This window comes from Thalassophryne amazonica, chromosome 9 (genome assembly GCF_902500255.1).
Source record: "Thalassophryne amazonica chromosome 9, fThaAma1.1, whole genome shotgun sequence".
NCBI lineage: Eukaryota > Metazoa > Chordata > Actinopteri > Batrachoidiformes > Batrachoididae > Thalassophryne > Thalassophryne amazonica.
Window position 1 is genome coordinate 89,357,387 of NC_047111.1, and position 144,179 is coordinate 89,501,565.

The following is a 144,179-nucleotide window of genomic DNA, read 5'->3' on the forward strand; positions in this document are numbered from 1 at the left end:
TGTTGACTCAAAACCTCCTCCCTTCTCCTTCCACTTACTGGAAATTTCTGCAGCTGTTACCAGTAACTTATTTCTCAAGTTCCTCTTTTCTGTTAACACTTCAGCTTTTCTGAGAATTCATTCTCTTAAATCATTTCTTTAGAATCACATCAGTCATATTCAATCATTTCATTACAACTCTCTTTCACATAAAAACAATTCATATGATCATATACATTTTCATTCCTTATTATTCATTTCATATTTTACCAACATCTTAATCATTTGATCAGTTGTTTAACATCAGCTCAGCTTTTCTTGCCCTGCTTGCGACATCATCTTCACTTCCTCTTTTTTCTCTGACTCTGCACTCTTTATGAAAAACAACTCATATAATCATTCATTTCACTTATTTGTAACATACTTTTTCTAATCAACTCTTAATTTTAACACATTAATACTTCATTTGATCATACTTGTCATGTTAGAATCATTCTTAGACATATTCCATCGTCTTCACCACTGAGTTCATTCCGTGGGCCTCCCCATTTATAATGGAAAAGTCCGGTATGACCTCACTTACTCCTGTAAGGTACCAAACACTGTGCAGTTTAATCCAACAGCATGTATATTAATCCCATGGCACGTATTATATTCCAAGATGAAAACAAGCTGAAAGCAAGCTTAAAGTCATCTTTCCTGACAATATATATATATATATACATACATACATACACAACTTCACTTTTCTCCTCAAAATATTATCTTTGAAAAAACAATCTTGCAAAACACATTTTAACCATTTTGATGTATTCACCGTCAAAGTTCACGAAAACACTGATTTCACACTGTAAAAAATTACATTTTTAGGAGTGCGACCTGAAATGATGTCACCAAAATTCATATTCCTCACAGGTTGAGGTTTCTGAGCAATTATCAGAGGCAAGTGAAATAATTTCCCCATGTTTATGACTTAATTTCTCTGGGCACATAGCAACAAAATATATAATGAAATACATCAATATTTTCACTGTTCTTTATTTAATAACAATAGTACTTTTATTTACTAGTGATGCGCACTTTAAATACTGTACATTTTGAAATGTTTCTGCTCATTAAGCTTTGTTACTGAGGTCACTGAGTGTGTGGAATGACACAGGAACATAAATTTTGATCCTGTAAACAGAAACTTATATTTGGGCTCCAAACCATAATCGTAAGATTACGCAAATCTTAAAAGAGCTGCATTTTTATGTTGGATGTTTGCATAGAATCTCGCATTTTACATCAGCTCAAGCTTTCACTGACCAGTCTTCCTGACATCAATCAACTAATCTCTTTATTTTACAGGTAAGCATGGCGGAGCATCAGACGGAAAAGAGGTTCCACAACTTGACCCTCAGTCAAGTCCAGGCTCTGGACAAGGTCTTGACTGACGTGATCCCTATCTATGGACGAGGAAACTTTCCTACGTTGCAGGTGAGAGCAAAAGACATCATTCGTTTGGTGAAGGATCGTCTGGTTGAAAGAGACATCCAAGTTAAAGACATCCGCCTTAATGGCGCCACTGCTAGTCATGTACTGGTGCAGGATAATGGCCTTGGCTACAGAGATCTGGACATCATTTTTGGAGTTGAGCTACCTAGGCAGGAGCACTTCCAAGTCATTAAGGAGGTGGTGCTGGGCAGCTTGCGAGACCTTCTACCGTGTGGCGTTAACAGACGGAGAATTACCTTCTTGACAATGAAGGAGGCATATGTGCAGAAGATGGTCAAGGTTTTCACCGAACATGATAGATGGAGCTTTATTGCGTTGTCTAACAATAGAGCTAAAACTCTTGGGCTTAGATTTGTTAGTTCCCTTCGAAGGCAGTTTGAGTTTAGTGTGGATTCCTTCCAGATCATATTAGACCGAATGCTGGAATCCTACTGGGAGGCGGAAAGGAAACAAGGAGGAATGTTGGCAATGAGTACAGACCCAAATCAAGACAACAGAGAGGAGAACAAATGCCAAAATCAGTCTATTACCATTCCTCAGGATGTTGACAAAGAGCTTGAAAAGGATTCAGTGGTGGCAACCAGCAGGGAAATTTTGTGCAAGAACGAAGCAGTTACTGTGGAGGAGAAAGAGATGCCACATCCAGAGACTGTGAATAGAAAGGAAATGCATGAACAGGCACTCGAAACTGACAGCTCTAACGTACAATGTCAGGATGAAAAGGTACTGGATGACATACCGCATGTTCACTCAGAGGAGGACATTGTGTTCGAGGTATGTGAACAAACTAGGAAAGCGAAAGAAGAGTTTCACATGGACTTTTCTTTAGCTTCATCCTCCCAACCTTTATTTGCAGAAAACAGGGATCCTCATGGATATTTAGCACTTCAAAAAAATGAAGAAGAACAGTTACCCGAGTCACAGACTTCCAGGCCACCGTCCATACTCCATATTGAGAAGTCAGTGCCTAAAGAAACAGTCCAGTGTGATGAAGTCACAAAGGTCATAGTAAATCCGGCAATTTGCACGGCTGAAAATATTTCAAGTCCACAAGCTTCAGATCTCGAATTGTCATTTCCTCCCCCGGCGAAGAAAACGTGTAGCACATCACAAGACGCTGTACCAGACTATTGCCCTTCACCTAAATTACAAAGAAAAATGTCACGGAAGTTGATCAGTAAGCCACCCCTCTCTGAAAAATGGTCTTCATTAACTGATGTGTCAGATCTTACAACACAGCTGTTTCCGCCCATAGAAATACCAAAACCACTTCAGCCAAAGCCTCCCGTCTCAGACAGTTCTCAAGTTCTTCACTCGAACCAACCGGATTCCATGCTGGAAAACTTTCAGGATTTCGATTCTGTCGTATGTGCCTGTGACAGTCCAGCCGTTGCACCCCAGAATGCTAACACCTCAAACGAAGCTGTTCAAGAAACCGTTAAGCCAGAACACTCAAAGACGCCTCCCATTTCTGAGATGCAAACACTCTTCTCTGGAGGAAGTATATCCGTAGAGCTGACGTTTGATAGGAAAGTCCCTCAGCCAGCAGATCCTGTCCCAAGCGATGCAGGGTCAAGCACATGGGCTGGGGCAGCAGGAAAGCCCGGCATCACTGTGGAAGCAGAGTGCATGTATGGAGACTTTGAGCAGGCAATGGATCACCTCCGCCACCGCCTCATCGCCACCCACAACCCTGAGGAGATCCGAGGTGGGGGCTTGCTGAAATACAGTGACCTACTGGTGAGGAATTTCAGGGCAGCGAGTGAGATGGAGATCAAATCCTTGGAGCGGTACATGTGCTCGCGCTTCTTCATCGACTTTCCTGACGTGAGCGAGCAACAGCGTAAGATTGAGGCCTACCTGCAGTGCCATTTTATTGGCAGCGAGGAGACGAGCAAATACGACTATCTGATGACCCTGCGGCGTGTGATAGATGAAAGCACGGTGTGTTTGATGGGGCATGAAAGGAGACAGACGCTCTACATGATAACGGTCCTGGCTCTGAGGGTGTTGGGTGAGCAGAACGCCATTCCCAACACGGCTAACGTCACCTGTTTCTATCAGCCAGCGCCGTACGTGACCGAGCCCATCTACAGCAGCTATTTCATCACCCAGGCCCAGCCCCCGCTCGTCTACCACCCCTACCCTCTACATGTCCACATGCAGACTGGCCTAGTGTAGCTGGCGGGACGCGGCCACAGGAAGGCGTGTTGGCTGCATGCAGCATGTCGCTCTGCAAGCGCAGGCAGAAAGGCCAGTTTGAACGACAAGCAAACCTGGACGCTGTGCTGTTTAATGGGACACTGAAACAGGTGTTGCAGCATCATTTATCTTCAACGATGCGACGTGTTTCCATGTGAAATAAGCTTTTGCATAAGATATGGGACTGATATGACTGGACGGTGTGATATAGTGGACGGGACTCAGTGATAAATGACAAGCACAGTGAATCTGGTGAAATCAATGCTAGTTGTGGATTTGTTTTAGGTCCTGTGTCCACACTTCCCACCTACTTCCACGTGGACACAATTTTCATAACGACGGCAACATAATTCTACATGATGGGCGGGGTCAGTGGATTGCCAAATCTCATCTGACTGGATTAAATAACATATATAGCTGTGGTTGCACCTAATATAACATACACGCAGGTAAGTAGCCAGAAATTTGTGTCATGCGGTCCCACTGTCCACTAAATGTGACCGCAGTGTTTCATACATTTCACAACAAAGTGATTGCAGTGTTTCATACATTTCACAACAAAGTATTTTCTGTAGACATTGTTCCATATAATGTTTTTTGTGTGTTTTGAAGGAGTGATTGCTTCATTTGGTGTTTTCAGTACTTCTAAACTGCAAACATTTCTGAAAAAAAAGGGTTTCATGTAGTGTTTCTTGCATTTTGAAGCAAAAGTAAATAATTTTCCAAAATTATTGCATCATTTGGCAGGGTATACTTGCGAGCTCTTGCTTGCCTCTACTGGTGGTTGGCTCTCACTGCGGTATTGTATCACTTCCTGTTCCGGAGCACAGCGGTGTTTTGCTGTATTTGTTTAATCTGCGCAGTTAGATTGATCTAGTTAACTAGATAACGATTTGTTTCACAGTGTAATCTTCACGTGCCTTAACTAAAGCACTCCCTCTGCTGAATCACCTCTAAATTATTTACACATTATTCACTTTGTGTGTTTTTAGGAATCCGCTAGCTTAGCGCAGCTACTAGCTCTTAGCCAGTTTAGCATGGCGGCTTCTTCTGTCTCTCCTGCACTTTTCTGCTCTGGGTGTGAAATGTTTAGTTATTCCTCGGCCTCCTTTAGCAGTAATGGTACTTGTAATAAGTGTAGCTTATTCGTAGCTTTGGAGGCCAGACTGGGCGAATTGGAGACTCGGCTCCGCACCTTGGAAAATTCTACAGCTAGCCAGGCCCCTGTAGTCGGTGCGGACCAAGGTAGCTTAGCCGCCGTTAGTTTCCCTCTGGCAGATCCCGAGCAGCCGGGAAAGCAGGCCGACTGGGTGACTGTGAGGAGGAAGCGTAGTTCTAAACAGAAGCCCCGTGTACACCGCCAACCCGTTCACATTTCTAACCGTTTTTCCCCACTCGACGACACACCCGCCGAGGATCAAACTGGTTATTGGCGACTCTGTTTTAAGAAATGTGAAGTTAGCGACACCAGCAACCATAGTCAATTGTCTTCCGGGGGCCAGAGCAGGCGACATTGAAGGAAATTTGAAACTGCTGGCTAAGACTAAGCGTAAAATCGGAGGTCACTAAAATTAACATTGAATCGGTGTGTAACTTTGCAAAAACAATGTCGGACTCTGTAGTTTTCTCTGGGCCCCTCCCCAATCGGACCGGGAGTGACATGTTTAGCCGCATGTTCTCCTTGAATTGCTGGCTGTCTGAGTGGTGTCCAAAAAATGAGGTTACCTTATCCAAACCATCAACATGTCTATTAGACCCCATTCCTACCAGGCTGCTCAAGGAAGCCCTACCATTAATTAATGCTTCGATCTTAAATATGATCAATCTATCTTTATTAGTTGGCTATGTACCACAGGCTTTTAAGGTGGCAGTAATTAAACCATTACTTAAAAAGCCATCACTTGACCCAGCTATCTTAGCTAATTATAGGCCAATCTCCAACCTTCCTTTTCTCTCAAAAATTCTTGAAAGGGTAGTTGTAAAACAGCTAACTGATCATCTGCAGAGGAATGGTCTATTTGAAGAGTTTCAGTCAGGTTTTAGAATTCATCATAGTACAGAAACAGCATTAGTGAAGGTTACAAATGATCTTCTTATGGCCTCAGACAGTGGACTCATCTCTGTGCTTGTTCTGTTAGACCTCAGTGCTGCTTTTGATACTGTTGACCATAAAATTTTATTACAGAGATTAGAGCATGCCATAGGTATTAAAGGCACTGCGCTGCGGTGGTTTGAATCATATTTATCTAATAGATTACAATTTGTTCATGTAAATGGGGAATCTTCTTCACAGACTAAGGTTAATTATGGAGTTCCACAAGGTTCTGTGCTAGGACCAATTTTATTCACTTTATACATGCTTCCCTTAGGCAGTATTATTAGACGGCATTGCTTAAATTTTCATTGTTACGCAGATGATACCCAGCTTTATCTATCCATGAAGCCAGAGGGGACACACCAATTAGCTAAACTGCAGGATTGTCTTACAGACATAAAGACATGGATGACCTCTAATTTCCTGCTTTTAAACTCAGATAAAACTGAAGTTATTGTACTTGGCCCCACAAATCTTAGAAACATGGTGTCTAACCAGATCCTTACTCTCAATACGCATATTAAACAAATATGTAGGACTGCTTTTTTGCATTTACGCAATATCTCTAAAATTAGAAAGGTCTTGTCTCAGAGTGATGCTGAAAAACTAATTCATGCATTTATTTCCTCTAGGCTGGACTATTGTAATTCATTATTATCAGGTTGTCCTAAAAGTTCCCTGAAAAGCCTTCAGTTAATTCAAAATGCTGCAGCTAGAGTACTGACGGGGACTAGAAGGAGAGAGCATATCTCACCCATATTGGCCTCTCTTCATTGGCTTCCTGTTAATTCTAGAATAGAATTTAAAATTCTTCTTCTTACTTATAAGGTTTTGAATAATCAGGTCCCATCTTATCTTAGGGACCTCATAGTACCATATCACCCCAATAGAGCGCTTCGCTCTCAGACTGCAGGCTTACTTGTAGTTCCTAGTGTAAGAGTAGAATGGGAGGCAGAGCCTTCAGCTTTCAGGCTCCTCTCCTGTGGAACCAGCTCCCAATTCAGATCAGGGAGACAGACACCCTCTCTACTTTTAAGATTAGGCTTAAAACTTTCCTTTTTGCTAAAGCTTATAGTTAGGGCTGGATCAGGTGACCCTGAACCATCCCTTAGTTATGCTGCTATAGACTTAGACTGCTGGGGGGTTCCCATGATGCACTGAGTGTTTCTTTCTCTTTTTACTCTGTATGCACCACTCTGCATTTAATCATTAGTGATTGATCTCTGCTCCCCTCCACAGCATGTCTTTTTCCTGGTTCTCTCCCTCAGCCCCAACCAGTCCCAGCAGAAGACTGCCCCTCCCTGAGCCTGGTTCTGCTGGAGGTTTCTTTCTGTTAAAAGGGAGTTTTTCCTTCCCACTGTCACCAAGTGCTTGCTCACGGGGGTCGTTTTGACCGTTGGGGTTTTTACGTAATTATTGTATGGCCTTGCCTTACAATATAAAGCGCCTTGGGGCAACTGTTTGTTGTGATTTGGCGCTATATAAATAAAATTGATTGATTGATTGATTTGTAGCCATTTGAAACAATCATTTCAAAGCAGTTATTTCATTCAGTGTTTCCAGAATTGTGAAACGCTGAATTATCTGAATTAATTGTTTCGTGTGTTTCAAAATAGTAATTCTTTCCTGAATTGTTTCTTTTGGTGCGTTGTAATTTTCGTAACACTAACAAAAAAAAAATTGAAGCAGATGTTTGATTTTGTGTTTCAAGTGCTTTGAAATGTAATTAGTTTCCAAAGCAAATGTTTAATTGAGTGTTTTGAGCATTTCAAAACAGTGAATGATGCTTAATTGCTTCAGTAATGGTTTTAAGCATTTTGAAACACTGATTCGTTTTTCGTAGCAATTAGTTTTTCTGGTGATCCAAGCATTTAAAAGCAGTGAATCATTTTCAGAAGCAGTTGGTTCATGTGGAATTTTAAGTACTTTGAATCAGTGAATAATTTGATGAGATATTGGAAACACTGATGTTCTGAAACAATTGTTTCAGTTAGCATTTCATTCATGGTGAAAACATGAGTAATTGCGTAGAGTAACTGATTCACTTAAAATTTTATTGCATTCTGAAACACCGGCTCATTTTTTTAAACAATTAGCTCATGTAGGATTTTGAGCATTCTGAAACAGTGAATCAATTTCTGATGCAATTAGTTTTATGTTTCTGCCGTCTCTGTAAGTAGGGTATTATCAGTGTTGTCAATTTAGTGACTTTGTTGCTAGATTTAGCGGCTTTATGACCATAGCAACCAAAATCCTGTCTAGCAACTAGCGACACATCTGGCAACTTTTTTCCCCCACACAAACCAGTCTGTTTATTAATAGTTGACTATAGCAAAATTACAGAAACAGCAATAAATAAATAAGAACAAAATCACTGCTATATAGTCCTCACATGCCCCCCCCCCCAAAAAAGCTAACTTTGGCAGTTGTTTAGCTTCATGCCATATGCAAATTAGACATGATTATGATTACTTTTAGGGGCATTTCAGAAAGTCTTTAGGTACTTCTGGTGAGTTCCCACCCAACACTGGGCATTTTTGGCGGGATTTAAGTCAGACATCCACCACAATGGGTGCACCGTTGAACCCTCATAAGTTGTTAAACCACTTTTTAGCAGCTAAGATTCTGATGTGGCTGAAGCTGGAATAGACTGTGTCAGGGTCCCATGATCCTTTGCGTCTCTGGATTGGTTCTGGTTGAGTACTAACATGGCGTTGCATGGCGATTCAGTTTGTTTGCAGTTGTTTTGAAATTAAGGACGTTCTGCAATGGAAATATCAATGGTACGTTATCTGGGTGTGATTCGTCCTGGGATTTGAACCAAAAAAAAAAAAAAAATCTATATACACATTAACTTACATTTGAATGCCTTTGGTGACCATATTTTGTATTGGTTTGCATTTCTTCTCCTTGTACATGATGATCGGTGACGCCACCGCTCCCAGCTCACAGGGGACGATGGGACCTGGAAAGACTCTACTAATCTGGCTGTAACGTCACTTCCACATTTAGTGAATTGCCTTTCTCTGTCGACTGTATTTCAGTACTGACTGACACCATATGTTGTTCACTTTCTATAATTGTGAATGGATGCATTTAACTTCTAAATTGCAAAAATATTCCAACTGACTTGACATATTTAATTTCTTTTAATAAAGAAGAATGATGTGAATGTAATTGATGAAGATAAAAGAACAATGTTGGAGATGTGTGGACACAAAAAATGTCAAGCCTGCTCATAATGTTTGGACATTTCTGGAATTTGATTGAGTTCATGAAGGATTTTTAGTGATGACATCATCACAGACTGTAAGACTCTGTGAGCAGTTTTAATAAAGATTTAGCTCTGAGATATCGTTAGAATTACTTTAACAATTAATCATATTTTTTCTGTCCTCTTTTAAAATCTATATAGCACATTCAAATTTAACTATTTTGGTATCACCCCCCCAATTTTAACAGCATCATTATAAAATAGCAAAGGACATTGAAAACATAGGTTTAATGGGATGCTATTTGGCTTTTCCATCATAATTTTCTTTGCAAAATACTGCACCTTAGGAAAAATAAAAGCATCCAGAATTTGTGTTTATTGTCATTTTTAACAGAAAATTTCTTGTGTGTTATATAGTGACGGTTTGTCATAGTGTATGCACTTATGCTTGTGTTACTGTGGTGTATGCAAAATATGTTACTATTTAAATGTCATTGTGTTTGTTGACTGTGTACATACATGTATTCGATAAAGTAAGCTGATGTGTCTTTCACAGAAAAGACTGAAGCACAGTGTAAATGCACATTATATACTTGTTGAGTAATGGTGTTTTCGGATATATTTGTGATTAAGATGTCTGCTGTGTGTAGTCGTATCTTCTGTCAGACAAATGTAAAATGTTGGGGATGTTGTGTGTGTGTGTGTCATTTATGAACTGTTTCATCAGTAAACTTGTGATTGCCATGTAAACATGTTGGCTCTTTGTGTGATCAAAGTTTGCTTCTAATCAAAAGCATCTCTGAGTTTCACTTTTAAGAATTCTTTAAATTCCCCAAACTGAAAATGACCCACGGGTCATTTTCTTTAAGAAATAAGGTGCAAATCGGGAAACCTCTCAATGTGTTTATTTTTAATCTGGGACATCAGTGTAGTGGCGGCTCAGCTGATTCACGTTTTGGGGGTTAACAGCTCTAAGAGGTTTTCTTGGTGGACCTAGGTTGGGGAGAATGTGGGAATTACTTAGAGTTTGCAGTAAACGTGCCAATACCTATTTTAAAGTAAACCTTGTGTGCCAAGGACATAATATACAAATAATGAATGTTTACGAGTTCAATGGTAAGAATATTTCATGAGGTGAAAGATGGAATGTTCCATTCAACAAGGAGAAGCAGCTGATTATTTGCAGCTGGAGCAGATTTGATCCGTGTAAACTTTCAACACTAATATTTCAGAATGTGTGGGTGTCAGGGTAAGTTTAATACTTTCCTTTACATAATTTAATGTAAATTAATTTTACTGGTTTGATATCCAGGTCAAAGCAGTATTTTAACCTGTATTTTGCAAGCTTTTTCCGTGTGTGTTCACTCACATATCCACACTGAAAATGCACACAAAACATTTCACATCTGGGCACTTCAACATTTTGCCGGGTGTGAAAATGGCAAATTGCTCTCCATTGTAGCGGGATGAAAGTCCCGGGTCCCAATTGAAAAGACGTTCCCGCTAGCTTGGCTAACGGGGAGTTCCCCTTTGGCTGACCTGGTAGAGGAACGGTCTTTTGTGCGAGCCGCGTGGGTTCGATCCCCACCGTCGTCCCGGCCACAAAGGTCCTGCTGCTTCAATCTGGCGTCACGAACAGGATGTGGATCACAGAGTATGCTAACATGCACCTGTGACTTCGGGACGAAGTCAAAAATGGTGAGGAGATGTGTAGCGGGATGAAAGTCCCGGGTCCAAATTGAAAAGACGTTCCCGCTAGCTTGGCTAACAGGGAGTTCCCCTTTGGCTGACCTCGTAGAGGAACAGTCTTTTGTGCGAGCCGCATGGGTTCGATCCCCACCGTCGTCCCGGCCACAAAGGTCCTGCTGCTTCACCATGAAGGCACATTCGCATTAAGTAGGCAGCATTACGACTATGCTCTCTAGTACTCATATATCTCTATGTTCAAAAACAATTCTGATAATGTAGTGTATAGCTGATGCGTGCACTGACTTCTTTGTGTACACTGCTATCTGCTTTTCTCAGTCGAGTGAAAATTTGCAACAGAAATTTGCTGAGCTCCTCATCTGACAGCGGTTCAAACTTAACTAGAGATGTCCCAGTGAGCAAATGCCTCCAACGGCTTATGGTGCAGTGGATTTATTTATTTGTTTATTTTTTGTTAAAATAATGAGCAACATCAATAAGCAGCTAAGTGCTGTAGCCACTAGTATGTGCGCGGTGGTCACATCATGCAATAGAAACAAATCGTATAGTACCAAAATTTCACGCTAAATAGCCTAAAATTACATGGTAAATGGAACACACTGGCAAATGGTATGAATAATCCACGTCACATGACATACAAACCACCAATCAATTTACAAGGATCTATTCAGCCATTATAAATAATGTTAATTCACACACACACAGTAAAATACAAAACAGACAGAATTAAAAAACATAGAGGGTGAACAGCAGAAAAACAACACAGCTAACAACAAACAATGCAGTGAAGCAGACACAGAAGTTGACATAAACTAATAACTAATTTTAGAACTCCTACAGTCAGGTTCACCCATCAGTCATCTCCTGAAGATTCATGGTATCATGAGCAACATTTCCTTCCTCAGTCATATAATGTCTGTATGGCTTCAAGATTATTCTATTTTTGTACAATAGATTGCATCCAGGCACTTGTGTACTTCTAGATTGGAAGACACCATGAATCTTTGCACCCGAGGAGAAACCAAACTTGTGAATATCCACAATTGTACTCTGAAAGCCTGGACTTAATTAAAATAAAAAAATTTTAAAGCTTGAACATGAGAGCAAATAGCTCAGTGGCATAAGGATTTGAGCTACTTATCTGTAGAACTAGGGTTTGATTCCTGGTCACACTACCTGTGTCCAAGGGTAAGACATGTTATCAGTACTGTTTCAGTCCTCTCAGCTTTAAATCGATACCAGCCATGGCTGTGACAGACTGGCATCCCATCCAGCTGGAGTCGCAGATTGTCCTACGTCCAGGCTACAGAATCCACAAATAGGCACTGACACCAATGAGCCTCAGAACCTATACCAATACAGAGCTTACAAAATAAACACGAGTCATTAGCAACATACAAGACAAAAATTAAATCTTTCCAGCTTCATTCTTCAACCAGTAACTACATCATGAGTGGAGTTGATACAGGTGTCCTCTTGTTACTGAAAAATAATCAAAAGCCAGTTCAACTGGCTTCCAACAAGAGTCAAGAACAACAGTCTTCTGTTCATTTCTTAAAAACTCACTGAAGGATTCTATCTTCATTCATCGCAAAGCCAACATTGTTTTTGTTTCATTTCACAGTCAGATTGTGCACGTGCCCTCCTGTAATCCACCTTAATACTAAAGAATAAACACAAAGGACATTTGTAATGCTGATTGAGAGGAAAACGTGTTCTGAGGAACCTGTCACTCCAGCCTCAACTACACTATCCTTTTTTTTAAATTAACCATTTTCTTCTTCTAGAGATCACAAATGTCTTTTTAAGTATATTAGTATCAGACCTTTGTGAAGTTTGTTCCTTAAGCATCAAGCCATTTTAATGCCTATTGAAGCGCTGCTGCTGCGGTTTCTAGGCGAGGCCGTGCGTCACAGCTTGTCTGACTCACTTCAGTCAGTACATTCAATGGTTCAGTCACGTCAACATTCAAAATCTGTGCATGTTTGATACAACCCCTGGCAAAAATTATGGAATCACCGGCCTCGGAGGATGTTCATTCAGTTGTTTAATTTTGTAGAAAAAAAGCAGATCACAGACATGACACAAAACTAAGGTCATTTCAAATGGCAACTTTCTGGCTTTAAGAAACACTATAAGAAATCAAGAAAAAAAGATTGTGGCAGTCAGTAACGGTTACTTTTTTAGACCAAGCAGAGGAAAAAAATATGGAATCACTCAATTCTGAGGAAAAAATGATGGAATCACCCTGTAAATTTTCATCCCCAAAACTAACACCTGCATCATATCAGATCTGCTCGTTAGTCTGCATCTAAAAAGGAGTGAACACACCTTGGAGAGCTGTTACACCAAGTGGACTGACATGAATCATGGCTCCAACACGAGAGATGTCAATTGAAACAAAGGAGAGGATTATCAAACTCTTAAAAGAGAGTAAATCATCACGCAATGTTGCAAAAGATGTTGGTTGTTCACAGTCAGCTGTGTCTAAACTCTGGACCAAATACAAACAACATGGGAAGGTTGTTAAAGGCAAACATACTGGTAGACCAAGGAAGACATCAAAGCGTCAAGACAGAAAACTTAAAGCAATATGTCTCACAAAACGAAAAATGTACAACAAAACAAATGAGGAACGAATGGGAGGAAACTGGAGTTAACGTCTGTGACCGAACTGTAAGAAACCGCCTAAAGGAAATGGGATTTACATACAGAAAAGCTAAACGAAAGGCATCATTAACACCTAAACAGAAAAAAACAAGGTTACAATGGGCTAAGGAAAAGCAATTGTGGACTGTGGATGACTGGATGAAAGTCATATTCAGTGATGAATCTCGAATCTGCATTGGGCAAGGTGATGATGCTGGAACTTTTGTTTGGTGCCTTTCCAATGAGATTTATAAAGATGACTGCCTGAAGAGAACATGTAAATTTCCAGTCATTGATGATATGGGGCTGCATGTCAGGTAAAGGCACTGGGGAGATGGCTGTCATTACATCATCAATAAATGCACAAGTTTATGTTGATATTTTGGACAATTGAAAGGATGTTTGGGGATAATGAAATCATTTTTCAAGATGATAATGCATCTTGCCATAGAGCAAAAACTGCAAAAACATTCCTTGCAAAAAGACACATAGGGTCAATGTCAATGAGCAGATCTGATTTGATGCAGGTGTTAATTTGGGGGATGAAAATTTACAGGGTGATTCCATAATTTTTTCCTCAGAATTGAGTGATTCCATATTTTTTTCCTCTGCTTGGTCTAAAAAAGTAACCGTTACTGACTGCCACAATCTTTTTTCTTGATTTCTTATAGTGTTTCTTAAAGCCAGAAAGTTGCCATTTGAAATGACTTTAGTTTTGTCATGTATGTGATCTGCTTTTTTTCTACAAAATTAAACAACTGAATGAACATCCTCTGAGGCCAGTGATTCCATAATTTTTGCCAGGGATTGTAGAAAAGCAGAACACTATGTCTGTTGTTTACGATGACAAAAGCCTTTTCATTTGATTACAGATGACTCTTAAAGAACTATCATCTTAAAATAGAGACCTAAGAGCAAACAAACAGAAACCCTCACTTTTAAACCACTTAATCCAATTAAGGGTCACAAGGGGGATGGAGCCTATCCCAGCAGCCATGGGGCGTAAGGTGGAGTACACCTTGGACAGGACATCAGCCTGTCGCAGGACCACAGGACACATTCACACCCATACGCACAATTTAAAGTTTCCAATCCACCTAACCTGCATGTCTTTGGTTGTGAAAGCCGGAGCATCCAGAGGGAACCCACACAAACGCGGGGAGAACACGCAAATCCACACAGAAAGGGCACAGGTGGGAATCGATCCCATGACCTTGTTGCTGTGAGGCAACAGTGCTAACCACTAATCCACCATGCTGCTCCAAAATACAGACTATCAAAGTAAAATTATCTCCTCTTGAAGACACTTGACCAGAATCATTTTCCTTTCATGCACATCTTCTACCATTGCGTGACATTTCTTTGAAACACATAAACCAGTTTATGAAGAGTTGTGCTCATGTCAGTGTCATATAATGCATCAATTAAACAAAAAAGTCCAATTATTACCTCTTTTTAATCAGAATTATTTTCTTTCATGCACATCACCACATGGTGTGCCACTGCTGCTGTGGAAAGTTTCATGGCACTCCACTAAATGGTTTACACACACACACACACACACACACACACACACACACACACACACACACACACACACACACACACACACAGTGCCTATAACACACCGACATACTTAAGCTTTCAAACATATTAATCTACACCATTTTTTGGGGTGTGGGGGTTGGAAGTCAGGCTTTTCCTGTATCAAAATTTCTAAAATTATCCTCTTTAAACTCAAATTGAGAAACAACTGTCAACAACATGATATAAAATATATTTACCTTTCAATATAACACAAGTAAATCATGACTTTTACAGACACTTTTCTTCAGACAAGTCAGGGGATAGAGGCATGAACATTTCCAAGTCACTAACTTCTCAAAAACTGGGTGACCATACAAGAAGGGTGTCTTGGTGAGTTAAGCCACCAAAACACACAACTACTGATGGAACTGAAGTCTTCCATGGATGTGACTGGAGAGCCTGTGTACAGAATCTGTTACATCACTGGACACAGCTTCATGGAGGAGTGGCAAAGAGCAGTCACATGAGGAAACCAATCAGCTCTCAGTCAACCATGCAAAATGTACCTGAATACTGAAGTCTTGTTTTTCAGAAAATCCTTCTCCACTCCACCATGTTTACGGTGCATCTGGAAAGTATTCACAGCGCTGTTTTTCCATATTTTATGGTACAGCCTTATTCCAAGATGTATGAAATTCATTTGTCCCGCTCAGAATTGTACACACAACACCCACAATAACATAAGTTTTATTTTTAGATTCTTGTAAATTGTTTAAAAATAAAAAATAACTAAGAAATCGCATATACGTACATACGTATTCACAGCCTTTGCCATGAACCTCAAAATTGAGCTCAGCTTCATCCAGTTTCCACTGATCCTTGAGATGATTCTGCAGCTTAATTGGAGTCCACCTGGGGTAAATTCAGTTGACTGGACATGTTTTGGAAAGTAAATTCAGAGTGGTGACACAATCATGCATGTTTGGCCAAAGTGCCTTTGTGACCATCACGAAACAGTGTTATATGACTGCAACTTTATTTTTTTTGCATGATTTTTGTTTCTTTCTTGAGCGGCCTGTTGTTGGCGCTCCCAAATTGCTGCCAATCTTATCTCTGTCTGACTAGGGCTTAACTTGAGGCGCAAAAAAACAAAACAAAACAAAAAAAACAAAAAACAAAACTTGCACTATTCCCAGGTTCTCCAACTAAAGCCAGAGAATTCAACTCTGTCAGAGTTATCATGACTTGGTGGCTTCCCTCACTCATCTCCTTTTCACATGGTCACCGTTTTTGAGAACTGCCTACTCAAGACAGATTTACCACAAGAGTACCATACTGTTTGCATTTCTTAATGACTGTTGTTCATGTATCCATCCAACTTCACTGAATTACTTTCTTTAAATGCTGTGAAGAAATTAAAATATGTTAAAGCACAAAGGTGTGAATACTGTTTCTAGGCACTGCTAAATCTGCAGTATTATTCATGCATTTTGCAGTTGCTTTCAGTGAAAATACAGGTTTTTTTTTTACTAGAAAACTCAAGTCACAACTAGAATTATGCACTTAGAGAAATCCACTTTTAATAAAAAACAAAACAAAACAAACAAAAACAAACATACAATCAAAACATTGCGTATAAAATCAATCACATTTATTCCACCGATAGAGTAGAATGCTACAGTTTGTCATCGATTAATATGGTGGTTATCTACTATATGAAAATAAGATTCCAACATATGAAATCATGTTTTTTTTTTTTGGACTCAACCACAATCATCGTGAGACACCAGTTAATGTTGCGGCCGTTCACAGCACCAAAGACAGTGATTTGTGTCCATATGCGAGAACCTGACCCAAAGCTAGTAATTCTTCAGCCCAGGAAGAAGGAAAAAAAAACCCCAAAAAAACACATTTGTTTGTGAGCACCCAGCGCTGACGTGAGTATGCGCGAATGAGTTTCCTGACGTCTCCCGAATGTGTGTCTGCTGCAGATTCAAATCAAAGTAACAGTGCATTAGTGTTAAACATCTGCAAGACAAAATCCTCACAGCTGGTGTGCACGCAGGAATGCTCCAGGACATCTGACAAACACAAACAGACCAATCAGAAATCACAGCAGCTCCCAAAGCTTTCATAAAAATGACCCTTCTGTGACAGACTGTAGGATAGCGTGATGGAGACACTATTCTTCTAACCTGTGGTGAACCTGAATGTCACCATCACTGAACAAACTAACAGGCAGAATGGTTTTAGATCAACAAAATACAATAATCCCGTTCAAATGAGACCCTCATCTTACACTATACTACTACAAAGGCCGACAGCACAGTTCAAGCATTCTTATAGAGCGAGAGGGAAAAAAAAAAATCATTTAAATTCTGCTTCTCTAATCACTATTACTCAGCTGCCATGTGGAATACATAATGTGCAAATATTTGTCTTTTCCTCACTCATACCACATAGGGCTATACATCTTGAGAATAACTTCAAGCTCAATTAGGAGCCAAAGTGAATCACCACAATTTCCCAGAGCCCAAAGACGACATTTTCAACCCCCCCCCCAATTGGTCCAAAAGCAAATCCTGCCATCGGTGAAGCCAGAACTAGAGACAGTGCCATGATGAATGACTTCAGTTACATGAAAATTCTTCTCAACACTTAATATAAATAGTGTCATTAACTGTACCATAATATGGTGCAAAAAATATGCATTTCTCTATAAGTGTGGAGTTACAAAACTCAAATGTTTGGAGATCTGATCCATCTGGAACACAACCATACAAAAAACAAAAACAAACAAACAAAAAACAAAACCACACACAGTGACTTTAATAATAATAATTTTAGCAGCCAGTTGTGTCTGAGGATTACAGGAGGGAAAAGAGATTGGGAGGCAGAACCATTTAACATTCACAGGCAGGAGGAGGTGGTGCATTTATCGGACAAAAATCATACACCAGTTTCTGCAGGTATCCAGGTACTCTACTATATTACCATGTTTTGACCTTTGCTACGGGTGCAGCAGATGGTACGAATAATGCGAACATATGACTTACCTCAGAAAAAAAGTGAGAAATGCAGAAAAATACACACACTTCTATATAACAAATAATTTAAAAAAATTGATCAACTTGAGCTGTGCATTTCTTAGCGCTCAGCATGTTTTCAACCGCACAAAAAAACAAAAACAAAAAACAACACACATACACCGCTTTTGGCATCTCCAGACATTCTTTGGTGAGTGGGATAAGAACGCTGTGTAAAACATGAGGTGAGCAGAAAGAAGGGTACAGGGTTAGATATTAGGAAAAGCACAGCAGGAGGAGGAGGAGCACCGTGCATGAAGGCTCCTCCCACTGAACATTAAGGCCGAGGTGACTTCTCTGGATGAAGAAGATCCTTGTTGAGCACCAGCGATCAGTTTGGAAGTCATTAGCAGTTCCAGGAAAAAAGAAAATAATTTTTATATATTCACATGTGTACAAAAAAAAAAAAAAATCCCTGCAGTATTTTTCATCTTTAAACAAGTTTGTCTTATGGAGGTTTGAACCGGGAGAAGGGGAACCACGTGTCAGTGACCCCAGCCCATGAGGTGGCTAACTCGGGCTTTCTCAGTCATGCGGCGTACACGGCCTGAGCGGGACATGCCCAGGTTGAGGGGGTCGTCCTTCGTCCCGTCATCCTCCGAGTCGTCCCTGTATAGAACTGTCCTGCGGCCTTGGTTCCGAGTGTTGACCCTCTGAGACTTGCACTGGTTCCTCAAACTTTTAGCTGTTGCAGGTTCTGTGTGAACCTGTGCAGGATCATCATCCTCCTCCTCCTCCGGCTCCTCCTCTTCCTCCTCCTCCTCCTCTTCCTCTTCCTCCTCCTCATCATCATCATCTTCTCCCTTCACATTCTCAGGTTGTTGCTCTTCTTTCTCTTCTTCATCCTCCTCTTCCTCCTCCTCATCTTCCTCCTCCTCTTCTGGCAGCTGCAGTCGTGCTCTTTTTACTCCTTGTGCGATGTCTTCTCCTCCAGTGTGGCTCCTTTTTCCTGAGGTGGTCACCCGACCCTGAGACAGACAGGGTGCTTTACTGTAGTCGTGGTCGCCCCCTTCTACGCACTTCTCCATCTCAGAATCAGAGCTGTTCTCGCTGTCAGACGATGACGATGAAGACGACGATGACGAAGATGACGATGACTCTGAGGAGGAGCTGCTGGATCCTGATCCCACACTATGGCGCCGCCTCGAACCATTGGTGAGGTACAAGTTCCGTTGGTCCCCTGATGCAACACAAGAGGTTGTCATTTAATTATACCTTAAACAACTAAACTGAAAGCACTTGATCATATATATATATATATATATATATATATATATATATACACATATATACATATATACACACACACACACACAGTAGTGTTGAGAATAATAGTAGTGCTATGTGACTAAAAACATTAATCCAGGTTTTTGAGTATACAACCCCTGGCAAAAATGATGGAATCACCAGCCTCGGAGGATGTTCATTCAGTTGTTTAATTTTGTAGAAAAAAAGCAGATCACAGACATGACACAAGAAACACTATAAAAAAAAAAGGAAAAAAAAAAATTGTGGCAGTCAGTAACAGTTACTTTTTTAGACCAAGCAGAGGGAAAAAATATGGAATCACTCAATTCTGAGGAAAAAATTATGGAATCATGAAAAACAAAAGAACGCTCCAACACATAACTAGTATTTTGTTGCACCATCTCTGGCTTTTATAACAGCTTGCAGTCTCTGAGGCATGAACTTAATGAGTGACAAACAGTACTCTTCATCAATCTGGCTCCACCTTTCTCTGACTGCTGTTGCCAGATCAGCTTTGCAGGTTGGAGCCTTGTCATGGACCATTTACTTTAACTTCCACCAAAGATTTTCAATTGGATTAAGATCCGGACTATTTGCAGGCCATGACATTGACCCTATGTGTCTTTTTGCAAGGAATGTTTTCACAGTTTTTGCTCTATGGCAAGATGCATTATCATCTTGAAAAATGATTTCATCATCCCCAAACATCCTTTCAATTGATGGGATAAGAAAAGTGTCCAAAATATCAACATAAACTTGTGCATTTATTGATGATGTAATGACAGCCATCTCCCCAGTGCCTTTACCTGACATGCAGCCCCATATCATCAATGACTGTGGACATTTACATGTTCTCTTCAGGCAGTCATCTTTATAAATCTCATTGGAACGGCACCAAACAAAAGTTCCAGCATCATCACCCTGCCCAATGCAGATTCGAGATTCATCACTGAATATGACTTTCATCCAGTCATCCACAGTCCACGATTTCTTTTCCTTAGTCCATTGTAACCTTGTTTTTTTCTGTTTAGGTGTTAATGATGGCTTTCGTTTAGCTTTTCTATATGTAAATCCCATTTCCTTTAGGCGGTTTCTTACAGTTCGGTCACAGACATTGACTCCAGTTTCCTCCCATTTGTTCCTCATTTGTTTTGTTGTGCATTTTCGATTTTTGAGACATATTGCTTTAAGTTTTCTGTCTTGTCGCTTTGATGTCTTCCTTGGTCTACCAGTATGTTTGCCTTTAACAACCTTCCCATGTTTGTATTTGGTCCAGAGTTTAGACACAGCTGACTGTGAACAACCAACATCTTTTGCAACACTGCGTGATGATTTACCCTCTTTTAAGAGTTTGATAATCCTCTCCTTTGTTTCAATTGACATCTCTCGTGTTGGAGCCATGATTCATGTCAGTCCACTTGGTGCAACAGCTCTCCAAGGTGTGATCACTCCTTTTTAGATGCAGACTAACGAGCAGATCTGATTTGATGCAGGTGTTAGTTTTGGAGATGAAAATTTACAGGGTGATTCCATAATTTATTCCTCAGAATTGAGTGAGTCCATATTTTTTTCCCTCTGCTTGGTCTAAAAAAGTAACAGTTACTGACTGCCACAATTCTTTTTCCTGATTTCTTATAGTGTTTCTTAAAGCCAGAAAGTTGCCATTTGAAATGAGTTTAGTTTTGTGTCATGTCTGTGATCTGCTTTTTTTCTACAAAATTAAACAACTGAATGAACATCCTCCGAGGCCGGTGATTCCATAATTATTGCCAGGGGTTGTATTTCTTATTGTTACATGGGAAACAAGGTACCAGTAGATTCAGGTGTGAATCAGGTGTCCCCTATTTAAGGATGAAGCCAGCACCTGTTGAACGTGCTTTTCTCTTTGAAAGCCTGAGGAAAATGGGACGTTCAAGACATTGTTCAGAAGAACAGCGTAGTTTGATTAAAAAGTTGATTGGAGAGGGGAAAACCTATACAGAGGTGCAAAAAAATATAGGCTGTTCATCTACAATGATCTCCAATGCTTTAAAATGGACAAAAAAAAAAACAAAAAAAAAAAAAAACAGACGCGTGGAAGAAAACGGAAAACCACCATCAAAATGGATAGAAGAATAACCAGAATGGCAAAGGCTCACCCATTGATCAGCTCCAGGATGATCAAAGACAGTCTGGAGTTATGCTGCGTTTACACATAACGACAACAAGTCACGAATGCCACAAAGTATACATTCTTGGCCACTGATCACGAATGTGATGATTCGGGGCAGAGGCGTCAGGTGTCCTCAGGAACTGCTGCAACCTGTTACCACACGTTACGATTAATGGCACGTGTTGCTGGAGAATTATCAGGAACCATTACGCACGGTCAAGAATAGTGTTCCGCGTTGTTGCGCACTATTGCGTGTAACAGCGCATCGTTAAGTTCTGTCACGTTGTGAACGAGGTGAATTGTCTCCACACACACACACCCATATTCATCCAACTGAATTCAGATCGCTCCAGTTTTTCAGAAGAACTTTGTGACTGCATGCGTAGTTGGGCTCTGTGCCATGGAGTGGCGCAGAGAGGAGGAGACGGACAGAGCCAGATGTGTGGCTTCATGCGGCTCTCGTCTCGCACATTTCCCCAAACATCAGGCACATGCAGCAGGTGGAACACCTGCAGGAGCGCGCTGAAGAGCACTGAAATTAGACTTTTAGCCGACTTGGTGTCAGCAATCAAACTGAATGCAGTGCAACAGGGTTTAATTGTGCGCACGCTTCTTCCTCCGCCGGACTAGAGGAGGTGCAGAGATGTCTGGCTGCATGTGAGTCTCCTCTCGCTCCTCTGGTTGCTCAGACTCGTTCTCCCGCTCATTTGTTACAACAGAGCGTCCTGAGGAGCTTCAGCAGGAACTCTGGAACGACACTTGGAGCCGAGTTTAATTGTGCGCACGTGACAGAAAACTGATTTGTCGTGGCGCACAGTGAAATGTGACACCGCGTTACAAGTCGTGTCAAAACTTGACAGTTTGTGTCACTTCGTAATAACGCGTGACAGTTTGGGCTCCAAGAACCATCACAGTAACCACTACGAACGTTGTCACGTTCTGTTAAGGATCAATACTCATCAAGATGGATCAATACGCTCAGTTGCGACCTCCACGACGTGAGACGAAATGAGGGTGGTGTGTGACATTCGTGGAACATTTTTTGACAGGCAAAAACGAATATCCACGAATATCAAGAATATCATGCACCAACACGCACTATTAAGAAACCTATTCAGATGCGTTAAGTCACATTAAGAATGTCAAGAATGTGTCACGAATGACAGAAAAATGACATTCGTAACGCGTCTTGGTTATGTGTAAACGCACCTTTACCTGTAAGTGCTGTGACAGAAGACGCCTGTGTGAAGCTAACACTATGTAACACAATTTTTGTTCCTGGCTTCTACGTGTTATATTTCAATTGCGTAAGTCTAAAGTCTATGGAAAAATGACTACATTCAGCACAAACTTTGATTTTATTTTTTTTTACGTTCTAGAAAGTTCTAAAAGTTTCTTGAAATTTCTAGATAATTCTGGAAACTTCTAGAAAATTCTGGACAGTTCTAGCAGTTAAAGAATATTCTAGAAGACTACTCAGTAGTAGTGAAGGCGAATCGAGAATATTCTTGAAAACAAATTTCAAAATATCATTGTCCTGATCACAGAAGCAAAGTTTCTGTGGAATAACAGCTATTTTCTATTTTGTTTAAGGCATAACAGGTTAGGAAAACACACTGTGTACCCAGGAACAAAACAAAAGTAAAAATTTGTTACATAGTGTAATTTATTTGCAAGAATCCCCCGCAAAGTCCCTCTGTTAAATAAAAGACGTGCAGAAGAGGTTACAATTTGACAAAGAACACATCAACTGGCCTAAAGAGAAATGGAGGAATATTTTGTAGACTGATGAGAGTAAAACTGTTCTTTTTGGGTCCAAGGGCCACAGACAGTTTGTGAGACAACCCCCAAACTCTGAATTCAAGCCACAGTTCACAGTGAAGACAGTGAAGCATGGTGGTGCAAGCATCATGATATGGGCATGTTTCTCCTACTATGGTGTTGGGCCTATATATTGCATACCAGGTATCATGGATCAGTTTGGATATGTCAAAATACTTGAAGAGGTCATGTTGCCTTATGCTGAAGAGGACATGCCCTTGAAATGGTGTTTCAACAAGACAATGACCCCAAGCACACTAGTAAACGAGCAAATCTGGGTTCCAAACCAGCAAAATTAATGCCTCGCAGATGTGAAGAAATCATGAAAACTGTGGTTATACAACTAAATACTAGTTTAGCGATATCACAGGATTGCTAAAAAAGCAGTTTGAACATAACAGTTTTGAGTTTGTAGCCTCAACAGCAGATGCTACTATTTTTGTGAACACCCCCTTTTCTAACTTTTTTTTTTACTAATAGCCCAATTTCATAGCCTTAAGAGTGTGCTATCATGAATGCTTGGTCTGTTGGATATTTGTGATAATCTACTGAATCTACTGGTACCTTGTTCCCATGTAACAATAAAAATATACTCAAAACCTGGATTAATCTTTTTAGTCGCATAGCACTACTATTATTCTGAACACTACTGTATGACAATTCTCATTCTAGCAATAGTGACTTCATCCTTTCTTTCCCACCCATTTCTTCTACAATTATTTGCTGAATCTGTCAGTCTACTCGCTATTGAAAATAACTGCTTACCCTTGGTCTCCTGCTCTCAACATTTTTGTCATTTCTGCCTCCATACAATACTTGCCCTCTGCTGCTCTGGAAAGATTGATACTGATGTCTATGTTTTCAGTTTTCACAGCTTTTTGGCCAATCTATCCTCATTCTCATTTGTTGGGATACCTATATGCGCAGGGCTCCACATCAATGTCATCTCAAGCCCTTTCCTTGCCACATCTCTAACAGCCAAAAGAATGTCCTAAATGAGGTATTGCCAAATCCAGGATGAACCAGTCCCAATACTATTGCTAGCTGACACAGAGGCAATTCAATGTGCACTGTATTTCATAATATGCATTTAAGGGGGTGTTTTGCCATGTCATGGCAGGCGTGTCATATACTGCTGCTTTTTGGTCCTTTGTCAATCACACCTATGCTTTTAATGTTATTCTGCACAAGTGTTCTTCACATGCTCAACAATGAATAAGTAAGTTCAAACAAACATGTTCAAACAAAAACTAAAATGCAAAAAAAAAAGTTATGGCAATTTTGTGCAGTCTTCGTGTTCATTAATTTCAGCCTTAGAATGCACCAGAATGCATGAAATTGCATGAAAATTAAAAATTTTGGCAGGTGTAGTTCACTTTTCACATGTACGCCAGGGCCAGGATAATTTTGGTGGGGCCAATAACTTCTCAGATCTACTGGCCCTGTGGCCAACACGAAGTCTAAAAACTACAAGACACTCAAATGACCTGCAGTTCATTCATTCACATCACCTTCAACAATCACAGGGGTGTGGAAGCGGGGTACACTCTGGACAGGACGACAGTCTGTCGCAGGGCCACATACAGTCAAAAAACAAACAACAAAAAAAAAAACATTCACACCCGCACGCACACCTACGGACAATTTAAAGTTTCCAATTCACCTAACCTCCATGTATTTGGATGTTGGAGGAAACCGGAGGACCCAAAGGGAACCCATGCAAACACTAGGGAACATGGAAACACCACACAGAAAGGCCACAGGTGGGAATCAATCTCATGACCTTATTGCTGTGAGGAACAGTGCTAACCACTAAGCCACTGTGTTGACTGACCTGCAATTTATGGAAGGAATTGCACATACCGTAACATTAGTTTGGAGCTGGGAAGAAGTCAACTCATTGAGGGACAAACTGATCCAGAAAAAAGCACAGTTTCCTGCGGTAAATTGCAATAGAACCCCACCAACAGTACGGAGAACTTTAAAAGGGTCACGCACTACACTGACATCATTGCATGGCCCATGGAGTTACAGAGTTGTAGAAGCACAAATCAAGCTTTAGTACGAGGTCTGTTAGAAAAGTATCGGACCTTTTTATTTTTTCAAAAACCATATGATCTGAATCACGTGTGATTGCATCAGCCAAGCTTGAACCTTCGTGCGCATGCGTGAGTTTTTTCACGCCTGTCGGTTGTGTGAGCAGTAGTCCACCCCTCTCATAGGATTTTTATTGTGAATAAATGTCTGAACGATTTGGAGCTTTGCTGCATCAATTTTTTCCAGAAACTGTGAGAGACCTCCAGGTGGACACCATTCGGAATATTCAAATGGCTTTGAGGGACAATTTTATGGGGATTACACAGATTAAGGCGTGCTCCAGCCGGTTTAAAGACCGCCCACAGCTGCTGAGAGCGCACCGCGCTCCGAACGCCGATCGACAGGCTCAAACCCCGCTGAAACAACCAGATCATTTCCAACGTGAAGGCTTTGTTGATCTGGGATGTCATCTGACTTACACAAAAATGGTAGGAGATGTGGACATCAGTACTTTTTCGGCACATTCCACTGTTACAGGAGTTTTTTTCATGGAAAGAAAAGCGGACGGATGTGCCACCGTGCCATTCATGGCACGGCACAAAACCACCTCCGTGTTGGTCTCACAGGATGGCTTTGAGATGGCTTTCAGACGGCTGTCGGTGGGTTTTCAGTCGTGTGACTAACCGAGAAATTGTGGATGAACCTGGACATGCCAGAACATGTCCTGTGAGGCTTCATCACGGCGTTGCTTTGCGCCATGCGGCTCCACCGCGATGCGCGGAATTCCTCCGCACGTCTGTCTCAATGTGCCGAAAAAGTGCTGATGTCCACGTCTTCTGCAATTCCTGTGCTAGTCAGAGGACGTCCCAGATAAAACACAGTGTCCAGTTTGGAAATGAACGGCACATTCCACTGTTACAGGAGTTTTTGTCATGGAAAGAGGAGCGGAGGAATTCCGCACGTCGCGGCGGTGCCGCATGGCGCAAAGCAACACCGTGATGAAGCCTCACAGGACATGTTCTGGCATGTCCAGGCTCATCCACAATTTCTCAGTTAGTCACACGACTGAAAACCCACCGACAGCCGTCTGAAAGCCGTCTCAAAGCTGTCCTGTGAGACCAACACGGAGGTGGTTTTGTGCTGTGCCATGAGCGGCACGGTGGCGCATCCGTCCGCTTTTCTTTCCATGAAAAAAAACTCCTGTAACAGTGCAATGTGCCGAAAAAGTACTGATGTCCACATCTCCTGCCATTTTTGTGTAAGTCAGACGATGTCCCGGATCAACAAAGCCTTCACGTTGGAAATTATCTGGTTGTTTCAGCCTGTCAATCGGCGCTCGGAGCGCGGCGCGCTCTCAGCAGCTGTGGGCGGTCTTTAAACTGGCTAGAGCACTCCTTAATCTGTGTAATCCCCATAAAATCTTCCCTGAAAGCCATTTGAATTTTCCGAATGGTTACCACCTGGAGGTCTCTCACAGTTTCTGGAAAAAAATGATGCAGCAAAGCTCCAAATCGTTCAGACATTTATTCGCAATAAAAATCCGACGAGAGGGGTGGACCACTGCTCACACAAAGCCTGCTCACAGGCAAATGACGCAACCGACAGGCGTGAAAAAACTCACGCATGCGCACGAAGGTTCAAGCTTGGCTGATGCAATCACACGTGATTCAAATTCATATGGTTTTTGAAAAAAATAAAAAGGTCGGATACTTTTCTAACAGACCTCGTATTTTAAGGTACCACTCCATAGTGGACTTTGAAAAAAGAGTGACTCGATCAAATGTAAAAATTTTTTTATGCACATAATGCCCGGCGGTTATTTAAGGGAGATATTTATATTTTTCAGAGTTTTGACCCGGTCCTTACATGAGACAGGTCCCAATTCAAGGTCAGGCGTTTAATGAAGGAAATACATAACCCTAATTGGTGCTGGGGATTCCCCGTAGATCGTTCAGTGCGTCCTGACTGTAACTAACCCATTAGATACATAGAAATGATTTTGTCCATTTTATGCATATAGCGGATTTCGATTTTAACGGACAAAATTTGTTGGTCCATCTGAACCCATTATATGTGAGTTTTACTGTATATGTATATCTTTATCAGTATGTTTAGACCAGTGGTGAGCTGTTCATTTTACACCAAATCCTTCAGAGCCACCCTCCACCAATTAATTGCAGGATCACATAATGCAGTATCACAAACAGACACAGGGATATATACCCAAAATCACTGCCATCACAAGCAAAAACAACAACAAAACAAACAAACAAACAAACAAACTTGAAACATTGAGCCAAATTTACTCATATGACCACCAACCAATGAAAACAAATATCAATCATGAGGACCTCCCCCCCTCCCCCCCCACACACACACATACATCATTTACACCAGCAGCAGTCTAAATCAAGCACTAACCAACAGCCAGTAATGATGCATGAATATTAATTTCAACTTAGCAAAGCTGCTCATCACTTGAAATAGCATAGATCATCTTCCTTTCTATTATTTAATCCGATTGGCTAAAGAATACGGCAACCCAATTTCTTTTAACAGTGGAGGCCTCAGAGAAGATTATTCAGCACCTGGAGACAGCAGGGGGAATCTGGCTAAATGAGGCTCTCATCTATATGAGCTGATCTAGAAACAGCACAGCTCAGGGACAACAGCAATGAAATTTCACTGCTGTAAATAAGTGCCAATAATTAATGAAATAAGGAATGATTTTTGTAATATACCATGGAACAAATTAATGAAATATTAGATTAGAAAACAAATGTTCTCATTCTGACAATATCTAGATCAGCACAACAGCCCTTTCTGGCCGTGACGACCCACCTGTGGTTTAGGTTTAAACTGTGTAGCTTGTGATACCTGACTTCTTCGTTGGTGTGGCGAGGGTACAGGTCGCCCGATGTGGTCTGTGGTTTGTGTTCTCACTGCTCGTCTCTGAACTTGGTGAGGAAGGCTCCGTGTCGTCTTCCACTGCTGCACTGCTGCTACTTTCCTGAGCTAAAACAATAAGATCAAAACATGGAGCTAAACATCAATAAAACATCACTATTTGATATTATCACTTTTCTACTGGCTGAAATTTGGCTTGCTGCATTATTGACAAATGCAATTTCAAAACCACTTTGATACAGCACAGAGTTCAAATGATTTCTTCAATACCTATAAAAGAAAACAACTCTATCCAGTAAATTCTCCTACTGCTGTGACACTGTAGTAAAACATGCACCTCGCACCCACAACACTCCAGGTAAACAAAATAATGTCTGAGAGGGGAAGATGTAACTAAAGAATGTCAAGAAGCTGCTCAATGACGTTAAGACATTTCAGAAATAAATCTAATCTTGCTGTTTAAACTTATGTTTGATAAAGTTAGCTGTCGAGAGCAGTAAATCCAGCGAGCCACCTGTCACAATACTTCACCAGAAAACGTGCTCACATTAAAGCGCTGACAGAACAACCTTGTTACGCTAACAGAGATAAAGACTCAGTTCCTGCTAATCAGATTCTGATCAGTTTCCATCAGTAATACTGGAGGAAATTACAACTTGTGTCAGGTCGTGTTCAGAGAAAATGATGCAGACATCTCCAGCAGAGTAGACAGTTCAACAAGACAAGAAAAGGTGATTTTATAAAGAAATGCAAAGGAAAAGTAAAGAGTAATTCTGAGTAAACACTACTTTCCATGTGCCTCTACAACAGCGTTTTCCAACTTCTGAAGAACATCCAGATCCTAATTCACACCATTATACAAGCAACTCACAATTCCAGGTTTCATTGAGGTAAAAAATGATTATTTTCAGAGCAGTGAATACGTATGTTGTACCCCCCCCCCCCCCCAATACACACATTATTTCTCTTTTTGTGTATGTCACAAAATAAACTCTTTCAAATGTTCCAATAAAATCTGATGTAACACAACACAAGTAAAGTTTAACTCATATGCTAATATTCAATAAAATTTTTCCGCGAATCTGATTGGTTAATCATGTGACATATCAGGCATACTCGTATAATATCTGTGGAACGGTGGCCAAAGATGTATTAGTCCGCGCCCTGACCGAGGTTCTGATGAGATATCATTACTGTTGAATGTCATTTCTGCCCTCTTCGTGCAACAGCGCATGCACAGTATTGTCGGGACGTGGCACTGTCGAGATGAACAATTCATTAGAACCCCAGCTGTGCACGCTGCTAGCTGTTAGTGCTGTTAGCTCAGAGTGAGAGAAAGCTGCGAGCCGCTGCTGCCACCGCCAAAATGGGTGAATTTGAGATACTGCACAAAAGTATTGATGTGGATTCTGATACAGAATTACTGTTTCACATTTGATGGATTTTCACATTTGATGGATTACTCCACACTCTGACTGCTGTTGGAGAGACGCTCGCTGCTTCACGGTAAGCCAAGCCGACCAAATTACCTACAGAAAAATAAACCGTGCAAAGGATGGAACTGGATTACAATGGGAATAACCCCCTTGTGTCTGATGATGTGTGGACGTGGGGCATGCTGTTACACCGTCGAACATATCCCGTTTTCCATAAAGCTATTTTTTACTGTCTACGCTACGCGTCGCCAGAAAGCTGTATGTTCGAACCGTATACCCCCAGCATGAATGTCCGCCATCATCAGACACAACAGGGTTATTCCCTAAATATCATTACACAAGTATCAAGCCCTTTCCTTAGGTTTTAGATCATAAGGAGAAATCATACTAAGAAAGCCTCACATGTGCCAGCTGAGCTGTGATAACACGAATGTGGTGAATTAACGAGGGGCGGTTCAGAACCAGCTGGAAAAGTTTTAAAGTTAAATTCAAAATAATAATAATCCTAATAATATTCGTAATTATTATCCATCAGAAGTAGTCTTGGTGAGTATTTGAAGCATGTGCAGCTGGACCCAGAAGGCGAGACTTAATTTAAACATCTCCCCTCACCTGTGGTTTGAAGTTTGGGTAATGATCGAAAGAACAAGGTCATGGGTACAAGCAGTGGAATGTGATTCTTCAACTGGGTATTTGGACTTAAACATCCGGAGGGACTTGGAGTAGACCTGCTACTTCTTCACAAAACTGAAATGAGCCAGATGACGCATTTGGCATCTGCTGAGGATGCGGGCATCCCCCAAACCGGTCATGTAACAGGGAGACTTCCAGGCACGTCCAACTGAAAGGAGGCTCTTAGATAGACCCTGAACACGCTGGAGTGATTATACTTCCAGGATGTCATGGAAACACCTAAGGATCTCCCAGGAAGAGTTGGAGGATTTAGCCAAGGATAGGGAAGTGTGGGGTGAGCTGCCTGGTCTACTGCCACCTCAACCCGGACAAGTGGAAGAAAGAATGAACAAACAGACAAACATGCCACAAAGCTGCTGCACATTGAATGGAGCGGTAGCTACAGCGTCATCAACACAGACTGATTAGTGTGAACCTGTTCATCATACGCCTGATACTGATCAATCAGTACTGATCTTTGCAATCAAGTTTCCATATTAAAACCATAAAAAAGAAAACAAAAGAAAGAAAAAAAGGCATATTTCCTCCATCATCGTGAAATGAACTCAGCTACTGGCACAAAAGGTACAATGTTTCCATAATTAATGTATGTGCACAAGAACCACTTCTTGTAACCCTGCAGAGAAACTCAGCTCTAAAACACACAATAGTGTAGTCATACCCTGAAAAGGTCTCTGGGAGCAAATCTTGGTTGAGGTCTGGGATTGTTTTGGCTTTGACACCTTCCTGGGCTTGTGCTTCTCTTTAGAGCTGGATGCAATAACATAAGAAACAAGATTTCAGACTCATTTCAGCACACCTGCAAACTTCAGCGAAATATGTAAGCAAATTACAATGAATGCAGAAAATGTTAAATAATTTCAGAAGCTTTGTAATTTTATGATTTGTAATAAAGAGGGTAATTTGATAATTTGTGACAGAGACTTGGTACCTTGGGTTTGGACTAACAGGTGGAGAGCTGCCTCCGTTGTGCAGCCTCTTACTGTAACTGAGTCTCTGACGAGTTCGCCGTTCATTCTGAAGGGCAGACTTGTAGTCAGAAATGATGGAGATGATCCGACTTTCAAAAAATGCAGACAAGCTGAGGGTCATGGTGTAGATCTAAACAAGAAAGACGAAAGGTGAAATAAAATGAAAAGGCCTCTGATGCTGAAATAGACTGTAACCACCATAAGAAGAGAAATGTGTCAAAGTCTACATGGAAACAGAGTGTACTGGGTTTGGGGCCGCAGACTTCACCTGTGACTTCTTGTTAGGTGTGTATGCTTTAGAGTTGCTGAAAATGAGTCGGATGTCTTTGGCAAACTCCATCGGGTTCTCGTAATTCCCTGCAACAAGCGTCTCTGACACTGTACCTAGATCCATTGGCGTGTCGATGATATCTCTGTAGTCCTGAACATTAACCAGACAAAACAAAGAAATGTTTATAGTTTTGAATCATACTTTTTGGTTCCAGTGCTGTGAAATTTCTGCCTATTTCATATGATCATTTTACCGGGTATTCAAAGAGATCCACAGGCTGCCTGAATGGTTCTGAATCTGAAGAGACGATCATTTTACGCAAAAGCTGTCGACACTGACCTCGCCACACGGTCACATCCAACACCACACCACGTTTACTAGAACTGGATCCGCCACCCTGACAGAGAAAAGGTATGCAAATACAGACAGATCAAATTTTTACTTTGAATTTTAAAAAATAAATGCTTTTTAACTATAAATCAGTTTTACACACACACACACACAAACACACGGCCCTGTGATGGAATGACAAACTGTCTGTAGTGTATCTGCCTCTTACCAAATGTATGTCTTAGTGCACGTGTAACCCACAAGAAGCTTAAATTTTCTTTTGCATCATTCACCACCTTCACAGAGATGAAAACCTTTCAGTTTTCAAACTCTATTATGGTTCAAGATGCATTATTATTATATGGCTAAAACGGTACGTGCGCTCCAATTGGCTGATTTCAGGTCTGATATTTTTCCATATCAGACCGTTACCATGACAATCGGTCCAGATTGCATATCAGATTTGCAACTTTGTTTACAATTTTCACAGCACAAAATGAAACAAAACAAAAAGCGAACAAAGAAACTGAAGGAATTAACAGCAAACGAGCTCAAAGTGGACGTGCAAAATAAAATGAAGACCAACAAGATGAAAACACAACTCCCAACAGTCAAGAACAGATTGAAAACTTCATTACAAACCAGAAAGCTAAAAACACAATTAGAAAACCCAAAGTCGGACATGAAAATACTCCATAAATGTCTAAACAGCATCGGAATAAATACACAGATTGAAAGCTTACCAGGTAATGACCGGATCATCTGTTAGCAAGTTCTTCATTGAAGTGAAGAAAGCGAGCGGGTCTGATTACGAGTCTAAAACCGTCAGCAGCTTTCATATTCAGGCGATACTGTATATATATATATATATATATATATATATATGCGTATGTAATAACCATATAATAAATTATGAACGATGCTTGCTCTGTCTGGGATATCAGACCTCAAGTGTTTTTTGCAGTCAACACCTCAGTCTGATAGTTTCCCATACAGTTATCCCATACAGTCCCATACGGTTAATAATCCTTTATTATCACACATAGTGCCTTACTCGATGTCCTGTAGATGTCCCTGGAGCATCAGAGTCCACATCCACTTTCACATCATCTGCCTGGAGAGAAACGCAGAAAGCCATAACTAACTTTTACAGGTGAAAATAAATTTATAAAACAGATACCCAGTGCAGGGTTCTGCCAGAAAGAGATGGGTGGTGGCTGGAGAAATGGCTGGTTTCGCAAACATTTACGGATGTCTGGGGGCTTACCACTTCATAAATGTTTGGAGTTTTAGATGTAAAATGGTGCACTCCAAGGACATTTTCCCAACAAAAAGACATTAAATAAATGAATGAATGAATGAATGAATGAAAACTGTTTATTTCGAACATTTGATACAACAACAATTACAAGATAGATCAGTAAAGACAACAACAAAAAAGTTCCTACTGTGTACCCAACATGTCCGAAAAGGGGTAGGGTGAAGCATCAGCTTATTTATCCCTACCCCTTCTTCCCCACAACCAGTAATACCCTTTGCCACATATACACATAGATTCCTACACACCTAAACCGATATCAATATATATATATATACATATATATACACATACACATACATATATACATACACACATCAACATACATACACATATATACACACAAACATAAATATACACCTACACATACCTACTTACATACAAAATACTATATATTTACAAGCCGAAGCAAAAAACAAAAACACCCTAACCCTCACTACCCTTCCTCCTCCCTATACCCAGAAAAAAACATATTTTTGTACCGCTGTTTGAACTGGTTCATGCTTGGACATTGCTTGAGCCCCACTCCCAATCTGTTCCACATCCTCACCCCACAGACAGAAATACAGAAACCTTTTAATGTTGTTCGTGCCCACTGATGCTTTAAATTAAATTTCCCCCTCAGATTGTAATCCCCTGATCTGTTAAAAAACATATTTTTAATATTTGCTGGAAGTAAATTGTTTATTGCTTTATACACAATTTGTACTGTTTGAAAATGAACCAAGTCTGTGAATTTTAAGAATTTGGATTGTAAAAATAGTGGATTTGTATGATCTCTATAGCCAGTATTATGAATAATTCTTATAGCTCTTTTCTGCATTACTGATAGTGATTGTGTTGTACCTTTATAAGTATTACCCCATACCTCTGCACAGTACTGTAAATATGGTAAAACCAGTGAGCAGTAAAGAATGCGGAGTGAGTTGTGGTCCAGAATGTGTTTTGCTTTGTTTAGAACTGAAATGCTTCTTGACAGTTTACTTTGTATATGTTTTATATGAGTCTTCCAGTTTATCTTATCATCTATTATCACCCCCAGAAACTTATTTTCATGTACCCTTTCAATATCTACCCCCTCGACTTGTAACTGAACCTGTATGTCTGTATTACAATAGCCAAATAATATGTATTTTGTTTTACTTAAGTTTAATGATAATTTGTTTGTCAAACCATATTTTCAATTTTCCCATTTCTATACTGATCCTCCTCAGTAACTCCTGCAAATCCCCCCCTGAACAAAAAATGCTTGTGTCATCTGCAAATAATACTAATTTTAATATTTTGGAAACATTGACAATATCATTTATATAAATTAGAAACAGTTTTGGACCCAATACTGACCCCTGTGGGACAGCACAAGCATTGTCCAAGCATGATGATGTATATTCCCCCAACTTCACAAACTGTTTTCTGTTACTTAAGTAGCTTCTCACCCAGTGCAACACCAACCCCCTACTCCCATACTGTTCAAGTTTATTGATTAATATGTCATGATTAATTGTATCAAAAGCCTTTTTAAGGTCTATAAATATTCCAACTGAATGTAATTTGTGGTCTATGGCGTTTGTAATCTCCTCAACTGATTCTATTAATGCAAGTGATGTTGAACTATGTGCTCTGAATCCATATTGACTATCAGTAAGTAATTTATGTTTATTTATGAATTTGTCTAATCTATTATTGAATAACTTTTCTAATAATTTGGAAAATTGTGGAAGCAAAGAAACAGGTCTATAATTTGTGAAGTGGTGTCTATCCCCAGTCTTATACAGCGGCACAACCTTAGCTATTTTCATTTGATTGGGAAATTTACCGGTTTGAAATGATAAGTTACAGATGTATGTTAATGGTTCTACAATCCATTCAATGACCTGTTTTACCACCACCATATCAATTTCATTTAAATCGGTAGATGTTTTATATTTACAATTATTCACAATGTCTATAATTTCATTTCCATCCACTGCTGTGAGGAACATTGAACAGGGATTTCTTTCTATGAGATTATTATCCCAATCCTCAGGTTGGGAATCGGGAATTTTTTCTGCCAAGCTTGGTCCAATATTTACAAAAAAATTATTAAAACCGTTGACTACCTCATCCTTATTTTATTAACTGATAGACCGTTGAGGTATTTATTTCACCCAACAATTTTCAAAGCAGATCCAGGTTAATGGGGGGGGGGGGCACGAGAGAGACAGCGAGAGAAGCATAATGAGGAAAATTATAACAACAAGCCACAGATCTTGGGGGGGGGGGGGGGGGGGGGGGTTAATCAAGAGTCTCACCTCAGCTTCTTCTCCACTGCTGATCTCAGACTTCAGTCTGTGATACAAATCCAAGATGTCTGTGCAGCTCTGGTCCCTAAAAAACAAAGTCCAATAAATTGGATGTGTATAGGAGGTACAGTTCATTTTGCTATGTTACAGCCTTATTCCAAAATAGAGTAAATATTTACTCTATTTTGTACCAAACCGTGACCTCAAAACCGAAGTACGTATCGAACCATGATTTTTGTGTATCCTTACAACCATATTATATATGAATAAATAACACCTAAGAAATCACATGTACACCCTTTGTTGTGTTTTGCCCTGCCAGGTCAGGTGTAATGACTTATTTTCTCCTCCAGATGGCGCCCTTCTGTTTTGTTCTTGTAGTATTTTCTGTCTCCACTTAATGGCGGCCTTTAGTTGATTTGCACATCAGTTATCAGTTATGTTTGATTAGGTAGAGACTATTTAAGGGCCGAGATTTAGTTTATTCTTTGGCAGATACTACTGAAGACTCCCAGTCTGTTTTTCTGTGCCGTGATAACCTTTTGCCTCACCAGCCACAGAGTCTCGCCAAACGCTCCAGAGGGAGATCAAAGAATTTATCCGACTGCTGCACTGTTGAATGCGTCTCCAGCTGTGCACTCAGATGCCGAAGTACCCTCCCACCCTGCCCTTGTCAGGAGAACATCCACTGAGCGCGACTCTGTTATACTCAGGTAACGCTGGCCTGGCCCCTGCATTAGCACAAACTGTTCTTCTTGTGTTCAAGAACTATACGGTACTGCCCCTGTGTGGACCTGGATCCCCGGTACTGGCTACTGGTTTCACAAGTCTCTGTGGAAACTCGTTGGCTCCTGGACCGGTAGGTAAGTAGGTAGGTAGGTAAGTCAGTCAGTCTCTCTCTCTCTCCCAATGCTGGCCTGGCCCCTTGACTCTGCATTAGCACAAACGGTTCTTCTCGTGTTCCAGAACTATCCGGTACTGCCCCCGTGTGGACCTGGAACCCTGGTACTGGCTACCGGTTCCACAAGTCTGTGGAAACTCGTTGGCTCCTGGACCTATTCGCCAGTTAAGAGTCAGTCAGTCTCTCTCTCTCTCAGTCTCTCTCATTCCTTAAGACAGTGACTGTGCTTTCATAAAGAACTATTCAAGAACTCTGCTAAAGACCTGCATAAACTTTGACACCAAACAATTAATGAATGCTGCCCAGCTGTATTCTGTTCAGCTTAACTGGAGCTTCTACCACAGCGCTTGACCCTTCACCTTGGAAAACTCTGAACTATGAACAACTGCTGAACAGTTACAGACATTATTTTATTTATTCTGAGACATTCTGTGTTTGCTCCTATTCTGAACTGAGACTGTTTGTGGCAAGCGTTACTAAGTGCACTCCACTTACTCATTGTGTCTTCCTCCATAGTTCTTGGTTACTGAAGCCGTGTCCCACCTGGTCTTTTTCCTTGCATGTGCCTTCATTTCTCAAGACTGGCTCGGGATCCTGCAGCTCCCTATTTTCACTGCTAGGTGGCGGGCCACTCTCCATACTGCAGGAAACCCCCAGCGCAGCATCCTTATTTATATTGATAAATATTATTTCCTTTTGTACTCCTGTGTCCAGCTGCCTGTGTTTGGGTCCATAGTCCGAACGGTTCGGTTCCACCCGAGCCGCTAACATAACACCCTTTGCTCAAAACTGTTGATGCACCTTTGGCGCAATTTCAGCCTCAAGTCTTCTTGAATATGATGCCACAAGCTTGATGCACCTATCTTTGGGCAGTTTTGCACATTCCTCTATGCAATACCTCTCAAGCTTCATCAGGTTGGATGGGGAGCATCAGTGCACAGCCATTTTCTTTCCTCTCCAGAGATGTTCAATCAGATTCAGGTTTGGGCCACTCAAGGACATTCACAGAGTTGTCCTGAAGCCACTCTGTTGATATCTTGGCTGTCTGCTTAGAGTCATTGTCCTGCTGACAGATGAACTGTCGCCCCAGTCTGTGGTCCACAGCGCTCTGGAGCAGGTTTTCATTCAGGATCTCTCTTGACATTACTGCATTCATCTTTCCTTCAATCCTGACGAGTCTCCCAAGTTCCTGCTGAAAAACATCCCCACAGCATGATGCTGTCACCACCATGATTCACTGTAGGGATGGTGCCTGATTTCCTCCAAACATGACACCTGGCATTCACACCAAAGAGTTCAATCTTTGTCTCATCAGACCAAAGAATTTTGTTTCTCATGGTCTGAGAGTCCTTCAGGTGCCTTTTGGCAAACTCCAGGTGGGCTGCCATGTGCCTTTACAAAGACGTGGCTTCTGTCTGGCCACTCTACCATACAGGCCTGATTGGTGGATTGCTGCAGAGATGGTTACCCTTCTGGAAGGTTCTCCTCTCTCCACAGAAAATTGCTGGAGTTCTGACACAGTGACTAACAGGTTTTTGGTCACCTCCCTGACTAAGGCCCTTCTTCCCCTGATCACTCAGTTTCGACAGGCGGCCAGCTCTAGGAAGAGTCCTGGTGGATCCGAACTCCTTCCATTTATGGATGATGGATGCCACTGTGCTCACTGGGTCCTTCAAAGCAGCAGAAATGTTTCTGTACCCTTCCCCAGATTTGTGCTTCAAGACAATCCTGTCTCAGAGGTCAACAGACAATTCTTTTGACTTCATGCTTGGTTTGTGTTCTGACATGCTGTCAACTGTGGGACTTTATATGTAGACAGGTATGTGTCTTTCCAAATCATGTCCAACTGAATTTACCACAGGCGGACTCCAGTTAAGCTGCAGAAACATCTCAAGGATGATCGGTGGAAACAGGATGCACCTGAGCTCGAGTTTGAGCTAACAATTTGCAAAAATCACCCCCCCCCCCCTTTACATAGTTATTATGGGGTATTGTGTGTAGAACCTTGAGTAAAAAAAAATAATTTAATCCATTTTGGAATAAGGCTTTAACATAATGAAATGTGGAAAAAGTAAAGCACTATGAATACTTTCTGGATGCACCGTAAACTACTGAGACTTAAAATGTAGACATTTTTAAAGCAATTGTGTGTAGGATTTAGTGTTATCTAGCGGTGAGGGTGCAGACTGTGTTTTGCTGTTACTGGTCACCATTTTGTCTCCCTGTTACCTTTTTGCTTCCTTTGTGACAGGAATTCATGCTCCATTGCTTTATCTTATGATAAGCAATATGTCTGATCCTCCATTTCACAAAAATGAGGACTCTCAAACTTGTTAGCCTGCATAAACAATCAGTATATAGCGTACAGGGGAGAAACCACAGAATCCTATTTTTTTTCCGTTCAGCTGTGCTGCAAAATGTGAATCAGGGTGTAAGTATGTCCCTGGGCTACTGTATGAGCATGATGCTGCAACATGACAGCCTTCATGATTTATTTTTATTTGCATTCATCGGACAAAAGCAAAAGTTCCAATGCTTTTGAATGGTTTTCCATGTAATAAACACCGTATACAATGGATTTTGTATCATGGATTTTTGCTCACATCGGACAAAACGCCCAGTCCAATTGTAATGCATTTCTATTAAAAATTCCTTGCATGACAGAGTCTGGTTGTGCCCAGTAACAGAGGTACGAAATAAAGTTCAGGATTGACATTCACCGATTCTAGGAAAACGGGTACCATATTTCCCTGATTAAAAGATGAGGCATTTATTTTTTTGAAACTGTGCTCAGACCGGGCACCTAAATGAGGTATACTTTTATTCAAATTTGGTGATTATTAACAAAATGCTGCTTGCTGCCTTCACTGCAATATGGTGTTAGGTTTCACACATATCCCTGGGTGTGACAAACCAGAGACAACCGCTTTAGACCAAAGCCCTCTGCTTGGCTGCACACACCTGGTAAATGACTGAGATCACAAAGGCTGTGATTTGTCACTTCTACATTTTGACTCCTCCTCCCGTCATATTTTAAAAGTTTTTGCAGTCCGCATGCTGATTACATTTCAATCATGGACCAAATATGTTTGGCAGAAAAGTCTGCAACCTTCACAACATGGAGTCAGAAAAAGACGTTCAAGTGACCTGCAATTCATGGAGGAAATTACATGTACCGTATCGTTGGTTTGGAGGCTGAAGATTGTATAAATAAGTGGAGCTCGTCGAGGGACAAAATAATCCAGAAAAACCCACTGTTCCTGCTGTAAATTGCATAAAGATGTGACGGAGAACTTTAAAATGACGTCAACGTCATTGCATGGCCAATGAGTTAGAGAAGCATAAATAAGGCTTTAGAATTTTAAGGTACCACTCCACAGATGACTTATAATAAAGAGCGACTAGACCAAATGTAACCTTTTTTAATGCACATAATGCCTGGCGCTTTTTTTTTTCAGACATAGTTTTGACCTGGTCATTAAATGAGGCAGGTCCCGATTAAAGGTCATGTGTTTAATCAAGGAAATACGTGAGCCTAACTGGTGCTGGGGATGCCTCATAGATCATTCAGTGCCTACTGGCTGTAAAGAATCAATTACATACATATAACAGATTCTGTCCATTTTATAAGTGCAGGGGTGGTGGCCAAGTGGTTAATGCACTTGGTTTCAGTGCAGAAGGTTCCGGGTTCAAATCCCACCCCTGCCACATTTCTCCATGTAATGTGGAGTTGTGTCAGGAAGGGCATCCGGCGTAAAACCTGTGCCAATTCAACATACAGATCCACCTTGGATTTGCTGTGGCGACCCCGAGTGCAAACAAGGGAGCAGCTGAAGGGACTTACTTTACTTTACTTTGTCCCTTTCATACGTATAATGGATTTTGTCTGTTTTATACAAATAATGGATTTTGCTTATAACGGATAAAATTCGCTGGTCCACCTGACTCCATTATATGTGAGTTTGACTGTATACACTAATGAACACGTAGTTATGAACACTATATTCCATTTCTGCTAATAAACACCCCTAGATCTTACATACTGCAGCATGAAACATTTTAGTTGCTCCTTACCCGATGTAGTGGAGGAGCACATCGGTCACCACCTTTGCGGCAGCTACGATGGGACTCTGGGGTTCGTTGAAAGTGCGGGCGTTATGTTCAACATAGCGAACCTCCCACATTAAAGCAGAGATCCTTCTGCAGCAGAGAAGGAGTTCAGCACTTCCAACACAAATACTGGCATGCTCATGTGAGATTTAGGTGACAACACAAAGGGACTTGTGATACTTATGTTGTGGATCTCTGGAAGCTGGTGTACTGTTGACAAATATGTACCTGTAGAAGCGGTTCTCCAGTCGTCTGCGAATCGTACTGAGGTCAGTCGGATAGGCGACGACTGTGCAGTAAGAAGGGTAGTCCTGCAAATTTACTGGAGATGCAAAAGCTTTTGCTACATCTGTGGACAAAAACACCAAGCACTGCAAAGATAAACAACATGTTTTTAAATGACCTTTGCTGTTCCATCAACCCTTCTGGTGACTCACCGAGTGTAAGAAGGTGATCGATACCGAGCATGACTCTCTCACAGTCCTCGTCTTGTGTGTGAGCCCCCCACTCCCCTTCTTGTGGGCTGTAGAGGAGTGCCTTCAACTCCTCCTCTGACACCTCCACCCCATCGCCAACGTGCTCCGGTAACGCAGCTGATCATGCCACAAAAAGAAAGTGGTTATATTATAACAAGAGTCATCAGAAGACAACATATCCCCGTAGTCCCCACAAATTCAGAATATAAGGTGTTGGGGGATCACCCAAGTACATCCTTATGTTAAATATGAATGGAACTGGTCAACAAGGGTGGCAATGAGAATATCTTGAATATCTTGCTGTAACCTTGAAATTGACCCCAATGTTAGCGTAATCGAGGAGTGTCATGGGATCACCCAAGTATGTGCTTATGCCAAATATGAATGAAATGAGTCAAGTGGTTCTTCAGCTATCATGCTAACTAGGGTGGCAATGACAATATCTTGAATATGTTACTGTGACCTTGAAATTGACCCCAAGGTTACCGTAGTCAACTGCTGTTGGGGATCACCCAAGTACACTCTTATGCTAAATATAAATGGAATTGGTGAAGTGGTTCTTGAGATATCGCACTAACAAGCAAAAACAGACCGACTGACAGACATTCTGATTGCTGTCTCACAAACTGTCTGCGGCCCTTGGACCCAAAAAGAACAATTTTACTCTCATCAGTCCACAAAATATTCCTCCACTCTTTAGGCCAGTTGATGTGTTCTTTGGCAAATTGTAACCTCTTCTGCACGTCTTTTATTTAACAGAGGGACTTTACGGGGGATTCTTGCAAATCAATTAGCTTCACACAGGCGTCTTCTAACTGTCACAGCACTTACAGGTAACTCCAGACTGTCTTTGATCATCCTGGAGCTGATCAATGGGTGAGCCTTTGCCATTGTGCTTATTCTTCTATCCATTTTGATGGCTGTTTTCTGTTTTCTTCCACGCGTCTCTGGGTTTTTTGTCCATTTTAAAGCACTGGAGATCATTATAGATGAACAGCCTATAATTTTTTGCACCTGCATATAAGTTTCCCCTCTCCAATCAACTTTTTAATCAAACTACGCTGTTCTTCTGAACAATGTCTTGAACGCCCCATTTTCCTCAGGCTTTCAAAGAAAAAAGCATGTTTAACAGGAGCTGGCTTCATCCTTAAATGGGGGACACCTGATTCACACCTGTTTGTTCCACAAAATTGACGAACTCACTGACTGAATGCCACACTACTATTGTGAACACCCCCTTTTCTTTTTTCTTTTTTTTTACTAATAGCCCAATTTCATAGCCTTAAGAGTGTGCATATCATGAATGCTTTGTCTTGTTGGATTTGTGAGAATCTACTGAATCTACTGGTACCTTGTTTCCCATGTAACAATAAGAAACATACTCAAAACCTGGATTAATCTTTTTAGTCACATAGCACTACTATTATTCTGAACACTACTGTATGTCGCTTAACCACTTTACACACATACGAGGTCTGTCAAAGTAACGGTCCTTTTTATTTTTTTCAAAAACTATATGGATTTCATGCTTGAACCCTCGTGCGCATGCGTGAGTTTTTCCACGCCTGTCGGTGACATCATTCGCCTGTGAGCACGCCTTGGGAAGGAGTGGTCCTGCCCCCTTGTCAGATTTTCATTGTCTGGAAATGGCGGAATGAAAAGGACTTTTTTTCCATCAGAATTTTTTCAGAAGCTGTTAGAGACTGGCACCTGGAAACCATTTGAAAAATTTATCTGGCTTTCGGTGAAAATTTTACGGGCTTCACAGAGAATAAGGCGCGGAATAAGAAATAACACGCGGAGGCTTCGCGCGTCACAACCGATTCGCTTTGGAAGCGAGACAAAGGAACACCTCCATTTCTGAGTGTCAGAGGACAAGTTTGGACATGTCCAGCTCTCCACAATTTCACTGATACTTACTGGACTGGTAAGCATTGAAAGCCGAGATAGACATGTCCAAACTTGTCCTCTGACACGCCGAAACGGAGGTGTTCCTTTGTCTCGCTTCCAAAGAGAATCGGTCGTGATGCATGAAGCCTCCGCGCGGCTTTCCATGACAAAATCTCTTGTTAAAAGTGAAATCTGCCAGAAAATGGCTGTTGTCCAGCTCTTGTGATAACCAGAGAAATTGCACACGACGGTCTCGTATCCACAGAGCCATCCGTTTAGAAATGGTCCGGTGGCTTGTGCTGCATCATCGCAGCTCGGAGCGCGGCGCGCCGAGCGTCCTTAAAGGGGTCCTTAAAGCTGTACTAACAGACCTTATTCTCTGTGAAGCCCGTAAAATTTTCACCGAAAGCCAGATACAATTTTCGAATGGTTTCCAGGTGCCAGTCTCTAACAGCTTCTGAAAAAATTCTGATGGAAAAAAGTCCTTTTCATTCCGCCATTTCCAAACAATGAAAATCCGACGAGGGGGCGGGACCACTCCTTCCCAAGGCGTGCTCACAGGCGAATGACGTCACCGACAGGCGTGGAAAAACTCACGCATGCACACGAGGGTTCAAGCATGTCTGACGTAAAAACGTATGAATGAAATCCATATAGTTTTTGAAAAAAAAAAGGACTGTTACTTTATTGACAGACCTCGTATATCATTATTGCTCTAGTCCAGCCTGTTTGTTTTTCAATCTAAATATGAGAAGACTTTCACATTGGTTATTTAATGTTACTGGGGGCCCTCCCGAGTACAAAGATTCAGAAGCTGTATTACCAGAAGTGTTTGGATACAGTGTGTAGCCTGCAGCTTGCCTCAGGGAGAGGGACAAGTATAGGCTCAGTTTTGTTGTTAATGAGGGTTTGGGTTAAGGGAAGGGACACTTCTAGATTTCTGCAAATCTCATATTCACCTGCACTGAGAAATAATGTCTATGAAAGTATATGTTTTGTCTTTATAACTTTTTGTGTTTATATTTTCTACTTTTATCTAAAACATGATAGATAGTACTAATTCAAGATGTGCTGCTGCACGGTTCATAAGTTGGAACGTAAAAGGATTAAATGGGCCTGTTAAAAGAGCCAGATATTTAATCACCTCAATACTTAAACTGTGATATTGCTTTTCTCCTGGAAACTCATCTGCTGGTAAAGATCAGAACAGACTAAAAAAAGGGTGGGTGGGCAAGTGTTCCATTCAAATTTAAACACACTAAAAAGCCATTTTGATTCATAAGAATATTCAGTTAATGCAACCGCTATCATTTCAGATCCACAAGGAAGATTTGTAATGGTACCTGGGCTCCTCTTTCACAGGACCTGTTATTTTGGTTAAGTTTTATGCCCCAAACTGGGACAATGAGGACTTTATAAAAAAATGATCTCATCAATACAAAATTTGTCCTCTGACAATTAATTTTTGGTGTGGTGATCTGAACTGTGTCATTAATCCTGCACTGGACCAATTCTGCCTCCAAGATTATGAACACTTCAAAGAGGGCTAAGTTGATCGCAACTTTTGTGGACCAAATAGGGAGTATTGATCCTTGCATTTTTATTTCCACAAAAAAGTCATTCTCTTTTTTTCTCCAGTGCATCATTCATATACTAGAATAGATTACTTTTTAAAATCGATCAAACCCTTCTTCCTATGTAGGAAGCCGAATATTCCACCATAATTGAATCAGATCATGCCCCTGTGTTATTGGATCTTGAATTTCCTCTTTATAAGTTGGAACATTCCTTTTGGAAATTTGATAAACATTTACTATCTGATAGTGACTTCTGTGAACTAATATCCGAGAAAATTGATGACTTTATAGAAACAAATCAAAAGGACAATACTTCCCCTAGTATTCTATGGGAAACCCTGAAAGCTGTAATCAGGGCGAGATTATATCATACTCAGCCAAAATGAATAAAATGAACAGATCTAAGCAGGAGGAACTTATTGAATTAATTAATGTGGTGGATGCTCAATACTCCATTTCACCCTCCCATGAACTCTATAAAAGAAAACTGGATCTGCAAACACAATATAATTTGAAAAGACCGAACAACTCTTGGGGATATGTTTATGAATATGGCGACAAGGCTAGCCGTCTTTTAGCTCATCAACTGAAGAGCTGTGTAGCTGCCTAGCAAGTCCTACAAATAAAGACAATGAATGGAGAATTAACAATCGACCCAGGAGAAATCAATGACATGTTTTACTCAAACCTGTATATGTCACAGATGACAAATGACGGTAATGTAATGGAAAACTTCTTTAACCTCCCCTTGCCGCGCCTCTCCTTCCGCCTGCTGCTTGGGGTTGGGCCTCACATGTCACACCCTTTTAATGCACTTCACCAGGTTAGCACCTGCATGCACACCATATTGGGTTGTAAGTAGCACCTTGTAGGGTTCACATAGATTTGTTGTAGAGTGTTGGGGATCGGTTTGTGGGGCAGTCTGTGGCGCAGTTGTGCGCTGCAGCCTTCCACTGTGATCTCCATCCACCACTCCTGCCTTGAATTTTATTGCACACACCTTACTTCTACATGTTTAGTAAACACCTTCACCAATTTAGACTCGGGGTCACTTGGTGGTGGTGGGTTTGCAGGGCAGGCTGTGGCACAGCGGTGTGCCGTGGCCACCCACGGTAGTCTGCCACAGCAAGGGAGATTAATTGTAACAACTACGGTGGGGTTGGTAGGTAGGATGAGTGTGGCATGTGGGGTTGGCCCCGGGTGGCTGTGGATGTCTGGGGCTCTGGGGTGGGGGGTCTGCCTCGCCGGGTGGTCGGCCCTTCCTGATAGAAGTAGTCCGTTGGCTTTGAGTAGGATGTTATAGGCTGATCGGGAAGGGCGGATGGGGGTCACACAGACACACATCACATTCACTCATGCACTACATACCTTCTGTCTTGCAAGAATAAATTGCATATATGGGTATTAATGTTCATAAATGGTTCTGCCAGTGTGGCATTTACCATTACTATATATGCAGACAGGGGGAGAAAAAAACAAAACAAAAAAAACAATCTCCAGGCCCCTTCTATAACCACAGTGCATAGGACTGAGACCGAACTCCCATTAAAACACTCAGAAATCGTCAATGCAATAATGTCAATGCAAAATGGTAAGACATCTGGCCCAGACGGGGTACCCAATAGAGTTTTATAAAAAAAATTCTCCAACAAATTATCTAAACTATTACTTGGCATGTTTAATGACTCCCTTTCCTGTGGATCGCTGCCACAAACACTGACTGAAGCATCAATTACTCTCTTGTTAAAACCAGGTAAAGTTAGCACTGAATGTGGTTCATATCATCCCATCTCTCTTCTAAACAGCAATTTGAAGATTTTGGCCAAGGCTCTAGCCTTGAGTTTGGAAACCACAATGCATGATGTGATATCATAGGTATTAAAGGCACTGCGCTGCGGTGGTTTGAATCATATTTGTCTAATAGATTACAGTTTGTTCATGTAAATAGGGAATCTTCTTCACAGACTAAAGTTAATTATGGAGTTCCACAGGGTTCTGTGCTAGGACCAATTTTATTCACTTTATACATGCTTCCCTTAGGCAGTATTATTAGACGGTATTGCTTAAGTTTCATTGTTACGCAGATGATACCCAGCTTTATCTATCCATGAAGCCAGAGGACACACACCAATTAGCTAAACTGCAGGATTGTCTTACAGACAAAGACATGGATGACCTCTAATTTCCTGCTTTTAAACTCAGATAAAACTGAAGTTATTGTACTTGGCCCCACAAATCTTAGAACATGGTGTCTAACCAGATCCTTACTCTGGATGGCATTACCCTGACCTCTAGTAATACTGTGAGAAATCTTGGAGTCATTTTTGATCAGGATATGTCATTCAAGGCGCATATTAAACAAATATGTAGGACTGCCTTTTTGCATTTACGCAATATCTCTAAAATCAGAAAGGTCTTGTCTCAGAGTGATGCTGAAAACTAATTCATGCATTTATTTCCTCTAGGCTGGACTATTGTAATTCATTATTATCAGGTTGTCCTAAAAGTTCCCTAAAAAGCCTTCAGTTAATTCAAAATGCTGCAGCTAGAGTACTGACGGGGACTAGCAGGGAGAGAGCAATATCACCCGTGTTGGCCTCTCTTCATTGGCTTCCTGTTAATTCTAGAATAGAATTTAAAATTCTTCTTCTTACTTATAAGGTTTTGAATAATCAGGTCCCATCTTATCTTAGGGACCCATTAGAGCGCTTCGCTCTCAGACTGCAGGCTTACTCGTAGTTCCTAGGGTTTGCAAGAGTAGAATGGGAGGCAGAGCCTTCAGCTTTCAGGCTCCTCTCCTGTGGAACCAGCTCCCAATTCAGATCAGGGAGACAGATACCCTCTCTACTTTTAAGATTAGGCTTAAAACTTTCCTTTTTGCTAAGGCTTATAGTTAGGGCTGGATCAGGTGACCCTGGACCATCCCTTGGTTATGCTGCTTTAGACGTAGACTGTGGGGGGGTTCCCATGATGCACTGTTTCTTTCTCTTTTTGCTTTGTATGCATCACTCTGCATTTAATCATTAGTGATCGATCTCTGCCCCCCTCCACAGCATGTCTTTTTCCTGGTTCTCTCCCTCAGCCCCAACCAGTCTCAGCAGAAGACTGCCCCTCCCTGAGCCTGGTTCTGCTGGAGGTTTCTTCCTGTTAAAGGGGAGTTTTTCCTTCCCACTGTAGCCAAGTGCTTGCTCACAGGGGGTCGTTTTGACCGTTGGGGTTTTTCATAATTATTGTATGGCCTTGCCTTACAGTGTAGAGCGCCTTGGGGCAACTGTCTGTTGTGATCTGGCGCTATATAAAAAAAAAGTTGATTGATTGATTGATATCTGAGGATCAGACTGGTTTTATTTCAGAACGTCATTCATTTACAAATATCCGCCAACTCTTAAACATTATCAATTCTCCTGCATCCTGTGTAGTACCTGAGGTGGCTATCGCACTGGATGCAGAGAAGCTTTTGACAGTTGAGTTGAGTGGGAATATTATTTGCATGCTTAAAAAATTGGGATATGGCCCTAACCTTATTTCATGGATAAACCTCCTATATTCCTCACCCAAGGCTTCTGTAATAACAAATGGTAAACAGTCACAGTATTTTCACTTATCCCGGGGGACTCATCAGGGATGCCCCATCAGTCCACTACTGTTTGCTTTGGTCATTGAGCCCTTGGTCCATCGCACTCAAATCATCCTCCATTAATAACGGGATTCATGGGGGGGGGGGGGGGGGGGGGGGGGGTATAAAGTATCTCTTTATGTGGATGATTTAATTAATATATGTTTCAGACCCTGTTTTGAGCATGCCCCATATTAGCCATATTTTGGAGAGATATGGGACTTTGTCGGGTTACAAGCTGAACTTTAGTAAGAGTGAATGCTACCCTGTTAAAGACCTGGCTCTTCAAATACAAGATGCCGTTTTGCCATTTTCATATGTCTAGAAACGGCTTTTAAATACTTGGGCATTAATGTTATGAGAGACATGCAAGCCCTTTATCAGGAAAACTACTGTCCTCTATTTGAGAAAGTTAAGTTAGATCTAAAAAAAATGGAAAGCACTTAATTTGTCCTTGATAGGACAAATTAACTGTATTAAACTGTATTAAAATGAATGTGCTTCCCAGATTTCTATATTTGTTTCAATGTATTCCACTTTATCTTCCAAAATCTTTCTTTAAATCTATTGATGGGGCTTTTATTTCATTTATATGGGGTGGCAAGAAGCCCAGAATATGGTTAGATCTATTATAGAGGCCCAAATTACAGCGTGGCCTAGCTCTTCCAAATCTCCTCCACTACCACAAACGTTCAAAAAAAATCCTTTTTTGGCTCTGTGCTCCTGACACAGACTGGTGCCGCTTGAAGCCTCATCCTGTATCTCAACATCCCTTAATGCCCTGGTTACATCCCAGTCTTCCCCCCGTCCATTTCTAATTTTATACTAATAATACAATTGTCAAAAATACAATCAAGATATGGGTCCAATTTGGACAGAACTTTGGGTTCAATAACTTTCTCCACATCAGTACTATATGTAACAATCATTTCTTTCCCCCAGCCAGATTAGACTAAATATGTTCTTTGGCAAAGATGAGGTATTTTTAGATTTAAAGATTTGTACATCAATTGTCTATTTGCTAAGTTTGATGAATTGCTAATTAAATTTGACCGTCTGCAATCCAGCCTATTTCGGTATTTCCAAGTCCGCCATTTCCTCCCACATAGTGACCCTAATTTTCCAGGTTTACCTTTGCATTCAGGGTTAGACGATATGTTAGACATTTCATTGGATGCAAAAGGTCTAATCTCAAGGATTACTGATTGCATATCTTCTCTTAAGAACAAAACCCTTTTAAAAATCAGAGGGGAATGGGAGGATGAACTGGGAGAGAGCATAGAAGAAAATATGTGGAATAGTGCCCTACAAAGAGTTAATGATAGCTGCTCCTGTGCTAAATTAAATATAATATAGTTCAAGGTGGTGCATCGCGCCCATATTTCCAAAGGAAGATTGTCTAAAATATATTCCAACATAACTGCTAGTTGTGACAGATGTCACAATACTTCACCCAACTTAGCGCATGTTTTGGTCATGCCCTATGTTAGCTCCCTGTTGGTCCTTTATTTTTAAAATGCTTTCAAAAGGTACTTAAACCCAGTGCGGCTGCTGCCATATTCGGTGTTTTGGATAGAAGACATTGTACAATACCACCTGGGACATGAAAATACAGTTGCTTTTACAACACTGCTTGCACTGAGAAGAATACTTCTGCACTGAAAATCCAAAAACCTGTCTAAAGTATCTTTGTGGTTGAGTGATCTCATGCAGTTTATACAGTTGGAAAAGATAAAAATACTCACTCAGAGGCTCTAGAAAAATTCTTCTCCATCTGGAACCGGGTGTTGACATATATGAAAGGACTCAAAGTTCTGCCTAATGTAACTTAGCGGACGTCTTCTTCCTGCAAGCTACAGTATGTCTGCACAATAACAGCACTGGACATACGATAGAAAAGTATCGGACCTTTTTATTTTTTTCAAAAACCATATGGATTTGAATCATGTGTTGTTGTGGATGAGCTGGACATGCCAGAACATGTCCTGTGAGGCTTCATCACGGCGTTGCTTTGCGCCATGCAGCACCGCCGCGACGCGCGGAATTCCTCCGCACGTCTGTCTCAATGTGCCGAAAAAGTGCTGATGTCCACGTCTTCTGCAATTCCTGTGCTAGTCAGAGAACGTCCCAAATAAAACACGGCGTCCAGTTTGGAAATGAACGGCACATTCCACTGTTCCAGGAGTTTTTGTCATGGAAAGAGGAGCAGAGGAATTCCGCGCATCGTGGCGGTGCCGCATGGCGCAAAGCAACGCCGTGATAACGCCTCACAGGACATGTTGGGGCATGTCCAGGGTCATCCACAATTTCTCAGTTAGTCACACGACTGAAAACCCGCCAACAGCCATCTGAAAGCCATCTCAAAGCGGTCCTGTGAGACCAACACGGAGGTGGTTTTGTGCTGCGCCATGAACGGCACGGTGGCGCATCCGTCCGCTTTTCTTTCCATGAAAAAAACTCGTGTAACAGTGGAATGTGCCGAAAAAGTACTGATGTCCACGTCTCCTGCCATTTTTGTGTAAGTCAGACGACGCCCCGGATCAACAAAGCCTTCACGTTGGAAATGATCTGGTCGATTCAGCCTGTCGATCGGCGCTCGGAGCGCGGCGCGCTCTTAGCAGCTGTGGGCGGTCTTTAAACTGGCTGGAGCACTCCTTAATCTGTGTAATCCCCATAAAATCGTCCCTGGAAGCCAACAGAATTTTCCGAATGGTGTCCACCTGGAGGTCTCTCACACTTTCTGGAAAAAATTGATGCTGCAAAGCTCCAAATCGTTCAGACATTTATTCGCAATAAAAATCCGACGAGAGGGGTGGACCACTACTCACACAAAGCCTGCTCACAGGCGAATGACGCAACCGACAGGCGTGAAAAAGCTCACGCATGCGCACGAAAGTTCAAGCTTGGCTGATGCAATCACACGTGATTCAAATCCACATGGTTTTTGAAAAAAATAAAAAGGTCAGATACTTTTCTAACAGACCTTGTATTATCTATTTATTTTTCTTCTATCAAAATGTCTTTATTTTCTACAGTTGTCAGGTGTCAAATATTTCTTGTCTATTAATCTGGATCAGTGTCCTTTTTTTTTAGGTAAGTGTGGGGGTGGGATACAGGGTTGGTTAAGTTCATCGAGTTCATTGTGTATGTGTGTAAAAAACAAAAAACAAAAAAAAAAAAGAGGAAATGTCAATGATTGTACATTCTTTTGCAATTTTGTTTGGCAACATTTCTGAATAAAAAGAATTATAAAAGAAAAAAAAAATTCAGTAAGCATGTTCAATACTTTTTCCCCTGTGTCATGTCACATCATTACACATAATTTATGGACATCTATGGTTTGATTCTTTGTATGTGTGGATTACTTGGGTTGTCACTGACATCTGGTGAAAGTTTCATCTCAATAGCACCTTTAGAAATATTTTATTGAGCAAAATGGTGATGTGTTCAATACTTATTTTACCGGCTGTACATAGAGCTTGGCATGGCATCTAGATTTTTTTATTGTATATCAAACAATGTCTGTGCAAAACATTGCAGCTTTTCCATAAACCACACAACCGTTTTACCTAACTGTCTGGCTATTCCGATGATGACATAATTACAAACTGATGTCAACATGCTGCCACGCAAGGCTGTCATCTGCACAATAGATGCAACATGGGGATCATGAGGACCTTGCTCACATAACTTTGTGAGTTTCCTTTTGTGAGTTTCCTGCCTGCTGCATGAACCTCCAGGCTGCCACCTCTTTCATTTATTAAATTATTTTTTGTGCATTTATGAGTGCATTTAATTTTTATCCACGCACCCAAGACCTTGTCATTCACCTGGCACAAAGTAATGCACAGTGCAGCACAAATGTCTGATATTTTCCACTGGATGCAGTAGTCGTGTTTATGGCTTTTGCACACATCACTAAATCACAATATGACTTGGGCTGGTCTAAAAATGCAAAGTGGACTGGCGCAGAGGTAGTGCATCGATATCATATGTTACTACAAAACTTTTATGCCTTAAACCATTAAAACAACCTCTAAAGTGCAGCACTGTATAAACAGCAAAATACTTTGCTTGTTGGTACACACTGACACCAGTCACTCACAATGGTGTTTTAGTATGACGGAGTATTATGGCCAAAAAACAAAGTCACATATTTATGTGGGTCCTGTCTCTCCCTCTCTGATACACACAGACAGACAAATTTACATGTTCAGGTAACGCACAGGATAAATGTCATAATATTAATATGCAGTCATTGTTAAAGCTTTTGATGCGTGCATTTCTCCATCTCATCTGAGGTCCAAATTGAAGTTTTGCATTCATGATTGAAAACACAAGCTCATCGTCACATGGTAACTCGACGTAGTGGCTTTAAAAACTGTAAATTACAGGATGAAAGTGAATTGAAATTAACCACTGAACTAAGCATGATTAAACACAGGGGAGCACCTCAGGGTGCTTTGGTGGCTGCCACGCACTGTGTGTGCTCTGATAGGTTGGCACTAATCTGTTAATGCACCAGTAATCATTCCACTTGGATTCATTTTCTCTTGACCAGTGGTGTCCAAAGACATTCCAGAAAGGGTCAAGAAGGTGCAGGTTTTCTTTGCAGCCACTGTCTCCAGCAGGTGATTTCACTGATGAACTCATCTTATCTGTTCAAAGTGAGGTTAAGTGATGTTTGGACACCACAGACCTAGATCATGGTGCTGTGTGCATGGTGCATTCCAGGTTAAAGGGGAAAACAGGTGTCAATCTAATTGGTTGATATTACATTTTGATGATGACGCACCCATGCTGAATGAGAATGGTAAAACCAACTCCTTTGCACCCAGCACCTGATTTTCCAGTGGTATTTCATGACACTCAAATAGCTACATGTGCTCTGACACACCAAAAACAGATTTGCATCCTCAGCGCAACTCGTTTTTGTGTCCACTGTTAATATAGGGGCCTTGGTGTGAGACATGTTCTTTGGGGGTTAAAAAAAACCCTCACAAAGTGACAAAACATCTTGGCTAATCACATTACAGAAGCAAACATTAAAATCCAAAGCAGTGTATGTAAATTTTACACACACACACACACAAAATCGGCTGCTTTATACATTTAGCAATGTTCAGACAAACTAAAAGTTCTACTTCTATAAAACTGTAATCATTCAATATTCAGACCTGAATGATTTGCTTTATCTCAGTGACATCAGTAAAGGTCCAAGATGTGGCTCGGATAGAAAGAAAAATATGGAACTTTTTGACGTACTCCATATTGATCTGCCTTTAGAACTGCAGTCACACAGTGTTCCAATTACAAATCAGGGACAGATTAAATGTACAATAAAAACCACCAGAGAGAAACCACAGTTAAAATCAAAATATTAGCAAGTTTTTGAAAGGCCATGATCTTACCTAAAGTCTTATTTAATCTCAAAATAAAGGGCAATGTCAGAAATGCAAAAACTATTACTGTCCAGTATTTCCTGTAAATGTGGTCTCTAATGTAGGGGTGTGTTTAAACCTTGTAAAACACTTTGTGATTTGCAAATTATACCCACAGGTGACTATTCTGTGTAACATTACAGTACATTATTTAGTGGATTTATTACCAGGTGGAGTTCTGATATTGTACTACTGACCTTCCTCAGGAATAGGCTCCATGTCCCAGGGACTCATTTTCTCACGCTCACCATTGTCCCATCTGATAAAACCAAAAGCCATTAAAATGTTATTCAGCTGTACTGTGTAATGGAGTCCAAACATTTATTTGGTTTAACTTTAATAAAGAGTGGGACAGGGTTAGCAAAGGAGAACATGATATTAACAGAAAGTGCACCAAGCGGCCCTGATGAGAACTTACTTTCCCTTGGCCAATACAGATATTTAAACTCTGGTCATTGGCTCATATCCCGACATGAGTTAGTGTTTCTTTTCCTACTGAATTTAAACTCTGCATATCTCACTCTGGGACTACATGGAACCATTGTTACTGATTCTAGCTAATTAGAGGATTAAACTGCAAGCCTTTATGCACAGATTTTAATTCTAGCCACATTATGCCAGTTCCAGGTAATGCGTGCACAAGCACATACATATTTGTGTACAACTGCTGGTGCTGAGTGCACATGTAAAAATTACATTTCCTGTGTTCTGATGACAGATAAACTAGGCAAGAACTTTCGGTAGTAAGTTGGTGTCAAAATGAGTTCACTGCCTGTAAGGTTATCGTTTGCCTAAAGGCCCTGTCACACCTTGATGATTTAGCCAGCGTATGTCAACCGTATTAAAAAACGCTGGCATAAGTCCAATAAGTTAAGGGTAAGTTTTTCTTAAGTTAAGAGCACATTGAAACGCGCTGAATTTCACTGATGTACGTCCTAATAAGCTGAGCTCCTCAAAACATTTTGGGCATGTTGAAAATTTCCAATGAGTGCCAGCGTGTGACTCACACGTCTGGCACATGCTGGACATAAGTTGTAGGTAAGTTATGTGATTGTTGGCAGATGTTTCTTGCAGTTTACTCATAAGTCTAAATCTGTCCATCAATGCTGGCCACTGATTGGCTGAAACCTGCAGTCCTTATGCAGAACAACTGTTATGATCTGTTCATTTCAGTCCAATTCACCATCACAGATGGACATGAATCCACATAAAGCTCCTGATTTTTGAAAATGACCTCTGAAAATACTTTAATTCGTGGCTGGAAATGCAGCGTTTTAAAGCAAGTTCCTCAGTGGTTTTTCTGTTCCAGGTGCGTTTCTCAGACGATGCCTGTGTCACGCTCTGAACACACTGAAGTGCTGTGATGATTTAAACTTTTAAAATCGTCGCTGTGGTGTGATCATCAGACGACCTGATCAATCAGGGTGATCACGCCTGATTAATGCGCTGTTTAAACATTTAAAGCGCCGCTGCTGTCAGTGATCATCACACCGACAGATCACACAGCACCCATCCCATCCTTCAGATTACACCTGATCGCGGTCAACTGGTGCTTTAAAAGTTTAAATCATCACAGCGTTTCATTATTCAGGTCTGTGATGACCTGATCGGATCCGGTGATCAGGAAGCAGCCGCTCTGCACAGCACTCCATTCATTCACGGCAGCGTTTTCAACAGCCAGTCCAGTCATCAGCATTCTGTTCACAATGAAAATGGTCTACCAAGATAAAAAATGAAAATAAAAAAATAAAATAATGTGAAATTACTCCGTTTCTGACCATGCAGTACCGACCCGAACCACTGCGTGGAAACGGGGCTGTCGGCATATGTGTTTAATCGTCAAGGTGTGACAGCTGCATAAATTTATCAGACGTGTGGCATCGTGCACCAGAGTTTTTAATAAGGCTGGCATACGCAGGCTAAATCAAGGCGTGACATGGCCTTAAAATGCAAAGTTCTATGTTCACTGAATCATGTTATTCCACTGCTCAAACAATTCCACTCCACCTGCTCCATTCAGCATGAATACACCAGTTTAGGGTGACGTCATTTCCTCAGGGACGCATGGAACAACACTGGCTTGCATTCCTATTAACATGCTTATTAAGGCAACAACTCTGCCTACAAGACATACTGGCTCAGTAGATTAACGACATACACCACTATCGACGGCTCGGCTTTACCAGAACATTGTAGTCTTTAATTTTCATACTGGCTTCAACTTTGGTGTTAATGGATGTGTATGAAAACACTACCAAGGGCCCTGTCACACCATGATGATTTAGCCAGCGTACGCCGACAGCCACGTTTCCACCGAGCGATCCAGGTCAGTACTGCACGGTATGGTGCAGGTCTGAATGCTTAAGCCTGGCTTGCCTCGACTGCCGGCAGAACCCTTTTGCCTGGCAGGCAGAGCATGTAGATGTTGACATTCATGTTACTGAGCATGTGTACGCTGTCGTGTGGCCTCACCCCTCCACACGAAGGCCAAAGAGAGTTTTAACATTTTTTAAATTTTATTTTATTTTTGTCTTTGTGGATTACGGCTTAATTTTCAATGTGTAGAATGCTGAAGAGTCGTCTGATGTCTGTGGTAAATGCTGACGGGAATGAATGAGGCACAGCCACTCTTTAATCTTTTAAAATAAGTTAATTTTCCTGTTGTGTCATAAAGCGCCAATGTTCTCTGGTTGAGGCTGAGAAACGCAACTGGAGCAGAAAAAACACAGAGGGACCTCTTTTATAAAGCTACGTTTCTTCAACCACAACAAGGAACTAAAGTACTTTCAGACGTTTTCCAAAATCAGGATGCTTTATCTGGATATGTTTTCATCAGGCTGTGATGATGAATCTGACTGAAACGAACAGGTAATATTAGGACTTTATATTTACTCCATGTGTGAATGGTTTTAATATTTGAAACAGTCACTGTTCCCATAATGGCAGCTTTCAGGTGTTGAGCCAATCAATGGACAGCATCAATAGACGTACTTCGACTTATGAGTAACTTATAAGAAACGAGTGTCAACAATCGCATAACATACGTACAACTTATGTCCTGCATACTCGGGACATATCAGCAATACGCTGGCATGCGTATGTGCATGCCCCAAATTTTTTGATGAACTCACCGTATTACGACATATAGCAGTGTGCTCTTGCCTTATACAAAATTTACCCATAACTTATTAGACGTACACCAATGTATTCTGAGTATTTTTCATACTTCGGCATACGCTGGCTAAATCATCAAGCAGAGGTGGGACGACGTCACCATCAAGTCACTCTCAAGTCATTAATCAGCAAGTCCCACGACAAGTCTCAAGTCATAATCACCATCAAATGTTTGCAAGCTGACTTGAGACTTGACTTGGGACTTGCAGATTGATGACTTTAGAATGACTTGACAGTGACTTTGTCCCATCTCTGTCGTCAAGGTGTGACAGGCCTATAAGTGAGTGCATTTCGAAGTATTGATTTTTTTTTTTATTCTAATAACTTTTTAGAATGAGTTTGCTTCCTAAAAATGTCTTAGTGATCGCTGCCACACTCATCATCACCATGCTGAGTGACTGAAACAGCAATAATTATTTTAATTATTGTAATGCAACACTGACAAAGTCTAAATTGGTCCATTTGATGCTACATCACTCATTTTCTTAGCCACCATTACTACTTGCATAAGAAGCAGTTAATTAACACAAAGACTTACTTTACTGCATAGCACTGAAACAGGCTGTCAGGATACTCTGGCTGCAAAGGCTCCTGTGCCTCCACAGTTCCAAACCACCAGGCGTCATCAATGATGCTGCAGAACCTCATACCTGCAGAGGAAAGCAAGGTTGGGAAAGAATGAGAATTATGTGATTAATTCATGTCAAATATTGATTAAAAAGAGTGTTAAAAAAATATGATCCCAAAAGAACTCAGAGGATTGACTGACCTGGCTGCCAGTTGCGCTCTTTAGCCTCATTGTAAAACTGCTGAAGTACCAGAAAATCTATGACATCTGGCATGTCATGATACCTTAGAGAGCGGAAACAGAACACTATGTACTGAGAAATGTGAGATTACAAATTTATTCATCATAAAAGAGCACACACATGGATGCACTCGTACGTGCGCGCGCGCGCGCACACACACACACGAGTGCTTACTTTAAGGAGAAAGACTCATTCGTCATCTTCCCTGAAACAGGGTCCAAGAAAGCCAGTTTTAGGCAGCACAGTGTAGGAGGTCCAACTTCATATTTAATTCCAACCACCTTCACAGATTCCTGGTCCTGATAGAACAGCAGGAAATATACAAATGGTAAAGGTTCAGATAAACAAAGAAAAAAGAAGAAACATTAAGCCCTACATAGGTCCTGAGACCCAAACACATGCACACAAAACACAAGTTTTCACTTTGAATGCAATGAAGGTCTATTTCAGTTTGTACACGGATCAAAACCTAAGATAAGATTAGATCAACTGTATTTATCCCAAAAGGAAATCATTCTGCCAGAGTCCAAAAACAGTAAAAAAAAATTTCTTCCAATAAGTATAACAAATTTATACAAAATGACTGGAAGCTATTTGCACATAACTGAATAACTGTTTATGTATTCATCCTGCAGAAGGGGGAGGAATTATACAGTCTGATTGCCACAGGTAGGAAAGACCACCTGTGGCATTCTGTGGTGCACCCAGGTGGTCTCAGTCTGTGGCTGAAGCTACTCTGGCAGGACGTCACTGTGGCATGCAGGGCATGGGAGGTGTTGTCCAAGATGCTGAGCAGCTTCCTAACAATATTCCTCTGTGACATCTCCACAATGGACTCCAGCTCCACCCCAGGACAGCCAGCTCTTCTGATAAGCTTGTTGAATCTGTTCATGTCAGCTGCCTTTAGCCTACCCGTTCAGGCACACTACAGTGTAGAAGATGATGCTGGAGACCACGAGTGATAAAACATATGCAACATATGTCTGTAGACATTGAAAGAACTGAACCTCCTGAGGAAGTACAGTCGGCTCTGACCCTTCTTATACACAGCATCTGTGCCTACAGCCCAGTCCAGTTTGTTGTCTATATGGACACCCAGGTACTCGTAGTAGTCCACAATGTCCACCTCTGTTCCATTTCCATGAAAGTATTTTTCTTAAAAAGAACTCCTAAAAGTTAAAAGGTACATCTGAGATGCAAGCCTAGATTTGATGTTTTGGTGAAAGAAAACCCTCCTCTATACCACTTCATCATGAAGCTGTACAACTGTGGATACAAAATGCAAAACATGCACTGTGCACAATTTCTCCAATCACAGCTAGAGAAGCCTATAATGTTTTCTGGGTTGTCTGGGTGTCTTGGTGGTTTTCTTCACTCTTCTCCTTTTGCACAGTTACTCAGTTTTTCAGAACTGTCTACTCCACACAGATTTACCACAGAGTGCAATACTGTTTATACTTCTTTCTAATTGATGTAAATAAAGTCAAAGACATCTTCAGTCACTTGGAAATGTTCATGACTTCTCTGAAGAAAACTGGCAATAAAAAGGATTATTTACACGTATAGTGTTCTATTACTTATACAACCCATCATCTTAGCTTTTATATTTTTGATTAATTTATATAAAGTAGTAACAATATGCTTTGAGTATGAGTTTAAGGAAGATAATTTTAGAAATTTTTATTTGTTGTATTTGAAATGGCATTTGAAATCACTCACGCATACACGCACACAGACGACACTTCGCTTTTAATATATAGATGATTTACCGACCCCCTGCTGGAATGGCGTGTGAATCCAGAATGTAATTATCAACGGCCATTTTCAGTGTTGTTAGCCATTATCCATAGTATCTCCAAAAATATTAGTCCTATCAACGGTCCGTTTTTGGCGGCCTTCATCCTTGACCCAAAATACATAAGCATAGCAAACGGCAAATGTCAGGTCTTCCCAGTTTGTCCGTGATCGAAGTTTTACACACACACACACACACACACACACACACACACACACACACACACACACACACACACACACACACACACACACACACACACACACACACACACACACAACACACACACACACAAACACGCCACTTCGCTTTTAATATATTGCGGCGAGTTGCATGGAAGAACAAAAACCAAGCCAGAGCTTTTTTCCTTTCCTGCATTCTGCACATGGCAGAAGACAAACACACTACTCCCACTCATGGTAACGGCAACATGACACTTAACTAAACTGACTAAACCAAGTAAACCACAAAAACACAATAAAGCAATAACACTAACAACACTGTTAAACTAACATGAACCGCAATAACATTTAAAACCCCAAAACCCCGAACTCCCATGGTGCATTGCAGCACAATGTCCATTGCTCACTGCTGCTAGCTAATATCCAAAAATATTAGTCCTATCCACTTTCGGTTTTTGCAGCATTCATCCTTGACTCAAAATATATAAGCATACCAAACGGCAAATGTCACCTCTCCCCAGTTTCTCTGTGATTGAAGCCATACTCATGCACTCATGTATACACGCAACACAGAAGCCATTTGGCTATTATAATATAAATAAACAAAATGTGTCTCACCCTGAGGTCAAGTCGGTTCCATGGCTGTTTCTGGAGGTTGATGCTGTATGATTTTGCTTTGCGGACAGCTCTTACATAAGCTTGATGGCCCTGCTTGAAGTAGATGAGCTGGAGAACAGGTGACATGAGATCAAAACAAGCAAATACTAACACATTCCACACAAAAAGATGCACTTATCCCTGAAAGGAGATATTCATACACAAAGCAAAAACACCTCTATGAATACATTTCTGTAATTTTAAAGTTTGCGATAAGAATTACAATCCTACCTCATCTCCCATTTGCGGAACAAAAGGAGAGCGGTGTGGAACAGTCTCCATTATCCATGCCGGTGTAAGCAATTCTTCTGCATCAAGTCCAGCCAAAGATGATGGTTTCTATCAAGATGCGATTAGATAAAACAATGTTTCAATTAGAACAAGCTGCTTAGGCACTGGAATTTTCTGTGCTAAAGTAAGCATGGTAATGTTGAACAGGTAGCAAAACCTAGAAAACCAATGTTCAATCAATCAACATTTATTTATATAGCACTTGACAGCAACCAAAAGGTGTCTAAAGTGGTTTACAGTTAAATCAAGGAATAAAAATTCATGAGAAAAAAAAAAAAAAAGCAAACACACAACAGAATTAAAAAGGCACATAAAAGCAATACATATCACAGTGCCACTAGGCATTAAAAGCCGTGTAAAATAAATAAGTCTTGACCTTTGATTTAAAAAGTGCTCGGTCAGAAATAGTGCGTAACTCTTGATGTAACTTTTTCTGCACTTTGGGGCCAGCCACCGCAAAAACACAATCACCCCGAGATTTATATTTTGACACTGGAACTTCTTGGAAAAAATGACCAGGTGACCGCAATGCCATACTCTAAGTGCAGAGAGTTAAAATTTCAGACAAGCAGTATGGTTAGACCTCTTCAAATTAGACCTTTTTCATCAAACTTATGCAAACTGATACTATTCCCATTCTCCAAGGTCTAAATTAACTAAATATACCAGTTACTTTGATCTTGGACCTTGGCTATGCCTGCCTCAAGAGCCATGCAGTTTTTTCAAAAACGCTGCAAAATTCGGGATATTATGTCTTTGTTTTCTTTGTAGCTTCCCAGAGGTTAATGCTATAGCATTGAAAGTGGTACCAAATGAAAGCTAATAAAATTGTCTTGCATATGGTGTCAAACACATGAACACCTGTGTAAATTTTAACTAATTTTAATGCACAAACATACATATTTTTGATGCTTGGAAAGGATGACATCATATGATACATAACTTTATCTCAAAAATGTTACTCTATAGTCTATACAGCTTTAGTAAAGCTGTATAGACTATAGAACTATAGACTATAGAGCTCATGAAAAATGAGAGCAAAAACAAAAGTGTTGGATTTATATTTTTGTTCAGTGTATAATTGTTTCCTGGAGGTTAATGCAAAATATTAAAATGCATGTTTTGTTTTAATAGCAGTGCTAATGTATTCAGTTTCATTTGGCTTATTGTAACTGAATATTTTACTCATTACTTCCAGTGAAATTTATGATTTTGTTTACTTGGTGATAATTTGGCTTTTTACTTGTCAAACTTGTCATGTGACGTTCACTGAGCTTGACGCAGCATACAGCTTTAACCTTACAAATCCAGCAAGACCAAGCATTCATGATATGCCCCCTCTTAAGGCTATGAAATTGGGCTATTAGTAAAAAAAAGTAGAAAAGGGGGTGTTCACAATAATAGTAGTGTGGCATTCAGTCAGTGAGCTCGTCAATTTTGTTGAACAAACAGGTGTGAATCAAGTGGCCCCCATGTAAGGATGAAGCCAGCACCTGTTGAACATGCTTTTCTCTTTGAAAGCCTGAGGAAAATGGGACGTTCAAGACATTGTTCAGAAGAACAGCGTAGTTTGATTAAAAAGTTGATTGGAGAGGGGAAAACATATACACAGGTGCAAAATATTATAGGCTGTTCATCTACAACAGGGGTGGGCAACCTGTTCCAGAAAGAGCCAAGAGGGTGCAGGTTTTCTTTGCAGCCACTGACTCCACCAGGTGATTTCACTGATTAACTGATTCCATCTGCTCAAAGTGATATTAATCAGTAAAATCACCTGGTGGAGTCAGTGGCTGCAAAGAAAACCTGCACCCTCTTGGCTCTTTCTGGAACAGGTTACCCACCCCTGATCTACAATGATCTCCAATGCTTTAAAATGGACAAAAAAAAAAAAAAAACCAGAGACGCGTGGAAGAAAATGGAAAACAACCATCAAAATGGATAGAAAAATAACCAGAATGGCAAAGGCTCACCCACTGATCAGCTCCAGGATGATCAAAGACAGTCTGGAGTTACCTGTAAGTGCTGTGACAGTTAGAAGACGCCTGTGTGAAGCTAATTTATTTGCAAGAATCCCCCGCAAAGTCCCTCTGTTAAATAAAAGACGTGCAGAAGAGGTTACAATTTGCCAAAGAACACATCAACTGGCCTAAAGAGAAATGGAGGAATATTTTGTGGATTGATGAGAGTAAAATTGTTCTTTTTGGGTCCAAGGGCCGCAGACAGTTTGTGAGACGACCCCCAAACTCTGAATTCAAGCCACAGTTCACAGTGAAGCATCATGATATGGGCATGTTTCTCCTACTATGGTGTTGGGCCTATATATCGCATACCAGGTATCATGGATCAGTTTGGATATACCAAAATACTTGAAGAGGTCATGTTGCCTTATGCTGAAGAGGACATGCCCTTGAAATGGGTGTTTCAACAAGACAACGACCCCAAGCACACTAGTAAATGAGCAAAATCTTTGTTCCAAACCAACAAAATTAATGCCTTGCAGATGTGAAAAAATCATGAAAAACTGTGGTTATACAACTAAATACTAGTTTAGTGATTCACGGGATTGCGAAAAAAGCAGTTTGAACATAATAGTTTTGAGTTTGTAGCATCAACAGCAGATGCTACTATTATTGTGAACACCCCCTTTTCTACTTTTTTTTACTAATAGCCCAATTTCATAGCCTTAAGAGTGTGCATATCATGAATGCTTGGTCTTGTTGGATTTGTGAGAATCTACTGGTACCTTGTTTCCCATGTAACAATAAGAAATATACTCAAAACCTGGATTAATCTTTTTAGTCACATAGCACTACTATTATTCTGAACACTACTGTATACTGGATTTTGAGCAGTTTGCCGTAATATTTCTTTACTGTTTGTGCACACTGAATAACTGACAGTCAGTCAGTCAGTGAGCGAGCGAGCGAGAGAGAGAGAGGCGGTGTCAGCTAAACCTGCAGAAAAATGACACAGGACAAATAACACCTTTCACTGGACGTTCTATGGCTGAAAAACAACTGACAGCCATGAAAAATAAAGATAAAAACCCATTGCAAAGAGTGAAAAAAGTCACAAGACCGTTGTCTTCAGAAAACTAACTTTTTTGTCTTCTTTTCACTGGAGCTCCACACAGTGTTCTGCGAGTCAGAATTTTCCTGATTTTATTAGGGAACGGAGCGGGCCGCGGCCTCAACTTTACCTAAAAACTGTGTCTTTTAGTGAAGTTTAGGGATAGTGGCCGGCGATCACCTTAGTATTTCTTCTGTTTTCTTGTTGTTTAATGCTGGCAAATTATACAGTATTTCTTGTCTTTCTGATGCCTGATTCTGTTTTTTCTGTCTGTTTAAGGTGCAGCTCCATCCAGAGATGGGAACTGTATTTGTGCTAGCGACCCTCCTGTCCTGTGCACCAAAAGCATTTCCTGTGTATTCGTTTTGTGAAGTGTTCTGTAATTTATTCTGTATAATGTATAACATGGCCCAAGCAGAGGGTCACCCCTTTAAGTCTGGTCTGCTTGAGGTTTCTTCCTCAGAGGGAGTTTTTCGTTATCACTGTTACTCTGGGGGTTGGTAAGGTTTGACCTTACTTGTGTGAAGTGCCTTGAGGCAACTCTGTTGTGATTTGGCGCTATAAATGAAAATAAATTGAAAAAATTCATAAAACTCCAGGCACACAGCCCCAATCGCTGCGATACTGAGATGATACTGGTCTTTTTGTTCCCGAGTTCATGTCCAAACTCATGTTCATGATCATGTAAAAGTGGACAATCTGCTGGTCGCTGCGGTCATTGCGCACCTGTTGGGCAATAATGGGGTGGACTGTGTGGTATTTGTGCATCTTCCAGGCTTGGCGACTCCCCTGTGGAAATTAGGTGCAGCTTCATACTTCACAGTGACCACTGCGATTGTGGTGGTTTGTGAGAAGATACTGAGAGGACCTTGTAAGGTCCTGGTGGTAGCTGAGCATCTCTTTGGTGTCATGCGGTGTCATTTCATGACCACCCAAGGACTGCTGGACAGACCAAGTCCCTGTATAATTTGGGTTTAAGGGACAGTTGGTAGTTTTCAAGGGTTTCACTCCCTCACTAAGGGATCAAAGAGAAATTGGCTCAGACTGCTCAAGCACAACAGACTGCAGGAGAAACAGACAATTCAACATTACAATTATGATCAGCATTCTATCTGGCTGATGACACTTTATCAATAAAATAATGAAGAGACTGTTCATAGGTCATGGGTTAACCGTCCATCAAAACAGACGTTCTCCACAAAGACATTCATGTTATTTAACTTTCTATACAAGAGCTGATTTTCTTGTTGGCACACCTGCTTGGCCTCTTTGGGCTTCTTTTTGTTCTCCCGGTCATTCTTTTTGGCCTCTGCATCTTTTGCTTCACCTTCCTCGTCCTCTGAGCTGCTGTAACCAGGAGGCCGCACTGGCCTCCTTGTTCGTCGCTTTGGTGGCTGAAGGTTGATGCCAGCATCGGCTGTCCAATCAGAATATTCACTTGAGGCATCACTGACAGTGAAAGGAAGCATGGTTAGGTTGTGTTTATATGTGTAACTGTATTTAGTGAAAATATTTCTCTGGCGAGTGTTTACCTGGAGCTGCTCTCACTCTGCCACTGTGCTTCACCATCAGAAGTATCGCTGGGCTCATGCTGCTGAGCTGCCTGTCAAAATGTCATTAGAAAACACAAATGAGTCCAATCTGTTAGTGTTCTGTAGATTAATGACTAGTTTCAAAATCATTTCTATTTTTGAGTGATACCAATGTTTTTATTTTCAGTCAATTACACTGAAAGTTAGTTAAAGTAATCAACTTTAAAATTCCAAGCCATTACTTACCACAAAACGGAAGCCTAATAGAACTACAGCTTTGGCTACTGGTCACCTTCTTGCTGCTGTTCTTGTTGTCATTCAACAATTCTAGATAGGTCTTCAAACCATTTCTGTTATGTGACTATAATTTATGCTTATTTTGTTGGTGACTGTTTATGGGTGGTAAATGGAATACATTTACATAGTGTTTTGTGGGCAAAGCGCTTTACAGTGATGCCTCACATTCACCCACTTCCACACCAATGTCAGGGTGCTGCCAAGCAAGGTGCTCACTACCCCCCTCTCATCCAACACACTATTTAGTCACCCTCTTACCATCAGGGACAAGGTACAGAAGCATCACATGTAAAACATCACGCTTTAGGGATAGTACCTATCCACAAGCTATTCATCACCTGAACATGCACTAAGCCCTTTACTGTTTACCTCATAACCATGGTCTATTTCTCTTTGCACTTTTTGCACCACTAAACTTACTGCTGCTATTCTTTGTAACCATGCATTTTCTTATGTGTATTAGTGTTGTACTCCTTGTTATTTATGTGCCTTTCTGGCTTCTTATCTTGAGTATGTTGTGTTGCTATGGTGGTGTGAGACAGGTAAGCATACCAAAGCACATTCGTATCCTGTATTTTATTATACTGTTGAAATGGCTATAATAAACTTGAACACTGCAGACTAGCACCTTCTTAACACAACACTATGGACCATGCTGATACCTTTTAACATTCAAAATAATTTAAGAGCAGACAGGCCTATCAAACTGCTTGTGAAACCTAGTTGTGAAATTGCAGGGTTCTGTTGCTTGTGAGCATTACAGCTTTTAATTTAAGACAGCACTGACTATGGTGTTCTAGATATCAACTTAATTATGAGGTTTACAACACTTAGTTTACGAAATTGCTTATTATACACAATCTAAACGTCACATTATGTCAATGTGCAGACACAAGTAACAGTGAATTAAATTGGAGGAGTTTTGATAAAAACTTTAAACTCCCAGCTCCTGTATTTGCTCAAATTAGTTGTAATTTTATGAACTCAGAAAGTGTGTAAAACTCACCTCACCATCACTGTCAGATTCTACCTCCCTAACAGAGCTACGCTGGTTGCTGGGATTTTGACTCCTATTTCCAGCACGGCATACTTGAGCTGAACGGGTCTGATAGGTGTGGCGCTGCCGCTGCCTCCTGGTTGGTCTCAGATTGCGTAAGCGTGTAGCTACTGGGTCAGTCTATAAGCAGAAAAAAAAGAAAGAAAAAATGAGCAGAATTGCAAACAGTGTTAGCATTTTGGAAAGAAAACTGTAGGTAAAGTAATGGAAAAACCTTGCTTGTGTTGCTCAATGGTTTTTTTCTCCTCTCTGCATTGTAAAGTGAACATTCAGCCTCACCTTTGGCCAGTCTGAACACCTCCATAGCTCTACATGAAATTACAATTACATCATGTGAAACATGTTTCCATTTTTATGACTTTTACTGGGCCAAAGTATGTTGTTCATTTGCTATGAATGTAAATGTGCTTTCACCTGAATAGCTCCTGTGGCACTTCATTGACCACCACTCTGCGGCTCCAGGCCAACAGATCCCTCTCAGTGGCAACCTGACTGCGGAGGGAGTTATGTTGCATTTGCCACACCCCATCCATGTGACCACTCCTACGCACTCTAACAGTATTGGAGGAGGCCACCATCTGTGCTGCACCATCACCTAAAGAGTAACAAGAAAAGGAGAAATTGATTAATGAATTAGGTTGTGTTACCACAATGGCATTTTTTTTTTGTGCATGTATACAGAAAAAGCTGTAAATGCCACCAAAATTGTGCACATGTTAAATACTTAAAAGGTAGCCCGTGCGCGTATGTTTGTGTGTATATATGTTTTTTTTCCTCCAGTCATTGACCACAATGAATATATTGTGGTCAATGAAAATATGACAATATACTGTAGTCATAAAAATGTGTGAGTGATACTTAAAATTAATCAATTTTTTTATTTAAATTAATAAAAAGGAGTGCATTTTTGAGAGGATATGCAACAGCCTGCAGAACATCTACTTGCTATACTTTGAGCACAGCAGATAAATTTTCCACAATAAGTAAGTGCATTTCAGCTCACACAAAAGGTGATTTGAAAATGAAAAAAAACATACCCTCCGCCTCAGCCGGCTGCTCTTCTGCATTTTGATGCTCATCTTGTTCATTCTGCAGCTGTCGGATGAGATTGTCCAACAGACTTTCTCCACTTTCTGCCGTTTGCTGGCCAAGTACCTGCTCAACCAACTCACCATCACCTAAATAACAAAGAGGCACATTTTTTGGGTTCAACTTTATCAGCAACACACCTTTTTCCATGCTACATAATGCGCTAGTTTGCTGAGTTCTATGTGTAAAGAGTGAAAGGTTTTTACTGTTAGCCATGTATCCTAGCTGGGGTATAAGCTGCTCCTCCTTGCAGTTCTCTCTCCCTGGCACCAGACGCTGGTAGAGAGGGGGGTGAGGATTCCCATCAACATCTACCAGGAAAGGTGGAGGCATGAGGTGTGGGGCCTGCTGTGTCTGCTCATCCAGGACATAGTTATTAGAGTCACGGATAAGAGGCCGGTAGTCAGTGTGGAAGAACATATGGTCTGGAATCTGGAGGGAATAAAGAAGAAATCAGTGTTTACAAGACACTAATGAAAGTTCAATTTGCTGCATATACTCCCTCCACAAGGCAGACAAATACACAGAATAAAGCCTCGTTCCCACCGAATAATAAGCCATGAATAATGATCCACTCATGGCTGTGTCAGCAATTATTTCAATCAATCAATCAACTTTTTTTTTATATAGCGCCAAATCACAACAAACAGTTGCCCCAAGGCGCTCTATATTGTAAGGCAAGGCCATACAATAATTATGAAAAACCCCAACGGTCAAAACGACCCCCTATGAGCAAGCACTTGGCTACAGTGGGAAGGAAAAACTCCCTTTTAACAGGAAGAAACCTCCAGCAGAACCAGGCTCAGGGAGGGGCAGTCTTCTGCTGAGACTGGTTGGGGCTGAGGGAAAGAACCAGGAAAAAGACATGCTGTGGAGGGGGGCAGAGATCGATCACTAATGATTAAATGCAGAGTGATGCATACGGAGCAAAAAGAGAAAGAAACAGTGCATCATGGGAACCCCCCCAGGAGTCTACGTCTAAAGCAGCATAACCAAGGGATGGTCCAGGGTCACCTGATCCAGCCCTAACTATAAGCCTTAGCGAAAAGGAAAGTTTTAAGCCTAATCTTAAAAGTAGAGAGGGTATCTGTCTCCCTGATCTGAATTGGGAGCTGGTTCCACAGGAGAGGAGCCTGAAAGCTGAAGGCTCTGCCTCCCATTCTACTCTTACAAACCCTAGGAACTACAAGTAAGCCTGCAGTCTGAGAGCGAAGCGCTCTAATGGGGTAATATGGTACTACGAGGTCCCTAAGATAAGATGGGACCTGATTATTCAAAACCTTATAAGTAAGAAGAAGAATTTTAAATTCTATTCTAGAATTAACAGGAAGCCAATGAAGAGAGGCCAACACTGGTGAGATATGCTCTCTCCTGCTAGTCCCCGTCAGTACTCTAGCTGCAGCATTCTGAACCAACTGAAGGCTTTTTAGTGAACTTTTAGGACAACCTGATAATAATGAATTACAATAGTCCAGCCTAGAGGAAATAAATGCATGAATTAGTTTTTCAGCATCACTCTGAGACAAGACCTTTCTGATTTTAGAGATATTGCGTAAATGCAAAAAGGCAGTCCTACATATTTGTTTAATATGCGCTTTGAATGACATATCCTGATCAAAAATGACTCCAAGATTTGTCACAGTATTACTAGAGATCAGGGAAATGCCATCCAGAGTAAAGATCTGGTTAGACACCATGCTTCTAAGATTTGTGGGGCCAAGTACAATAACTTCAGTTTTATCTGAGTTTAAAAGCAGGAAATTAGAGGTCATCCATGTCTTTATGTCTGTAAGACAATCCTGCAGTTTAGCTAATTGGTGTGTATCCTCTGGCTTCATGGATAGATAAAGCTGGGTATCATCTGCGTAACAATGAAAATTTAAGCAATACCGTCTAATAATACTGCCTAAGGGAAGCATGTATAAAGTGAATAAAATTGGTCCTAGCACAGAACCTTGTGGAACTCCATAATTAACTTTAGTCTGTGAAGAAGATTCCCCATTTACATGAACAAACTGTAATCTATTAGACAAATATGATTCAAACCACCGCAGCGCAGTGCCCTTAATACCTATGACATGCTCTAATCTCTGTAATAAAATTTTATGGTCAACAGTATCAAAAGCAGCACTGAGGTCCAACAGAACAAGCACAGAGATAAGTCCACTGTCCGAAGCCATAAGAAGATCATTTGTAACCTTCACTAATGCTGTTTCTGTACTATGATGAATTCTAAAACCTGACTGAAACTCTTCAAATAGACCATTCCTCTGCAGGTGATCAGTTAGCTGTTTTACAACTACCCTCTCAAGAATCTTTGAGAGAAAAGGAAGGTTGGAGAGTGGCCTATAATTAGCTAAGATAGCTGGGTCAAGTGATGGCTTTTTAAGTAATGGTTTAATTACTGCCACCTTAAAGGCCTGTGGTACATAACCAACTAACAAAGATAGATTGATCATATTTAAGATTGAAGCATTAAATAATGGTAGGACTTCCTTGAGCAGCCTGGCAGGAATGGGGTCTAATAAGCATGTTGATGGTTTGGATGAAGTAACTAATGAAAATAACTCAGGCAGAACAATCGGAGAGAAAGAGTCTAACCAAATACCGGCATCACTGAAAGCAGCCAAAGATAACGATACATCTTTGGGATGGTCATGAGTAATTTTTTCTCTAATAGTCAAAATTTTGTTAGCAAAGAAAGTCATGAAGTCATTACTAGTTAAAGTTAATGGAATACTCAGCTCAATAGAGCTCTGACTCTTTGTCAGCCTGGCTACAGTGCTGAAAAGAAACCTGGGGTTGCTCTTATTTTCTTCAATTAGTGATGAGTAGAAAGATGTCCTAGCTTTACGGAGGGCTTTGAAGAATTTGAAGAATCAACCACGTTTTAAGCCGTCACATACCCGCTACCAAGGCGCCTCTGTGCCTTGCATGTGCCACGTATCAGCCTCTTGTGAGCCACAACCAACCTGTCATTTGAGCCCCGTCCAGCCTCCAACGGCTTGTGTCGCCGCATATGATCCATGTCAAGCCGCATGTGATCCATGTAGCGCCATCTAACGCGACGTTAGTACACGTTTAGACATGGGTTTGGTCCTAACCTCCAGCCCTCCCACACTTAGTCCCTTTAAGTGTGGGTTTTCAATTCACAGCATCCAATCAAGATGCTGTCACATTTTTTTTTAAACGCAGTCCAAAAATAGACGCTCCAGTAGTCCACCGGGTGAGCGCCATGCGTCAAGCTGCTGTCCACCTGTATTCCAGAGTCATTAAATGCCCCAGACCAGCTAGAACCGAACCACAGGTTCCTGGACTGTCGCCTCTGCGGTTCCTCTCTCTGCCTTTCTTTTGACACCATGATCCCACTTTTAACTTTGTGTTCGTCTGTTAATGTCTGCAAAATCTCTCTTTTGCGCGGTGCTGTTCTGCATTCCTGGATAGCTGCCTCTGTGCTCCTTCTGGCTACCTTTCCATCCGCGGCTCACTGGCTTTAAACACACAGTCATTTTCACACTGTGATCCAACTTTTAACTTTGTGTTCGTCCATTATTGACTGCAAAAATCACTCTTTTGTGAGCTGGCGTTCTGCCTAAATGCTTGTTTTGAGCATGGCTCATTACATTACTGCGCATACACAGTGGAGCTCCTGATCCATTAATAAGATATTAAATCTATCAGACATATTTTACAGTTGATTATATACAATGAATAAACATGTAGCTGTTTTATCAAGCTATTAAAATAAAAACATTTTGAATAATTACCTTTTATTAGCTGCCTCAAATCGGAGCAGGAGAGAGGGAGGAAAAAAGCAGGTGGAATTGTGTGCTCGCAAGAGGGCTAAGCTGATCCAAAAAGCTTCTCCTGATCCTCGTAGCTGGTAGGCACTCGGATAATGGGTTTTTACAGCCTCGTCCTCATCACAAACACGCCTCTATGATCCTCGTTAGCCCTCGTGTACGGATACTTGACAATTGACATTTGTATGGTGAAAACTGAGGTAAGTTAATTTAAAAATTTGATATTAAGCATGCTTTCTGTCCGTTTTTTACTCATTATCCCGAACAATGACCAAAGGTATTTTAACCTTTGTGAAGAAAAGATTTCCATTTTAGACAAAATGTTTTGACACACTACAGATTTAAATGCAGACATTTTTGTCATAAATTTTATATAAAATGATTGAACAAAAAAAACAAAACAAAACATATTATTGTAATTCAACAAGCCCATGACAGTCAGTCAATTTCCTGAACAAGACTATGCACTGGGGCTTTAAATGGATTTCCTGATTCTGGAGAAGAGGAAACCCTAAAAAATGCTTTATAGATTTGGATCTCAGAGCAATAGTACAGCTATCGTGATTGGTCAACTACATCATTGTGTCTAATACGATATCGCTGATTTGTTGGGCGATAGGTTTGGCCGCGGATGTTAAAGTGAAAATAATCAATCAATCAATCAATTTTATTTCTATAGCGCCAAATCACAACAAACAGTTGCCCTAAGGCGCTTTATATTGTAAGGCAAGGCCATACAATAATTACGTAAAAACCCCAATGGTCAAAACGACCCCCTGTGAGCAAGCACTTGGCGACAGTGGGAAGGAAAAACTCCCTTTTAACAGGAAGAAACCTCCAGCAGAACCAGGCTCAGGGAGGGACAGTCCTCTGCTGGGACTGGTTGGGGCTGAGGGAGAGAACCAGGAAAAAGACATGCTGTGGAGGGGAGCAGAGATCAATCACTAATGATTAAATGCAGAGTGGTGCATACAGAGCAAAAAGAGAAAGAAACACTCAGTGCATCATGGGAACCCCCCCAGCAGTCTAAGTCTATAGCAGCATAACTAAGGGATGGTTCAGGGTCACCTGATCCAGCCCTAACTATAAGCTTTAGCAAAAAGGAAAGTTTTAAGCCTAATCTTAAAAGTAGAGAGGGTGTCTGTCTCCCTGATCCGAATTGGGAGCTGGTTCCACAGGAGAGGAGCCTGAAAGCTGAAGGCTCTGCCTCCCATTCTACTCTTACAAACCCTAGGAACTACAAGTAAGCCTGCAGTCTGAGAGCGAAGCGCTCTATTGGGGTGACATGGTACTATGAGGTCCCTAAGATAAGAAGGGACCTGATTATTCAAAACCTTGTAAGTAAGAAGAAGAATTTTAAATTCTATTCTAGAATTAACAGGAAGCCAATGAAGAGAGGCCAATATGGATGAGATATGCTCTCTCCTTCTAGTCCCCGTCAGTACTCTAGCTGCAGCATTTTGAATTAACTGAAGGCTTTTCAGGGAACTTTTAGGACAATCTGATAATAATGAATTACAATAGTCCAGCCTAGAGGAAATAAATGCATGAATTAGTTTTTCAGCATCACTCTGAGACAAGACCTTTCTAATTTTAGAGATATTGCGTAAATGCCAAAAAGCAGTCTTACGTATTTTTTTAATATGCGCTTTGAATGACATATCCTGATCAAATATGACTCCACGATTTCTCACAGTATTACTAGAGGTCAGGGTAATGCCATCCAGAGTAAGGATCTGGTTAGACACCATGTTTCTAAGATTTGTGTAAATAATTACCGAAATTATTTGTTTTCATGCTTTTGTGAGCAGCTTTTTGTTGTGGGGATATACATTTTCTGAACAACAACATTTTTCGAATTTCTGTTCAAGAAAAAAAGTTGCACCCCCTATGTGTTGCATGAAACAGAGCTTTAGATGGGCATGAATTGTGGCTTCTAAGATCAAAGCTAAGTTGGACCCCACTTGTAAAGGATGTGGACAGGATCCAGCCACTCCGTTACACATGTTCTGGATATGTCCAAAGCTTTGCATTTTCTGACAGTCCATCTTTGAGACCTTTTCTAAGATCTTTGGGAACGTCCTGGCACCATCAACATTCACTGAACTTTTTTGGTGTAGCCCAGGTGGGCCCCCTCTTGAAATGTGGAAAAGAACTATTTCTGCCTGTAAGTGGGGATGAGGTGGATCAGACAGTGATCAGAGAGTCCCAGAGTTGCAGGGGGAACAGAGCTGGTAGGCGTCCTTTATTGTTGTGTAGCAGTGGTCAAGAATGTTTGTGTCTCTGGTGGGACACGTGATGTGCTGTTTATATTTACAGACGTCGTGGCTAAGATTTGCTCTGTTAAAATACAATAAAATGATGAACAGGGAGTCTGGATACTTTCTCTCCACGTCTGATCTCGTCAGCGAGGTGCTGCTGCGCCTCAGTTACGCGTACCTGTGGTGGAATATACACACTGACCAGCACGAACAAGGAGCACTCTCACGGTGAATACAACAGGTGAGTTTATGAAAAATGTTTCCAGTGGAGGGCTGCACATTCTATTCAACACCATGACATATGTGCACAACTTTCGTTTATATAGAAGCACGTTCTCCTCTCATTTTCCATATTCCTTATGCAGCCTCATACTTCAGACGCTTCCCTGTCACACGGACACCTGTTGGTCTCCTTTCCTGGAACCATTTAATCAGCGCCTCGTCAATGTACTGATAGCATACCACTCCCCCCCGGGATCTGCTTTGGCCAGGGTTGCAAGCTTATCATTGTTACTACACCACTCCTGGATGTGTTTCCTATAGACTAGGAAAATCCGAGCAGCATGATGCTTCCCCTTCTCTTCCACTTTTTTCATGATTTTTACCTTGAACACTGCAGAGTAGCAACATTTGCACGAAGCCATTTCATGTAATTGCATAGCAGCCAGTGGTGGGCACAGCTAACTAAATAGTTAGCCATGATAACTGTTAATCTGCTAACTGAAAACTTTTCTAAAGCTAAACTGATAAAACCCTAAAAAAAATTAGCAGAAGTTACAGCTAAAAGCTAAACCGATAACTTTCAGTATTGACTCCAGTACACTGGCAGCTACTGACACAACAACAAGCCAGCGCCTCTGTCTCAAATCAGCCTTCTCTCAGCAAGAGACCTGATGATGAGAGAGAAAATTTTAAATTTTAAACAAACTAAATCTGGACAAGTTATTGAAATTAACATCACCTCTTTTGGTTTACAAAGTGAAAATATCAGCTATATGTTTTAAAGTAATAAGTAACTAATTTTGAAGGTTTTAGCCTTTACAGACATGTCGAAAGGCATTATGGGAATTAATGGTTGGTCAGTATGTTGTATGCATACGTACGCAAAGAATTGTCAATAAACACCCCCCCACTTCAGAAAAATTGCAGGCCCCTGGGGAGTTTAATGAAGTAAATACGGCATTTGTTTTCATTTCCTTGTATGTGTGGATTACTTGGTTTGTTACAGACAACAGGTGAAAATTTCATATCAATAGCATCTTTAGAAATATATTTACTGAGAAAAACAATGTGTTCAACACTTACTTTACCCGCTGTATGTCCAGCTAACACCTGTTACAAATGGATGGATATCCATGAGTAACCAGTGCAACTTCACCATTTAAGCAGTCAATGTTCAAGTCTGTGCTGGTTTGCAACATACTGATGCACAGCAGGAACTGAAGAAGTAGCAACAGGGCCAAAAGTAAAAAGGCCGATCAATCCTGCTCTTATCAACAATCATAACTGCGGTGAGAGTCCAGTAATAGAAAAGACAACAAAATGAAACTTGACCCAGAAAGGTCCTGCACAAAGCACTTGGACCACCACGTTTTGATCAATGCAAGAGCTCATCTGACCTTGAAAGGTCTTTTTGGTGTGAAGTGTGCTGACATCTTAAGTCAAATAACAGTGTCTCACCAAAATCCCTACCCAGCTTTCCAACAGTGCAGATTCTGATTCCTTTGAAAACTAAATCATCAAACAATTGAGTGCTGTTACCTTCTCATAGGGTTTGCTGCAGCCAAAACCAAAAATCAACAAGTGCCCATGTGAGTCAGTGCAGGCAAAATGTTGACCATCAATGGAGAATTTGCAGTCATAAATTGCCCCATGGCCTTGCCCTTCGATCTGAAAACAATAATTTGATATGAATTCTAGTGACAGCATAGAAAAAACAAAAACAAAAGAAGGGCTGGTGGATAAATCATCTTGATGATCACTTACCATGTTGAAGTAGTTCCGAATCTTTGCTCCTTTAGACAGGTCCCAGATGTAAATATTGCCATCGTGACCAGCTGAGAGCATGATGCGTGGATCAAATGGATGGGCCTCAAGCACAAACACCTCATCATCATGACCCTTGAACAGGAAAAACATACACATCCAGTAGAGTCACAAACAACAGGTTTATTTGCATTCTGGGGGACCTGGAATGTGACCATGTATGTGGCTGCCACTTACAGGCAAAACATGCAGAAGCTGTCCAGTAGTTGAGTTCCACACTTTGAGAAGACAATTTGAAACTGCTGTGATAACAGTGTAGTCACCACGGTCCCAGGCCACCATTGATACCACCAGCTTGGTTTTATCATCCCCACTGACAACACAACTCCTGGAACAAAATAACCCATTAGACAAAACACACTAGCTGACTTGCTGCCACGGAGACAGTCAACTCCAACAGTGAGAGATGAGGAGGTCAAAGTGAAAGCAGACCAGACATAATGGCAATAGGTGATGAATTCTGATTTCCTCTTACCCAGGCAGCCTGGCAGACATGTCGAGAGCGATACTTTTCCACTCCTGTTGCTGGTAATGCCAGATCTTCACTGTACCATCACGGCTGCCACTTACAAACCTTAAGCTAGACACATGCAAGCAATAGGTCAGAGGTTACAAAATGGCACACTAGGTCTTCACAAATCCAAATGCTTCTGAATGAACCTTTGACATCCATTCAGTCCAGTCATACCACATGTTCTACTGTGTTGGCTCTACATGACTGGATGAGGGAAAAATGTTGGTCATACAGGGACTTGAGCTTGAACTGTGAAGTTCAAGTTCAAACATTAATTCTCCTGCAACATGGTTTAAAATAACACATGCAAAACTGACATATAATGTTACTAGCAACGATGCAATTCTATCTGAGGTCAAAAACATTTTAGGTTATGTATTACAGTCTGCTATGGACAATGTACTAAAGTGAAGACCTGTACCACACACACAACCCAATCTCATGGCAGTCTGTGATGGCAATATGAAAAGTAAATTAATCTATGGTTCATGATACAGTCATGAAAATGGGGTGCTTTTCATGACGGGGGCACGAAATGGAGGGTGACATTGGGGGGGTCTGGGGGTTATGGTTAGGGGAAGGGAGAGACTTGTGTTATGGTTACAGTTAGGAGAAGGGGTAGGATTAGAAATAGAACAATAAAAAAAAAAAAAAAAAATGTGTCATGAAAATGTGACTCATTTCATGAAGGGCACGAAAAAAAGCCTGAGACTGGGCACACACCAACCAGTCCCAAGTCTGACATTAAGAGAGCACACTTACCTATCACTGTTATTGCAAAATTGGACGACAACAACTTTATCCTAAAACACAAACAGAAGACATTTGAACATTGTTATGTTTCAGAATTCAAGAGTAAGACACAACTGAATAATGTAGCTAATATGATCCACTTCTTACAGTATGAGCATCCATCTCAGACACCTTTATCGGAGTTTCAGAACCCAAGTAGTAGACTCTGACTGCATGATCAGTGCCGCCAGTAACCATAAACATACCACCTAACATAACAGAAAATTAAAATCAAAAAGACCACAATTGAACCAGTCTAGAGAATTAGCCACTGCATATGATTCTCACATGACACAAATGTAGTACCTTCTGGATCCTAACTAAAACTGTTAAAAACAAATCCCAATCTGCAAGCTGATATTTTTGTTTTGTTTTTAAAGTGGAAGCTCTATTTGTGTTGCACAAGTAAAGGGTCATAAAAGACCATGGTCTGGAAAAGTCTTTTGTGAAACACCTGTTCACATAAGTGATGCAAATGTTTTGTCAGAGAAATTACATCTACACAATCTGCAAATGAAATAAGCTTACCACTACTAAAGGAGGAAGTGGAGACCTGCACCCCCGGGCGTGAACGCTCAATGAATTTCACTGGCTGATCACTGAGAAATAAGAAAAATAAAACATAATTTTTCTATGGACAGAGGAGAAAAAAATTCAGGGGTAAAAGTTAACAGATAAAACAAGCAAAACAAACACCATTTACTTGAATTTCATGCTGTGTGTATGCCACTTCCAGAAGCACACCATGCCATCTGCACCTGTTGAGGCCAAGTAGCGTGTTGTACCTTTGGCTGCAGGACAAAACTAAGGGGAGAGAAGTGGTAAGACCACAACCACAGAGTAGAAAAATACTGAAGTGTAGTGGAAATTAACACAACATGATTCAATGTTCCAAAACTCCAAGCAGAAAGACCAAAGCTGGAGTGAAAAAAAAATTGTTTCAGCAAATCTGAATGATGTCTGTTTGAGCAAATTTAAGATTAGGATTTTTTTTTTTTTGGTAAAATATTCCTTCAATATGTGTCAGTCAAGAGTCTCACCTGAATGGATGTGATGGAGGCAGCATGTGCCTGGAGAACAGTGATGGGTGCAGAGGTACGCAGACACCACACTCTGATGATCTTGTCACAGCTGGCCGAGGCAATCAGGGTGTTCTCCTGGTTGACGGTCATGTCACAGATCTCTGCTGAGTGGCCGCGGAGTGTTGCCAGGAGCCGGCCGTCATCTGTGGCCCAGATTTTCACTAAGCAATCATCAGAACCCTGAAAGCATTGAAAAGCAGGCCACACATGGATTAGACACCGGCTGTAAACTGCCTCCTACGATTAGCTCTGTATACATGCAAGAGATAGGAACGATTCACAAAAGGCTGTTTCAAAACTGGCACAAGGCTACATGTTGGTAAAGTATGGGTCAAAGAAATTCTAATCTATTCTGATATTAATTTGTAAGCATCCAATTTACAACTAGCTGGAGGACTTCATGACTGACTTGAGAGAAAAATTTTTTTCCCCCGATGAAAACAAAATGGTTTTGCCACATTTCAGTTCAAGCAGCCAAATTTAAAAACATTCTTTTGCAACAATCAAAAAACACAAGGCCTCCTGCAGATGACTGTAGTGTTTCACCGCCACAGGCTGATTTATCGACTTTTGCACTGACACGACATCATCTACTTCCTTAGATATATGGTCATGAATGAATTTTAGATGATGACCTCTGATTTGACCTTGACCTGACCTATGTTGTGAGAAGTAAGTCCACAGAATTTATCCACTGAATATGATTAAAACTGCTCTTTGAGTTTTGAAGATATCACTGTGGCCAGGCACACACACACACACACACACATCCATTACAATATCCTCCTTCTGCTTCACAGGCAGGCTAATAATTTACCGTAAATATCCGACGCCCAGTGCGGTCAAATGCTACACAGTAGACTGAGGAAAGATGGCCAAGGATACGTTTGTGTATCTTCATGTGTTGGTAAGTGGAAGATGGCAGAGCCTGGCTGAATCGGGCTGTGCCTGTAGCCTGGCGAGCACCCATGATGGAAACTTGACATAAAGACAGGAGAAGGGTCAGTGACATCAACATACAAACAAAACCAAAACAATGAAGTCTGACAAAGCAGAGTATGGAATATCAGTTTCACATGCACATACCGATGCTGGGAAAACTTCCATTGGTAACTGGGGGTTCTGGTGGACGTCCTCGGTGGAGTGCAGCAACAGCTGACCCACTGCAAACTTTGTGGCAACAACCTGAGTTAGCAAACGAGTAATGTCATGATTGGCCAGGATACAAAAATGATATAGAAGTAGTGAAAAGAATCACAGAGAATGGTACAGTAAAGCTCACTTTTGGTGGTCCGAAGCAAAGACTGTCTTCCCAACCCTAGCAGTGTTTGGACTCCAGGGACACTAGGTGGGATCTCTTTTGCGATAAGTGGGCCAATCCGCTGACAGACACGGAGCAGATAATCTGCAGGAATGTGCTCGTTCAAAATCATCTGCAAGAGTGGGTGATAAGACACTGATTCAATTGGAATATAACCCCTCAAATAAATGCAAACATAATAAAGCAAACTGGCAAAGAGTCTTAAATAAAAGATACTGAACATTTCAACAAGACTCTCAAAACTGCAGTAAGAAAACCCTTCTACATTAATGAAATGTCAGCATGTTGAATCAAGAATGAGTCATCCAAATATAAACAATGCCCGTTTTTAATGATTAACCATGCAGACGCAACATTCTGAAAAAGGAAAATAAAGAACAAAAGGTTCACAAAACTACAAACCCACAATAAGTTCCAGCGCATCCAGAAAGTAGTCACGGGCTTCATTTTTTCCACATTTTGTTATGTTACAGCCTTATTCAAAAATGAAGTAAATTTATTTTTCCCCCAAACTTCTACTCTCAACACCCCATAATGACAACATGAAAAAGGTTGTTTGAAGTTTTAACAAATTTATCAAAAACTAGAAGCACTTGGAGAGCGCAAACTTCTGCCAAGGCCATAGGGTCACTGACATCACATGGAATACCCTTTGGCAAAGAGACTTATCCCACGTTGTTTCACGCATCTACCGTCATGTTTCAGATTCAGTGGTTAACCTTCTGGGGTCCGATGGCATTTTTTGTACATTTCACTCGCCTGGCATAAATGTTTTATTACTGCTGTTAACAGCTCTCCCTGCAACCCACAATCAAGTTTATGTTTCTTTTTTTCAGGACAACCTGTACTTTCAAAATATATATGCTATAGTTGTGTTTTATAAGAGTAATAAAGGTTTACAATCAGAAATAAGAAAGGAAAAAGTAAAGCGGAAAAAATAATTTTCCACACACATTTATTCAAAACACACAGCAAACTATAATAAACAGCTGTTTTGACACTTTATAAAAGTAATTTGGGCTCTTGTGTGAAAGACTGTATAACAAAAAGGTTCAAACAATAAACAAATGCACATTTTGAACAATATATACAAAATGGTCTATGTGTTTTGTTTGTCTTCATCTCAAAGAAATTTCTGTCTGCTATTACACAAAGGCCACATCACAAACTTCTACTATGAAGTTGACCGTGTGTTTGTTATCTCCTGCTCTGAAAGCAATAGTCACACTTCGAGGCTCATTCAGTTTAAGGAGCAGCCCCTCCCCCCTCGCTCCATTGATATGGTAAACAGTGCTTTACGCCGGAGCAAGAGAGCTTGCCACAGGCTTATCCAGTAACATTCACAGGAAAACTAGTTGAGCAATCCTGATACTCACACACTGTTTGAGCACGTGAGATTGTATAAGAGGCTCTCCGTCTGCTCACTTTCACTTTGCATAATGGTGCAGGGCGCATTGGAGCACCCAGGGGGCTATTCAAACAGGCCAACTAATAACACATCACTCCTAAAAACAATCTTTGGTGTGTCACGTGAGGTGAATCTGCCCTAAGATTGGATTTTGGAAAACCATGTGATGGTGAACCAATTCCGATTGGACACTCACATTGCTCATGTCATCACACAACTTCTATGAGGAGCACAAAGATGTGCGGAGTTAACTTTTCAGGGAAAAAAGTAAGTTTCTATCGCATATCATTAAAAAGTTATTTATAACTTAGTAAAGCTTGGTCTCGTCGCATACAATGGCGTCGGCCCCAGAGGGTTAAACCCTTAGATCTTCACCAAATGTATTTGTAAAGAGAAACTGCATGAACTACACAAGTTTTTTTTATTTTCTAATAACAAGATTATTCATTGAGGAGAAACAAGTGCTAAATTATTGTTGTGTTGTAACTTAATTTTTGTTCAGCCTTTGTGACTCGTCTTCATGAAGTTAGATGCAAAAATGTTGAAGTTGGCCCTATCCTGCAATGATAAAGAATCCTTAAAAAAAAATTATTGGATCCGGATCGTGTTCCGGATCATTACCAAAATTTAATGACTTCTAAGTTTCGCCAAGATACACCCCTGGTAAAAATGTAATTAAAATCTGTTGAGGATTTTTTGAGTAATCCTGCTAACAAACCAACCAACCAACAAACGGACACAACCAAAAACATAACCTCCTTGGCGGAGGTAATAAAAAAACGAAGAAATCACATGCACTTAAGTATTCATAGCCTTTGCTCAATACTTTGTTGATGCACCTTTGGCAGCAATTACAGCCTCAAGTCTTCTTGAATATGATGCCACAAACTTGGTGTAGCTATCTTTGGGCAGTTTTGTACATTCCTCTTTGTAGCACCTCTCAATCAGGTTGGATGGGAGTTTTGGTACACAGCCATTTTCAGATCTCTCCAGAGATGTTCAATCAGATTCAGGTCTGGGCCACTCAAGATTCACAGAGTTGTCCTGAAGTCACTCCTTTCATATCTTGGCTGTGTGCTTAAGGTCAGTGTCCTGCTGAAAGATGAACCATCACTCCAGTCTGAGGTCAAGAGCGCTCTGTATCAGGTTTTCATCCAGGATGTCCATGACTGAGGGAAAGATGCATTCATCTTTCCCTCAACCCTGACTCGTCTCCCAGTTCCTGCTGCTGAAAAATATCCTCACAGCATGATGCTGCCACCACCATGATTCACTGTAGGGATGGTGCCTGGTTTCCTCCAAACATGACGCCTGGCATTCACACCAAAGAGTTCAATCTTTGTCTCATCAGACCAGAGAATTTTGTTTCTCATGGTCAGAGTCCTTCAGGTGCCTTTTGGCAAACTCCAGGCAGACTACCATGTCCCTTTTATGAAGGAGGGGCTTCTGTCTAGCCATACAGGCCTGACTGATGCATTGCTGAAGAGATGGTTGTCCTTCTGGAAGGTTCTCCACTCAGGAGAATGCTGGAGCTCTGACAAGAGTGACCATTGGGTTCTTGGTCACCTCCTTCACTAAGGCCTTTCTCCCCTGATAGCTCAGTTTAGACTGGTGGCCAGCTGCAGCAAGAGTCCCGGTGGATCCAAACTCTTCCATTTACATATGATCAAGGCCACTGTGCTCATTGGGACCTTCAAAGCAGCAGAAATGTTTCTGTACCCTTCCCCAGATTTGTGCGAGACAATCCTGTCTCAGAGGTCTACAGACAATTCCTTTGACTTCATGCTTGGTTTGTGTTCTGACATGCACTGTCAACTGTAGGAGCTTACAGTGGTATGTAAATGTTTGGGCACTCCTGATAATTTCCATGATTTTCCTTTATAAGTCACTGGTTGTTTGGATCAGCAATTTCAGTTAAATGTATCATATAGCAGACAAACACAGTGATATTTGAGAAGTAAAATGAAGTTTATAGGATTTACAGAGCGTGTGCAATAATTCTTTAAACAAAATTAGGCAGCTGCATAAATTTGGGCACCCCAACAGAAACAAAAAATACATCAATATTTAGTAGATACTCCTTTTGCAGAAATAACAGCCTCTAAATGCTTCCTATAGCTTCCAGTGAGATTCTGGATTCTGGTTGAAGGCATTTTGGAACATTCTTCCTTACAAAACACCTCAGGTTTGTTGGTTTCCAAGCATGGACAGCCCACTTAAAATCACACCACAGATTTTCAATAATATTCAGGTCTTTGGACTGAGATGGCCATTCCAGAACATTGTACTTGTTCCTCTGCATGAATGCCTTAGTAGATTTTGAGCAGTGTTTACAGTCATTGTCTTGTTGAAAGATCCAGCCTTGGTGCAACTTCAACTTTGTCACCAATTCTTGAACATCATTCTCAAGAATCTGCTGATATTGACTGAAAACCATGTGGCCCTCAACTTTAACAATATTCCCAGTACCTGCACTGGCCACACAGCCCCACAACATGATGGAACCACCTCCAAATTTTACTGTAGGTAGCAAGTGTTTTCTTGGAATGCTGTGGTTTTTTCAGCCATGCATACCGCCCCTTGTTATATCCAAATAACTAAATTTTAGTTTCATCAGTCCACAGCACCTTATTCCAAAATGAAGCTGGCTTATCCAAATGTGCTTTAGCATACCTCAAGTGACGTGAGTTTGTGGCCTGTACGCAGAAAAGGCTTCCCCTGCATTACTCTCGCATCCAGCATCTCCTTGTGCAAAGTGTGCCATACAGTTGAACGATGCACAGAGAAATGGTGTGGGGAGGTGTGTGTGGATGGGGAGGTTTGGGTAGCTTTGCTTGAGCTGCTGCCCCCGCGACCCGACTCTGGATGAAGAGGAGGAAAATGGATGGATGGATGTATTCAAATCAATAAAACGACATGGGTGCCCAAATTTATGCAACTGTCTAATTGTGTTGAAATAATTATTGCACAGTTTCTGTAAATACTAGAAACCTCATTTCACTTCTCAAATATCAGTGTGTTCATCTGCTATATCCAGGGTTCTCCCCAGACAATGGAACAACAGCACAGCGCCATCATAGCGTTATCACAGCCATCCAGGATTTCATCATTAAAAGAGCAGATTACTCCTTTACTTCTTCCAGAATTATTTTTTACATTTTCTTTTTATTATTGATGTTTATGCACCAATGACACCACATCAAATTACTTGTATGTGAGAACTTACTTGGCAAAAATTTGATTCTGACTCTGATTTGACAAACAAATCAGTCCAGATTACGCTCTTGTTCAAACAAGACAATTAGGAGTTATATATATATTTAACTGGAATTTCTGATCCAGACAATCAATGGTTTATAAAGGAAAATTATGAAAATTATCAGGGGTGCCCAAACCTTTACATAAAACTGTATATGTAGACAGGTGTATGCCTTTCCACACAAATAATAATAATAATATAGCCTTTAGTGTTATTGTACATGCATACAACAAAATTTGTCTTCTGTATTTAACCCATCCTAATTACAGTTAGACACAATCCAACCACTAGGAACAGTGGGCTGCCAGAGTCCAGCACCTGAGGACCAACTCCAGATGTAGAGACGCTGCCTTGGTCAGGGGCAGAGAAAGGAGCAGACCCTAAATCAGCATGTTTTTGATTGTGGAAGGAAATCGGAGTGCCCGGAGGAAACCCACACAGACAAGGGGAGAAGATTGCAAACTCCACACAATAAAGGCAAGGTCCCACAATCTTCTTGCTGTGAGGCATTAGTGCTAACCACTAAGCCAGCATGCTGCCAAAACATAAAGTATTGAGCAAAAGGTGTGAAGACTTATTACTTAAATTTGCAACACCCCCCCCCCCCCTCCAAAAAACAACTTTTTTTTCATGTTGTCATTATGGGGTTCTGTGAATACAATTTTGAGGCAAAACAACAACAACAAAAAATCATTTCCTCCATTTTGGAATAAGGCTGTAAGATAACAAAATGTGGAAAAGCGAAGTGCTGTGAATACTTTCAAGATGCACTGTATCCATCCCCAGAATTGTTAAAAGAAAACTGGCTGAAAAAGTTAATTACTTGAATGAACAATAACCATTATTAATTAATAATAATCATTGAATTGGATTATTATTTGTCCCATTACTCATGGCCACTGAACATGTAGGGACTTCGTACAAAAATGGCTGTAATTCCTAAATCGGTAATTAAATACTTTTGTTCAACATTAAAGCTGAAAGTCTATACTACAAGCACACCTTGACTGTGTCACTTCCAACTCTGTTATTATTGGTGGAAAGAAGCAAAATTACAAAAATTGTGTCACCGTCACAAATAAATAAAATAAAAGTTCATGTAAACCCTCAACACCTGTAACCACTGTTCTTGCTTTATTTATTGGACAGGCACTTTGTCACCAGGTGACTATTCATTTCCAATCCTGGTTGTACATAGCTTTTGTATATTTAATTTTATAACAATTTGCACCAGAGGTCCCATCACTCTCAAGTTTCATTTGGCAATTTTTTTTAATGTTTATTTTTCTCATTTTATTTTCTATCACTTTGTTTCTCAATTCTCAATGCATGTTGTCCTTCCTACAAGCTTTCCAATGAGTATAATTTAAATACTGTAGGCTGATACAGAACTGTGCATCACTTGCACATCCACCACTTTCTTTTCAGCCCTCATCTTAAACAAAGCCAATCTTTAGATATAGCTTAATAAACACCTACAGGAGACAGACTAACAGTGGCACAGTTTACAGGTTAATCAACCACTCCAGCTACGTCACTTCTCTCAGTAATCCAGAAAGAAGACAAACAAAACAAAAACAAAACAATTTTCTCCTGGCCTTTCTGTCTTGAATGGGTAATTTAAAAATGTCCATAGAGGAGGAGGCGATAAAGGGGCGGCACAAAGTTTCTAACCAATCAAAAGAGTCGCTAACAATTCTTCCGGTTCGCACAACAATAAGCCTGTGATATGATTAGCTCTCACAGAAGATTGACAGGCCTGTGGATGTGGTTCGGCCTATCGCTGAGAATCCGAGTGTGCGTTCTCCTCCTACTAGCCCACACAATAGCAAAGCAAGTCTACATTTATTTATCAACAGGCCTGAATCAATATTAATGTTTAAATATCTACTCTTAAGCACAAATAAATAACTGGCACGTCTATTAACGGTACGCAAATAAATGAAGATAATAACTTTGGTAAACAGGCCGATCAAAAATAGGAATCAGCTTGATTTGTTTAATAACTAATCATGTGATGTCAGATTGCACTCACCCAGTCTTGAAAGGTCCGTTTGTATTTCTTCCCGTCCCAACTCCATCGTTGTGGAATCAACTAAAGTTAAGAGACGGAACAAAATAGCAATTTATATGCGAACACCCGAGTACCAGCTTTAAATTTTACCTTTGCCGAAATGACAGAAAAGCTGCCGAAAATGCGAGTATAGGGAGAAAACTACAGCGGAAAGAAGCCGTGTAAATAAAGAGAGAAAAGTGCAGGCGGACCTACCTCATACTGCTCCAGCTCCTCGATCAGAATCTAACAACACACACACGGCTAGCTGTTAGCGCTTAGCTCCTCATTCAGACCACTTACAGCCAACTTGCTCTGTTGTAGGTGTTATCGTTACCTGCGCCGCTCTTTTACACGGTCCCGACTGCAGAAATCTGGCAATGAGGTAATACAGCTCTGAAAGGGAAACATTTGAGCGTTAGCATCGTGCTAACATCGGCTAGCTTTTGCCACCGCTAGCTCGCTAAAATCGAAAGAGTGGCTGTAAATTGCCTGAATGCAAAGTGTGTGGCGACCAAAGAGACGGACGCTCGACACTCACCAGATTCAATCTGTGAACACTGTTCTCTTGCCATCACTTGGTATGACGGTCGACATTAAAACCAACTGATGCTTTAGCTTGCTCGTTAGCCACCGGCTACCTAGCAGTGGCTAGGTGTGTTTAGCTAATACAGGCTAAGTGAATGGCCTCCTCCGTACTCTAGTTGTTACCAGACCACCTGGTGCATTGTTTTAGCGCCCTCCAGCGGATCGATGGCGCAGTGAACATGTCTATAACGTGTATTCCCGGAGGGGACCTATTCCTTCAGGGTCATAATTAAGATTTTTGGCGTTGGGTCAAACAAATTGATGTATTTTGGCAATTAATTTTCATTATAAAATGCATATAACTAATATTGCACATGATAACATGTTTTAACATGCTTAAAAACATAAACTTTTCCGTTGTCTTCAAAATATAGACGGCAAATATTGTAATTTCTGTGACTCCAGACAACATTTCATAAAATAATACATAAACATATTATAAGCTAAAATTTGAATAGAAAAGATGAGACAAAATATAACAAAGCTAGCATGTTGCCCATGGGGATCCATGGGCGTGTGAGTCCAGAATGTAATTATCAACATCCATTGTTCAGTGTTTTTAGCTAGTATCCGTAGTTTCTCTAAAAATATTATCCTATCAGCTTTCTGTTTTGGCGGCATTCATCCTTAACCAGTAGGTACTTATACACACCCACAAACAGAGACAGTGGTGTAAGACATCAAATGCAGTACACGTCTCACTCATGGTAACACCACATGACATTTACGGTCTCACTCATGGTCATGGCAACACTTAATTGACTAAAGCAACTAAACTGCCATAAACAAATCAATAATGCTAGCAACACCGTTAAACTAACATGAACCACAATAACATTTAAAAACCCTGAACTCCCATGATGCATTGCAGCACAACAGCCATTGTTCACTGTTGTTAGCTAATATCGCTAACATGCAAACTCCACACAGAAAGGCCACAGGTGGGAAGCGAACCCATGACCTTCTCGCTGTGAACCACTAAGCTACCTTGCTGCGTATGTGACCGTAGGACCTTTGTGGCCGGGACGGTGGTGGGATCGAACCCCGGATGGCTCGTACTAAAGATCATTCCTCTACCAGGTCAGCCAAAGGGGAATTCCCCGTTAGCCAAGCTAGCGGGAACGTCTTTTCAATCGGGACCCAGGACCTTCATCCTGCTACATCAACTTTACAAGTTGAGTTGAGTTGTAAAGTTGAGTTCAACATCCAAAACTTGTAAGAGGCCTTTCTGTTAAAGAGAGGTAGCAAGTGGACATAACTAAACGTGCTGCAATGCTTTAGAATGTGGAAATCTTAACAACATGTCTGATTCTTTGAGCAGAGCTACCAAGATGGTGTCAAAAGGTAGTCATTTAGAAAATCAATGTCCAATGTGTCATGGTGTTTTTCTTTATTTTTAAACAATTCCAGAACAAAATCAAAACTGAAAATCTGTCTTTAGCCTAGATTTGGGTCAGACTGCATAGTTTCACCTGAAAACTAAATTCTTGTCATCATCATGTAGTTGTTAGATCTTTATTAGGTTGATGAAACTATAGTTTTCTTATTGTAAACAGTTAGGCTGTGTATTTACTGACCAGAAAAAGTAGGAAAACCACATGCATTGGTACCACACGTTGCTGCATCCACAACACTATTGATCTGTCTTGGGTCCTGGATGGCAACCATGCAGGCAGGCAACTGGTTAATCCCCACTTCTTGAACACAACCACCTGTCTTCCACAGTGAGGTGAAACGTGGGTGTCCCCTTGGCCTTGTCCAGACACGACACTGAGGCACTGGATCATGCACAGACAAACATGCTGCATGTACAAAATGTTGTAGCTGGCGTTTCCTCACAATACTCTTCGTCTGAGTCTCCTTAAGTAACCACTCCTTTGACACAAAGTCATTCTTGCAGTACCAAAGGGGCAGGCGTGCACGATCCCGGTGCGACGGTTCGTGCACCCGATGGTGTCTCGTTCCACAGTGCGAGCTGCTGCAGCTGCTCGCACTGTGGAACGAGCTGCACCACATCTTGCTGCTGATGTGGAGGAAAATAAAATAAAAAACAGCTGTATAATTAGTGAATATCACTGGATTTATGTAAATAATACATAAAAAGGGATGCAATACAGAACCCCGCGGTTAAATAACCGTGGTTAAAAAAAGCCACTCACAGGATTTGAACCCACACATTCTGATTACCAGTCAGAAACTACCACTCCACCACAATCAGTGTCTCATAACAGGAGGGTGAAATGGTTAAAATCAAGAAGCAGATAAACAGAGAGAACATAAACATATTTTCTAAAATAAGAAAAAAAGCGCTGTGATAACTGACCAAACAACACTTGGTACGGCGTATTTCTGCTGATATGTGACTGAAAGTAGCGTATTTGTCATACTGTTGGCCTGTCATATGGTCCTGCGGTGCACCGCTTACTGTTCTGTCAGACAGATGTGACGTTCAGATCGCCTGTTGTGTGTCCACATGAACTGGTGGTCTGGTCCAGCTGGAACAGCCTGTCAATGTACGCGCTCTCCAGCCCATCGTAGAAGCGATCTATTTCTTTATGTATTTCGATATAAGGACAGCAATCATATACGCACGCGTGTCCGTCAAAACACGGTGTGTGTTATGCAGCTCTGATGTCCAGGACCAGAGTTGTCAAGAGCTGCGCCCCCCCCGTCCATTCAATGCACAGACCAAGGTGTCACTCTGTGATCAGATGAAAGGTGTATCTCCTGTGTGGGGGCGCGTGAACCACACGCATGCATGTGTTTGGGGGGGGGGGGGGGGGGGGGGCGGGAGCATGCGACACATGCACGCATATGTTGTGGGAGAGCCGACACTGGCACATCACATGTGCACTCGGCAACTCCATAGTCGTGGCGCACTTAGACAAATTTCACATCCAGCTTGACAATGATCATCTGCTGACTGTTTTCATGCTAATAGTATGAATAGCCACACATTTTCTAAGTGCCAAACAAGCAGTGTTAGATGTTCATGTGTGTCAGCTGGAATTTGGCCGATGAATAGCCACACATTTTCTAAGTGCCAAACAAGCAGTGTTAGATGTTCATGTGTGTCAGCTGGAATTTGGCCGACACCTGCCGCGAGAGGGCTCGATGGGCTCTCACAGCGCACACTGTCTTTCAGCCGCTGGTGTGTGCAAATAGTTGTAGCAACAGGTGTACGAGGCATTTGAGGGAACTATGAATTTACACGTTTTGCATACGATTCCTGCTTCATGCGCACTTCGACCAAGTTTTGTTTGTTTGTTTTCTTTGTTTTCTTTTTTTTTATATAGCGCCAAATCACAACAAACAGTTGCCCCAAGGCGCTTTATATTGCAAGGCAAAGCCATACAATAATTACAGAAAAACTCCAATGGTCAAAACGACCCCCTGTGAGCAAGCACTTGGCGACAGTGGGAAGGAAAAACTCACTTTTAACAGGAAGAAACCTCCAGCAGAACCAGGCTCAGGGAGGGGCAGTCTTCTGCTGGGACTGGTTGGGGCTGAGGGAGAGAATCAGGAAAAAGACATGCTGTGGAGGGGAGCAGAGATCAATCACTAATGACTAAATGCAGAGTGGTGCATACAGAGCAAAAAGAGAAAGAAACGCACAGTGCATCATGGGAACCCCCCAGCAGTCTAAGTCTATAGCATAACTAAGGGATGGTTCAGGGTCACCTGATCCAGCCCTAACTATGAGCTTTTGCAAAAAGGAAAGTTTTAAGCCTAATCTTAAAAGTAGAGAGGGTGTCTATCTCCCTGATCTGAATTGGGAGCTGGTTCCACAGGAGAGGAGCCTGAAAGCTGAAGGCTCTGCCTCCCATTCTACTCTTACAAACCCTAGGAACTACAAGTAAACCTGCAGTCTGAGAGCGAAGCGCTCTATTGGGGTGATATTGTTGTGTGGGCCGCTGAAGAGGAGGTAGAGGTACTGCTGACCCACCACCACCAGATGGCGCCCTGCTTGAAGTGCGGGCTTCAAGCATGAGAGGGCGTCATAGTAACCGGGAGTGACAGCTCATTATCAGCACCAGCTGTCACTCATTCACATCACCACCACCATAAAGGCCGGCCTGCGACTCCACCTCCCCGCCGAGAAATCAGCTACCATTCAGGTAACTTCTCTGCTGACTTAAAACTGAATAATAGTCTGAACACTTTTGCAGCCTTTTTCCTGTGGTGTTTGCCTTATCTGTGGGATTGCCGTTTGGTGTGATCAGCGACGGCTTCGCTTCACACCCCAACCAGATAAGTGGTTAGACAGGAGCTGCACGAGTGTGTGATTGGAGGTGGAGGTGCTCCCTCCTAACTAAACACAGACTGTGGGATTACTGAGTGTGCGAACTCGCACTCATCAATACTGTTTCTGTTCTCTGCCAGCAGTACCGGGTCTGACTGCTGAAGACAGTGGCCACCTGGGGCGCAGGGCTTGGCGGCTCCGGTGTTCTTCAGATCCGTTGGTGGTGGAAGCTGTGTGGGATCCGGCTCTTCTCTCGCCAGACGTCTTCTATCTTCGAGCCTGCCCACACGTCACCTTGTGTATAATTGATATTCCACCATATTGTTATTGTCTGTACTTCGTTGTGCGATTCACAACACTAAATTGTTACTTTTTGGCTTATCCATTGTCCGTTCATTACCACCCCCTGTTGTGGGTCCGTGTCACGACACTTTCACAACAGGTATGGTACTATGAGGTCCATAAGATAAGATGGGACCTGATTATTCAAAACCTTATAAGTAAGAAGAAGAATTTTAAATTCTATTCTAGAATTAACAGGAAGCCAATGAAGAGAAGCCAATATGGGTGAGATATGCTCTCTCCTTCTAGTCCCTGTCAGTACTCTAGCTGCAGCATTTTGAATTAACTGAAGGCTTTTCAGGGAACTTTTAGGACAACCTGATAATAATGAATTACAGTAGTCCAGCCTAGAGGAAATAAATGCATGAATTAGTTTTTCAGCATCACTCTGAGACAAGACCTTTCTAATTTTAGAGATATTGCGCAAATGCAAAAAAGCAGTCCTACATATTTGTTTAATATGCGCATTGAATGACATATCCTGATCAAATATGACTCCAAGATTTCTCACAGTATTACTAGAGGTCAGGGTAATGCCATCCAGAGTAGGGCTCTGGTTAGACACCATGTTTCTAAGATTTGTGGGGCCAAGTACAATAACTTCAGTTTTATCTGAGTTTAAAAGCAGGAAATTAGAGGTCATCCATGTCTTTATGTCTGTAAGACAATCCTGCAGTTTAGCTAATTGGTGTGTGTCCTCTGGCTTCATGGATAGATAAAACTGGGTATCATCTGCGTAACAGTGAAAATTTAAGCAATGCTGTCTAATAATACTGCCTAAGGGAAGCATGTATAAAGTGAATAAAATTGGTCCTAGCACAGAACCTTGTGGAACTCCATAATTAACCTTAGTCTGTGAAGAAGATTCCCCAGTTACATGAACAAATTGTAATCTATTAGATAAATATGATTCAAACCACTGCAGCGCAGTGCCTTTAATACCTATAGCATGCTCTAATCTCTGTAATAAAATTTTATGGTCAACAGTATCAAAAGCAGCACTAAGGTCTAACAGAACAAGTACAGAGATGAGTCCACTGTCTGAGGCCATAAGAAGATCATTTGTAACTTTCACTAATGCTGTTTCTGTACTACAACCCCTGGCAAAAATTATGGAATCACTGGCCTCGGATGATGTTCATTCAGTTGTTTAATTTTGTAGAAAAAAAGCAGATCACAGACATGACACAAAACTAAAGTAATTTCAAATGGCAACTTTCTGGCTTTAAGAAACACTATAAGAAATCAAGAAAAAAAGATTGTGACAGTCAGTAACGGTTACTTTTTTAGACCAAGCAGAGGAAAAAAATATGGAATCACTCAATTCTGAGGAATAAATTATGGAATCACCCTGTAAATTTTCATCCCCCAAACTAACACCTGCATCAAATCAGATCTGCTCGTTGACATTGACCCTATGCCATGACATTGACCCTATGTGTCTTTTTGCAAGGAATGTTTTCACAGTTTTTGCTCTATGGCAAGATGCATTATCATCTTGAAAAATGATTTAATCATCCCCAAACATCCTTTCAATTGTCCAAAATATCAACGTAAACTTGTGCATTTATTGATGATGTAATGACAGCCATCTCCCCAGTGCCTTTACCTGACATGCAGCCCCATATCATCCATGACTGTGGAAATTTACATGTTCTCTTCAGGCAGTCATCTTTATAAATCTCATTGGAACGGCACCAAACAAAAGTTCCAGCATCATCACCTTGCCCAATGCAGATTCGAGATTCATCACTGAATATGACTTTCATCCAGTCATCCACAGTCCACGATTGCTTTTCCTTAGCCCATTGTAACCTTGTTTTTTTCTGTTTAGGTGTTAATGATGGCTTTTGTTTAGCTTTTCTGTATGTAAATCCCATTTCCTTTAGGCGGTTTCTTACAGTTCAGTCACAGACGTTGACTCCAGTTTCCTCTCATTCGTTCCTCATTTGTTTTGTTGTGCATTTTTCGATTTTTGAGACATATTGCTTTAAGTTTTCTGTCTTGACGCTTTGATGTCTTCCTTGGTCTACCAGTATGTTTGCCTTTAACAACCTTCCCATGTTGTTTGTATTTGGTCCAGAGTTTAGACACAGCTGACTGTGAACAACATCTTTTGCAACATTGCGTGATGATTTACTCTCTTTTAAGAGTTTGATAATCCTCTCCTTTGTTTCAATTGACATCTCTCGTGTTGGAGCCATGATTCATGTCAGTCCACTTGGTGCAACAGCTCTCCAAGGTGTGATCACTCCTTTTTAGATGCAGACTAACGAGCAGATCTGATATGATGCAGGTGTTAGTTTTGGGGATGAAAATTTACAGGGTGATTCCATAATTTTTTCCTCAGAATTGAGTGATTCCATATTTTTTTCCTCTGCTTGGTCTAAAAAAGTAACCGTTACTGACTGCCACAATCTTTTTTTCTTGATTTCTTATAGTGTTTCTTAAAGCCAGAAAGTTGCCATTTGAAATGACTTTAATTTTGTGTCATGTCTGTGATCTGCTTTTTTTTCTACAAAATTAAACAACTGAATGAACATCCTCCGAGGCCGGTGATTCCATAATTTTTGCCAGGGGTTGTATGATGAATTCGAAACCCTGACTGAAACTCTTCAAATAGACCATTCCTCTGCAGATGATCAGTTAGCTGTTTTACAACTACCCCAAGTTCTCACTATGTGTGAAGGGGCCCTTAGTCTGAGAAATCCTCTACACTACTCTGCGCATGTGCAAACCCGGTGTTGCAGTCTGATTGGTCCCCCTGCTTTCACTGTGCATGTGTCATGTCGGAGCGTTAACAGCAATTAACAGATTATTGCCTCGTTTATGCTTAAAACTAACTTTAGAATGATTTAAGAGGTTTTACTTTGTCATCTGATGGTTAATAATAACATTATTCCCTTTGATCGGTAGAGAGTCAGATTCAGATAGTTTGTCTCAAATGTGCTGGTGTCGTGCTCTGATCGGTCCCCCATCTTTTATGATGAAATAATGCTGAATTTATGTGGAAATGATTGTTGTACAAAAGCTTCAGGTATCTGTCGCTGAGATAGATGATGACTGGAGTGCAGTTTTAAGTGGAAACAAGGTGATAATCCGTGAATCACTGCTGACGCTCTGACACGGCGCATGCGCAGCGAAGGCAGGGGGAGTGCAGAGCCCCTGACACCGGTAAAGGCAAAGTCTATGGGCTCTGGTTCTGCTATTGGCTGGCATTTTTATATTGTGCACATTTGTAATAGTTTAACAGCTTAATATTCTGAACATGAGACTGACAAAATATAAGAAACACTTAAAACTGATGTTCATTAAGTGCAGCCTAAATGTGGACCATAAAGCGTAAATAGCAGTCTGTACAAAAAAAAAAACACTGAGTGAGGCAGCATTTATTGGAGAAATAGTGTGATTCTTTTCACTGTATATTAATGCACATTTTTCAAGTCACTCGTCTATAATGGCAAATACTGATTTGTATTTATGCATATGTTAGGATACAGTGCCTATAATTCTGAATAAATGAGATTTTGTGTCAGCGTGTGTAGCACAACAGCATGAATTACCAGTGAGTTCCACAGTGTTAATAATGGAAGCGAATGACTGATAGTAGAATTGTAAGGCAGAATGAGTCCACATTCACACGTAACGCTCACTGGCTCTCTTCAGTGTATATGAAAAGAAAGTGTGAATGCACAGTGCTCTGTTTATTATGGATATTTTCAGCAAGATAGGTGTAGATGGTGCCCTAGGAGTTACTACATTCAAACTAAAAAGGTATTTTGGGTTATTTGTAATTTAGCACCTAGTCATAGTAGCACATTTCCTTAATTTGCACTCAGTTATATCAGTGGAATATATGGTGTGTATATATATATATATATATATATATATATATATATATATATATATATATATATATATGTATTCGGGGTCAGATTACTTGCTGCATTGCAGCAGGCACAGACGAAGGTCTGCCCTGCTGTGTATGTAATCACTTGGCCCAGCCCTTTGATGTTTTATTGTCAGGACCTCTGTGGAGTTAAGGAGCGGGGCCAAGCCTCCTTATAAATCTGTGTTTGTGTGAATGAAGCAGTGAAATAAAGTGACACACAAATGCGTTGTTGAAATGTGAAATTGTCACTCTTTCTTTCGCCTGGCGCAATTTCCACACTGATAATCCCGACGTCTGTCTTTTCAGCGTTCATGAATGACATTCCAATGCGATCATGACAGCGAAAGTGATGTAGTTGAAGCTCTTCAAATACTGGGAATCATCCACTGTGGCCTGGTTCGCCCAAACCAAAGCACAGTTTGCACTGCGGTAGATCATTGCGGACGACACAAACTATTATTACATTGTGTCAGCCCTCAGTAGTTCCACAGTGACAGGACTGGTTACTCTCCTGTAAAATCCCCCGGAAGCAGATAAATACGCAACCCTCAGGGCTCACCTTTTAAAGAGTTTAGAGCTTTATGACACTGAGGGGCCAGTAGACTTTTTTAAATGCCTGTGTTAGGGGACAGCAAACCCTCTGAATTGATGGACAGAAGGTTACAGCTGCTGGGGGAACACAAGTCGGATTTCCTCTTCATCCACCTCTTTCTGTAGCAACTCCATCCCCAGGTGAGGGCATCTTTGACCAACACCATCATCACCGACTGCCGTGCACTGGCAGAGGAGGGAGATAAGTTATGCATGGCTGCTGCTGCACTCACTCCTGCCCACACGGCTGCGGCTGCCCCAGCCCACACTGTACACAAATCGGCACGGCACCACCCTCAATGCGATGGCACCTATCTCACCGCAGCAGCATTTTCAACCTGGCCTCTGCTTCTAACATGCTATATTTGGAGCCAAAGCCAAGCACTGCCACTCACCCTGTACCTTCAAGCACAAGGGAAACATTGAGGCCGGTGCTTAGTAGTGACCATGACCGTCAGCTGCACTGATAGGTTGCTGTTCATCCAAGATACCGTATCCTGGTGGCAGTTCACACCAGCACACAGTGTCCTAACACCAGCACACAGTGGAGCATCCTGCCCTCTTCCAGACTGCACAGCCTGGTGGATGGGTTTGACCTTCCTCTTCCAGCCACCAGTGTCAGCCCCATCATATGCAGCATAGAGTACGTACCCTGGCAGCGATAAACCAATCGGAGAACATTACATAATACGTAAAGTACGTACGCTGGTAGCGTAGAGTACGTACGATGCCAGCAATAAACCAATCAGAGAAGAGTCTGTGAGTCCGTGGTACGTACACTTACCTCCGCCACTCCTCCGGTAGTTACCGTATACTACAGGTATCCTGCAAAACAACATTTGTTTGTCTAAGGACCCCCGAAAGTGGCGCCAGCGAAGAGACATGCTTACGAGGCACAATTCAAACTGTAGGCTATCAGTTACGCGGTTGTTCATGGGAATAGAGCAGCTGCGAGAGAATTCAAGATAAATGAATCTATGGTATGTAAGTGGAGGAAACAAGAAAATGAACTGCGCCAAGTTAAAAAGACCAAACAGAGTTTCCGCAGAAACAAAGTGAGGTTGGCACAGCTAGAAGACCAACTCGAGCAATGGGTCGTTGAACAAAGAACAGCCGGGAGAAGCGTCTCTACAGTCACCATTCGGCTGAAGGCAAAAACGATAGCAATGATGAGAGGGAAAATGAGCGGGAACCTGGTGTGTTTGATGGCGAAATTGCCCAGCTGTTCAATTCAGACACAGAAGATGAGGACTTCGATGGATTTGTGACAGAACCATAATAAAAAATAATGTGAGTACCATATTGTTAAATACCGGTAGTTCAAAGTTGTTAAAGTAGACCTGCATTGAAATAAATGTGGTCAAATTTCAGACAGAAATAGCTGATATGTATTTATAAGACCCTTGTGAATGCAGTAAAGTAAATCTGTAAGCCCAAATTTCTAATTCAGCGGAGAAATCTTCGTTTAAAAATGACAAATTTGCAGCTAAAATTTAGCCCTCTGTGAAAACAGTTTGTACAGCCGTATCATTTCCATGACGTCAGGGACAAGACGACGTGCTCCCGTCTTCAGTCCGATCCCACATTGAAATTGATTTTATCTGTTAGTAATGTTACTTATACACGTCCTGGTTTCAACATCCAAAAGTAAGCTGCAATGAATGTGAGATACAGATCTGTGTGCTCAGATCAGCAACGACATCGACAGCGGGCGCCGTTCTTCCTCTCCCGCTCTCTGCCTCCGCTACGCTCACTGTTTTAATGCGAAGCGGCCGGTACACCTGTTGCTGCAAGGACAGACTTCTTGCGGCAAAATCCACAGCACCGCACATCTCGGCAATTGGAGCCCCAGAGCTCCATGGACGCTGAGAGAGGTTTATATATTTTTAATGACGGATTCTTTTCGGGTCTCGCCTCCATATCCCGCGATGGTACCGGAGGTGAAAGACAGTAGATTTTCATTGCGACACCACTCAATCAAACGGGCGTATGAAAAAGTCCCCCAAAATAATTTTCAAGCACAAATAAAAGAAATATGTACTCACCAAACGTGCCGCAAGACAATATGAAGTTTTAAAAAAGTGGATCCTTCCATATGAGACGAAAAAGGTGCAGATGCAAACCGACGTAAATCCACAAATTACAATTGGCGCAATGCATGCTGGGAGAGGGTCTTGTCCGTGACGTTTCGGCAGCGTCGATGATGAGAGGGACAATTTGCGGAGGGCTAAATGTTAGCTGTAAATTTGTCATTTTCAAATGAAGATTTCTCCGTTGAATGACAGATCTGGGCTTGCAGATTTACTTTACTACATTCAGAAGGATCTCATGTGTAAATGTAAGTCATTTTTTGTTCAAAAAATCTGACTGCGTTTTTTTCAATGCAGGTCTCCTTTAAAAAGTTCAAATAAACTCGCTGTTTTGCTTCCATGACCTTTTTTTTTTTTGTAGACTATATGTTTTAGCGTGCGCCTTTTGTAAGGGTTAAGTACCCGCTAATTGAGGCGGCACCTTATAATCCGGTGCGCCTTATGGTGCAGAAAATACGATAGGTGCACAATGAGCATGTAGTGTGAGGGAGGTAACTGTGTAGTCTTTCAGCTTCCAATATTCGGTAGTTTTCCCTCCAACAAATCATAAAAACCGAGACGGTATCGAAGCGCAGTCGAAGCTATTACTTACGCACGTTTTCATTGGTTATTACAAAGCTTATGACCAATCAGCGCAAAGGTTATATATGCGTTTCTCCTGCCCTTTCTTCGGTGTTGCACACACACACACACACACAGACACAGTCAGTGGATTATGTAAACAGACATTTTGACATTATTGTAGTGTGCTAGAACATTGTAATTATACGAGTATATACATGTATGTGTGTGTATATTATATACATGTATACACGTGATGACAGTGTTATAGGTGGAGATCACATCGACTAAATATAAACCTTATATGGTCTGACAGTTCAATGGACATAGAACATTGGATTATACATGTACGTGTATTTGAGGATATACATGTACGAGGGCTGTCAATAAAGTATAGGTCCTTTTTATTTTTTTCAAAAACTATATGGATTTCATTCATATGTTTTTATGTCAGGCATGCTTGAACCCTCGTGCGCATGCGTGAGTTTTTCCACGCCTGTCGGTGACGTCATTCGCCTGTGAGCACTCCTTGTGGGAGGAGTCGTCCAGCCCCTCGTCGGAATTCCTTTGTCTGAGAAGTTGCTGAGAGACTGGCGCTTTGTTTGATCAAAATTTTTCTAAACCTGTGAGGCACATCGAAGTGGACACGGTTCGAAAAATTAAGATGGTTTTCGGTGAAAATTTTAACGGCTGATGAGAGATTTTGAGGTGATACTGTCGCTTTAAGGACTTCCCACGGTGCGAGACGTCGCGCAGCGCTCCCAGGCGCCGTCGTCAGCCTGTTTCAAGCTGAAAACCTCCACATTTCAGGCTCTATTGAACCAGGACATCGTGAGAGAACAGAGAAGTTTCATAAGAAGTCGGTTTCAGCATTTTATCCGGATATTCCACTGTTAAAGGAGATTTTTTAATGAAAGACGTGCGGACGGGTCCGCGCATCGGGACGCAGCCGGCGTGGTGCAGCGGCACAGGAAAAACACCTCCGTGTTGATAACCATTTGTAAAATCCAGGCGGCTTTTGATGGCTTTCAGTGGAGTGAGTATATGAGAAATTGTTTAACAGCTGGACATGTTCCAACTTGTCCTTAAGGCTTCCAACAGAGGTGTTTTTCCTGTGGCAGAGCGTCGCAGCGGCTGCGAGCCGACGCTGCAATCCGTCCGCACGTCTTTCATTCAGCTGCCTCTGGGGTCCCACCTACCAACAAAGATAAGTAGGACTCCTTCTTCAGCTTGATGGCATCCCTTACTTCCGGTGTCTACCACCGGGTTCGGGGATTGCCGCCGCGACAGGCACCAGAGACCTTGCGACCACAACTACGAGCAGCCGCATCGACAGTGGAGGTGGAGAACATGGTCCACTCGGACTCCATGTCTCCAACCTCCCCCGGGATCTGGGAGAAGCTCTCCCGGAGGTGGGAGTTGAAGACCTCGCTGACAGAGGGTTCTGCCAGTCGTTCCCAGCAGACCCTCATGAGATGTTTGAGCCTGCCAGGTCTTACTGGCTTCCTACCCTCCCAGCGGATCCAGCTCACCACCAGGTGGTGATCAGTCGACAGCTCTGCCCCTCTCTTCACTCGAGTGTCCGAGACACGTGGCCAACCTCCGGCTCAGGGTGTCCTGGTGCCACGTGCACTTATGGACACCCTTGTGCTCGAACATGGTGTTCGTGATGGACAAACTGTGACTAGCACAGAAGTCCAACAACTGAACACCACTCGGGTTCAGATCGGGGAGGCCGTGCTTCCCGATCACCCCCCTCCAGGTCTCACTGTCGCCGCCCACGTGGGCGTTGAAATCCCAAAGGAGAACAATGGAGTCCCCAGTCAGAGCGCTATGTAGTACCCCTCCCAGGGACTCCAGGAAGGTCGGGTACCCTGCACTGCTGCTCGGCCCGTAGGCAGAGACAACGGTGAGAGACCTGTCCCCGACCCGAAGGCGTAGGGACACGACCCTCTCGTTCACCGGAGTGAACTCCAACACTTGGCGACTGAGCTGGGGAGCAATAAGCAATGCGACCCCAGCTCTCTGCCTCTCCCCGTGGGCGACGCCAGAAAAATGAAGCGTCCAGCCCCTCTCCAGGAGTTGGGTACCAGAGCCCAAGCTGTGCATGGAGGTGAGCCCGGCTATCTCTAGTCGGTATCTCTCAACCTCCCACACAAGCTCAGGCTCCTTCCCCCGACAACATAGCTCCTAGGATCATCCGGGTACGCAAACTCCCCCACCACGATAAGGTGGCAGCTAGAGGGGGAGATAAACATTCATTATTTGTATAATATATAACAGGGCTAAGGTCCTGTGGAACTTCAAATTCCAGACAGACAAACATCTACTGGCCAACCAACCAGACATAGTAGTGGTTGACAAGGGAAAGAAAAGCGCAGTTCTGATCGATGTGGCAATCCCAGCTGACAGCAACATCAGAAAGAAGGAGCACAAGAAAATAGAGAAATACCAAGGGCTGCAGGAGCAACTGGAGAAGATGTGGAAGATAAAGTGGTCCCAGTGGTAACAGGAGCACTAGGAGCTGTAAACTCCGAATTGGAAGAGTGGCTCCAACAGATTCCAGGCACAACATCAGAGATCTCTGTCCAGAAGAGTGCAGTCCTAGGAACTGATAAGATTCTGCGCCGAATCCTCAAACTCCCAGGCCTCTGGTAGAGGACCCAAGCTTGAGGAACACACATTAGTTGAAGGACCAATTCTGAAAAGAGGCTTAGAAATGTTTTTTTAAGAAGACTTTTAAGTAGATTTCAATTTGACCTTTTGCAGTGCTAGAGTACCCAAGCCTGTACCCTGAAATGGTGGGTTTAAAACATTCACACACACACCCGACTCATTTCATGGGCCAAAAAACTCGCTGAATGCTTTTTGTGAATGCTCTATTCATCAACAAGTGATTCGGCTAGATAAATTTGTAGCAGACCATAATTCATCAAGGTAAAGCAAGGTTGTTCACCATCTTAGCCAAAGACAGCTCAAATGTTTTCTGTTATTTGTAGAGCTGGGCAACAATTAAACATTTTAATTGCAATTAATCACCTGATTTCCACGATTAATTGCGATTAATCACACTGTTATATGCAAAATCCAAAAATGAATTCAAAAGTAGTGTATAGCACAATTTTATTTGTGATTTTATTACAGCCCACGGTGCCGGACGGCGCGCTGCGCCCCGAGCCGCCGTCGTCAGCCTGTTTCAAGATGAAACTTCCAAATTTAAGCCTCTGTTGATCCAGGACATCGTGAGAGAGCAGAGAAGTTTCAGAAGAGGTCAGGATCAGCAGTTTATCCGGACATTCCACTGTTAAAGGAGATTTTGTAATGAAAGACGTGCGGATGGATTTGCACGTCGGCACGCAGGCCGCTCATTCGCGCAGCGGCACAGAGAAACACCTCCGTATTGGAAACCATTCGAAAGATTCAGGGCGGCTTTCGATGGCTTTCAGTCGAGTGAGTATCCGAGAATTGTTTAACAGCTGGCATGTTCCAACTTGTCCTGTAAGTCTTCCAATGGAGGTGTTTCCTGTGGCGCCGTGTCATGAGCAGCTGGGGTGCCGATACGCGAATCCGTCCACACGTCTTTCATTACAAAATCTTCTTTACAGTGGAATGTCCGGAGAAACTGCTGATCCTTTGTTTGAATTGACATCTCTCGTGTTGGAGCCATGATTCATGTCAGTCCACTTGGTGCAACAGCTCTCCAAGGTGTGATCACTCCTTTTTAGATGCAGACTAACGAGCAGATCTGATTTGATGCAGGTGTTAGTTTGGGGATGAACATTTACAGGGTGATTCCATAATTTTATTCCTCAGAATTGAGTTAGTCCATATTTTTTTCCCTCTGCTTGGTCTAAAAAAGTAACCGTTACTAATTGACGCAATTTTTTTTCCTGATTTCTTATAGTGTTTCTTAAAAGCCAGAAAGTTGCCATTTGAAATGACTTTAGTTTTGTGTCATGTCTGTGATCTGCTTTTTTTTTTACAAAATTAAACAACTGAATGAACATCCTCCGAGGCCGGTGATTCCATAATTTTTGCCAGGGGTTGTAGTTTTTGAAAAAATAAAAAGGTACGATACTTTTCTCACAGACCTCGTACAAACAACATTGGAAGGTTGTTAAGGCAAACATACTTGGTAGACCAAGGAAGACATCAAAGCGTCAGACAGAAAACTTAAAGCAATATGTCGAAAATGCACAACAAAACAAATGAGGAACGAATGGGAGGAAACTGGAGTCAACGTCTGTGACCGAACTGTAAGAAACCGCCTAAAAGAAATGGGATTTACATACAGAAAAGCTAAACAAAAGCCATCATTAACACCTAAACAGAAAAAAAAACAAGGTTACAATGGGCTAAGGAAAAGCAATCGTGGACTGTGGATGACTGGATGAAAGTCATATTCAGCGATGAATCTCAAATCTGCATTGGGCAAGGTGATGATGCTGGAACTTTTGTTTGGTGCCGTTCCAATGAGATTCATAAAGATGACTGCCTGAAGAGAACATGTAAATTTCCACAGTCATTGATGATAAGGGGCTGCATGTCAGGTAAAGGCACTGGGGAGATGGCTGTCATTACATCATCAATAAATGCACAAGTTTACGTTGATATTTTGGACACTTTTCTTAGCCCATCAATTGAAAGGAAGTTTGGGGATGATGAAATCATTTTTCAAGATGATAATGCATCTTGCCATAGAGCAAAAACTGTGAAAACATTCCTTGCAAAAAGACACATAGGGTCAATGTCATGGTCTGCAAATAGTCCGGATTGTTGGGAAAGTGTAGTGACACGGACCCACAACAGGGGGCGTAAATGAACGGTCAATAGATGAGCCAAAAGGTAACAATTTAATGTTGTGAATGTGTACAACGAAATACAGACAATCACAGAATTTGATATCAGTCAATATACAGAGGTGACGTGTGGGCAGGCTCGAGGATAGAAGACGTCTGTCCAGAGAAGAGTCGGGTCCCACACGATTTCCACTGCCAACGGATCTGAAGTACGCCGGAGTCGCCAAGTCCTGAGTCCCCAGGTGGCCACCGTCTCCAGCTGTCAGATCTGGTACTGCTGGCAGGAGGCAGAAAAACAGTTAAGGGTGAGTGTGTGAAAACACATCCAGTAAACAGTCAGCAATACGAGTCTCTCCTTTGTCGGTGGGAACAAACACCTCCACCTCTGAACACCAGAAAACAGTTTGTGTCGGGTTAACCTTCTACTTGTTGCAGTTCGGAGCGAGGAGTGAAAATCGTTCACTCCTCGGCCATCCACGAACCCAGCCTCCAGCTGACAGTAGAGGGTTAAACACCTGCAAACAGTTCACAACAGGAGGAAAGCAAGCAACGTGCGTCGACACAACAACGGCTGAGAATGTACCTATAGGTAGACGATATCTCGGCAGCGAGGTGGAGTTGCTGCCCGGCTTTTTATGGTGATGGTGGTTTGTGGTTGATGAGTGATAGCTGGTGATGAGGTGGTGATGACTGACAGCTGTCACTCCCGGCTGCTCCTGCGAGGTGGCTGTGCCCTCTCGTGCCTGAAGCCCGCACTTCAGGCAGGGCGCCCTCTGGTGGTGGGCCAGCAGTACCTCCTCTTCAGCGGCCCACACAACACGGATCTTAATCCAATTGAAAATCTTTGGTGGAAGTTGAAGAAAATGGTCCATGACAAGGCTCCAACCTGCAAAAGCTGATCTGGCAACAGCAATCAGAGAAAGTTGGAGCCAGATTGATAAAGAGTACTGTTTGTCACTCATTAAGTCCATGCCTCAGAGACTGCAAGCTGTTATAAAAGCCAGAGGTGGTGCAACAAAATACTAGTGATGTGTTGGAGCGTTCTTTTGTTTTTCATGATTCCATAATTTTTTCCTCAGAATTGAGTGATTCCATATTTTTTTCCCTCTGCTTGGTCTAAAAAAGTAACCGTTACTGACTGCCTCAATTTTTTTTCCTGATTTCTTATAGTGTTTCTTAAAGCCAGAAAGTTGCCATTTGAAATGACTTTAGTTTTGTGTCATGTCTGTGAGCTGCTTTTTTTTCTACAAAATTAAACAACTGAATGAACATTCTCCGAGGCCGGTGATTCCATAATTTTTGCCAGGGGTTGTAAATGTTCTGCCATATGAATGAATGCATGGGTGGTGCCGGGTCGCAAGAGCTCCCCCTAGATTTGTAATAGCATCCCCACAGCACCCCCAAGAAAATAATTCCTCATTTATTATTTTAATTTAATTTCATCCCATGTTTTTAAGACCTTGTCTACACTGAAAATGAACTTCTCCTGTACAGTCTTTTTCTTTGTCATTTTCAAAAAGTGTTCCATTCAATAAATGTCTCCATTCTCACAGATCCAGTGAAAATGAAGTAGTACATATGCCAGGCCTGTATGTGGCACTGTAATGCTTCTACAAAAAAATGGAGAAGAAACCGTGGATCTAACAACAAAGCTAAAACTTAGAAGCTGGCTCACGGATTAAATAAAGTCTTTTAATCTGACCTCTTCCCAGGATTCAGCATCACAGATGAAAACTGTGATGATGAACTCCACATGACACCCTTGTTTTGGAAGATGACAGTTGTAGTCTTACACACCTCTCTGCAGCTTCTCTCCCCCTGCCATCCCCTCATTACCCCATCCCCGTAGAGACGGTGCCTGCTCCCAGACTACCAATAACCAGCAAAAATCTATTTAAGCATAAAAATTCAAAAAGAAAAATAATATAGCACCTTCAACTGCACCACAGACTAAAACAGTTAATGTGGTCTATTAAACATTAGGTCTCTCTCTTCTAAGTCCTGTTGGTAAATGATATAATAATTGATCAACATATTGATTTATTCTGCCTTACAGAAACCTGGTTACAGCAGAATGAATATGTTAGTTTAAATGAGTCAACACCCCCGAGTCACACTAACTGTCAGAATGCTCGTAGCACGGGCCGGGGCGGAGGATTAGCAGCAATCTTCCATTCCAGCTTATTAATTAATCAAAAACCCAGACAGAGCTTTAATTCATTTGAAAGCTTGACTCTTAGTCTTGTCCATCCAAATTGGAAGTCCCAAAAAACCAGTTTTATTTGTTATTATCTATCGTCCACCTGGTCGTTACTGTGAGTTTCTCTGTGAATTTTCAGACCTTTTGTCTGACTTAGTGCTTAGCTCAGATAAGATAATTATAGTGGGCGATTTTAACATCCACACAGATGCTGAGAATGACAGCCTCAACACTGCATTTAATCTATTATTAGACTCTGTTGGCTTTGCTCAAAAAGTAAATGAGTCCACCCACCACTTTAATCATATCTTAGATCTTGTTCTGACTTATGGTATGGAAATAGAAGACTTAACAGATTCCCTGAAAACTCCCTTCTGTCTGATCATTTCTTAATAACATTTACATTTACTCTGATGGACTACCCAGCAGTGGGGAATAAGTTTCATTACACTAGAAGTCTTTCAGAAAGCGCTGTAACTAGGTTTAAGGATATGATTCCTTCTTTATGTTCTCTAATGCCATATACCAACACAGTGCAGAGTAGCTACCTAAACTCTGTAAGTGAGATAGAGTATCTCGTCAATAGTTTTACATCCTCATTGAAGACAACTTTGGATGCTGTAGCTCCTCTAAAAAAGAGAGCTTTAAATCAGAAGTGCCTGACTCCGTGGTATAACTCATAAACTCGTAGCTTAAAGCAGATAACCCGTAAGTTGGAGAGGAAATGGCGTCTCACTAATTAGAAGATCTTCACTTAGCCTGGAAAAAGAGTCTGTTGCTCTATAAAAAAAGCCCTCCATAAGCTAGGACATCTTTCTACTCATCACTAATTGAAGAAAATAAGAACAACCCCAGGTTTCTTTTCAGCACTGTAGCCAGGCTGACAAAGAGTCAGAGCTCTATTGAGCTGAGTATTCCATTAACGTTAACTAGTAATGACTTCATGACTTTCTTTGCTAACAAAATTTTAACTATTAGAGAAAAAATTACTCATAACCATCCCAAAGACGTATTGTTATCTTTGGCTGCTTTCAATGATGCCGGTATTTGGTTAGACTCTTTCTCTCCGATTGTTCTGTCTGAGTTATTTTCATTAGTTACTTCATCCAAACCATCAACATGTTTATTAGACCCCATTCCTACCAGGCTGCTCAAGGAAGCCCTACCATTATTTAATGCTTCGATCTTAAATATGATCAATCTATCTTTGTTAGTTGGCTATGTACCACAGGCTTTTAAGGTGGCAGTAATTAAACCATTACTTAAAAAGCCATCACTTGACCCGGCTATCTTAGCTAATTATAGGCCAATCTCCAACCTTCCTTTTCTCTCAAAAATTCTTGAAAGGGTAGTTGTAAAACAGCTAACTGATCATCTGCAGAGGAATGGTCTATTTGAAGAGTTTCAGTCAGGTTTTAGAATTCATCATAGTACAGAAACAGCATTACTGAAGGTTACAAATGATCTTCTTATGGCCTCGGACAGTGGACTCATCTCTGTGCTTGTTCTGTTAGACCTCAGTGCTGCTTTTGATACTGTTGACCATAAAACTTTATTACAGAGATTAGAGCATGCCATATATATTAAAGGCACTGCGCTGCGGTGGCTTGAATCATATTTGTCTAATAGATTACAATTTGTTCATGTAAATGGGGAATCTTCTTCACAGACTAAAGTTAATTATGGAGTTCCACAAGGTTCTGTGCTAGGACCAATTTTATTCACTTTATACATGCTTCCCTTAGGCAGTATTATTAGACGGTATTGCTTAAATTTTCATTGTTACGCAGATGATACCCAGCTTTATCTATCCATGAAGCCAGAGGACACACACCAATTAGCTAAACTGCAGGATTGTCTTACAGACATAAAGACATGTATGACCTCTAATTTCCTGCTTTTAAACTCAGATAAAACTGAAGTTATTGTACTTGGCCCCACAAATCTTAGAAACATGGTGTCTAACCAGATCCTTACTCTGGATGGCATTAACCCTGACCTCTAGTAATACTGTGAGAATCTTGGAGTCATTTTGATCAGGATATGTCATTCAAAGCGCATATTAAACAAATATGTAGGACTGCTTTTTTGCATGTTACGCAATATCTCTAAAATCAGAAAGGTCTATGTCTCAGAGTGATGCTGAAAAACTAATTCATGCATTTATTTCCTCTGTGAGGGAGATTCCTGAATGCAGGCGCGACACGTTCAGTGCGCAGCGAGCGCGGAGCAGAGAGAGGATTTTAAATGGAGTGAACATGTTACAAAAAGAAAACGTGAAGCTTTTACTTCTCTCTGAACTGTTCTCTAAGGTGTGATTCTGCCGTTACCGTCCTGTTCACACCATGTGGCGCGTCGTATGCTGAATTTATGAGATCATGATATGAATAAAAAGGTCAAATATCTTAAAAAACATATTTAAAAAAATGAGAATATATGAATGAACTGAGATACACACACAAAAAAAAAATGTTGCAGGAAACGCACAGATCACAAAAGCAGGTGAGAACTCTGAACTTTAACAGCTGTTATTTTCCAAAGGTATTTATTTGTTCAATCTTGAGCTTAATGCAGTGTTTAAGCACAAAAACGTGACTGATGAGGAGAAACAATTCAGAAATGCAACAGAAACACCACAAATCAGAAAAAAGTTGGGACTGTATGTAAAAATGAAGATAAAAATAAAAATGTTGCAACCATTTGTTGTGTGGGCCGCCAGAAGAGGAGGTACTGCTGGCCCACCACCAGAGGGCGCCCTGTCTGGAGTGCGGGCTCCAGGCACCAGAGGGCGCAACCGCCTCACAGGAGGCAGCCAGGGTGACAGCTGTCACGCATCACCTGCAACAGCTGTTACCAATCTCTGATGGCAGGAGTATATCATCAGGAACGACGTCTCCACCTCTGTGCCGAGATATCGTTTCTACCCGAGAAGGTAACGTACTCAGCTAACTGTTTGAGCAGTGATCTTTGTGACTTTGTGCATTTCTCTGAGAGAACTTCCCAACGAGAGGTGGAGGTAGCTTACCTGCCGTTCGGATTCCCTGGGTGCGACGCGCCCTCCTTTAACTGTTCTTTATTCCTCGCCAGCAGTACCAGGTCCGACACTCGGAGGCAGTGGCCACCTGGAGATTCGGGACTTGGCGGCTCCAGTATTCCCGGTGTCTAGTGGGCGGAGGAAACCGTGTGGTTCCGGTTTCGACTTTGGAGAGGCGTCTCCCTATCTTCGAGCCTGCCCCACGACACCTGTGTGAATTTGACTTGTCCTTTATTGTAATCTGTTGTCCTTGTTGTGCATATTCACAACAGTAAAGTGTGTTATTTGACCTATTCCATTGTCCTTTCATTTGTGCCCCCTGTTGTGGGTCTGTGTACTTACACTTCCCAACACCATTCCCAGTTTCTCCACTCACAGAAGCCAAACGTTCTCCAGAGTTGTGTAATATACTACAATAGTAGAATATAAAGAAGAGAAAAAAAAGAAAAAAAAATAGACAATATATTCGTCAATCGCAATTATTTGTCTGACAATTAATCGTCTCCAGAAATTTCTAATCGTGACAGCCCTACTTGAGATCAGAGCGCAAAATGCTTGAGGATTTTCCAAATGCGATGTTTTCTGTATCGATTTTCTATTGCGATAATTGGGTTTTGGCACAAACCAGAGGTAATAGCATTATATATTATTTTAGTTGGTGGTGTGCCGCAGGATTTGTAAATATAAAAAGGGTGCCGCGACTCAAAAAAGGTTGAAAAACACTGCAATAACAAAACAATTATTTTCCCCCTCTGGTGCATAACCAAAGTGTATGAACAAAGATGCGTCAGTCTGGTGGAGTGAAGGGCGGGCACTCTCTCCAGCGCCTAAAAGGATCGAAGCCCGGCGCTTCTGGACTCACTTTACCGCCAAACACCCCCCAGGTGGACACGACAACCAACTCTCTGCGAAGGATAGAAAAGGTGAGGTAAATCAGCAGCTACAATCAATATCCTTCAAAAGGCACACACTATCAGCAACACATTCAGGTCTGTATTTAAGCGTTATGTAAATGAGCAGCTTCTCACAACAGGTGGAGGATTACCACTCCGCACGCCACGGCAGTGAGAAGCGAGCTGCACAATTCTCATCACAATTCAAATCTACTGCGTACAAAATACCAAGTTACTATCAACAATTAGTCAAACAATTAATCACCACTCAGATGTGTGCTGACAGCATGTGTCCTCACCCTTCTTCCTTCACAGGCACGATGTGTCAAACCCAGGCGCGGTCCTCAGCGTCTCACAAACGAACATCACAAGGTCGAGTTCCCGGCAATTCTGCTTGAATCACACATGGCTTAAATGCAGAACGCCATCTCATTATCTGCTTCAGCTGAAAGTCTTTAAGGTTGCACGTGAGCACCATCCACAGGTGCTGCACATAACGTTGATGAGGGTGAAGGACTCTTCAGCCAGCACCTTCTCCACAGACAAATCAGTTTTCATACCACCTGGAGAGCAAAGAAAAGAAAAGAACACCAAAATGTCCAGCCACACCCCCCCAACACACAACAGTACCCCCCCTTTAACGGGAAGCCTCCCGGCGACCGAACAGACCAGGTCCGAGAACAGCACCTCCCTCCGGGGCCCTCGTCAGGAAGCAGACAGCACAACGCTCCCAAGGTCCACCACAGACAGCAGGACAGGGCACCGCAGCTGGAAGGCCGGCTGGCAACAACAAAAACCCCAAAACAGACCCTAGTACAATCCAACATACAAAGAAAAACATAAAACCCACCCAGAACCTCCCCAGGGGACCGTCCCATCCAACCCCGGGAAGAAAATAAAAACTCCCAAATGGAAAAACCCAACACAGCCCCACAAACACAATACAAACATAAATGCATAAAAGAAAAATAACAAACAACCCCCCCAGAACGACTTGCAGAGCCCAACACCCCCCAGAAGGCCTTTACCGCCGGTTCCAGGAGGAATAGCCAGAACCGGAATCCCACAAAGGTCCCCAGGTACACATGGAGCAAACGGCGCCCCCCAGAGGACCGTACCATCAGGAAAAACTAACCCAGCCCCAACCCCTAGGCGCAGCGGAAAACCGGAAATACGTCCGGTGCCCCAACTCGAACATACCCCAGCCTCTCGGGAGGGGTGGAACTACCGAAATGGCGAACGGCAACAGATCGGCCCACCCCTCCGACTGAGGTATGTTCCCGCTGCACCACACCCCGGCAACACCAATGACGAACGGTACAAAGGCCCACCGAGGCTGGAGTGGAACCGGGCCCTAACCAAACCAAGAAAAACGCCCCTAACCCCCCCCCCCCCCCCCAGGTGCAGAGATCTTCTGAGAACGCTCAGTGTGACCAACCTGCACCACCCCACAACCCACAAGACGAACGGTCTTGGGGCAAGTGAGGTTGGGGTTAGGGGAAGTAGGGAAATAAAAAACAACAAAACAAAACGACCCCAGACCCAAACAGAAAATACCTAAATACACATAAAAAAACAACGATCAAGTGAGTCCAGACAGACTACTAACCGCCTATCCTTCACTCCACCAGACACGCCTCTGACTCCCCAAACAAATTATAACCCCTATTCAAAGAAACAAAACATTAGCCCATACAAGTTTCTTTTTTTTGTGTGTGTGTGTGTATTATTTCGCCTGTCCCAGAACACCTGGAGATACGTCACCATTATTTTTCTTGACGCTTATATGTCGGGGCAATACAGCAGTCTCAGCTCATCCGAGCTGCATGGACTCCCTGCAAGAGGAGCCAGAGGTCCCATCGGAGGAGCCTCAGTGGGGCGAAGAAGAGGCGGCCCAGATCTGTGTCGGGGAAAGCCCCGAGACAAAAAAACCATTCTGATGGCCGCCCTCTCTCGCGTCCACGCTCCTTCATCCGATCATCTAGACGAATCACCAACGATATTAGCTCATCTAAATCGTTTGGCTCGTCACGGACTGCCAGCTCGTCTTTTAACGACTCCTTTAACCCGTCTACAAACACTCCTCGTAAAGCTGCGGCGTTCCAACCTGACTGAGCAGAAAAAATCCGGAAGTCCACGGAATACTCCGCCGCACTCCGCCTCCCCTGCCTGAGATTCAGCAACCGTTGGGCAACGGTATTCGTTTTCACCGGATGGTCAAAAACCAGTCTGAACTCCCGGGAGAAATCCCTAAAGGATCCTAACAATGGCGAGTTGTTACTCCACAACGCTGTGACCCAAGCTAAGGCATCACCTCGGAGCAAATTTGTCACATATGAAACACGGCTCCCATCAGAAGAGAAGGAAGCCGGTCGCTGAGCAAAAACCAGAGAACATTGCATCAAAAAACGAAGCACAGGCTTCAAACGTCTCCTGCATAAGGCTCCGGGTGACAAATAATCGGTTCGGACGCCGAATCTCTGGGTGACGGAGTTATCGGCACCGGTATCGATGGTGCCGCAGCTGGAGCAGCAGGAAGCGGAACGGCTTGCACTGCAAGCTCCGTAACACGGGCGTCTGTTTGTTTAATTTGGTTTGCGAGATGCTGTAATTGCTCCCATATTTTCTCCAAGTGTTCTTGAACTTTTTCGGCGAAAGGAACCGCCTCTGCCGCTGGGTCCATTATGGAATGGCCAGGAACTACTGTTATGTGTCGACGTGGGTTGAGGAGCGGACCTGCGTCTGACGGAACCCAGCGCTAAAATAACCAGAAAGCGGTTCCAATAACAAAACAATTTATTTTTCCACCCTCTGGTGCATAACAAAGTGTATGAACAAAAGATGTGTCAGTCTGGTGGAGTGAAGGCTGGCACGCTCTCCAGCGCCTAAAAGGATCGAAGCCCGGCGCTTCTGGACTCACTTTACCGCCAAACACCCAACCAGGTGGACACGACAAACCGACTCTCTGCGAAGGATAGAAAAGGTGAGGTAAATCAGCAGCTACAATCAATATCCTTCAAAAGGCACACACTATCAGCAACACATTCAGGTCTGTATTTAAGCTTTATGTAAATGAGCAGCTTCTCACAACAGGTGGAGGATTACCACTCCGCACATCATGGCAGTGAGAAGCGAGCTGCACAATTCTCATCACAATTCAAATCTACTGCGTAACAAAATACCAAGTTACTATCAACAATTAGTCAAACAATTAATCACCTCAGATGTGTGCTGACAGCATGTGTCCCTCACCCTTCTTCCTTCACAGGCACGATGTGTCAAACCCAGGCGCGGTCCTCAGCGTCTCACAAACGAACATCACAAGGTCGAGTTCCCGGCAATTCTGCTTGAATCACACATGACTTAAATGCAGAACGCCATCTCATTATCTGCTTCAGCTGAAAGTCTTTAAGGTTGCACGTGAGCACCATCCACAGGTGCTGCACATAACGTTGATGAGGGTGAAGGACTCTTCAGCCAGCACCTTCTCCACAGACAAATCAGTTTTCATACCACCTGGAGAGCAAAGAAAAGAAAAGAACACCAAAATGTCCAGCCACACCCCCCCAACACACAACAGCATTTTGTGGTGAAATATGTGTTGGGAAAGTGTAAGTACACGGACCCACAACAGGGGGCGCAAATGAACGGGCAATGAAGAAAGTCAAATAACAAAGCTTTACTGTTGTGAACACGCACAACAAACACAACAAATTACAATTTCGGTCACAAGTTGAATTCCAACGGTGTCGTGTGGGCAGGCTCGACGATAGGAGACGTCTGTCCAAGTCGAACCGGAACCATCCGATTTCCTCCGCCACCGAACCCCGGGAATACTGGAGCCGCCAAGTCCCGAACTCCCAGGTGGTCACTGCCTCCGCTCGTCGGATCCGGTACTGCTGGCGAGGAACAGAAACAGTCAGATGGGGGTGCGGCTGCACCCAACAACACGTGGGGTGGAAAACACCACCTCCACCTCTAATACAAGAACGTGCAGAGTAAAGCAGTTATCTCTCAGGGGGAAAAGGAGTGCAGTCCTAGCTCCCAATCTCCAGCTCCTGCTGTCCTGAGATTAAACAGGTACTCCTGCAAAACACGTACAGAACAATACTTATGTATAGCATACGAACAGCTGAGAGTCGTTACCCTCCTTGGTAGAGCGATATCTCGGCAATGAGGTGGAGATGCCGTCCAGCTGATATACCCCTCCGCTGATGGATGTCAGCTGTCTCAGTTGATAGGTGACGGCTGTCACCTTGGCTGCTCCTGTGAAGGCGGCAGCGCCCTCTGGTGCCTGGAGCCCGCACTCCAGGCAGGGCGCCCTCTGGTGGTGGTGGGCCAGCAGTACCTCCTCTTCAGCAGACCACACAACAGGACCCCCCCCAACGGGCGCCTCCTGGCGCCCGACCGGGCTTGTCCGGGTGGCGGCGGTAGAAGTCGGCCAGGAGGGCCGGGTCTAGGATGAAGCTCTTCTTCACCCAGGAGCGTTCTTCAGGGCCGTACCCCTCCCAGTCCAGCAGGTATTGAAAGCCCCGGCCCATCCGTCGGACATCCAGAAGCCGACGCACAGTCCAAGCCGGCTCGCCATCAATGATCCGGGCAGGAGGTGGCGCCGGACCGGGAGTACAGAGGGGCGAGGTGTGATGCGGTTTGAGTTTTGACACATGGAACACGGGATGGATCCGCAGTGAGGCCGGGAGCTGAAGCCTCACTGCGGCGGGATTGATGATTTTGAGGATCTTGTACGGTCCTATGTATCGGTCTTTTAATTTCGGGGAGGCCACTTGCAGTGGAATGTCCTTGGTGGACAACCACACTTCCTGCCCGGGGCGATACGTAGGGGCCGGGGTCCGCCGCCGGTCTGCATGGGTCTTCGCCCTCGTCCGGGCCCTCAACAAAGCAGAACGGGCGGCACACCACACCCGACGGCACTTCCGCAGGTGGGCCTGGACCGAGGGCACACCGACCTCTCCCTCAACCACCGGAAACAATGGGGGTTGATACCCCAAACACACCTCAAAAGGGAAGAGGCCGGTGGCTGACGACACTTGACTGTTGTGGGCGTACTCGATCCAGGCCAGATGAGTACTCCAGGCCGCCGGGTGCGCGGCTGTTACACAACGTAGTGTCTGCTCCATCTCTTGATTGGCCCGTTCTGCTTGCCCGTTGGTTTGGGGGTGATACCCGGACAAGAGACTGACCGTGGCCCCCAGTTCCCGGCAAAAGCTCCTCCAGACGTGCCAGGAGAACTGGGGACCACGATCGGAGACGATGTCTGATGGTATCCCATGCAGCCGGATGACGTGGTGGACCAGGAGGTCCGCTGTCTCCTGGGCCGTTGGGAGCTTCGGGAGGGCCACAAAGTGGGCCGCCTTGGAGAATCGGTCCACTATCGTGAGGATGACGGTGTTTCCCTGGGACGGCAGGAGGCCCGTGACAAAATCCAGGCCGATGTGAGACCAGGGGCGATGAGGTACGGGCAGCGGCTGTAGCAATCCTGAGGACTTGCGGTGGTCGGCTTTGCCCCTGGCGCAGGTGGTACAGGCCTGGATATAATCCCGGACGTCGGTCTCCAGGGATGCCCACCAGAAGCGCTGCCGGACGACTGCCACGGTTCTTCGCACCCCAAGATGACAGGAGAGCTTAGAACCGTGACAGAAGTCCAGGACCGCAGCCCTTGCTTCTGGTGGGACGTAGAGCCTATTCTTCGGCCCGGTTCCGGGGTCCGGGTTTCGTGCCAGGGCCTCCCGGATGGTCTTCTCCACGTCCCAGGTGAGGGTGGCCACGATAGTGGACTCCGGGATGATGGGATCCGGGGGATCCGACGACTCCGTTCTGACTTCGTCTTCATGTACCCGGGACAAAGCATCCGATCTTTGATTTTTGGTCCCGGGACGGTAGGTGATCTGGAAGTCAAAACGGCCGAAGAACAGTGACCAGCGGGCTTGCCTGGGATTCAGCCGTTTGGCGGTCCTGATATACTCCAGGTTCCGGTGGTCAGTGAAAACCGTGAATGGCACGGACGTTCCCTCCAACAGATGTCTCCACTCCTCAAGAGCCTCTTTCACCACAAGGAGTTCTCGATTGCCGACGTCATAGTTCCGTTCGGCCGGGGTCAACCTGCGGGAAAAATAGGCACTCGGGTGAAGGACCTTATTGGTCTTCCCGCTCTGGGACAGCACGGCTCCTATCCCTGAGTCCGAGGCGTCCACTTCAACCACTAACTGGCGACTAGGATCGGGCTGCACCAGAACGGGTGCAGACGAGAAGCGCCGTTTCAACTCCTTGAACGCGGCATCGCAACGATCCGACTAAGTGAAGGGAACTTTTGGCGAGGTCAGGGCTGTCAGGGGGCTAACTACCTGACTGTAGCCCTTAATGAACCTCCTGTAGAAATTAGCGAAGCCGAGGAACTGTTGCAGCTTCCTACGGCTTGTGGGTTGGGGCCAGTCTCTCACCGCCGCAACCTTGGCCGGATCAGGAGCGACGGAGTTGGAGGAGATGATGAACCCCAGGAAGGACAAAGACGTGCGGTGGAACTCACACTTCTCGCCCTTCACAAACAGCCGGTTCTCCAACAACCGCTGTAGGACCTGACGTACATGCTTAACATGGGTCTCAGGGTCCGGAGAAAAGATGAGTATATCGTCTAGGTATACGAAGACGAACCGGTGCAGGAAATCCCGCAAGACATCGTTAACCAACGCTTGGAAAGTCGCGGGAGCGTTTGTGAGACCGAACGGCATGACCAGGTACTCAAAGTGACCTAAGGGGGTGTTAAATGCCGTCTTCCACTCGTCTCCCTTCCGGACCCGAACCAGGTGATACGCATTTCTAAGATCGAGCTTGGTGAAAATTCGGGCTCCATGCAGGGGTGTGAACACAGAATCCAACAGGGGCAACGGGTATCGATTGCGAACCGTGATTTCGTTCAGTCCCCTGTAATCAATGCATGGACGAAGTCCGCCATCTTTTTTACCCACAAAAAAGAAACCTGCACCCATCGGGGAGGTGGAAATCCGGATCAACCCGGCGGCTAACGAGTCCCGGATGTAGGTCTCCATTGATTCGCGCTCAGGCCGTGAGAGGTTGTACAGCCTGCTGGACGGGAACTCATTGCCCGGAACCAAATCAATGGCACAATCATAAGGACGGTGGGGGGGAAGGGTGAGCGCCAGATCCTTGCTGAACACGTCGACAAGGTCATGGTACTCCACCGGCACCGTCCCCAGATTGGGCGGGACTCTGACCTCCTCCTTAGCCTGGGAGCCGGGAGGAACAGAGGAACCTAAACACACCCGATGGCAGGTCTCGCTCCACTGAACCACTACCCCGGATGGCCAATCGATCCGGGGATTGTGTTTCAGCATCCAGGGAAACCCTAAAATCACTCGGGAGGTAGCAGGAGTTACAAAAAACTCGATCTCCTCCCGGTGATTTCCGGACACCACCAGAGTTACAGGTGGTGTCTTATGCATGATTGGAGGGAGTAGGGAGCCATCTAGTGCTCGAACCTGAACAGGCGAGGTAAGAGCCACCAGAGGGAGCCCTATCTCCCTGGCCCATCTGCTGTCCAACAGATTCCCCTCAGAGCCCGTGTCCACCAGTGCTGGGGCCTTCAGGGTTGATTCCTCATAAAGGATCGTAACTGGGAGTCGTGTGGCGATGTGGGTGTGTCCCACGTGAATGTCTTGGCCCACCCCTAGCCCAGTCTCTAGGGGCGGGCGCTGGTGTTTAACCGCTCGGGGCAGTCTCTCACTTGGTGCTCTCTCGAGCCACAAACAAAACATACTCCGTGGGCCCGCCTCCTCTGTGCATCTGGTGCCCTAAATGTTGCCCTGCTCGTGTCCATAGCTTCGTCAGCAGGGGGAGCTGTAGCCACACGGAGCGCAGGGGCCGTGGAGCGTGGGGAAGGCGGAGTGCGGTCGGAACCGGAAGGGAGAGGGACGGCGCGTGCCCGGCCACGCCCTTCGTCTCCTTCCCGCCGACGTTCTTCTAACCGGTTGTCTAACCGTATGACCAGATCGATGAGCCCATCTAAATCCCGCGGTTCGTCCTTAGCCACCAGGTGCTCCTTTAGAACCAATGACAGTCCGTTTACAAAGGCGGCGCGGAGGGCAGTGCTATTCCAGCCGGACCTCGCAGCCGCGATGCGGAAGTCGACTGCATAAGCAGCTGCGCTCCGACGCCCCTGTCTCAGTGACAGTAGCACGGCTGAAGCGGTCTCTCCTCTATTAGGGTGATCGAACACTGTTCTGAACTCCCTCACAAACCCATCATATGTCTGATGGAGCCGTGAATTTTGCTCCCAGAGCGCTGTAGCCCAAGCGCGTGCCTCACCACGAAGCAGATTTATCACATAAGCTACTTTGCTAGCGTCGGTCGCGTACATGACGGGACGCTGTGCGAAGACGAGCGAACACTGCATAAGGAAATCCGCGCACGTCTTCACACAGCCTCCGTACAGCTCTGGGGGGCTTATGTATGCTTCAGGGGAAGGTGGGAGGGGTCGTTGAATGACCAGTGGAACGTCACTGTTATGCACAGGGTCGACGGGAGGGAGAGCCGCAGCGGCGCCCGGAGGGCGCGCTTCCACCTGCGTGGCGAGAGCCTCCACCCTGCGGTTCAGGAGGACGTTCTGCTCGGTCATCAAATCCAACCGAGTCGTGAAAGCGGTGAGGATCCGCTGCAACTCACCGATCACCCCTCCTGCGGACGCCTGTGCGCCCTGTTCTTCCATTGGCCGTTCAACAGCCGGTTGACGCCCTTCGGGATCCATGACGCTGGCCGAGATATCCTGTTGGGAAAGTGTAAGTACACGGACCCACAACAGGGGGCGCAAATGAACGGGCAATGAAGAAAGTCAAATAACAAAACTTTACTGTTGTGAACACGCACAACAAACACAACAAATTACAATTTCGGTCACAAGTTGAATTCCAACGGTGTCGTGTGGGCAGGCTCGACGATAGGAGACGTCTGTCCAAGTCGAACCGGAACCATCCGATTTCCTCCGCCACCGAACCCCGGGAATACTGGAGCCGCCAAGTCCCGAACTCCCAGGTGGTCACTGCCTCCGCTCGTCGGATCCGGTACTGCTGGCGAGGAACAGAAACAGTCAAATGGGGGTGCGGCTGCACCCAACAACACGTGGGGTGGAAAACACCACCTCCACCTCTAATACAAGAACGTGCAGAGTAAAGCAGTTATCTCTCAGGGGGAAAAGGAGTGCAGTCCTAGCTCCCAATCTCCAGCTCCTGCTGTCCTGAGATTAAACAGGTACTCCTGCAAAACACGTACAGAACAATACTTATGTATAAGCATACGAACAGCTGAGAGTCGTTACCTCCTTGGTAGAGCGATATCTCGGCAATGAGGTGGAGATGCCGTCCAGCTGATATACCCCTCCGCTGATGGATGTCAGCTGTCTCAGTTGATAGGTGACGGCTGTCACCTTGGCTGCTCCTGTGAAGGCGGCAGCGCCCTCTGGTGCCTGGAGCCCGCACTCCAGGCAGGGCGCCCTCTGGTGGTGGTGGGCCAGCAGTACCTCCTCTTCAGCGGCCCACACATCAATATGCACCAAAATGCAGGAAATGGCACCAGAAAATTCAAAATTTTGCTGTTGAGGCATGCTCCCAGACCCCCCTGGGGAAGCACGACCAAGCCACATTCAAAAATCTATGCCCCCCTTTATTATATATATATATATATATATATATATATATATATATATATATATATATATATATATATATATATACAGTGAGGAAAATAAGTATTTGAACACGCTGCGATTTTGCAAGTTCTCCCACTTAGAAATCATGGAGGGGTCTGAAATTTTCATCTTAGGTGCATGTCCACTGTGACAGACATCATCTAAAAAAAAAAAAAAATCCGGAAATCACAATGTATGATTTTTTTTAATTATTTGTATGTTACTGCTGCAAATAAGTATTTCAACACCTGTGAAAATCAATGTTAATATTTGGTACAGTAGCCTTTGTTTGCAATTACAGAGGTCAAATGTTTCCTGTAGTTTTTCACCAGGTTTTCACACACTGCAGCAGGGATTTTGGTTCACTCCTCCATACAGATCTCCAAATCTTTCAGGTTTGGAGTTTCAGCTCCCTCCAAAGAATTTCTATTGAGTTCAGGTCTGGAGACTGGCCAGGCCACTCCAGGACCTTGAAATGCTTCTTACGGAGCCCCTCCTTAGTTGCCCTGGCTGTGTGTTTGGGGCCATTTTCATGCTGGAAGACCCAGCCATGACCCATCTTCAATGCTCTTACTGAGGGAAGGAGGTTGTTTGCCAAAATCTTTCAATACATGACCCCATCTATCCTCCCTTCAATACGGTGCAGTCGTCCTGTCCCCTTTGCAGAAGAGCACCCCCAGAGTATGATGTTTCCACCCCCATGCTTCACGGTTGGGATGGTTTTCTTGGGGTTTTTCTCATCCTCTAAACATGGTAAGTGGAGTTGATTCCAAAAAGCTCTGTTCTGGTCTCATCTGACCACATGACCTTCTCCCAAGCCTCCTCTGGATCATCCAGATGGTCACTGGGGAACTTCAAACTGCCCTGGACATGTGCTGGCTTGAGCAGGGGGACCTTGCTGCCCTGCAGGATTTTAAACCATGACAGCATCATGTGTTACTAATATAATCTTTGTGACTGTGGTCCCAGCTCTCTTCAGGTCACTGACCAGGTCCTCCTGTGTAGTTCTGAGCTTTCTCAGAATCATCCTTACCCCACAAAGTGAGATCTGGCATAGAATCCCAGACCAATGGAGATTAACAGTCATCTTGTGTTTCTTCCACTTTCTAATAAATAATCATAACAGTTGTTGTCTTCTACCCAGCTGCTTGCCTGTTGTCCTGTAGTCCATCCCAGCCTTGTGCAGGTCTACAGTTTTGTCCCTGGAGTCCTTAGACAGCTCTTTGGTCTTGGCTATGGTGGACAGGTTGGAGTGTGATTGATTGAGTGTGTGAACAGGTGTCTTTTATACAGGTAACAAGTTCAAACAGGTGCAATTAATACAGGTAAAGAGTGCAGAAGAAGAGGGCTTCTTAAAGAAAAAGTAACAGGTGACGTTCTGTTATTTTTATGTTCTTTTTTATGTGTTGTTTTAAAATTTTATTTTATATGTGTTTTATTTTTGTAAATTTGTGTTTTTAATGTTAAGCACTTTGGACACCAGTCGGTGCTGTAAAGCGCTTTATAAGTAAATGTTGATTGATTGATTGGTTCTGTTATCTCCATTTGGAGAGGTGAAGCATTTCAAATAAGAACTACTAAACAATAGAATTCCTTGTCTTTCAAAATAGTAATTGTAGAATGTAGTTATTCTCAAAACAAAACACTGTCCCCAAAAATTCATTACACTCATTAATAGGTTAAATGTCACTGATTGTCCTCAAATTTTTTTTTTTTACATTTGGTAATATAGGAAAACAGCAGTTTTGACAGTATTTTCAGAATACCCTTTAAAGATACATTTTCTCCTTAAAGGAAACATTTCAGAGTTAAGTGTCTTACGTAATTATTTATAATTGCAATTATTGATTAAATTCAATCCATTATTTAGCACAAAAGGCAGTTGTGAAAGGAAACAAATCTCCTGCTTTTACCCTTCTTTACTAATATGATTGGGATTGACTTAATAACCACAAAGTATTTTTTTTCCCTTTGGACAGACAAAATTATGTTTGCAAAGAAAATCATTATACCTAACAAGGTTTCCTGGTGGATCTATAAGATGGTAAGGTGGGCCAAATACATTCAACCAGTCACCAGAGTGCAAAGGTTTTCTTTAATGCAGTACTTATCTATTATTGCAAGCTGAGGAAACCATTTGGAGTCAAAATGTGATTTCACATCAGGTTCTGTAAAAGCTGATAAAAAATGTCATAAACTGAAAGGCAACATTGATATTACAGATATGATAAATCAACAGGAAGTTAATACCCCAGGCCTGTTTTCACACAGGTAAACTGAAACAGATACCAAAGAGGGTTCTGATTTTCAACAAGGTTTTTATAATGTCACAATCAGTCATATTCAAACCTCCATCAGTAACTAATGTACAGTGTCGCACTATTTCAGTTACGTTTTCTATTTCCATTCATTCATTCCTTTTCTGTCACTGTGTCCAGTCTTGGTGGCAATATACCAAGCAGCTCATCCCACGCTTCCCTATCTTTGGCCAAGTCCTCTAACTCCAGGGGAATCCCAAGGCATTCTCAAGACATTATTCAGTTGATTTCACACTAGCCATAATTTACCTGGTTGACACAGCAAGGAGGATACATCTGATCATTCTTCAGAAAGTCTTTTAACAAACCAACACAATTCAGTTCAATTCAATGTATTTATACAGCACCAAATCAAAACAAAAGTTCCTTCAGGCATGTTTTTTTCTTTATTTTAGAATGAAGCCTCAAGCAGACCATACCCAATGGAGTAACCACCTGCTTTTGACATATGAATATAAAGAAGATAACAACAAGGAATTCATTGGCTGAGTTATTCAAAATCTGATTTTATCTCCTTTGTACAGTTAAAAGTGGTTAGGGTTTTATGTTAGTCATGTTAATATGCTCACAATTCTGTGCCTATAGTTTTCATAGCTTAGGCCTGAAAGGGGTTGTTTTAAACTCCTTGGTTGTGCTGAGTTAGTTGGTGCTCCATAGTCTTCAGGAGTAGATACAGCCTGTCAGAACAGAGCAGAAGTTGCCAGTCAGAAGTGCCTTTCCATTTCAAACAACAGCAACAGAAAAAATTCAAATCTTGTAGACCTGAAAATTTGTATATTTTGTCTTGAGGTGGCAGTAAATACAGTGCATCTGGAATGTATTCACAGTGCTTCACTTTTTTCACAATTTGTTATGTTACAGCCTTATTCCAAAATGGAGTAAATTCATTTTTTTCCCTCAAACGTCTACTCACAACACCCCATAATGACAACATGATTGATTGATTTATTTGCAAATTTATTAAAATAAAAAACAACCCTAAGAAACCACATGTACATCAGTACACACTTTGCTCAATACTTTTTGGATGCACCTTTAGCAGCAGTTACAGCCTCAAGTCTTCTTGAATATGATGCCACAAGTCTTCTTGAATATGATGCCACAAGCTATCTTTGGTTAGTTTTGTTCATTCCTCCTTGCAGCACCTCTCAAGCTCCATCAGGTTGGATGGGGAGCGTTGGTGCACAGCCATTTTCAGATCACTCCAGAGATGTTCAATCAGATTCAGATCTGGGCTCTGGCTGGGCCACTCAAGGACTTTCACAGAGTTTTCCCAAAGCCGCTCCGGTATCCTGGCTGTGTGCTTAAAGTTATTGTCCTGCTGAAAGATGAACCACCACCCCAGTCTGAGATCAAGACTGTCTCTGTACATTGCTGCATTCATCTTTCCTTCAATCCTGACTAATCTCCCAGTTCCTGCAGGTGAAAAACATCCCCACAGCATGATGCTGCCACCACCATGGTGCCTGCTAATCAGGCACCTTGCCTTTGCTAATCTGTTTCAGCTGCTTTGGTGTTAATGAAATTAACAATGTCCACCCTCACGTGGCGAGAGTGTGCTGGAAGTTCCTCTAGGTCTAGGATAAAGGAATTGATACTACTGACTGGGCCCCACACTTGCCTGACCTAAATTCAATAGTACGCCTCTGGGACATTATGTTTTGGTCCATCCAACGCCACTAGGGTGCACCTCAGACTGTCCAGGAGCTAAGTGATGCACTGGTCCAGATCTTGAAGGATATCCCCACAACACCATCCGTCGTCTCATTAGGATCATGCCCCGATGTTGTCAGGCATGCATACAAGCATGTGGGGGGTCATACAAACTATTGAGTACCATTCTGAGCCGCTGCAATGAAATTTTGGTAAAAGCCTGCTACATCATTTTTTTTTTCACTTTGATTTTCAGACTGAATTCATCCCTCTGTAGGTTGAAAGTTTTCATTTCCTTTGAACGATATGGCATCATTTCATTCCTAACACACATTACCCAGTCCACATCAGGAAAGACATCTAGCAGGATTTTTATGTCCGCCAAGGACGTAAAAATCCCATTGCTGTTTATTTATTTGATTGTCTGTCTGTTAGCAAGATTACTTCAAAACTACTGCACAGATTTTGATAAAATTTTCCCCACAGATAGCCATTAGACCAAGGAAGACGCCATTAAATTTTGGAGGTGATCCGGATCTGGATCCTGGATCAGGTTTCACTTTATATAGACTTTGAAGGATTACTGTTAGCAAGATTACATCAGAACTACTGCATGGATTTTGATTAGATTTTCACCACAGATACATATTAGATCAAGGAAGACGCCATTAAATTTTGGAGGTGATCCAGATCTGGATTCCTGATCAGGTTTCACTTTATATAGGCTTTGAATGATTACTGTTAGCAGGATTACATCAAACCTACTGCACAGAGTTTTTTCACCACAGACAGATATTAGGCCATGGAAGACTGGTGATCCGGATCTGGATGAGGTTTCCCTTTATATAGACTTTGAAGGATTATGTCAAAACTGCTTCATGAATTCTCACCAGATTTTCCCCACAGATTGATATTAGGGCATGGAAGACTCCATTAAATTTTGGAGGTGGTCTGTATCCGAATCAAGATTCTGGATCAAAATTTCCCTTTTTATAGGCTTTGAAGGATTATGTCAAAACTACTTCACGGATTCACTGAATTTTTGAGGTGATCCGGATCCAGATTGGCGGATGTCAGAAACCTCAGATCGCTCTTGTTTTCCCATTGAGACCTGTTTTCAACTTAATTTTTTTTTTTTTTTTTTTTTGAGCAGTGCTTTTGTGATATAAGTTCATCTAAAACTCTCTTGCATTAATTCAGAGCTCACCGACCTTAACCTCTTTTTTTTCTGGGTCATATCAAAGAGGAGTCAGTGAGAACCTGTGCCTCTGTAGTCTGCAGTGGGAGAAACTGGTCCTTCAGGAACCAGGATGTGGAGCAGTGGGCAGGGCTCTGGTGTGTTCAGCTTTCACGTGGCGGCGCGCGCAGGCGACCCGAGGCTGAACGTTTTTGGGGAATTTTTGGAAATAGAACGAGGTTTCTGTCGAGTTCCTCATGAAATATTTCTCTTTCCCGACACCTTTTCCCGCGAATAAGGTTAGATTCCAGCTTCTTCAAACCGTCAATCACCAGTGTACGTTTTCAGTATAACTCAGTAATATGATTGCAAAAAAAAACAAAAACAGAGTTTTTTTTCTTTCAACATCCGTTATGACAGCGGATAGTTCAGCAGGTAATCGGTGGCTCTGCATATTTTAGAAGTAGTGGAAACATTTGCAGCCAGAAAATGTATTTTAAAATGCGGATTTTGTTCAAATATTCATAGCAATCATTATAGTTGCACGGTGCACTACTGACCACACTGGTTAAGGGCGTCTCAAAATATATTAAAGCTGGAAATCAATTCATTTAAATTAATACATTGACACAAACACATTGAGATAAAGGTATAACCTGTTGAGGCCCAAAACCTTTAATGAAGTGACACTGCTTAACTGATATGTTGATATGGTTGAATTAAGTACTTTAATTTTAATATATTTGAATTTTCTCCGTAGAACAGTCACTGCATTCTTGACTTTGACTTGACGTTTATTTTAGCAGTAAAATTACACATAAAATCTACAGTGTCTACAGGTATGGAAGTATCCCATCACATGAATTACAGATACTTTATGAGAAGTAGCATAGAGGGTTTCACAGCAATACCCTGCACCTTTCAGTAGTTCCATTGTGGCAGATGATCATTTTTTTATTTTGTCTCATTGTTTAGTAGAATTGATGCAAGGAAAAAATGTAAAGTTTTATCAGTTTGCCAACAATGAGCACCACGACAAAGCATTGGCAGGAATGAGGGAGATAGGAAACATTGGCTTCCCAAATGAAAACATTCAAGGATTTGCAGTGAACACTTTAATGGTATGTTGATTAATTAAGATTAATTCCTTTTGTCTCTTCTAGTAAGTAAGTTCCTTCAGCTTCTCCCTTTTTTTTCACTCAGGGTCACCACAGCAGATCCAAGACAGATCTTCATGTTGATTTGGCACAAGTTTTACGCCAGATGTCCTTCCTGACATACCGTAACTCCACATTACATGGAGAATGGGCAGGAGTGGTCTTAAACCAGATCTTGCTGTGGAAACAAGTGCACGAACCGTGGGTCCACCACTTGCATCAGTTTTGTATTTTCTATTTTCAAAATTAAAATCATGTTTTTATTTTTCAACAGAAGTAAGCGATTGCTTCCGTTTCAGACTTGGTAGCCAAAATGATACTGACATGCCAAATTCCACATGAAATCAAATCACATTTAACAAAAACGTCTAGTTGTGTCTGACACAGAAAGACTGGCCCATGATTAACCCTCTGGGGTCTGAGGGCATTTTTTTGGACAGTTCACTCGCCTGGCGTAAATGTTTTATTATTGCTGTTAACAGCTCTCCCTGCATCCCACAATCAAGTTTTATGCCTCTTTTTTTCAGGACAACCTGTGCTTTCAGAATATATATGTTTTTGTTGTGTTTTATAAGTGTAATAAAGGTTTACAATCAGAAATAGGCAAGGAAAAAATAAAGTGAAAAATAATTTTCCACACACATTTATTCAAACCCACAGCAAACTATAATAAATGACTGTTTTGACACTATATAAAGGTAATTTGAGGTCTTGTGTGAAAGACTGTACAAGAAAAAGGTTCAAACAAACACAAATGCACATTTTGAACAATATATACAAAATGGTCTGTGCATTTTGTTGTCCACTGATATGGTAAACAGTGCTTTATGCCGAGAAAGCAACAGAGTTATCCAGTAACATTCACATGCAAACTAGTGGAGCAGTCCTGATAGTTACACACTCTTTGTTTGAGCACGTGAGATTGTCATTAGAGGCTCTCCTAGTGCTTTCACTGATTGCTGTACGTAATGGCGCAGGGCGCATTTGGAGCCCAATAGTGTGTACTCATAGGAGCACCCAGGGGGGTATTCAATTGGGCCAGCTAGTAACATATCACTCATGAAAACGATCTTTGGCTTTTACGATTGGATTTTGGAAAACCACGTGACGGTGAACAAATTGCGATGGGACACTCACATTGCGGACGTCATCACACAGCTTCTATGAGGAGTACAAAGATGGCTGATGGCTGACTCGAACATTCGCAGAGTTAACTTGTCAGCAAAAAAAAAGTAAGTTTCTATCTCATATCATTACAAAGTTATTTATAATTTATGAAAGCTTGGTCTTAGCTGTTGTATACGACGGCGTTGGCCCCAGAGGGTTAATGGGGTGCCGTAATGTTGCTAACTGCCATGCAGTTGACATATAGAGATTAAGTGACTGAAAATTACATCTTCCAGCAGAAAATTAGGTACTCCTTTACATGTCTGATGTCAATCCCTGATATTCTCCTGGTGTGTGTTTTGTTTTTGTTTGTCCACCTGCTGAGCTTTTCATACTGGAAGGAGATAAACAGGCTATTTCTGCTCGCTCTTCAACATTGGCTGTAAACAATGGAATTTTCAGATACCCCTGCTGAATTGTGGAATGTCCCCTCCACAGGTAAAAATAGCACAGTCCTGCATCAGAAGCATTTTTCAGTGCCTTAAATACCACATGATGAAGCAAGCTCTAAGCTTTTTCACTCAAACAGCCAGTCCGGTACGCTGGTCTCAGCTCTCCCCTAGTCTGAGCGACTCTGTGCACCAGGAGTATTCAACTTGTTCCAGAAAGGGCTGAGAGGTTGCAGGTTTTCTTTGCAACCACCCACTCCACCCGGTGATTTCACTGATTAACATCACTTTGAGCAGATGGAATCTGTTTAATCAGTGAAACCACCTGGTGGAGTGGGTGGTTGCAAAGAAAACTTGCACCCCCTCGGCCCTTTCTGGCATGAGTTGCATACCCCTGCTCTACACTAGTCTGCGTATGCACGAAAATTGGTGGATTGCTGAGAGCGCGGTATATCACAGTCACAGAAGTCCCTCGTGCTTGAAGCTCCCCTCTGTGGCTCGGATGATTGCCAGCAGCAGCAACATGGAAAATACATGTACTTGAGACATGAATTGTGTTACAAATCCTACCTTAAGCTGGGAAGACACTGTACGATATTTTCAATCGTTGTACTCGGCTCCAGCTCAAACTGTACGACAAAACCGCATGGTGTAAAAGTTCAGAGCGCACGATTTATCTTCTCACACAGTACTGCCCGATGCTCTGATGCAGTCTGACTGCTCACACTGTACGCTCAAAAACCACACGTCGGACTCATGTTTCTAGAAGCAAAACGTAACAGAAGCTTTTATTTTTTTCAAACTTTATTTACATTTCTTATTTTTACAAAAACTCTCGATGGGAGACATCAAACTTTTAACAAAAAAAAAACAACAAAAAAAACGAAAACAATACAATACTTTACATGAGTTGAAGAAAGAGGGGGAAGAAACAGAAGCTACTCTCCCAAAGAGATGATCACTGTTTATGCTCTCTCCGATTCCGCATCGGTGTTTGCACATGCACAGTGCGAGAGGTTGGACACTTGTAGTGCTGCTTCAGCAGCGGGATACGTTTACGACGGCCGACCATAATATCAAACAGGCCTATTTACATCCGACCATATGATTGGCGATCAGGAGGTGGTCGTGAGAGGTTAAATGCAGCTCATCACTTCATACTACACGATGCAGGATGCGGAATTAAGCTGAAACTCAGAAAATGGATTGGTAATTTCCATTAAAAAATACTATTATTCTTTTTAAAGGAATAGACCTAACAGAAGTTTGTAGGCCGATCCTTGTTTGTACAGGACATCCAGGAGTTAAAAAATTAAAATCTTGAAACACAGAACTTACTAATACACTTAGATCTCGAATTCAAACAAACTGAAATCAGTGAAAAATACAGTGACTTCGTTGAACAAAGGCTATCTTTGATGAGTTGAAATTTCCAGAATAGTATACTAAATTCATTTTATTAGGAAACGGAGCATGCCGCCTCAACTTTATCTAAATTCTGGTTCTTTTAGTGAAGCTTAGGGCTAGTCAGGGCTGGATCCAGAGTGAAAATCTGACAGATGCATTTTTGCCCAGTGATGAAATATAAAAATCGTACGTGTCTTGTTATTCAATAATCTTCATTCTTTTATTTGTGTGCAGCATACACTGTCACAATTCTTTTAATATATTTATTATACTTGATGGACCATAGTGAATACTTCTTATTTGTATAAATATGATGTCCTAAAAAACAACACTATAACAAAAATTGACTGTAAGCACGATCAAATTTATTGCCAAAATCTTTCAATTATACCCGAATCTATATATTTTTTTTCAATTGATAAAATCAATAAAAATATGACTGCATATATTCTTAATAATAATATATTGAGATAACGACAGTTCACAGAAGACATTTTCCATTGATACCAATCAAAATTAGAAACAGTCCAGCAGGTAACAATATTCATCATGTCCATGACTAAATATACTAAAACTAGCACTCAGAAAGTGCAAACCTCCGCCAAGGCCATGGGGTCACTGACGCCATAACATCTACAAGCCGTGGAATCATTGAACCTAAAAAAGTCTAACAATGTTTGCTCAGTAGTAAAAAAAGTTTCATCTGCTGTGACTGGATAACATGTATCCTTAGCACTTGCCATCACAGTTTATTGCAACTTGCACCTTTCCCAGAAGCTACTGTCATCTGAGCACTGATATTGATATTACATGTGCTTATAGACAAAAACAAATAAGAGACAAAATTCAATTTATTATTCAACTAAACTGCAAATATATGAATTTTTTAACATTTATGAAACACTTCTCTAAACAAGGCCATAGGGTCACTGACCCTAAAGAGATTCCCTCCTTGGCACAGTGATCTATTTCTTTTTGTCTCTTTCTCTAAAATTGTATATAATAATCATTAGATTATTAATATATAAACAAAAATAAATTTAAGAAATATTACAATTTGAAAACAAATGCATGCGAACGTGATGACAGCTGCAGCTGCTTAATGCTAACTTTTAACATTGAAAATGCCATATACATGCTAACGCGTTAGCATCGTGATCCTGCTGACAGACAGACAAACAAACAAACGCGACCGAAAACATAACCTCCTTGGCGGAGGTAACAAATACATCACAATTGTACACATATCACAATTGTGATATGTGTATAATTGTGATATTGATGTGATTTGGCATTTTATAAGCCGATTAAATTGAAATGGAACATTTTATTGAGTCTTAAAGTAAATAAATATGAAATTAGTCACTGGATCCTTAAACTTTGGACATGATAAACTCTACATGGTGGATCCTTGATCTCTGGACATAAATAGGAATAAACAAAATCTGTAGTTTTTGTCAAAAGCATTTCCTTTCAGACATTATTGGCATGAATGTCTTTCCATACATCTGAGCAGAGCTCTTGCAGCTGCTGTGCTTCACTTCAGGATGTAATTTGTAAAGAAATACAGCACGTTTCATTTTGGGAGGGAAAAAACATTTTAGTCGATTGTAGTTTCTTGTCTGTATTACAACGTTTGTAAGAGGTGTCATTTTATTTAAAGCGGCAATTCGTTTTGAAGTTATTAATTCCGACTGGACTCTGTCTTGGCAGAGAGCCGCGCAGCGTTTGGAGCTATGACAACGGAACAGAGGACGATTCTCTTTTCTTGACTGCAAGACAAGAGTCCCAGTTAGTGACTTTAATCCACACAAAAGTGACTCACGATATTTTAAATGGCTTTGAGAGGGGTTAAGAAGCGGACTTGCTGTTTCTGTAGAGCAGCGAATCAAAGAACCAACGAGCCAGTGGATCGAAGCATTGCTTCAATGTTCACAGCTTCAAAGTGGAGTCGTGCTGCAGAAAGGGTTGATTTCAGACCTGCTGCAGACCAAACCCTGAATATCCGACTTTATTTGTACGTCCGTATGACTCTGAAACTCGGAAAGATCTGTATAATTTACGGACTATAGGTTGACATGAAAACCACCAAAAAGCTGTGTTCACCGCGGGGACATGTTCGGCACTATTCGGGATTATTCAAGATTTTTTTTAAGGATGACGAACGATGCATAAAACAATTTGACTGATGCAACTGCATCGGTCCAAACCGGTCTGGATCTGGGCCTGCTAGTGGCCGGCGATCACCTTAGTATTTCTTTTGTTTTTCTTGTTGCTTAATGCTGGCAAATTATACTGTATTTGTTGTCTTCCTGATGTCTGATTCTGTTTTTTTTTTTTCTCTGTTTCAGGTGCGGCTCCATCCAGAAATGGGTGTGGTGTCTGTTTCTGAAACTCTCCTGTCCTGTGCACAGGCAACATTTCCTGTATATTCGTTTTGTGTTTTGTGCGTGCGGGTGTGAATGTGTTTGTTCGTCTATATGTGACCCTGTGACAGACTGACGTCCTGTCCAGTGTGTACCCCTCCTCGTGCTCTATGACTGCTGGGATAGGCTCCAGCCCCCCGCGACCCTTATTTGAAGATGAGTGAGTGAGTGAGCGTGGCCCAAGCAGAAAGCCACCCCTTCGAGTCTGGTCTGCTTGAGGTTTCTTACCACCGTCACCTGTGTGCTTGCTCTGGGGGTTGGTAAGGTTAGACCTTACTTGTGTGAAGTGCCTTGTGGCAACTTTGTTGTGATTTGGCGCTATATAAATAAAAATAAATGGGAAAAAAATGTAAATTATGCTTCATTGATAATAGCTGATCAGAGAAAGGGGAGCTATCAGACCAGCCAGATGTTTATATACTGACCCAAGCATGCGCACTCGTGAATGGGATCACGCAGACTGGAGGAGTGCTGAGAATGTGACACTAGAAGTAGTGAGTGTGCAGGGAATTATGGGAAGTTGTGACATTGTGTATTGAGAGCTCCAAGACATGTTTGTATACACACTGGGAAGAATTTCAAGTCCTGTCGATCAGGGTTAGGCTTAGTGTCAGGGTTAGGGTTAATGAATCGGTTATAGTCATAGAAACCCAAGGAAAAGGGACGGCACAGGGTTTGTCACGTGACGTTGATTAGCCAATTAGAGCCATTTTGTCTTCCATAGTCACTGCTTAAAATCTATTATTATCTTTTATCCCCAATTAGCCGAAGATCAGATTTTAACTCTGACATTATTGACAGTACATTAAACACAGATGGGGTCGTTACAGCAGCAAATGATTCAATGTGGTTTCCAACAGCTTATTCAGCGTCAGACTACTGATTATGGGAGTACCACAGATCATGTCTAAGTGAGAACAAGTACATTACAGATTCAAGGTGGAACTCTGGAATGCTTCTCAGACCACAAGCCACTGGTTCAATTAGTATTGTAGAACACGTGAGATGCAGTGACACAATGCAGCCAACGATGTTCTGGTCTGACTCTGTACTGAATTCTTAGTTAGTGAAATTAATCTAAAATGTTGGCGTTTCATTGACACACTGTATACATGTTACGAATGTGCAATAAGCTTATTTGAAAAATAAAAGAATGTACAGAAAGGTCATTTAAAATGTGGGCAACTCCAGACCTTTTTACACATTTCCCCTGCATAATTTTCAATTTGAAAAGTTTGAATTCCCAAGTCACAATATCACCAGGCTTTGTCCTTGTGATTCAGATTTTGACACCCCTCTATATTGTAAAAACAAAAACCAAAAAAAAAAAAACAATAAAAATAGAAAAACAAAAGGTCCCTCCCCTGAAACAAATGTAAGTGCTACTGACGAACTTGCAACGTAACAAATAACTCAATTTGATACTGAAACCAATTTACACAGACTAAAAAGTGCTTATGCCTTCCTTTTTGCAAGAATGGAAAAATGGAATTGAAAAATAACCACAAAAATGATCTTTTAGATCTAAAAAAAGCCACAAACAACTACAAAAACAAAGACATGTCACACATTATTTAACATCCCAGTTAGCAACATAACATCAAAGCATTCGTGATTGTAAGTCTGTTCGCGCACATGTGGTAATAATTAGTGGTGGCTGATTTATTTTAATGCCAATTATCCCTCTCGCTCCGAGAGTCAGCAGGTGCATTTCTGGAAAACATCTTACTTGGCATTTCTCAGCCAAGTAAGTTAGAACAGTTCTTGGAGCCAGTTCTTAGTCAAGCACAGTCACTGACAGGAACAGTGTGATAGCAGGATCTCACAAAACATGAAAGAACTTAACTGAAGCATGGCAGAGCTACTTGCTGTGTAGCCGAGGGCCGGAGAGTTCCAATGTGATGTGGTGCAGATAGTCGTGGAGCCAGGAGCATAAGCGACATGGAAGCCTCACAGGAGAGTGTCTGGAAACACCAGAAAAACCAACGAGCTCTAATACAGAAATTAGAGTCGGCCAGGTTACCTTGAAACAAGCTGCGGAAAGCTCCGACATCAGAGCACGTGGAAGCGGCAGGAAAGATGAGGTCAAGGTCATGGAATCTCAGTGAAGCTCTGGAAAGCTTGTGGAAGAATCTGACCTCATGGCATAGAAACCAAGAATCCGGCAAAGACTGAGCTTAAAACCCGGGTTTAAGTAGCCCACTCCTGATGAGACGCTCATAAGCTTCAGGTGCGAGGAGATGATGACTTACAGGTGTTCCTCAGCTCTGCAGCGCTCCACCTGGAAGAAGAATGTTGTGAAAAGTGTGATGACACGGACCCACAACAGGGGGCGTAAATGAACGGTCAATGGGAATGCAAGAATAACAATTTAATGTTGTGAAAAGTGCACAACGAATACAGATACAATCAATACTATAGTCAATCTCAAGTTGGTGTAGTGTGGGCAGGCTCGAGGATAGGAGACGCCCGTCCAGAGAGGAGTCCGAACCCACACGATTTCCACCGCCAACGGATCTGGAACACCCCGGAGCCGCCAATCCTGAGTCCCTAGGTGGCCACCGTCTCCAGCTGTCAGATCGGGTATTGCTGGCAGGAAACAGAAACAGTTAATAGTGAGTGTGAGTGAACACACCCAGCAAACAGTCAGCAAATGACTCCTTTTTGGGAGGAGAAGAACACCTCCACCTCCTGCTTTCACAAGTCCTGTGAGTTACGGTGCAGACCCAATATACACTTGTCGAGTGCTGGAGTGCAGAGCGGAAACGCCAACTCTAACCAACTCCCTCAGACTCGGATACAAGTGGATAAGCTGCAAACTCAAAAGTCACTAATTATCAGCTACCAGCTCAGATGCAATGAACATCACAACAAAAGCTTAGCTGCAAAGACGGCTGAGAGTCTACCTGTACGGGTCGACGATTTCTCGGCGTGGGTGTGGTGTCTTCTCCAGGCTTTTATGGGTGCGTCATGATGAGTGGATGAGTGACAGCTGTCAACCCAGGTTCCAGATGCTCCTGGCGGCGACTGCGCCCTCTGGTGCCTGAAGTCCGCCTTCAGGCAGGGCGCCCTCTGGTGTTGGGCCAGCAGTACCTCCTCTTCGGGCAGCCCACACAACAGGACCCCCCCCTCAACGGGCGCCTCCTGGCGCCCGACCAGGCTTGTCGGGGTGTCGGGTGTAGAAGTCGGCCAGGAGGGTCGGGTCCAGGATGAAGCTCCTCTTCACCCAGGAGCGTTCCTCGGGTCCGTATCCCTCCCAGTCCACCAGATATTGGAAACCCCGGCCCCGTCGGCGAACGTCCAATAGCCGGCGGACGGTCCACGCGGGCTCTCCATCAATGATCCGGGCAGGAGGTGGCGCAGGTCCTGGGGTGCAGAGGTCGGAGGTGTGATATGGCTTGATCCGTGAGACGTGGAAAACAGGATGTATCCGCAGTGAAGCTGGCAAACACAGCTTCGCCGCGGCCGGGCTGAGGACTTTGGTGATAGAAAAGGGTCCGATGTACCTGTCTTTCAGTTTCTGGGATTCAACAGAGAGAGGGATGTCCTTGGTCAACAACCAAACCTCCTGCCCGGGCTGATATGCAGGGGCTGGCGTACGCCGGCGATCTGCATGGTCCTTAGCCCTCGTCCAGGCTTTCAGAAGGGCAGAGCGGGCAGTGCGCCACACCCGACGGCACCTTCTGAGGTGGGCCTGGACCGAGGGGACCTCGACCTCTCCCTCTACAGCTGGGAACAGTGGGGGCTGGTACCCCAAACACGCCTCAAAGGGGGAGAGGCCGGTTGCCGAGGAGATCTGACTGTTGTGGGCATACTCGATCCAGGCCAGATGCTGACTCCAGGCCGTCGGGTGTGCGGAGGTGATACACCGCAGGGCCTGCTCCAGGTCTTGATTCGCCCGCTCTGCCTGTCAATTAGTCTGAGGGTGGTACCTGGACGAGAGGCTCACGGTGGCCCCCAGTTCCCTACAGAAACTCCTCCAGACTTGCGAGGAGAACTGGGGACCACGATCCGAGACTATATTCGTGGGGATACCATGCAGACGCACGACGTGGTGGACCAGGAGGTCTGCAGTCTCCTGGGCTGTCGGGAGCTTCGGAAGGGCCACGAAATGGGCCGCCTTGGAGGACCGGTCCACTATTGTCAGGATGGTCATCATACCCTGGGACGCAGGGAGACCCGTGACGAAGTCCAGGCCTATGTGGGACCAGGGGCGACGAGGCACTGGCAGAGGCTGGAGGAGTCCTTGGTTCAGCCTGTGTTCTCTGTAATCGATGCATGGACGGAGTCCGCCGTCTTTCTTGCCCACAAAAAAAAAAACCTGCACCCATCGGGGAGGTGGAGTTCCGGATCAACCGGGCAGCCAAAGAGTCCCGGATGTAGGTCTCCATTGATTCACGTTCCGGATGTGAGAGGTTGTACAACCTGCTGGACGGGTACTCAGTGCCCGGGATCAAATCAATGGCACAATCATACGGACAGTGCGGGGGCAGCGTGAGCGCCAGATCCTTGCTGAAGACATCAGCAAGATCATGGTACTCAGCCGGCACCGCCGCAAGATTGGGGGGGACTAGAACCTCCTCCTTAGCTGTTACACCGGGTGGAACCGAGGATCCTAAACACTCCCGGTGGCAGGTTTCGCTCCACTGCGTCACTACCCCAGATGGCCACTGGAATATCAATATCAGGCCCTCGGGCAGCAGGAGGAGGTGCCGCAGCAGTGCCCTGCGCGTGCGCTTCCACCTGAGCGGTGAGAGCCTCCATCCTCCGATTGAGGATAACGTTCTGCTCGGTTACCAAGTCCAACCGAGCAGTGAAGGCGGTTAGGATTTGCTGCAGCTCACCTAGTACGCCTCCTGCTGGCCCCCGTGCACCTGCGTTTCCACTGGTGGTTCACTCGATGGTTGATGCCCCTCGGGATCCATGACGTTGGCCGAGAAATCCTGTTGTGAAAAGTGTGATGACACGGACCCACAACAGGGGGCATAAATGAACGGTCAATGAGAATGCAAGAATAACAATTTAATGTTGTGAAAAGTGCACAACAAATACAGATACAATCAATACTATAGTCAATCTCAAGTTGGTGTAGTGTGGGCAGGCTCGAGGATAGGAGACGCCTGTCCAGAGAGGAGTCAGAACCCACACGATTTCCACCGCCAACGGATCTGGAACACCTCGGAGCCGCCAATCCTGAGTCCCCAGGTGGCCACCGTCTCCAGCTGTCAGATCGGGTACTGCTGGCAGGAAACAGAAACAGTTAATAGTGAGTGTGAGTGAACACACCCAGCAAACAGTCAGCAAATGACTCCTTTTTGGGAGGAGAAGAACACCTCCTGCAGACCCAATATACACTTGTCGAGTGCTGGAGTGCAGAGCGGAAATGCCAACTCCAACCAACTCCCTCAGACTCGGATACAAGTGGATAAGCTGCAAACTCAAAAGTCACTAATTGTCAGCTACCAGCTCAGATGCAATGAACGTCACAACAAAAGCTTAGCTGCAAAGACGGCTGAGAGTCTACCTGTACGGGTCGACGATTTCTCGGCGTGGGTGTGGTGTCTTCTCCAGGCTTTTATGGGTGCGTCATGATGAGTGGATGAGTGACAGCTGTCAATCCAGGTTCCAGATGCTCCTGGCAGCGACTGCGCCCTCTGGTGCCTGAAGCCCGCCTTCAGGCAGGGCGCCCTCTGGTGTTGGGCCAGCAGTACCTCCTCTTCGGGCGGCCCACACAACAAAAAACAGACAAACTACACACAAGGTTAAAAAAGGGCAAATGACCACGGCAGACCATGACATATAGTTCAGTAAATATTGCAAAATAGGAATGCACATAAAATGAACTGGGGCAAAGGGCAGGATATGGGTCTACAGTGAGGCAAATAAGTATTTGATCCACTGTCGATTTTGCAAGATTTCCCACCTACAAAGAATGGAGAGGTCTGTAATTTTTATCGTAGGTACACTTCAACTGTTAGAGACAGAATTTAAAAAAAATCTGAAAAATCACACTGTATGATTTTTAATTCATTAATTTGCATTTTATTACGTGAAATAAGTATTTGATATATAATAGAAAAACAGACCTTAATATTTGGTACAGAAACCTTTGTTTGCAGTTCCAGAGGTCAGACATTTCCTGTAGTTTCTTGACCAAGTTTGCACACTGTAGCATGGATTTTGGTCCACTCCTCCACACAGATCTCCAGATCTTTCAGGTTTGGAGTTTCAGCTCCCTCCAAAGATTTTCTATTGAGTTCAGGTCTGGAGACTGGCCAGGCCACTCCAGTACTTGAAATGCTTCTTACGAAGCCACTCCTTAGTTGCCCTGGCTGTGTGTTCAGGTCATTGTCATGCTGGAAGACCCAGCCACGACCCATCTTCAATGCTCTTACTGAGGGAAGGAGGTTGTTTGCCAAATCTCGTGATGCATGACCCCATCCATCCTCCCTTCAAGACACTAGAGTCGTCCTGTCCCCTTTGCAGAAAAGTACCCCCAAAACGATGTTTCCACCCCCCATGCTTTACGGTTGGGATGGTCTTCTTGGGGTTGTTTTCATCCTTCAAACGTGGCGAGTGGAGTTGATGCCAAAAAGCTCTATTTTGGTCTCATCTGACCACATGACCTTCTCCTATGCCTCCTCTGGATAATACAGATGATTCACTGGTGAACTTCAAACAGGCCTGGACATGTGCTGGCTTGAGCAGGGGGACCTTGCTGCCCTGCAGGATTTTAAACCATGACAGCAATATGTGTTACTAATGTAATCTTTGTGACTGTGGTCCCAGCTCTCTTCAGGTCACTGACCAGGTCCTCCTGTGTAGTTCTGAGCTTTCTCAGAATCATCCTTACCCCACAAAGTGAGATCTTGCATGGAATCACAGACCGAGGGAGATTGACAGTCATCTTGTGTTTCTTCCACTTTCTAATAAATAATCATAACAGTTGTTGCCTTCTCACCAACCTGCTTGCCTGTTGTCCTGTCATCCATCCCAGCCTTGTGCAGGCCTACAATTTTGTCCCTGGTGTCCTTTGACAGCTCTTTGGTCTTGGCTATGGTGGACAGGTTGGAGTGTGACTGATTGAGTGTGTGAACAGGTATCTTTTATATAGGTACCAAGTTCAAACAGGTGCAATTAATACAGGTAAAGAGTGCAGAATAAGAGAGCTTCTTAAAGAAAAATTAACAGGTCTGTGAGAGCCAGAATTCTTGCTGGTTGGTAGGTGATGAACTACTTATTTCATGCAATAAATTACAAATAAATTATTTAAAAATCATACAATGTAATTTTTTTTTTTTTTAGATTCTGTCTCTCACAGTTGAAGTGTACCTATGATAAAAAATTACAGACCTCTCCATTCTTTGTAGGTGGAAAAACTTGCAAAATCGATAGTGGATCAAATACGTATTTGCCTCACTGTATCTGTGTATTATGTATTACTATTTATGACTTCAAAAAGTTTCCTGAAATTAATATGACTTGTAGTGTTGACACAGTAGGATTTCCAGCAAGACATTGAAGGCATTCTCCATGCCCCCCACCACAAAGCAAGAAAAAGTCATGTTTTTGGAGAACTGTTATTAGTGGTAGATGTTAGGTCACCTCATTCACCACATAAATCACTCACTCACTCATCTTCAACTGCTTACCCCAGTTAAGGGCCGTGGGGGGCTGGAGCCTATCCCAGCAGTCACAAGGCACGAGACGAGATACACCCTGCACAGGATCTCACCTGTTATTGTGCACCTGTTTTGTGGAATGATCTCCCTGCGTCAGTAAAACAGTCAGATTCTGTAGAGACGTTTAAGTCCAGACTTAAGACGCACTTATTTTCCCTTTCGTATGGCTAGCGTACTGGTATAGTATGTTACTGTGCTTTCGACCATTTTTAATTCATTTTAATAGTAAACAGAGTGGGCTGTGGCCTCAGCTTTATCTAAAGTCTGAGTCTTTTAGTGAAGCTTAGGGCTAGGGGCCAGCAATCACCTTATCATTTATTTTGTTCTTGTTGCATAATCCTGACAAATTATACCTTATTTGTTGTCTTTCTGCCACCTGATTCTGTTTTTTTCTCTCTGTTTGAGGTGCGGCTCCATCCAGAAGTGGGCGTCTTCTTCTGTAAGCCTCCCATCATGTGCACCAGCATGGACTCCCAAAATGTCCTGTATATTTGTTTTGTCAACTGTGTTGGTAGCATGGCCCAAGCAGAGGGTCACCCCTTTGAGTCTGATCTGCTTGAGGTTTCTTCCTCAAATCATCAGAGGGAGTTTTTCCTTACCACTGTCACCTGTGTGCTTGCTCTACGGGTTGGTAAGGTTAGACCTTACTTGTGTGAAGCACCTTGAGGCAGCTTTGCTGTGATTTGGCACTATATAAAACAAATAAATTAAATTGAATCTTGTCACAGGGCCACATATAGACAAACAAACACATTCACACTCATACGGACAATTTAAAGTTTCCAGTTCACCTAACGTGCATGTCTTTGGATGTGAGAGGAAGCCAGAGCACCCGGAGCGAACCCACGCAAACAAACATGCAAACTCCACACAGAAAGGCCACAAGTGGGAATCGGTCCATGACCTTCTTGCTGTGAGGCAACAGTGCTAATCACTGATCCACCGTGCTGCCCCACATGAATCACTCCTCGAATGTAAAACACATCAAGATGTTGCTATGAACATTCCGTGCGTCTCTGTTCTTGTTTGAGGCTGAGCCATGTTGCCGGCTTCCTCTGTCAGTACTGAGGCTGGCCTCGCTCGAGCAGTGACGGGCATGTATAGGACGTACACCTTCTGTGTGCAGTGGTCGGTAATATTTGACTAAACCAGTGACTGTGCTTTACTTTTCTTTGGTGGAACTGTTGTGCAAGTGTTAGGTAAGTGATGACACAGAGCTTTGTGTCTGATGTTGCTGAGAATGTTGTGAGGAAAGTAGGTTACTGGGCCATGTCCTGCAAGCTTAAACTGAATACACTAGTCTGAATATTGCTCGAGCTGCTTAGTGTGACTGGGCATGCACAAATGGTGCAGGCCCGGGTAACAGCACAGGGATCATTTCTACCCTCTGTCTCTTAAAGGAAATAGAGTGGTGCACCACATAGAATGAATGTTGAATGTTCAGCCCAAGTTGATTAATCTGAAATGCACATGAAATGGAGTGAAATCTGACAGCATGTTAACCAGCGTCACACATGACTAATTACCAAACTCTGCTTAGGAGAAGCATATTAGCACTTTGTGGTACAGTATTTAATAAAATTGTGTTTTGGTTGTTTTTAAGACAAAAAACAAAGAAAAAAAAATGATATTGATAAAACCTGTGCTTGAGTGCTACAGTCTGGAAGAAAATTAATTTTAATTGTCTGTGAACAAGATCAATCAAAAATGGTTTGAGAGATTTCCTTCAAACTTGGTGGGAATATTATTTGGATAGATATCTTCAGGTGATTGCATTTTGGAATAGTTTGGTCAAGGAAAATGTCTCTTCTTCATCTGCATTCGGTTGCTCCTGTTTGGGGTCTCCACAGCAGGTCAACTGTTTCTATCTCACCCTGTCCTCTCTGTCTTCCTCTATCACACAAACCTCCTGCATGTCCTCCCTCAGTAAATCCATAAACCTCCTCTTTGGTCTTCCACTTCTCCTGCCTGATGGCTCCATCCTCAGCATCCTCAGTCTCACTAATGCCTTCTAAACCTTTCTCTTCACTCTTGCAGATATCCTTCTGTCACAAATCACTCCTTCCACCTTTCTCCACCCACTCCATCCTGCCTGCACGCTGTTCTTCACCTCTCTACCACAGTCTCCATTACTTTGGACAGTTGACCCCAAGTATTTAAACTCATCTACCTTCACCATCTCTACTCCTTGTAACTGCACTATTCCTCTCATTCACACACATTTACTCAGTCTTGCTCTGACTGACTTTCATTCTCCATCACTCCAGAGCATATCTCCACATTTCCAGGGTGGACTCAACCTGTTCTCTACCCTCATGACAGATCACACTGTCATCTGCAAACATCATAGTCCATGGAGACTCCTGTCAGTTTGTTGTTGTTAGCCCAACAACCATGAAGCCTAGATTGATGATTTAATACATATATTGATCAGCAAAAATTGTGTTTGATTGTTACGAATAACTTCAAAGTAATGCCACCTGGAAGTCATATGATGAAGTCATACATGGTCAAAAACACCATTGCAGACATGTGTACAGTGTATTTGCTTGTACATTTATGTTGTGGTGTACAGAGCGTGCAGGTCTGCGTCAGCTCTCTGTCTTTCATTATGTTGTTATTCAAGAAGTGTAGGGCTGCACCTAATTATATTTTTATCAATGAATCTGTTGATTGATTGTTTTTTGATTAATCTAACTGTTTATTACTCAGTTAAAAATAACAACAAATTTACCCAAATTAAATTTTAACAACTTTGCCATTTTTATTTCAATCTGTAATCGTGTTCTCTTTAAAAAAAAAAAAAAAGACAAAGTATGCGCTGCTGGACATTTCTCCAACAAAATAGCGTAGCTTTAATGGGTGGTCTGTCTTTTCCAGAAAATCTCTCAATAAAATTAATGCAAGTGCTTGTTTCAGTCAAGTAACTGAATGTAATGCATTACTGCTTACTGGGCCGGTACTTTTTTGTGTTTTTTTTTTTATTTTTTATTTGGCTGTGTGCTTCTCCCCAGCACATCATGGAAGAACAAAACAAACATTTCACATCACACAAATGTGATTTTTTTTTCTTTTTTTAAATCTGTACATGCATGCCTTATGCATGTGAGTGGTTGTGTGTAAGAGCACGCTCACACTCCAGCAGCAAGCTGGAGGAAGACAGCGTTTATAGCGTATGAGTAAGAAAATACATGATGATACAATGTGACCACCGTATCATGAACATCAATGTGATGAAGAGTTTGCACAGAATCACATTTGATGAGGTTCAAGGTTCTAGTCACATATTAGTGACATTTAGAGCAAAAAAAATCTATTTTGTTTTTATGAGCACAAAAGATTTTGGGGGCGAATTTTCTCAGGAATATGAAAATGAAATTATTTATGCAAAATATTTTATGGTTTCCACACTACAGCACTCTAAAACATTGCAGAACGTTTAGTTATGTCCACTTGCTACCTCTTTTTAACATAAAGACCTCTTACAAGTTTTGGATGTTGAACTTTACAACTCAACTTGTAAAGTTGAGTTCAACATCCAAAACTTGTAAGAGGTCTTTATGTTAAAGAGAGGTAGCAAGTGGACATAACTAAACATTCTGCAATGTTTTAGAGTGAGCCCTTTTAATTGACACAAAGTTGAAAGGAAATATCCTCAGGGCATCTTCAAGCTGAATGAGAAAATTAGACAATTTTTCTTCTACAGTGTTTCCCTTGCATTCTCAGTTTTTTTTAGATATAAAATAAGTTTTTTTTTTTCAGGAAACAAAGGATTCTTGGTGTAACGTGAGTCACACTGTAATCAAAAGAATAATTAAAGATTTGTCATACTTTTTGTTTATGTCATTTCACACCTTGTGCCAACTGGCACGTGCATGCAAGAAATGGTGTCTAAAACTGTATATGTGTGGGAGGTACACAAAAAACAAGAGCAATCCGAGATTTCTTACGTCCACCAATCTGGATCCAGATCACCTCCAAAATTTAATGGAGTCTTCCATTGCCAGATAGATGTTAACATCTATGTATCTGGTAATGGAAGACTCCATTAAATAGATGGTAACATCTATCTGGTAAACAAAACAATTTAATCAAAATCCATGCAGCAGTTTTGATGTAATCCTGCTAACAGACAGATAAATAAACGCTGATGATTTTATTACATCCTTGGTGGACGTAGTACCTTGAAAAGTAAGTCCCTTCAGCTGCTCCTTTGTTTGCACTCAGGGTCGCCACAGCACATCCAAGGATCTGCATGTTGAATTGGCACAGGTTTTACACCGGATGCCCTTCCTGATGCAACTCCACATTACATGGAGAAATGTAGCATGGGTGGGATTTGAACCCGGAACCTTCTGCACTGAAACAAAGCACATTAACCACTTGACCACCACTTCATACGTAGTACCTTGAAAAGTGACCAAAAATTTACCGCGAGTCACATGGAAATGCCCCTCAGGATATTTGGAAACAATGCCATTAAGTGTTTTTGCACAATACCTGTTGTGTGGGCCGCTGAAGAGGAGGTACTGCTGGCCCACCACCACCAGAGGGCGCCCTGCTTGGAGTGCGGGCTCCAAGCACGAGAGGGCGCCAGACCCAGAAGAAGTGACAGCTGTCACTCATCGCACCAGCTGTCACTCATCTACACCACTATATAAGCCAGACTGCAACTCCACCTCCCCGCCGAGAAATCAACTACCGAAGAGGTAATTTTCTCTGCTGACTCGAAACGTTGAGTAATAATCTGAACTTCTTTTGCAGCCGTTATCCTGTGGTGTTTTGCCTTATCTGTGGGATTGGCGTTTGGTGTGATCAGCGACGGCTTCGCCTCACACCACAAACCAAGATAAGTGGTTAAACAGGAGCTGCACGAGTGTGTGACTGGAGGTGGAGGTGCTCCCTCCTAACTGAGTGCAGACTGTGGATTACTGAGTGTGCGACTTCACACTTATCCATCCTGTCTTGTTTTCTGCCAGCAGTACCAGGGTCGACAGCCGAAGACAGAGGCCACCTGGGGATTCGGGACTTGGCGGCTCCGGTGTTCTTCAGGCCGTTGGTGGTGGAAGCCGTGTGGGACGCGGCTCATCTCTCGTCGGGGGTCTTCTATCTTCGAGCCTGCCCACACGTCACCTGGTGTTAACTGACTATATATATTTTGTGTGTTTAGTTGTGTGTTGTCACAACATTAAATTGTTACTTATTGGCTTATTCATTGTCCGTTCCTTTGCGCCCCCTGTTGTGGGTCTGTGCTACGACACCTTCCCAACAATACCTTTTTTGTCTAAGTAAAAGCTTTCAAATATGCTTGTATTGTGCAGCATTAGTAGCAAGATAAGATGATAGACACTGAAACAATGTGTACAAATTGTCAAATGGATTGCTCGGAAGTAGCCCAATAAGTTATGCTTTCACTCTTAAAACTTGTCGAGATGACATGGCACTTACTGAAATTTGCTGTAAGATGGTCCCTTATCTGAACTCTGCAGTTCACTGGTTCCAGGCTGCTCATCATGCTGCAATTGCCACCTAACGTTGGCAGCTTTGCTCCTCGTTTACACCGAGTCCATGACCCAGTTGCGATCGAAAAACAGCCTCTGCTCTCCGTCCCTCTCACTGACTCCCACTGGGGTTGCAGGCTGGTCACAATGGGGTCTCCATGGTCTGATAAAAGATCCCTCTTGGTCGCCATCACTCTCCATCGGTCTCCAACAGGTGTGCGAGTGCATTGAACTGTTTAAAACACTCACACAATTTGTGCAACCAGCTAACAGATACATGAGTCTCATAATCAGTCTTGATAAACTCTCACATCTCAACTCACTCTCAACTTGATCCTGTGGGTCGTAACAGACTCTCGGTTGACTCTGTATGGGGTTGCATCAATGATGGCCAGTATTAACATATTTTTCACTCCCAAAATTCAGTTGC

General features: G+C 42.5%; 2 protein-coding genes across 3 annotated transcripts; one reads left to right on the forward strand and one right to left on the reverse strand.

Annotated features, from left to right (window-relative positions):
• Positions 1-1,318: 1,318 nt before the first annotated feature.
• Positions 1,319-3,838, forward strand: LOC117517631. Its single transcript, XM_034178726.1, has one exon. It carries the CDS (start codon positions 1,336-1,338, stop codon positions 3,655-3,657), a length of 2,322 nt encoding a protein of 773 aa, XP_034034617.1. The 5' UTR covers positions 1,319-1,335; the 3' UTR covers positions 3,658-3,838.
• A 12,598-nt stretch (positions 3,839-16,436) lies between these two features.
• Positions 16,437-86,631, reverse strand: brwd3 (bromodomain and WD repeat domain containing 3). 2 transcript variants are annotated; one of them, XM_034178729.1, is made up of 41 exons: positions 86,466-86,631; positions 86,262-86,320; positions 86,141-86,170; positions 85,907-85,966; positions 79,166-79,316; positions 78,970-79,068; positions 78,701-78,861; positions 77,842-78,063; positions 77,505-77,605; positions 77,330-77,400; positions 76,910-77,010; positions 76,772-76,812; positions 75,971-76,075; positions 75,673-75,823; positions 75,436-75,570; positions 75,211-75,339; positions 67,592-67,817; positions 67,334-67,474; positions 66,711-66,891; positions 66,511-66,604; positions 66,246-66,416; positions 64,943-65,013; positions 64,667-64,859; positions 60,282-60,389; positions 60,012-60,119; positions 57,591-57,715; positions 57,377-57,459; positions 57,146-57,257; positions 53,631-53,692; positions 40,871-41,026; positions 40,662-40,782; positions 40,398-40,523; positions 35,432-35,507; positions 32,877-32,936; positions 31,746-31,889; positions 31,490-31,642; positions 31,182-31,351; positions 30,912-31,000; positions 28,092-28,229; positions 18,712-19,136; positions 16,437-18,672 (listed from the first exon to the last, which is right to left on the reverse strand). In XM_034178729.1, the coding sequence occupies exons 1-41, from the start codon at positions 86,497-86,499 to the stop codon at positions 18,442-18,444; spliced, it is 5,214 nt and encodes a 1,737-aa protein (XP_034034620.1). In that variant the 5' UTR covers positions 86,500-86,631; the 3' UTR covers positions 16,437-18,441. The 2 variants fall into 2 exon arrangements, with proteins under 2 accessions (XP_034034620.1, XP_034034618.1); XM_034178727.1 differs by having other exon boundaries at positions 16,437-19,136.
• Positions 86,632-144,179: the final 57,548 nt, after the last annotated feature.

Excerpts from the sequence above, each read along its gene's own strand:
- LOC117517631 (XM_034178726.1), top strand. The coding sequence starts at position 1,336 with ATGGCGGAGCATCAGACGGAAAAGAGGTTCCACAACTTGACCCTCAGT.
- brwd3 (XM_034178727.1), bottom strand. The coding sequence starts at position 86,499 with ATGGCAAGAGAACAGTGTTCACAGATTGAATCTG. Across the intron at positions 78,862-78,969 it reads TGGAAGTTTTCCCAGCATCG|TTTCCATCATGGGTGCTCGC; the intron begins GTATGTGCATGT and ends CTTTATGTCAAG. Across the intron at positions 31,352-31,489 it reads CACCTAACAAGAAGTCACAG|ATCTACACCATGACCCTCAG; the intron begins GTGAAGTCTGCG and ends TTTCTTGTTTAG.